Source organism: Cololabis saira, chromosome 3 (genome assembly GCF_033807715.1).
Source record: "Cololabis saira isolate AMF1-May2022 chromosome 3, fColSai1.1, whole genome shotgun sequence".
Classification (NCBI taxonomy): Eukaryota; Metazoa; Chordata; class Actinopteri; order Beloniformes; family Belonidae; genus Cololabis; species Cololabis saira.
This window is the reverse complement of record NC_084589.1, coordinates 1,494,685-1,638,863: the sequence shown is the minus strand read 5'-3', so window position 1 is coordinate 1,638,863 and position 144,179 is coordinate 1,494,685. Positions and strand designations below refer to the sequence as shown.

General features: G+C 45.5%; 5 protein-coding genes across 7 annotated transcripts in view; 2 read left to right on the top strand and 3 right to left on the bottom strand.

The window, feature by feature from the left end:
* Positions 1 to 32,401, bottom strand: part of LOC133424575 (dual specificity tyrosine-phosphorylation-regulated kinase 1B-like) — an 83,207-nt gene extending 50,806 nt beyond the window's left edge. The window contains exon 1 of one of the 2 annotated variants that reach the window (XM_061715264.1): positions 31,893 to 32,401. The gene's annotated coding sequence lies outside the window, so the exon portion shown is untranslated. Of the gene's footprint in view, positions 1,289 to 31,892 lie in introns of those variants that run through there. The other variant, XM_061715252.1, reaches the window with a different exon arrangement.
* An 821-nt stretch (positions 32,402 to 33,222) lies between these two features.
* LOC133440817 (rRNA 2'-O-methyltransferase fibrillarin-like) lies at positions 33,223 to 40,850 on the bottom strand. Its single transcript, XM_061718140.1, has 9 exons — positions 40,720 to 40,850; positions 38,614 to 38,769; positions 38,340 to 38,504; positions 37,921 to 38,015; positions 37,660 to 37,830; positions 36,190 to 36,322; positions 34,864 to 34,976; positions 34,633 to 34,778; positions 33,223 to 33,723 (listed from the first exon to the last, which is right to left on the bottom strand). Exons 1-9 carry the CDS (start codon positions 40,727 to 40,729, stop codon positions 33,699 to 33,701), a joined length of 1,014 nt encoding a protein of 337 aa, XP_061574124.1. The 5' UTR covers positions 40,730 to 40,850; the 3' UTR covers positions 33,223 to 33,698.
* Positions 40,851 to 51,249: 10,399 nt separating this feature from the next.
* LOC133424565 (protoporphyrinogen oxidase-like) lies at positions 51,250 to 69,833 on the top strand. Its single transcript, XM_061715241.1, has 13 exons — positions 51,250 to 51,540; positions 54,874 to 54,964; positions 59,034 to 59,168; positions 60,074 to 60,189; positions 60,277 to 60,409; positions 62,701 to 62,845; positions 65,059 to 65,252; positions 66,008 to 66,068; positions 66,233 to 66,351; positions 68,338 to 68,451; positions 68,722 to 68,871; positions 69,371 to 69,413; positions 69,506 to 69,833. The coding sequence occupies exons 2-13, from the start codon at positions 54,881 to 54,883 to the stop codon at positions 69,640 to 69,642; spliced, it is 1,431 nt and encodes a 476-aa protein (XP_061571225.1). The 5' UTR covers positions 51,250 to 51,540; positions 54,874 to 54,880; the 3' UTR covers positions 69,643 to 69,833.
* Positions 69,834 to 74,205: 4,372 nt separating this feature from the next.
* Positions 74,206 to 87,039, bottom strand: LOC133424540 (RNA-binding protein 42-like). The gene is made up of 12 exons (XM_061715216.1): positions 86,965 to 87,039; positions 84,633 to 84,689; positions 84,375 to 84,498; positions 82,404 to 82,467; positions 80,874 to 80,945; positions 78,610 to 78,761; positions 78,273 to 78,443; positions 76,707 to 76,841; positions 76,422 to 76,539; positions 75,426 to 75,523; positions 74,565 to 74,661; positions 74,206 to 74,482 (listed from the first exon to the last, which is right to left on the bottom strand). Exons 2-12 carry the CDS (start codon positions 84,686 to 84,688, stop codon positions 74,370 to 74,372), a joined length of 1,200 nt encoding a protein of 399 aa, XP_061571200.1. The 5' UTR covers position 84,689; positions 86,965 to 87,039; the 3' UTR covers positions 74,206 to 74,369.
* On the top strand, positions 84,763 to 123,682 carry LOC133424527 (phosphatidylinositol-3-phosphatase SAC1-B). Of its 2 annotated transcripts, XM_061715198.1 has the most exons (20): positions 89,043 to 89,110; positions 89,903 to 90,000; positions 92,146 to 92,220; positions 92,306 to 92,433; positions 96,256 to 96,405; positions 101,564 to 101,623; positions 104,490 to 104,523; positions 104,607 to 104,708; positions 105,590 to 105,675; positions 107,319 to 107,405; positions 107,529 to 107,597; positions 108,116 to 108,195; positions 108,295 to 108,393; positions 108,981 to 109,119; positions 111,789 to 111,858; positions 112,203 to 112,275; positions 121,490 to 121,583; positions 121,685 to 121,777; positions 121,857 to 121,914; positions 122,775 to 123,682. In XM_061715198.1, exons 1-20 carry the CDS (start codon positions 89,082 to 89,084, stop codon positions 122,909 to 122,911), a joined length of 1,761 nt encoding a protein of 586 aa, XP_061571182.1. In that variant the 5' UTR covers positions 89,043 to 89,081; the 3' UTR covers positions 122,912 to 123,682. The 2 variants fall into 2 exon arrangements, with proteins under 2 accessions (XP_061571188.1, XP_061571182.1); XM_061715204.1 differs by lacking the exons at positions 89,043 to 89,110; positions 89,903 to 90,000; positions 92,146 to 92,220; positions 92,306 to 92,433 and adding an exon at positions 84,763 to 84,868.
* Positions 123,683 to 144,179: the final 20,497 nt, after the last annotated feature.

Genomic DNA, 144,179 nt, shown 5'->3' with positions numbered 1-144,179 from the left:
GCGTGTGTTGGAGGAGTGAAGTAGACCAGTATCTGTCAAAAGGGTGTTTTCAATCCCAGAGTTCAGGTCAAACGTTTACATCCAGCTAAACAAACGTAGCTTGAAATGGTGGGAAACTTGACCGACCAATCAAAAGGCACCTTCTTCTTCTCTGACTTTGTTTTCCGTTCCTCCCTTCTTCCTCTGTGACGGTTTCTAAGGCAACCAACTGGTGTTCAGGCAGCGTTTGTCTGAAGTAAAAATATAATCTCTGTGTGAGTTACAGTATAGATATAGACCTCTCTCTACATATAGACTCTGAACGCTAGAGGGGGGCGGGGACGGGGGGCTGAAGGGAGATACAATATTTGGTTTTTCAGGTTAGTTTTGTGTTGGATTTGGCAGTTTCATGCATTCTGTGTGTGGGCTGGGGGGGCCGCTGGTGTCTGACACAGCTCTCTAATCTAATCTAAGCGTCCGCTGTGATGACAGTGTCAGTGAAATGTCCCAAATGGATAAAGGTGTGAGTCATGTGACCATGTATCCGTACGGTGGTCCAGAACCGGAGTCCAGGGGGGTGGGGGCTACATGGTCAGCTGCTCGGCTCGGGTCAGGTGGGATCCAGCTGGGCCTGGGGGGTGAGGGCGGTCCGGGCTACCCGGGTTCACGCAGCATGCTGCCAGCTGGGCCCAGGGGGAGGAATGGGTGGGGGGGGTCCGGTTTCCAGCTGCCGCTTTTACCCCATCCCTCTCTCCACAAATAGCTCCAATTACCGCAGCTCTGAGAGGGGGGGGCTGGGATTAATCCGAGAGAGCAGGGGTTCGGGTGTCACTCCCCACTCAACAGGGGGGGGGGGGGGTTGTGGGAACTGTTCCCCAAGAACCGAACCGGAACAGAATCGGATGTTGACGTCACGGGAAAATGTAAACAATCCGCAGCAGAAACTTCCCCGATCACGAGCTCGGGGGGGTGAAGGTGAAGAGATCCGGGCTACAAAGTTTAGATCCAGAGAGGGTGTGGGTGTCCGGGTTGAAGGACGAACTCAGCGAACCATCGGTCCGGTTCTCAGCTCCACGACCACAACACACCCGGAGCTCCGCCCGCCCAGACAAAAGAAGCGCGGGGTTCCGGGACTCCGGTCCCCGCCGACGGCTGCTCCCGGCCGGCCTGCTCCTCCGCGGTTCTCCCGGGGGTTCCTCGGGGCTCGGCTCCTCGGCTCCTGCGGTCCGTGGCGGTAGAAAGCCCCAGCAGGACGACTTTGGTGTGAGTTGGTCCCGTTCCCCGTCCGTTCCCTGCTCCTCCGGAGACTCTGCCCCCGCCGCCGCCGCGCGGCTCCTCCCCTCCGGGGAGGACCGTACCACCGGCGGGGGGAGGCCCCGGCCTCCCCGACCCCAGCCGCCCGGCTTAACAACGGTCAAACAAACACAGATACGGTGGAAATGAAACATAACACCGGTGCAAATCCCCACAAAAGCTCAAGGCGACCACTCCGAGCTTCTTGAGGAGTTATTGCTAAGCCGACTGCGGTGCGGGGAATCCGCGCCCCCCCCTCTGAACGGAATGGTCTCTCCCAGCAAACCTCTCCCGTCCTGTCCATTTATAGTAACAGCAGGATATATATACTAGAACTTTATACACAGGCATACATGGGGAGGGTTGAATTGCACTTAAACAACAACGGAGACACAGAAAAACATCCTGCAGTTGTCATAATGGTGGTTTTATTTGTTTTTCTGCCCCGTCTCCGGCACACAGCGCCGTGTTTGGAGCGTGTTTCAGCGGCCCCTTCCCTCGCTCTACTGTTGCTACCCGACGCCAAGGCAGCTGTGCGTTGATTGGCTGCGGCCAGTCCCTGCCCCGCCTGTGATTGGCTGAGAGGGAGGCCGGTGGGCGGGGCCGCTCTCCCTGTGACTGCTGGAGTGGCGCGAGTCCGGAGTGACGCGGAAATAGTTTGAAGATGTCAGGTAGAAACGGAGAGAAGGACGTGGTCGGGGGGAGGATCGGGGGGGGCAGGCCGAGGCCGTGCAGCTGAGCCGGGGGGCGGGGGCAGAGGGGGGGTAGGGGCGGCCTCCGACCCCCGGCCAGGCCGACTCCGTGCAGCTGAGCCGGGTCACCCGTCTCCAGAAACGTTGGTACTGTTGCTATCCACGCGCTGCTTCTAAATCAGGCACAATGCTGCCTGGGAACAGCAGAGACGCAGCTGCCGCTCCTTAAAGGAGCTGGACATGGAGGAGAGGAGGCCCTGCTCACACGCACGTCCCCACACACAGCAGGGTGTTTTCAGGGGGAATGAGCGGCTCTCAGGTCCAGGTCTCAGGTCTCAGGTCCAGGTCTCAGGTCCAGGTCTCAGGTCCAGGTCTCAGGTCCAGGTCCAGGTCTCAGGTCCAGGTCTCAGGTCCAGGTCTCAGGTCCAGGTCTCAGGTCCAGGTCTCAGGTCCAGGTCCAGGTCTCAGGTCCAGGTCTCAGGTCCAGGTCTCAGGTCCAGGTCAACCAGTTTTCCCCTCAACAACATCCCGCTCTGCTGTCAGGACCAACGTTTTCTACGACAGTCCAGGCTCAGCTCATTACTGTGACTACGTTTACACGCAGTCAAAATTGGGGTTAAGGTCAATATTCCGGTTACTGAAACATTGGGAATTGGGAAGAATCTGTTTCCATGCGTGAGCAAACAGGGTTATCCCTGTTTACATGGTAATTAATCATTTGGATATCTGGATCAAACCAGCGACGCACGGAGAACGTCATGACGCAATTCTCGTCATTTCCACTTCCAAAACAACCACAATAACAGCAGCACGGCGGATAATCGGACCTGCTGGTACCGTTTTGTTTCTTGTCCCTGTAGTTCTCCTTTTTCAGCGTCTTCCAGCGGTGCTGGATCTGGTCTGGCGTTCCTACAGGTCCTGCTTCATGCAACTTTTCGCTCACCTTTTTGTAAATCTCGCTATCCCGGTACTTTCTACCATCTAGAAATGCCAAAATCTTTCATTACATTTATGAAGTGATTAGTCTCCTCCTGGTCTTGTGTTTCTCCGTGTTTATAAGAACTTCCTGGACTCAAAAGACCAGGATTCCTTGCGAAAAGAACATGAGCAGAAAACAAATTCCTGTTCCTTTTGATGGGGATATTCCGTTAGGCGTTTACATGACCCAATATTCAGGTTTTAAAAGGAGTAACCCAGGGCTCATATTTAGTGATGCACCGAAATGAAAATTTGTGGCCGAAACCGAAACCGAAAATAATAATAAACACTTGGCCGAATACCGAACAATACCGAACACGGTTCTTCGCAGTTTTTCATTTATTTTGCCAATTTTTTCACCATTGCATAAATCAAATAAATTTGATTTATGCATGTTTTAAAAGAAAAATATCTTTTACAAAATTACAAGGTAGAAAACATTTGTTGAACATAAAAAACTGAAATTTTTTTAATTTCCCAGCATTTCTTAAATATTCCAGCAGACATTATACCAGCAAAGAACAATAACTTAAATTAATAAATTAGCAAAATACATTTTTTGGCCATCTTTGAGCTTACGTTAGGCTTAACTGACTGAACATTGTAACATAGGCCTTAAAACAATAAAAATGCATTAAAGCGCTCAGGGTTTTTTATCATTTCAAATGATAAATCAAACTTGTAGCTGAAAGACTTTGCAGATGTTTCCCCTCTAGATATTTGAGCAGATCATTGCAAACAGCCATTCTTGTATTATTCTTTGCCACTCTAAAATACTTCCACACTGCTGACATGTTTGCACCGCACCACTTCACTCCACGCTCTTCCACGTTTGATTTCGTCATCTAAACGCACCTGTAATAGATTGATTTATGTTGTTTTGGTTCCACCTGCTGGTGAATGTTAGGTAAAATTCTTATGTGGTTAGTTTTTGGTTGGCCAACACTTTATGTGGTGCGCAACCATTACAGGAGTGTTATGTGGTTAGTTTTTGGTTGGCCAACGATTTATGTGGTGCGCAACAGTTACGGAGCGGCCAGTCTATTTATATTTCAACGCCGTTATTAATTGTTCGTTTTTTTTCCCACTTATTCCACCGAACACCGAAAGTGTTTTTTTTGCCATTTTCGCCCGAACAATTTCGGTTACCGAACAATCGGTGCATCACTAGTCATATTGGGGTTTTTACATGGCCGTTTTACATGGCCGTGCGCAACCGGGTTATTGCTAATATTCTGGTTAGAAAAAGGTTATTGACTGCACGTAAACGTAGTCAGTGATGTGCCGCGCTGCTAATACACCTGATCCAGCAGAAAAAGTTCAGCCATGTGATCATTCTCTGAGGAGGAACTCAGCGGAGATGGGACCCGTCTGATCCAACACCAGCATCCGGCCTGGCACCCAAATGATTACACATGTCACAATGATGGCACTATTCTGAAATGTAAATCAGATCTGGAATCAATCCACCGTGTTCACCTGCATACTGGTGTTCAGGGTCCCACGGGTCTGCTGGAGTTGATCCCAGCTCTTCTCGGGCTACATTTGCACCCTTTTTCAATATTAAAGACCTTTTTACTGGCACATTCATTTCAGGTATTCAACTTTACAACCACATGACTGTTACCTGTTCAACTCAACTGAATTTCTTTAGGGTACATTTAACTGTAATGCATGTTTGTTCATGTCATCTACCACGTAAAAGCAACAAGAGAAACTCCTCCGTCGTTGGTGTTAGTGATCAGGAGGTCCACATGGGACCGGTTCTGACCTGGAGGAGGTCTCCACAGTTCAGGCATGACGACCTGCGAGTCTTTGTTCCAGCTCCTCACAGCCACCGGCACCAGAGACTGCACCCTACACTGGTTTACTCATCACCAAAGCCCTCACAGAGCCACGGCCTCCACTAACGCAGGTCACATGACCACAACGGCCCCTACGAACCAAACCCAGTCAAGCGCTTGGTTGGAGTTGCCACTTCTGTCCATGTTGAAGACGACCGTCACCCTTGAAGCTTCACAAGATGGAGCTGTGAAGGGAAACTAGAGGAGCATGCCAGTAGGGATGGGCAGTATGGACTAAAAAATGTATCACGATCATTTCTGTCATTTATCCCTATAACGATTAAAATGATGATAAAAAAAATACCAATTCAACTCCACCTTTTCAACTATAAATCTATCTGGCTTTCTTTCTTTCTTTCTTTCTTTCTTTCTTTCTTTCTTTCTTTCTTTCTTTCTTTCTTTCTTTCTTTCTTTCTTTCTTTCTTTCTTTCTTTCTTTCTTTCTTTCTTTCTTTCAGGCTCATTTATTTCCTTCCTTCCTTCCTTCCTTCCTTCCTTCCTTCCTTCCTTCCTTCCTTCCTTCCTTCCTTCCTTCCTTCCTTCCTTCCTTCCTTCCTTCCTTCCTTCCTTCCTTCCTTCCTTCCTTCCTTCCTTCCTTCCTTCACGTACGTTGTGCGTGGATTTAACACAGAACCATAAATCAGTTTTACACAAAAACGTCATCAACGGGAATTTATCGTTTTTACCGTGAGATACAAATTCTTACCGTGAGGAATTTTTTGGACGGTTTATCGTGAATGGTAAAATATTGCCCATTCCTACATGCCAGCTTCACAAACACTCCCGTACAAAGCTACGTCTTTAAGCTCACAGCAGATGGCTTTACTGGTGAGTCGACAAAGCAAGTAGTTCCTGACGCTGCAATGGAAACACCCTTTTGGCATCTCCAAGTCACACCATGTCCCAAACAGTCTCCCCGTCTCCTCTGGAGGAACTGCCTCCTTGGTGATGATGCAGCAGGTCCACCAGAGGAGGTACTGACTCTCACTCATGAGTTCTGAATCCATGAGTGGATTCCCCGTCACTGCTGGGAAGAGTTGCAAGAGCAGGAACCGTGACCTGGAGGGGAACTGGAGCACATGGTGTCACTGCTAGCAGAGGCTGCAGCGGCTCACCTGGCTCCGAGCTAAACGCCACCCAGGTCCGGGTCAGAGGGAGACTAAAGGCTGGTTTATGGTTCTGCATTAAATCAAATCAACGCAGAGCCTACGCCGTAGGCTACGCGGGAGTCTCTCCGTAGCCTACGCCGTAGCCTGACGTGCACCTCCCAAAAAATGTAACTATGCGTTGAGGTGACGCAGACTCAACGCAGACCGAAAGGGCTGTGATTGGTTCGCTTGGTAGCAACGCATTTCCAGTTCCAGACTGCGCCATCCCCGCCAACATCTTGTTGTTGTACACGGACAGAACATTATCAACATGGACCAAGTCGAGGAGCAACTCATTGAGGAAGTCCGTAAAAAAAAAATATATAATAGTAATAATAATAAAAAAACGACGATAAACCATTCAGGGAAAGAACGCAACCCCCCTAGTGCTCTGGGGGGGTATTGCACCGCGGCGAAATGGAGTGACGGAGAAGTCCGAAGGGTTCATGACGGCGCCACGGCAACTGCGTAGGCTCTGCGTTGGTTTAACTCAGTGTTTTTCAATCCTGGTCCTCGTGGGCCCCTGTCCTGCATGTTTTAGATGCTATCCTGCTTCAGCACACCGTGATACAAGTACCTGTGTCATCAACCGAGTTGTGCAGACCTTGGTGACAAGTTAATGAGGACTATTAATTAGAATCAGGTGTGTTGGTGCAGGGAAACATCTAAAACATGCAGGAGAGGGGCCCACGAGGACCAGGATTGAGAAACACTGGTTTAACTTAACCTTAAATCAGGCTTAACGCTCACAAAACACACTTGTGTCCAAATGAAGCCTCTATTTCCATCTTTAAGATGCTGCGTCTTCTCAGTGGGAAGTGTGGAGCGTGAACACGTGGTCATGCTCCAGATGATCCACCACCAACAACTTTACTAGTGCTGGTCCCACTGGGCAACTGGACCCAGTTCAGTTGTGGATCACCATGGTAACATGCTTAGTGCAGGACACCAGCCTCACCAGATCTAAAGAGACACCGATCCCCGTCTGGGAGTCTGACCCCAGACGCCACAAACACGGAACCGGAGCAGAAAAACCCAAGTTGAGCTCAAAGTGGACGCCAGTCCAGTAACTACAGGGGGCCGATGCCGGTTTGGCCTGTACCGAGACAATGAGGGTCTGTCAGCTCAGCCAGCCGGCTGAAGCAATGACAGATGCAGCCTGGGCAGGGATGTAGGGCTGTCAGGAGACTTTACTGTTCCACAGCTGGACTGAACCAGAACTGGAACCAGAACTTTGTACCGCTGGCCCCCTGCGGACCTTCAGTCAAAGTGAGGGAGCACTAGTCTGGTGGGCGTGTTTCCCGTGAGGTCATGGGGCAGACGCCCGCCGACAGCGCTACAGAGAACAGGAAACTGGAAGGGGGAGCATAAACACGACTGCCTCGCTTTTCTGAGACTAAGACCCACATATCTGAGAAACTCTCCAAGGCTGGTAAAAGTCTCGGTGACGCCAAGCTGCCGCTGCTCAGTGTGCGTTTACCGTGTACCGGGAGGCCTAGCGCATCAGGCCACAAGATGGAGCTGTGGACAGTTCTCCTTTCCTACTTTCAGGAAACATGTAAAGTTTTACTTTGCACCAACATTCAGGAGTGACGGCGGTAGGAAGCCCGCGTTACAGATGGAAACACGTGTGACGCGCAGCCCAAGCTCGTCTGTGATGGTCGCTTCCCCTTAGCTTCCTGTCCTCTCAGCTGCCCCTTCAGGGGTCGCCACGGCGACTCCTCCACCCACACCTGAGCCGGTCCTCTGACTGACTTCCTGTCCTCTCAGCTGCCCCTTCAGGGGTCGCCACGGCGACTCCTCCACCCCGACCTGAGCCGGTCCTCTGACTGACTTCCTGTCCTCTCAGCTGCCCCTTCAGGGGTCGCCACGGCGACTCCTCCACCCCGACCTGAGCCGGTCCTCTGACTGACTTCCTGTCCTCTCAGCTGCCCCTTCGGGGGTCGCCACGGCGACTCCTCCACCCCGACCTGAGCCGGTCCTCTGACTGACTTCCTGTCCTCTCAGCTGCCCCTTCAGGGGTCGTCATGGCGACTCCTCCACGCACACCTGAGCCGGTCCTCTGACTGACTTCCTGTCCTCTCAGCTGCCCCTTCGGGGGTCGTCATGGCGACTCCTCCACCCCGACCTGAGCCGGTCCTCTGACTGACTTCCTGTCCTCTCAGCTGCCCCTTCAGGGGTCGTCATGGCGACTCCTCCACGCACACCTGAGCCGGTCCTCTGACTGACTTCCTGTCCTCTCAGCTGCCCCTTCAGGGGTCACCACGGCGACTCCTCCACCCACACCTGAGCCGGTCCTCTGACTGACTTCCTGTCCTCTCAGCTGCCCCTTCAGGGGTCGCCACGGCGACTCCTCCACCCACACCTGAGCCGGTCCTCTGACTGACTTCCTGTCCTCTCAGCTGCCCCTTCAGGGGTCACCACGGCGACTCCTCCACCCCGACCTGAGCTGGTCCTCTGACTGACTTCCTGTCCTCTCAGCTGCCCCTTCAGGGGTCACCACGGCGACTCCTCCACGCACACCTGAGCCGGTCCTCTGACTGACTTCCTGTGCTCTGTTGGTGACGACGGGACGCTCTTAAAGGGGCTGTAACTTGACTAACTCACTTTTTTGTCACTTTTATTTCTTTCCCTTTCATGAGCAGCAACGTTTGTTTATGGCCCAAGTTAAAGTCCCATCATCATGACTGCAGTGTTTTCTCCTGAGGTGGCACATGCCTCAAATTAGTACAGCTTTAACGTCTACCAGCTGGAAAAAAGGCTCCTGCAACTACGCTCTACGGTTGTTCTGCAACTGTAATCCCATCAGGTGATTGATCGTCTCCATGATCGATAGGTCCATAACCTATGAGAGCAGTTGTTAGTAGCAGGCCTGTCTTACAGCAGGACACAATTTGGATCAGTAACTGGATTAAAAAGAATTACCAACAGGACGGGTGCAGATGTGAACCGGTCCAGCTCCGGTCCAGCTGTGAACCGGTCCAGCTGTGAACCGGTGTTCTGCCAATTTCTGCTCCCTGCCGAGAAATGCTACTTTGTGGTTCTGCACATGCGCACAGTCGATTTTCAAAGTTTGATTGCCCCACTTAATTGATAATATGGGATTTTGAGTATTTGATCCTTCAAAAATACACTTACCCATGACATGAATTGCATTACACTTTGTGAACATTATACTATAAAGAGAAAAAAACAACAATTCTATCGCTTTATTTGATATTCATTCAGTCATTGGCCTTTATTTAACCAGGCAGGTCATTAACAACATTCTTATTTACAATGACGGCCTGGCAAGAGACAAGGAAGTGGTTTAGGGAGTAAAACACAGTAAGATTGTAGCTCTACAAAAGGTAGAAAACCATTAGGGAGCATTTTTGGCAAAGCAGCAACACCGGTCCAGCTGTGATATTCTTAGTGAATGTAGAATTAAAGTTCAGTGTTTCCGGTTCCGGCTGGACCGGTCCACAGCTGGACCGGTCCACAGCTGGACCGGTCCACAGCTGGACGGGTCCAGCTCCAGCCTCCAGGACCAGGAAGTGGCTGCTCCACCTGCACTGCTGGTGCTCTGATGAAAGGAGGGGGAATCAGGCTTGTTCTTTATTTGTTTCCCTCCACCGTTCATTCTCTATGTAAATGGTGTGGGCTGCATGTGTGGGGGGTGTCATGGCCGGGCCGGGCCGGGCCGGGCCGGGCCAGCAGCTGCAGAGGAGTCCTCCCTGCTCCAACCCCAGGAACACGCTGCTGTGATATTCTTAGTGAATGTAGAAGTAAAGTTCAGTGTTTCCTTCACGGACTCCCTGATTGGCTGGCTCTAAATCACGTTCAGCCGTACTAACGGCCAGACAGCAGAGATTACAGCGGCAGTGCGAGGAGGAAAGCAGACTCTGAGACTCATGTGCCTTGCAGCAAAATTCCACCCGGCAACTACACGCTGTACCATGGCAACAGCCCTGCCATTGGTCCCCGGTGCGTTTTCAAGTGACCAATAGAAGGGCCAGCCGCGGGTGATGCTTGTTGCTAGGTAAACATGATGCAGAGGAAGATAGAGCAGCAGAATTACCATGCAGCTCCTGTAGGGAGCTTTCAGCAGGAGTGGAGGAGCTCTTCACGCTCAAAAATACCCTCCTCTTTCTCAGCACTTGGTGGTGTCATAGAGCCAAAACAAGAGCCAGGAATGACACAGGAAAAAAGGCTGGAATAAGACGGGATTAACAACCACCAGGAAGTCAGCCACCTGCCCGAACTGGAGAGGTGTTTTCAGTTTAACGGCTGAGCCCGGAGACACACGAGTACTAAATGTTTTGATTAATGGCTTGAAGAAACCTTTCACACATACAATAACACGGCCCGGAGTCCACCAGGACGTCCAAACACGGGTCAGAGAAGCGGCTCCTGTCCAGCTGGAACTCCTGCTTCATCGTGAACCGTCCTGGAGCAGCTCTGTGCAGCGTCCCGCCCCGTTTCTGGTGTGGACGTACGTACGCTCCACCTCTGACCTACTGCCACTCCTCCAGGGACCTGGTGAACCCCCCCCATCTCCGGGCTGAACCCTGGCCAGCACCGCTGGAGCAGAGCCAGTCACACTGCTGTCACCAGAGGTGTCCAAAGTATTCACATCCATTACTCAGGTAGACGTATAGATACTAGAGTTTAAAAATACTCCTGGAGAAGTTGAAGTATCAACTCAAGTTTTTTACTCAAGTAAAAGTATAAAAGTACTGGTTTCAAAACTCCTTAAAGTATAAAAGTAAAAGTAATGTAAGGGGGAAAAAAGCCATTAAGGACAAAAGCCAAATCTTAGTATAATGCAAATATATTAAAGAAGCATATATGTGTACTATTGAGCATTAACATGTGTTTCAGAGAGCAGGAGATATGATGACTAGTTGCCTATAAGTATTGTAATGGTGCAAAAAGTCAAACTTCATGTTCATGTTATCATTTATCCTAACCTTTATTGGAATGTACATCCAAGTTTATTTGCAGGAATCTGAGGGAACGGATGTAAGAACAAAACTGGACAAGAACATCTGAAACAACCACAACCAAATTCACTCTATCCGGATGGAGCAATTTAACTGGATAGTTTTTATTAAAGGCCCAAATGAAATAGAGTAACGAGGCTGTTTTTAAAATGTAAGGAGTAAAAAGTACAGATAATTGCGTGAAAATGTAAGGAGTAAAAGTAAAAAGTGGTCTGAAAAATAATTACTCCAGTGAAGTATAGATAACCAAAATTTCTACATAAGTAAGGTAACAAAGTATTTGTACTACGTTACTTGACACCTCTGGCTGTCACGAGCAGTGGCTCCTCCTCAGCTCACCTGTCTGCTCCTCAGTCACATTTGATCCAACTTCTAACCACCAGCTCACGACTAGTCACCTCACGCTGTTTACACACCAGTCCAGTCCAGTCCAGAAGACCATTGAAGGAAGAGCCCTGACGTGTGCTACGCTAGGTCCAGACCAGAACAATAACGAGGAGACCAGGAGGACACTATTAAGGAGGCAGCGTGAGGATAAGGGACTAGTGTCCATACTGGTTCTACTGGACCTCAGATAAGGGACTAGTGTCCATACTGGTTCTACTGGACCTCAGATAAGGGATTAGTGTCCATACTGGTTCTACTGGACCTCAGATAAGGGACTAGTGTCCATACTGGTTCTACTGGACCTCAGATAAGGGATTAGTGTCCATACTGGTTCTACTGGACCTCAGATAAGGGACTAGTGTCCATACTGGTTCTACTGGACCTCAGATAAGGGACTAGTGTCCATACTGGTTCTACTGGACCTCAGATAAGGGACTAGTGTCCATACTGGTTCTACTGGACCTCAGATAACGGACTAGTGTCCATACTGGTTCTACTGGACCTCAGATAACGGACTAGTGTCCATACTGGTTCTACTGGACCTCAGATAACGGACTAGTGTCCATACTGGTTCTACTGGACCTCAGATAACGGACTAGTGTCCATACTGGTTCTACTGGACCTCAGATAACGGACTAGTGTCCATACTGGTTCTACTGGACCTCAGATAAGGGATTAGTGTCCATACTGGTTCTACTGGACCTCAGGTAAGGATTAGTGTCCATACTGGTTCTACTGGACCTCAGATAAGGGACTAGTGTCCATACTGGTTCTACTGGACCTCAGGTAAGGACTAGTGTCCATACTGGTTCTACTGGACCTCAGGTAAGGGATTAGTGTCCATACTGGTTCTACTGGACCTCAGATAAGGGACTAGTGTCCATACTGGTTCTACTGGACCTCAGATAAGGGACTAGTGTCCATACTGGTTCTACTGGACCTCAGATAAGGGATTAGTGTCCATACTGGTTCTACTGGACCTCAGATAAGGACTAGTGTCCATACTGGTTCTACTGGACCTCAGATAAGGGATTAGTGTCCATACTGGTTCTACTGGACCTCAGATAAGGGACTAGTGTCCATACTGGTTCTACTGGACCTCAGTGCTGCTTTTGACACTGTAGATCATGGTATTTTAATGCACAGGTTAGAGCACGTTGTTGGGATTAAAGGGACAGCTCTACGTTGGTTTAAATCATACCTATCTGACAGGTTCCAGTTTGTTCATGTACATGAGGTTTCTTCAGAACAGTCAAGGGTCTGTTATGGTGTTCTGCAGTACAAAAAAAAGTCCTTCCAACAAAACAAGAAAGGGCACATAAGTCTGACGGAAAGGGTTAGGGCTGAAGCTAACGAGCTTATAGATGCCCTAACCTTTATACCATCAAATCATAGCATATGTATATACCAGGGGTGCCCAATCCTGGTCCTCGAGAGCCCCTATCCAGCATGTTTTAGTTGTTTCCCTGCTTAAGCACACCGTGATAAAAGTAGCTGTTTCAACAACAGAACTGCCCACACCTTTATGACAAGCAAATGATGACGAGTAATTAGAATCAGGTGTGAGGAAGCAGGGAAACATCTAAAACATGCTGGATAGGGGCTCTCCAGGACCAGGATTGGGCACCCCTGGTACATACAGTACACACACATACACATTGATACATTCATGCCTGCATCTACACCCATATGCAGTGCACATACTCATATACACATGGATTTTCATACGTACACACATACCTACCACCTATACATATAAATACACATACACAGCTAATACCAAACATAATACCAGAGATTCAGTTCAATTTCCCCCAAAAATCGTGATTATATACCATCATTTCTATACATATCCAGAGTATTGTTTTTAAATTATTTTTTGAATTGCGCAATATTTTTACTTTCTTTGATGTTGTCAGGTAACTTATTCCACAGCTTCATCATGCACAGATACACACATGCTTTTCCCAGTAGTATGTACAATCGGTTGTATGAAATTCCATCTCCCTCTTAGCTCATATCCTCCTTCTCTATCACTAAACATTTTTTGTATATTTCGTGCTTTATACAAAATTTGAGTGGTTTTGAACTCAACCAAATCCCTAAATTTCAGTGCCTGTGATTTATTGAAGTATAATCCAGAATCACGGCATACACTTTCATTGCTATGCTGATGATACGCAGCTCTATTTGTCTATGAAGTCAGATGAAACAAAACCGTTAGTTAAACTTCAGGCATGTTTTAGGAAACCGGAGTAACCCAAGCAAGCAAGCAAGCACGGGGAGAACATGCAAACTCCACACAGAAAGACCCTGCTGGGCCTGGGAGTCGAACCGGGGACCTTCTTGCTGTGAGGCAACAGTGCTAACCACTAAGCCACCATGTTGCCCAGATTCGATCAGGATTTGTTGTTTAAACCATATGTTAATCAGGTTTGTAAAATAGCATTTTTCCATCTCCGTAATATTGCAAAGATTAAGAAAATCCTCTCGCAGAGGGATGCAGAAAAACTAGTTAATGCGTTTGTATCTTCTAGACTAGATTACTGTAATGTGTTGTTAGCAGGATGTCCAAGTAATTAGCTGAATAGGCTCCAGCTGATCCAAACCTTTAAAACTTTCTGTTTAGTAAACCTCTAGTTAGTGTTTAGTAAACCTGTAGTTAGTGTAAACTCTAGTGTGTTAGAGTCAGTAGTTATAGCTGCACTTATAGAACAAGACTAGAATAAGTAGTTTCAACCCAGCTTGGTGGTAGATATGCTGCTATAGGGGGACACCTACATGATCCACTGAGCGGTGCCCATCACCCCTCCTTCTCTTTCCTTTCTCACTTATTAATTAGAAGTATCTCATCACCATCATTGACCTCCATTGTTCTTGTAGTTTGTTGTGCTGGTCCTGTCCCACAAACAACGGCCGTGCAGCGTTCACAGTTCTGCAGAGCTAGCGTGTTGCAGATCTGGACCCGGGCCGTCCGGTCCAACAAGTGAAGGCAGGAACCAGAGTTGATTTCTACGTGATGGTTCGTTGTCAGGAGCGTCAATCCTGGACTAAGACTCCTGACAAACCTGTCGCTTACATGTTCCTGTAAATTGGTGCTGATGAAAGGCCATAAAAGGTTTCACCTAGATAAAGAAAGACAGGAGGTCTCATCTTCTTTGGATGAACAGACGAATAGATGGACAGAAGAGTGAAAACGACTAGTGACTTAATGGAAGCTGACATGGTGCTCTGGACTGCCCTCACCGTGGTGACGCCACACACCCTGGAGTGGAACACGACACCACATGAGTCCAAAATACACCTGGACCATCTCAATCCAGCCCCCCCCCCCCCCCCCCCCCCCCCCCGACATAGAATCAAACACACACACTAGTAAAATCAAAAACACACATTAGTAAAAACACACCAGGATGAAGACTCTTCCAGACTCAGCAAACACCAAGAAACAGGGAAAGTCCCGGAAAAGTTCTCCAAACTACTCATGACAGAAGCATTCAACAGTTCAGGAGGATCTGTCCTTCCAGCTCTAGGGAGGGAGGAAATGAGGGAGGGAGGAAGTGAGGGAGGAAGGTAGGGAGGGAGGAAATGAGGGAGGAAGTGAGGGAGGGAAGAAATTAGGAAGGGAGGAAGTGAGGGAGGGAGGAAATGAGGGAGGGAGGAAGTGAGGGAGGGAGGAAGTGAGGGAGGGAGGGAGGAAGTGAGGGAGGGAGGAAGTGAGGGAGGGAGGAAGTGAGGGAGGGAGGGAAGAAATTAGGAAGGGAGGAAATGAGGGAGGGAGGAAGTGAGGGAGGGAGAAAGTGAGGGAGGGAGGAAACGTGAGGAAGTGAGGGAGGGAGGAAGTGAGGGAGGGAGGGAAGAAATTAGGAAGGGAGGAAATGAGGGAGGGAGGAAGTGAGGGAGGGAGAAAGTGAGGGAGGGAGGAAACGAGGGAGGGAGGAAGTGAGGGAGGGAGGAAGTGAGGGAGGGAAGAAATTAGGAAGGGAGGAAATGAGGGAGGGAGGAAGTGAGGGAGGGAGAAAGTGAGGGAGGGAGGAAGTGAGGGAGGAAATGAGGGAGGGAGGAAGTGAGGGAGGGAGGAAATCAGGGAGGGAGGAAGTGAGGGAGGAAGGAAATCAGGGAAGGAGGAAGTGAGGGAAGGAGGAAATGAGGACTAGGGATGTCCCGATACCATTTTTTTCACACCGAGTACGGGTACGAGTATTTTAATTTGTGTACTCGCCGATACCGAGTACTGATCCGATACTTCTACCACAAAAATAACTAGGCTAAAAATGCAATGAAAAATACAATGAATTGGAAGAAAGGTTTTATTTGCAACAGAAATTCAATTTTAAACAAACTCAGCCGGCGGGGCTTTCCTCCACGCATTAGTCTTGTCGCAGGAACATCAACTGAGCATGTGCGGTGCTTCACCTGAAGCCGTCCGTGTGAAACAACATAAACAATCAAATAGAATTTAAAAAACAAGCTAAATGAAATTATGTTACACAGTCTTGTACAGTAGGTGGCGGTATGCACCTTAAAGTTGGTTGCGATCCGCCAATAAAACAGAGTAGAAGAAGAAGAACAACAACATAAACAATCCCATTCTTACAGTCCGGTTAGCCGGCGTGGTGCGTGGTGGTGGGAGGAGAGTGGTGCCCATGGGTGAGACTGGCAGTGCCGTTTCAGGAAAGATTAACAATAAATCAACAATTAATGCCAGCGGGATGTCAGCAGGGTGGACATATTTCAAAATAAGGGACGACGACAGAAGCAAGACAGACTGCGGGCTGTCGGCGCGGCTAACCGGCTAACGCGGCTAACCGGAATGTAACAATGGGATTGTTTATGTTGTACTGTGAGTTACGTGGAGTGTTTAATAAAGTTCCCTGTGAGTAAGGGTAATACTCAACCGTCCAGTTTGTATAATTAAGGAAGATAGAATTTACTGAAACATGGAACAGCTGGCTGAGCAGCAGCTCTGTGGCTGTAGCTGCTCAGCCAGGGAGCCGCGGTGCGGCTCAACATCTCCCCCTAGCCTAACACCAGACCTAGAACCAGACCTAGAACCAGCACCAGTTCCAACACCAGACCTAGAACCAGACCTAGAACCAGCACCAGTTCCAACACCAGACCTAGAACCAGACCTAGAACCAGCACCAGTTCCAACACCAGACCTAGAACCAGACCTAGAACCAGCACCAGTTCCAACACCAGACCTAGAACCAGACCTAGAACCAGAACCAGTTCCAACACCAGACCTAGAACCAGACCTAGAACCAGCACCAGTTCCAACACCAGACCTAGAACCAGCACCAGTTCCAACACCAGACCTAGAACCAGACCTAGAACCAGCACCAGTTCCAACACCAGACCTAGAACCAGACCTAGAACCAGCACCAGTTCCAACACCAGACCTAGAGCCAGCACCAGTTCCAACACCAGACCTAGAACCAGCACCAGTTCCAACACCAGACCTAGAACCAGACCTAGAATCAGCACCAGTTCCAACACCAGACCTAGAACCAGACCTAGAACCAGCACCAGTTCCAACACCAGACCTAGAACCAGACCTAGAACCAGCACCAGTTCCAACACCAGACCTAGAACCAGACCTAGAACCAGCACCAGTTCCAACACCAGACCCAACACCAGACCCAACACCAGACCTAGAACCAGACCTAGACCCAACACCAGACCTAGAACCAGACCCAACACCAGACCTAGACCCAGCACCAGACCCAACACCAGACCTAGAACCAGACCTAGACCTAGACCCAACACCAGACCTAGAACCAGACATAGACCCAACACCAGACCCAACACCAGACCTAGAACCACACCTAGACCCAACACCAGACCTAGAACCAGACCCAACACCAGACCTAGAACCAGACCTAGACCCAACACCAGACCCAACACCAGACCTAGAACCAGACCCAACACCAGACCCAACACCAGACCTAGAACCAGAACCAACACCAGACCTAGAACCAGACCAAGCACCAGACCCAACACCAGACCCAGCACCAGACCCAACACCAGACCTAGAACCAGACCCAACACCAGACCCAACACCAGACCTAGAACCAGACCAAGCACCAGACCCAACACCAGACCCAACACCAGACCCAACACCAGACCTAGAACCAGACCCAACACCAGACCCAACACCAGACCTAGAACCAGAACCAGAACCAACACCAGACCTAGAACCAGAACCAACACCAGACCTAGAACCAGACCAAGCACCAGACCCAACACCAGACCCAACACCAGACCTAGAACCAGTCCCAACACCAGACCTAGAACCAGACCAAGCACCAGACCCAACACCAGACCTAGAACCAGACCCAACACCAGACCTAGAACCAGACCCAACACCAGACCTAGAACCAGACCCAACACCAGGCCTAGAACCAGACCCAACACCAGACCTAGAACCAGTCCCAACACCAGACCTAGACCAGACCCAACACCAGACCCAACACCAGACCTAGAACCAGTCCCAACACCAGACCCAACACCAGACCTAGAACCAGACCCAACACCAGACCTAGAACCAGTCCCAACACCAGACCTAGACCAGACCCAACACCAGACCCAACACCAGACCTAGAACCAGACCCAACACCAGACCTTGAACCAGTCCCAACACCAGACCCAACACCAGACCTAGAACCAGACCCAGCACCAGACCCAACACCAGACCTAGAACCAGACCCAACACCAGACCTTGAACCAGTCCCAACACCAGACCCAACACCAGACCCAGCACCAGACCCAACACCAGACCGAACACCAGACCTAGAACCAGACCCAACACCAGACCTTGAACCAGTCCCAACACCAGACCCAACACCAGACCTAGAACCAGACCCAGCACCAGACCCAACACCAGACCCAACACTAGACCTAGAACCAGACCCAACACCAAACCCAGCACCAGACCCAACACCAGACCTAGAACCAGACCCAACACTAGACCTAGAACCAGACCTAGAACCAGACCCAGCACCAGACCTAGAACCAGACCCAGCACCAGACCCAGCACCAGACCTAGAACCAGACCCAACACTAGACCTAGAACCAGACCCAACACTAGACCTAGAACCAGACCTAGAACCAGACCCAGCACCAGACCTAGAACCAGACCCAGCACCAGACCCAGACCCAACACCAGACCTAGAACCAGACCCTACACCAGACCCAACACCAGACCCAACACCAGACCCAGCACCAGACCCAACACCAGACCCAGACCCAACACCAGACCTAGAACCAGACCCAACACCAGACCCAGCACCAGACCCAACACCAGACCCAGACCCAACACCAGACCTAGAACCAGACCCTACACCAGACCCAACACCAGACCCAGCAGCACCAGACCCAACACCAGACCCAACACCAACACCAGACCTAGAACCAGCACCAAAACCAGACCTAGAACCAGACCCAACACCAGACCCAACACCAGACCTAGAACCAGACCCAACACCAGACCCAACACCAGACCCAACACCAACACCAGACCTAGAACCAGACCTAGAACCAGACCCAAGACCAGACCTAGAACCAGACCCAACACCAGACCTAGAACCAGACCTAGAATCAGACCTAGAACCAGACCCAACACCAACACCAGACCCAGCACCAGACCTAGAACCAGACCCAACACCAGACCTAGAACCAGACCCAACACCAGACCTAGAACCAGACCTAGAACCAGACCCAACACCAGACCTAGACCCAACACCAGACCTAGAACCAGACCTAGAACCAGACCCAACACCAGACCCAACACCAGACCCAGCACCAGACCTAGAACCAGACCTAGAACCAGACCCAACACCAGACCCAACACCAGACCCAGACCCAACACCAGACCTAGAACCAGACCTAGACCCAACACCAGACCAAGCACCAGACCCAACACCAGACCCAACACCAGACCTAGAACCAGACCCAACACCAGACCCAACACCAGACCCAACACCAGACCTAGAACCAGACCTAGACCCAACACCAGACCAAGCACCAGACCCAACACCAGACCCAGCACCAGACCCAACACCAGACCTAGAACCAGACCCAACACCAGACCCAACACCAGACCCAGCAGCACCAGACCCAACACCAACACCAGACCTAGAACCAGCACCAACACCAGACCTAGAACCAGACCCAACACCAGACCCAACACCAGACCTAGAACCAGACCCAACACCAGACCCAACACCAACACCAGACCTAGAACCAGACCCTACACCAGACCCAACACCAGACCCAACACCAGACCTAGAACCAGACCCAACACCAGACCTAGAACCAGACCCAACACCAGACCCAGCACCAGACCTAGAACCAGACCCAACACCAGACCTAGAACCAGACCCAACACCAGACCTAGAACCAGACCTAGAACCAGACCCAACACCAGACCTAGACCCAACACCAGCACCAGACCCAACACCAACACCAGACCCAGCACCAGACCCAACACCAGACCCAACACCAGACCCAACACCAGACCCAGCACCAGACCTAGAACCAGACCCAACACCAGACCCAACACCAGACCCAACACCAGACCTAGAACCAGACCCAACACCAGACCTAGACCCAACACCAGACCTAGAACCAGACCTAGACCCAACACCAGACCCAACACCAGACCCAACACCAGACCCAGAACCAGACCCAACACCAACACCAGACCCAGACCCAACACCAGACCCAGAACCAGACCCAACACCAGACCCAACACCAGACCCAGAACCAGACCCAACACCAACACCAGACCCAACACCAGACCCAACACCAGACCCAACACCAACACCAGACCCAACACCAGACCCAACACCAACACCAGACCCAGACCCAACACCAGACCCAGAACCAGACCCAACACCAGACCCAACACCAGACCCAGAACCAGACCCAACACCAGACCTAGAACCAGACCCAACACCAGACCTAGAACCAGACCCAACACCAGGCCCAGCACCAGACCCAACACCAGACCCAACACCAGACCCAGAACCAGACCCAACACCAGACCCAACACCAGACCTAGACCCAACACCAGACCTAGAACCAGACCCAACACCAGACCCAGAACCAGACCCAACACCAGACCCAGCACCAGACCTAGACCCAACACCAGACCTAGAACCAGACCCAACACCAGACCTAGAACCAGACCCAACACCAGACCCAACACCAGACCCAGCACCAGACCCAGCACCAGACCCAACACCAGACCCAACACCAGACCCAGCACCAGACCTAGACCCAACACCAGACCTAGAACCAGACCCAACACCAGACCCAACACCAGACCCAACACCAGACCCAGCACCAGACCCAAAACCAGACCCAGCACCAGACCCAACACCAGACCCAACACCAGACCCAACACCAGACCCAACACCAGACCCAGCACCAGACCCAACACCAGACCTAGAACCAGACCTAGAACCAGACCTAGACCCAACACCAGACCTAGAACCAGACCCAACACCAGACCCAACACCAGACCCAGCACCAGACCCAACACCAGACCTAGAACCAGACCCAAAACCAGACCCAACACCAGACCCAACACCAACACCAGACCTAGAACCAGACCCAACACCAGACCCAGCAGCACCAGACCCAGCACCAGACTCAACACCAGACCCAACACCAGACCCAACACCAGACCCAACACCAGACCCAGCAGCACCAGACCCAACACCAGACCCAACACCAACACCAGACCTAGAACCAGACCCAACACCAGACCTAGAACCAGACCCAACACCAGACCCAACACCAGACCCAACACCAGACCCAACACCAACACCAGACCCAGACCCAACACCAGACCCAACACCAACACCAGCACCAGACGCAGCAAAGCCAGAACACCTTGGACAGGTATGAGCAGGGAAGCGAGTCGTCCAGGTTTCTGGGATGCAGGTGCTGATTGGGTGTACGAGGGTCACCTGGAGATCTTCTCTAATGTGATGCCTGAAAGCCAGCAGACCAGCAGCAACAGTGGCCACGGTTACATGATGTTTAGAATTAATTATTCCGAATTAAATCATTCAGAATTAATTAATTAACTTAGAAATAAAGTTTATATAGCAACAGCAGGGTCAGGTTGTATTATTGTGTAATTTCTCGCAATAAAATAACATAGAACATGACATAAACTTGCGAATACATCTGTGGGAAACGACATACATACCCAACACTTCCTGAAGAGAGAGCTCTTGTTTGCTTTGCACTTTTCACAAAAAAACAAAAATAAAACAAATGGAAAATGTGGAGATGTGACAGACTGACAGACAGACCGTCTGATGTTTTCAGATCAGTTTGACCCACCGTTCACACTCTTCAATTGACCCTTTGTCAAGCCCCGCCCCCATTGCTAGGTAGGACAAAACTGTCATCTCTCCCGTCCACTTTCATGGGGTAAAAATGGGGTTTTACATCAATTTATTTTCTAATTATTGGACAAAAGAAAATCAATAGCAACTAGATATAAATAAAAAGGAAAAGGTGCCATGTAGTGAGTTAAAAAAACTGTTTTGATGAGTTTAGCTGATAGCATGGTGGAAAGGTTGAACTGCGAGTCTGGCCGTCCACATAGCTTTATCGTAATGTACAGTCGTTTTTGGGATGATGAAATGTATTTCTGGGATTCTCTCGGTAGCAGGTGTCACTTTTACAACCGCTTACCCATTTTAAGATTGATAAATAAAGGCCTTTGCGGTTGTAGCTATGGGTTGTAGCTGCTGCCGAGCCCACTTTGTTTTGGAAGTACGGACCAGATTTCTGCCAGTTTGGGGATAAAAATACGCTGCACCCTCACTGCACTACAAGTGTTACTTTTACTAATACAAAGTTTAATACAAAGTCCAGTGATTTAAATTTGGATACAAGGGAAGTAAAAACTACACTTTTTCCATTCATGTGAAGGAGAGAGACGGCTGTTCCGTCCAACCGGATATTCTGACCCGCATGCAGCGACGGAGGATGATGTTTCTGATTGGTCAGTCAGGGACCAATCAGAAGGCTGACAAAGGGTCAATTAACAAGTGTGTTGTCTAGGGAACAGATGATTGACACCTCCACTGAACCGTGAGAGTGTGGTTGTTCAGGACCGACACCAGCAGAAGTATTGATACTGAAGGAACTCAGGGTACTGGGGAGTATTAATGTCTGTCCACCATCCATAGCCACAGAGTTATTTTGAGGCCCTGTCACAGGTTTTTTATTTTTATTTCGGGCCTATACAAACATTCTTAACGGGTTGTACGCAAACATGACATATACACAACTTATAAAGTCCTCATACCAACGATGCCCGTGTTCACAACTGACGCCCAAAGGTAGTTTAACTTCTCCATAGTTCATGTCCGTGTATGGGACTCTCAGAAAGACGACTGTTTACAGCGGAGTACTGAGGTGACGTGTGTGAACGTGTGAACTTATGGCTCGCCCATGTGCGACGCACGAGCCGCTCACCGGCATAGATCAGCAGATCGGTGCATGCAGGACCTCGCTGTACTATGACATATCCCAGCACGCTTTATGGTGCTCTTAACTTATTCAACAACTACCCATAACTTATTTGAAGTTTTTCCTAAGTCGGCATGAGGTGGCTAAATCGTCCCGGGGACCAGCCTTTAGGGTAGAAGCCCCACCACAGAAAGTGTACATCCTCCTGAGAGGTTAGGGTTAGGGTTAGACCGGATCCATTGTCCGAAACAATAGTGGACGGTAGGGATGGGCGGTATGGACTAAAAAATGTATCACGATAATTTCTGGCATTTATCCTGATAACGATAAAAATGACGATTAAAAAAATACCAATTCAACTCCACCTTTTTAACTATAAATCTATCACCACATTCAGTCTTTGGAGCCCCCAAATCACTGCTCTAAAAGAAAACTAAATGCTACTAAACTACACCAATTAAATTTAATTAATAAAAACCAATTAAATTAGTTACACCGGTACTGCAAAACTGTAACGACTCAAATGAAACAAGTTTGAAATGTAAGAACAGATTCAACATTTATTCAAACTCTATGGCTTAAACAGTGGGATAACAGTGCAAACAGCAAAAGTACCCTTGCCCTTCAAGTTTTCTTAGCTGATAAAATCACAAAGTTTCCTGCAAAGGGGACCAGTATTGAGGGCCATGTAGGGCGAGATCTTGGGTAACAACCTTCTCCCCTCGGTAAGAGCATTGAAGATGGGTCATTGTTGGGTCTTCCAGCATGACATTGACCCGAAACGCAGAGTTAGGGAAACCAGGCAAAGCAGGGACTGGCTCTGTAAGAAGCGTTTCAAGGTCCTGGGGTGGCCTAGCCAGTCTCCAGACCTGAACCCCATAGAAGCTCTTCGGAGTCAGCTGAAAGACGGAAAACGTATCAGATAGGTATTTTTTTATATTGTATTTAAATACTGATTCAACTGTTTTGGTCTGTGGTCAGTAAAGCTCCACGTTACCATGTTGCTCCAGCTGCGTGTACACATCACATTTCCGCTTTCACGTGGAATATGGTGCATTCGCTAAGCAGTAGCGGTATAAAAGCGAGGGTGACCGGCCCATCACCGGATTTCACCGGACATTCAGTGGATAGTCCGGCAAAGCTGATCTGCAAATTACAGGTGAATGCCGGGACCTGGATGTGATAATGCTGAATCTCTGAAAGGAGTCCTGCTTCAACCTGACCCGGGATCCATGTTGCCCCAGGAGCCAAAGAGAACACGCCCACCGTATGTCAATCAAAGTTAGCTGTGGCTACCAGCTCCCGCCGTTTACAACAGAATACAGCCTTTATGCTGATCTGACGGTAAATTCAAACATTACTGCTGCGTGTAGCGCCAGGGTTGTACAAACTACTGAGAGTTTTAAAGCTGAATTATGGTTCTTCGTTAAACCTCCGTAGCCTACGCCGTAGTCTGACGTGCACCTCCCAAAAAATGTAACTACCGGTACGCGCCGAGGCCACGCAGACCCAACGCAGACCGAGAGGGCTGTGATTGGTTAGCTTGGTAGCAACGCATTTCTGGTTCCGGTTCGTGAACTTTCAGCGCTCTTTTCTCTGTGTATGTGTGATTTTTTTTTGTTTTGGTTTTTTGTACAATAGTTGTCCTTATCTCTTTGATTCACTGTGACCGGAAAAGCCAGAAACTAAACCAAGTGTCAACTAGCGTTCTAGGGGGGTTTTGCACCGCACAAAATGGAGTGATGGAGAAGTCCGAAGGATTCATGATGGCGTCACGGCAACGGCGTAGGCTCTGCGTTGGTTTAACGCAGAACCATAATTCAGGCTTTAGTCAGTGCATCGTCATGACGATAACATCAGAGTTGTCATGGATGTGAAATGAAATGACTGAGACCAAGAAGTTTTTGTGCCAGACTATAAATATATTTCTTTCTGCTCTGAAGTTAGACATTTCAACGTGCAGGTCAGTGGAGGTGCGCCTTATGTGGTCAGTTGAGGAGCTGCAGCCAATCTTAGTTCTGCTGGAGACTCCACCTGGAAGTGAGATGGCCAGCACTCGGTCTGACCTGACACCAGCCTGGCCCTAAACCACGGTGGACTACAGGGTCCAGTGGGTTCTGAGTCATGGAAAGCTCCCCGGGGGATTTCTATTAGCCTCCACATACACAAACTACATAGCTAGAAGGTCCCTGGTTTGAATCCCAGCAGGAGTCTTTCTGTCAGCATCCAACCCAACGCCAAGTTCCTATCTGAGAGCCGGCCAGTGTGAGGTCTCAGCAGGGAGACCCCCCCCCAACCCAGCCATCATTAAGACCTGCCCTGGTATTGTCGCCTCTGCTCCAGTTCAAGACCACTTTCAGCCCGTCCACATTCGGCTCACAGCTCGCAGCATCACCACGGCAACACACAGCCTTACATACATTCCTACCCAGAATCCACCACTGGGCTGACAAATGGCGCCACGACCAAAAACCCAGAGCTCCGTCTATAAAACTACACCTGGTCTTTCCAGAACCTGAGCGGTGGCAGCAGTGGCTCCTCCTGTCTGAGCTCGGAGGGAAAACTGGTACAGAAGGACATGTGCCTGGCTCATGGGTATGTGACACCTGTGCACATGGACTTCTCCGTTGGAGGCCATGAAACCCTCCGTTCCTTCTGAATGAAGGCAGTCCCCAAGAGCAGGCTGAAGGTCTGCCAACAGGAGAACTGAAACGTCCACGTGGGTTTCTGAGTTCAGTGATGCTTCGAGCTTCAGCAGGTTCTCAGCAAACCTCAACTTCAAACACTCCTCTGCACAATCTTAAAAGTTACCGTCAGGTTTTGTACCCATGTTCTGAATATCCACAAAATGCCAGTCATGTTGAAATATCAGTTGCCCTTTCTGTACTTTTTTGTGTAAAACAAAAAATAAATCATTTGTTTAAAGTGGCTTCTTAATAGACACATATTAGACTCTTCTGGGCAATACTAAGTACCCCCTTGCAGCTTCCATGGGACTAGGGCTGCAGCTATCGAATATTTTAGTAATCGGATAAAACATATTTTTGTTTAGTTAAAGAGCAATTATAGATATACATACGATGTTAGATGTTAATTGACATTACTAAGACTAAATTATATAATACAGTAGGTTCATGTGCATTTAAAAACCCTGAACTTACACCAGTCGACCAAATTCACTGCCTTCACTCAAAAAACTAAGGATCTTACCAAGAAATGTTCTTATTTCTAACCTAAAAATGCCATTACACCTGATAACACACATCACTTAAAAAAACAGCTGTTTTCCCCACGTGTTTCAATTGAACTTTCATTTGTGTCAAGCACATTTTAAGTTCTAGTTAAGTTTTAAGTTAAAGTCTTGATAAGATTTCGAGTTTTGGCAGTGTTCAAAATAAAATTCTGAGCCCTGCTGAATTGGAGCACATTAGGCTCCAGTGCTGCTTGTTTTATCCATCAATGACTACAGAGATAAAATTGAAAACTACCCAGTATGCTTTATTACGTTTTTATTTTTCTGACATTTTCTGCCTTTTCTTTTAGTTAAAACTGTAGCGGGAACAGATGTTTAGAGGAACCTGTGTATGTACCGGGTTAGAGGGGGAACAAATAGGAGAACGGACCAGAACAATATAGCGTGGATTGAAAATAAAAGTTAAGCACACGTGTCTCCCGCCCGAGCATGGCATGTTACAAAAACCAAACATATCCGCTGCCTCTTTCTTATTCCTTTACGTGCGCGCGTCAGCGCGTTGTGCCACATTAAACGTAGTCCGGGTGAAATACCTGCTTTGAGCTGCAAAATTAAACAATTCCTCGAGGCAGAGAAAATTCCTCCATCATTTTTTGTAATCGAATTACTCGAATTATTCAAGGAATCGTTTCAGCCCTACACCTGAGGGTAACCTAGCGTAGAGCAGTGTTTCCTGATCCTGGTCCACGGCCCACTATCCTGCATGTTCTGGATGTTTGCTCGCAGCAACACACCTGAGTCTGAGAAACGCTCGTCATCATCACGCCACCAAGGTCTGTGACGTTCCCGCTCACTCGTATCAAGGTGTGCTGAAACATGTAAGAAATGCAGGACTGTAGGCCCCGAGGACCAGGGTCGAAGACCACTGCCCTGGACACGTTTGGTTTAAATGTCCAGAACCACGTTTGTGAGGGAACCAAACCTCCGAGCCAGTGTGAGGCCGGGTGGTCTGGACGTGGACGCCTGCAGACCAGTGTCCTCTGCAGACCAGAGTCCTCCAGAGAAATGTGAGGACGTCTGTCTGAGAGCTGAAGATTGGCTGGCCAGGGGCCGGATTCACAAAACATTCTTAAAGGGGACCTATTATGAAAAACACGTTTTTTCTTGTTTTAACATATATAAAGTGGTCTCCCCTCACCCTGCCAACACAGGGACGATGAAATCCCATGAAAATCTGCAGGGTCTGTATCCCCCGCCCGAATGAATTTTCCAGTGTCATGTGACTTTTTTGAGCCGTTCAGAATCTGCTCCCGTACGTAACGACGGGAGCAGATTTCCATAGGTCGTCCTCCGCTGCTGAAACCACGCCCACAACCAGCTCCGCCGGCTGGAGCTCCAGCCATTGTTCAGCAGCGGTGGCTGTTTTAACAGCAAGGGACAGTTAAAATGAGGTTTTGCATCGACACTTACCCTCATAAAAGTATCAGTTCCCACAGTACGGACCCGGCAACTGCACACGAGTCAGCGGTAATGACGTTATTTTTTTATGTTATTTAAATTTGTCTACAAGTTTGTTTTTGCATGGGCTAAGTATTTAGCTTAGCTCCGGAGCACCGGGGCTCCTCACGGAGCTGCCGGAGCTGCTCACGGACCGGACCGGTGAGGAGCCCCGGGCCCCGGCGGCTCCAGTGTTCCCTAACGGAGCCACTCACTCGTTAGGTAAATTAGTAATACATTTTTTTTCTCTTTATGTTTTCAGATCTTCCAAGCACCTGAAACTTCAACGACACCTTCAGAAGACGCACGGTCCTTCCTTGAGCCAGCAATAGTGCATACATGTTATTTATATACAACTTATGTTCTTTTATTTTTTTAACAATAAAGTTGCCATTTGTGAAAATTCAGTGTTGTGATTTCTTTACAGTTAACATGATTCATTTGTCTTGTAACATAAGAAATGATGAGAAATCTTCCTGTGTGAAGACGAGGTGACTAAAGGCTGATTTATGGTTCCGCGTTACACCAACGCAGAGCCTACGGCGTAGGTTACGCTTCGATTTAACGCAGAACCGTAATTCAGGCTTTAAGATCCGTTTACAGCGTGTAACTGCATGCGAGCGTCCGACTATCACGTCGAGCTGCGTGACATCGGACGCTGTCTGTCCACACTGAAACCGTTAAACTCACGGCCAGTTAGGACAGTCCAATACAAAAAAAATAAAGTAATGGAATTTATTTTGTCGCAGAAGCTTCCTCGCATGGGACACGTTTTGTGTACGCAGCCGGCTCTTCTCCCCGGAGCGAGGCTTTGTTCCCTCCCCTCCTACACGTCATTCAAGCAGCCAATCAGCACAGAGCCTCATTATCATAGCCTCGCCTCCCCTCAGCACAGAAAAAGGCTTTAGAAGCGGTAAAAATAGAGACATGGCCCACAGGCTGAATTTCTGATTTATGTAGAAAAAACAAGCTTTAGATTGTTTTTAAGACATTCAAGGCCTGTTTAAAATATACATTAAATGCCATATGTCCCCTTTAAGAAAAAAAATCTTTTTAAGTGTCATTTTTTTTCATTCTGAAGAAGAAAAAAGAGAAGTCATATTCTCCAAAAACGTTCTTAAGTATTTTCTCAACTTTCTTCTTAAGTTTCTTAAGAAAAAAACTTAAGAATAAATGGTGTTCTTGAAATAAAAGTTCTCAAATTTGTTCTCGATTTTTTTCTTAACTTAAAGACAACCTTGACCTGTCTTAAAATTTCTTCTGTGAAAAGGTCAGCCTCTAATATCACCTTTTTCAACACATTTTAGACAAGTTTAGACTAGTAGGTCATAGTTTGAGGATATACTTTGTAATTAATTACACAAAGAGCCTGTTAACTGTTTGTTAGCATGTTAGTTAGCGTGGTAGTTAATTATTATTAATTTTCCCCAATATTATTTTTTTTGCACATTAATCTCATCCACCATAACCTTGAAAAGTTCCTGCATCTCTTTTTCTCCTTCTCCATGTTTAGTGAGTGACTGACGGTTAAGACCCAAACTACCTGTATAAATGTTGTTTGTTGGCGCGTGCAATGCAATGACATATTTTAAGAAGTTCTTAAGTAGGAAAAATAAAATAAAAAATAAGAAATTCGTAAGAAATGACAGTTCTTAAGAAAATATTGAGGAATTGCACTTAAGAACTTTTTTATGAACTTCTTAATTTCCGGGGCCTGGTCCAGATCCAGCCCTGAACCTGAACCGGACTGGGATGTGGCGGTGGGACCTCCGGGGAGCTGTGACCCGGAGGAACCATCTCCTGCTGGAGCTGGAGCTACAAACTGGTGGCTCATTGGGGTACTTAGGATTACCCACTTGATTGTATTCCCCTTTTTCAGTTTTCATTTTAATGTTAGATAAATAAGAAGGTGAATAGCGTTATGTGCCGTCGTTCACCTGAGGTGGCACTTGTCTAACATGAAGATGGGGAGTACCAGCGCCGGTCCAGGACCGGCTCAGGAGCTGCAGGAGTGATAGTCCAGGGGCCACAGCCCAACATTTCACTGGTCAGCACCACTCAAGGTGACCAAACTTGCTTATAATTTTTGAAAAGATCCATGTCTGTAGATAATATTCTGGTATGATAACCTTCCTGAGTGGCAGCTGGATCAGAGTTACCCACCTCCTTCAGAAAATTACATTTCAGATGCTGCTGCATATCCTGGTTTAGACTCATGTACAGGAAATCTGTCAATGTTTCACTATATTGTCTTTGGTATCATTTTAAAGGGGACCTTTAAAGCATTCATTCAAGCTAAGATGTGATACATTTCCTGAATCCTTATGATCCTGTGAGTATTCCAGTTTTTGTATTTTGTGTCTCTGTGGTTCCTAGATGACACAGGGCTAAAAGATAGTATATCATTTAGGTGAAAATGGTGTAAAAATGTGTGTTGTTTATACTTTAAAGAGCTGCAGTGACCTCTATGTTGGTCAGAAAGATTCACATCTTAGCTTGAATGAATGCTTAAAAGGTCCCCTTTAAAATGATACCAAAGACAATATAGTGAAACATTGACAGATTTCCTGTACATGAGTCTAAACCAGGATATGCAGCAGCTTCTAAAATGTAATTTTCTGAAGGAGGTGGGTAACTCTGATCCAGCTGACACTCAGGAAGGTTTGGTCACCTTGAGTGGTACTGATATCTGGTCTGGCCCATGGACTATGAGACGGGTCACTCTAGCGAGTGAAAGGTCACTCGTTCTCGCTACGTTTCAAGGTGGAACATTTCTACACCTTTTAGTGACGGTCTTAAGTCGAGGACACACCAACCCGACGTCGCCCGCTGTCGGCCGACTGCTGTGTCGCCTGGCGTCGCCTGTGTCGGGCTGGGTCGGGCTGGGTCGGCTAAAAAAGAAGCACTAGACACACCGCAAAGACGACACCCAACGGCAACTAGCACGTACGTTCTGCGCAGTCTGCGTTTCAATTTGATCCGATGTTTTCGGAGAAGAGCCGCCGGTCCGGGGCGCAGCAGCAGCTCACGTACAGACGTGATCGCCAGGTCGACCTGCCGTCGTCCCGGGGAGAAACCTGCAGCTCTGTGGAGAATTACTGCTGGCTGAAATAAATCATTTAGGAAGATAAATGTTGGTTTAATAGATGAAATCTAACAGTTGTAGCTACGCCTGTTAAGGAATTTGCTCCGAATATTTCGGGATTTCTGCCTGCCGGCTCCGGAGCTGATTTATGGTTCCGCGTTAAATCGGCGTAGGGTATGGCGTACGGCGCGCGTCGCCGCGTAACCTACGCCGTAGGCTCTGCGTTGGTGTAACGCGGAACCATAAATCAGCCTTTATTCTGGCGTGATCTTGGCAACAACGGGGAAAACGAGTGATTATATACATTCACAGTGAATATTATGAAAGTAAAATATATATTTCTCGCTAGAAATGTAATCAAAACGCATTCTTATGCAGAAACTAACTCAAAATATTGATTTTATTCACTAAAAAAAATAAATGTCCGCCATGTTTTTTTGACAGACGCACCGACGCTCATGGACGGCCCCACGGCCGACAGACTGCTCGGTGTGTCAGGGCCTTAATGAGACCACTCTGGTCCAACTTCCTCCTGCTTTTCTTCACATGTTCCTCTGGTGAGGGGCGGAGCCACAACCAGAACACATGTCCAGGTTCTGGCCCGGGCTGGTCCAGAACCTCAGTCTGAGAAAAGGTGACTGGTCCAGAACCTCAGTCTGAGAAAAGGTGACCCGCCGGTGGTTCCGGCCAGCCCGTGAGTGGCTATAACTGTTGTACCAGACGGGCCAGAACCCCCTGATCTGGACCTGGGCTTCCCCTCTCTCAGGTTAAACCGGCTCAGCAGAGTTCTGACACCGTGGTTCTGATCCGTTCTGATGGGTTCTGATCGGTGCCGAGCCGAGGATCCGTCTCCTCGGCCCGGGGGTGACCTGGGTGACCCGGAGGTTCTGGAGGACCAGAACCCCCAGAACCTCCAGAACCAGTCCCACCTCTGCAGCAGCTGGAACCTCTGCAGAAACACTCAAACCTGCAGTCATGACTGGATCAGAACCAGAACCCTAGTCATGACTGCTGGTCCGGATCAGAACCAGAACCCCTCCCTGCTGCCGGGCCGGACCAGAACCAGAACCCTAGTCATGACTGGGCCGGGCCCGTGCCCGGGCCCCAGAACCCCTCCCTGTTCCGGGGAGGCTGGTACTGCGGTACCGGTACCGGTCCCTCCCTCCCTGCCAGGCAGGGCCGGACCGGTTCTGATGAAAGCTCGACACCATCACAGCTGTCAATCAAAGCATCCTCCCTGGTAGAACCGGGCCGGCCCGGCCCGAACCCCCCCTAACCCGTCCATCACCAGAACCAGCACCAGCAGCTCTTACCTCAGGCGGAGGGTCGAACCGGGTCCCGCGGAGCCGCCATGTTGGGACCCCCTCTCTCCCGAACCGAGCCCCCTCCTCCGGGCCAGTCCTCCCCAGCTATCACAACACTCCAGTAACGGGGTTCGGTCAGAACCGAGCCCTGGTCCGGGTCAGAACCGAGCCCTGGTCCGGGTCAGTCCCCGCGGATCATCGACCTGGTACCGGCTCAGTGAACGGTCCGGTCCGGTTCTGCTGCAGCTAACTAGCAGGCAGCTAGCGCCGCCATGGAGACACGGGGCCGAACTGGGCCGGCGGTCCGAGCCGGACCAGCTGCAGGACCGAACCCGCCCGGACCGGGGGGGACGGGGGGGCTGGTACCGTGCTGGTACCGCTCACACAGACCGGGGAACCGGGTCGGCCTGCCCCTCCTGCTGGTACCGCTCAGTCCGCTGGTACCGTGCTGGTACCGCTCACTCACCGGGGCTGCAGAGCGCGCTCCCGACACCAGCGAGCACGAGCCTGGCCCGCGCGCTCTGGACAGCTGTTGGGCGCGCGCTCGGAGACGCTTCCCACAAAATGGCGGCCAAAACAAACCGAACAATCCCGAACCGCGGGAACCGAAGATGAGGGGGGAATTAAATGTTCCGTTTAAAGTTCAATAAAAATAAAAATAAAAAAATAACACCCGAAAAAAAGTCCCCGAAGCTCTCCATGGGCCTTGTTTGTAAATTAAAAATGTTCAATTAAAAAAAAAAAAGACCCCGAAACACGTTTGTAAATTTCGGGTGTTTTTTTCAATAAAAAAAAAACCCGAAAAAGTCTCCCAATGTGTCTTGTTTGTAAATTCAAAATGTTCAATAAAAAAAAGAAACACCCGGGGGAAAAAAAAAGTCCCCGAAGCTCTCCCCAGAACCACGTGACCGGGGACCGCGTACTGCTCACTGAAGCCCCGCGCATGCGCGCTCCTCGCGCAGGAACTTTTCTGGCCCGTTTTTAACTTACAACTTCACCTCCCGCTTTCACGAGGAAACGTCGGCTTTGCGGCGTTTAAGTCAAGAATGATGCTGCTTTAAAAAAAAAATAAAATCAGCACTTGACTTTAATACATTTGAAAAGCCGTGACTTTTCACTCTCCGTTTCTCACCGTCAGTCGAAGCATATTGACATAATTCAAGCCGTTAATGAGGCGGCTGTTAAGATGCTGCTGGCGCCCCCTGGTGGCCGCAGCAGCTCTCTGCAGCAGCTCTGTTCCGTCCAAAAGCCCTGCACCCGGTTCTTGGCTCGGATGGTGACACATCCAGTACAGCATTCGGTACCAACTCATGTCTTACATCAATAAAGTTACAACCAATCAAAAAAAAACAAAGCTTTTATTTAAAAACAACCTTTTTTTTACTCAAAAGACAAAAGAAAACAAGCAGAAGAAACATGAGCTGAACAAACGGGTCAGAGATAAACATCTTGATACTAAATTATATGGGGTAGATTATGAAAACAAAACAGCTCTGCCTCTCCCAGACACACCCCCAGAGTCTCCATGTGGCAAATAAAGTTTGGAGCTGAAAGCGTAACTTCCTGCTGAACGGCGTGAAACCTGACTCGTTGGGAAGACGGCCGCAGCTCCGGGACAAGTTCTGAGCAGCCGTCTAGAGGAGCAGGACTGGTGAGCTCCGGCCTGACGGAGGAGCGGGGGAGATCCTTCAACTATGAGGACGTAGAAGTGGGGTGTGGCTTCACGTCCTGCAGGAGGGTTGGTGGCGAGGGCGACATGTACAGCGGAGCTCCAGGAGAAGGTGGTGGATGAAACGTTGATCTCCGGTCCACGCCTCATTTCTTCTGTTTGGGTGGAGGTCTGAGAGAAGAGAACAGTAGTTTCAGGACATTGATCAGAGAAACTCGGCCCAGCCGGCACACGGACTGAGTGTCAGAAAGACTGAGTGTCAGCGTAAACTTTCAGTTTGAGCAACTGGAAAACATCTAAAATGGGAGAGCGCTGTTGTGCGATCGACTGTACTCATAGATTTAGCAAGAAATCTGAGTTATCATTTTACAGACTGCCGAAAAATAAGCTTAAGAGAGACAAATGGATCTCTGCAATTCACAGAAACAACTGGATTCCAGACACCGAAACGTGGATTTGTGGTTCCCATTTAGTATCGGGTAATGTTGGATTTTTGGGTAGCTAACGTTAAACGGTCAAATCATAAAGTTCGGTGTCTTCATCACTTTAATTTCTACAACAAATCCTGCCTTGAAGTCGGACCAAGCGTCAAGACTTTTGTAAGCCTTCAAGCTTTGCTTCGTGTATTTCCCCGGTGTAGAAATTAAGTACATATAAATATCAGGAAACTGGAATGGTGGCCAAATATTAATGTCCATGGACCACTGGTTCTTGGTAACTGTACCAAATATTAATGTCCATGGACCACTGGTTCTTGGTAACTGTACCAAATATTAATGTCCATGGACCACTGGTTCTTGGTAACTGTACCAAATATTAATGTCCATGGACCACTGGTTCTTGGGGTAACTGTACGGGTCACTGTCAAGTCCAACTGACTTTAATTTAAGCTGATAATCAGCTGTTATCCCGTCTTCTCCACTAGTTGCAGCTGTTTTTGCTGATGTTTTACCACTCAGTGCAGTAAGGGGGGTGGTCCAGTGGGGAAGTGAGGTCAATGCATTCCCCCTCTAAATAGTTAGGGGCGTGTCCAGCCTCCCCCAGGTTACATGATGTGGTGTCAGCTAGAGCGGGGCTCACCTGTAGATGCCCACCACCACGGCGTGGTCCCTCTCGTACGGCTCCAGGGTCAGCTGCTCCTGGGGCTTCATGTTCTCAGAGCTCATCTTCTTCACCTCCGAAGCAAAGACGGCCTCCGGCGCCGCCGTCGAGTCGATGCAGTTGGCCTGGACGAGAAGCAAGAGACCAGTTCAGATAGGGGAGGATCTCGCCGCCTCACGCCACAGACTCAGCTGCAAAAACCTTTGTTACCTTTATGGAGATGACAAAATGTCCGCCGTTCTTCAGGAAGTTGTGAGCGTTCAGAGCGACGATCCTGGTCTGGTCGGGCTGGGCCACGTCGGCGAAGATGACGTCCACCATGCCTGGAGAGGAAGCAGCGGTCAGGACATGAGCTGCTGCTGCTGGACCAGGTCCGGGGCTACTTACAAGGCTTAGGGCCAGTCCCAATCCCCCCCCTACTTTCTACCTCTAGTCCTCACCCACTACCACTAGGTCCTTGTAATGTTCCCTAGGGATTGGGACACCACTTGCTACGTCACTGCGTGGTTTAGGTTCGGGTACGTAAGCGACTGCGTAGTTACGTTTGCACAAACGTCACACCATATCAGGAAGCCCAGAGATAAAAGCTGTTTTAATTTCAGCTATAGCGCTGTTAATATGTCACTTTATTAAGTTGTAATATTTTTTCAGGCGTAAAAGTAACCGTTAAGATCCCCAACCTGGGCTCAGTTTATCCAAATAACGCCTGGTAAGAAATTTGATCTGATGTTTTCGGGGGATGAGAAGAGCCGCCGGCTCGGGAGCTGATTTATGGTTCTGCATTAAATCAACGCAGAGCCTACGGCGTAGGGTACGGCGCCGCGTAACCTACGCTGTAGGCTCTGCGTTGGTGTAACGTGGAACCATAAATCAGCCTTTATTCTGGCGAGATCTTTGCAACAACGAGCAAGCGAGTGATTATGTACATTCACTGAGTGAATATTATGAAAGTAAAATATATATTTCTTGCTAGAAATGTAATCAAAACTAATTTTTATGCAGAAACTAACTCAAAATATTGATTTCACTAAAAAATAAGAAATGTCCGCCATGTTTTTTTGTTTGATTCAGTCTGCAAATGATGACGTAAAGCATTCTGGGAAATTTTTCCTCAGGGCCTCGGTCGGCGAGTCAGTATCTGAAATCCCTCGCTCTGTAGGGCTAGATTGATACACACTAGCCCTCGTTATGTCCTCTAGCCCTACATGCAAAGAGGAATTGGGACACCACTACCCTCACGGGAACGCACAAAATTTAGGGGTAGTGCTGAAAAGTAGGACTAGGGGGGATTGGGACTGGGCCATAGTTTGGTTGAGCTGCTTTCCCCTCATTCCATTGGTAGACGAACTCAGTTGACTCAAACTGACAATATCCCGTAGTTTATCAACACATATTTAAATGTAAACGTTAAAGTTACTCATCTTTTCATTTTTTATTAATCAGTTAAACTCTGCACGCCGAGAAAGAAAAAAAACCTCCATCTGCTGGAGATCCGGCCCGGTGCTGGAATACTTCCATCCCTGTACTTGTACTCACCGACCAGCATGCGGTACTTGTGCGGGTGCCGGGCGTCCTCGATGATGGGGATGATGTTGGTGCGTTTCTTGGCCACGTTGAGAAGGTCTCGGCCTGACCGGTGGGAGAACTCCACGGCGTAGACCAGCCCGTCCTGCAACAGCAGAGCCGTCAGCCCGACAACCACAACACCCTCACGGCAGTTCTACCTTCAACATTTACCAGCAGTATTCTACTCTCAACATTCAATCAGTATTCTACTCTGAATGGGCAACATTACCATAGTTTGCAGTTTTAATGAAGGACATATTCCTGAGGACCGGGCGCTATGACTTATATACCACGTTATGCTGGATGTTTCTTTTAAATACAGTTCCACAATTATTGGAGTTTACTTCATCTCTATTAATAACCTTTGACAGACTTATTTCTGGTCGGTCCGGAGCTACTCCTGAATAGGGCTGGGTTAAAATATTGAAAAATCGATGCATCGCAATTCTCCCCGCCCTAATTCAATATGGATTAAGCAAAGCCTCTGAATGATTCCCCTCCTGGCCAGTAGGGACACTGTTCGCAGCATTTTCTTAGATACGTGTTTTGTGGACGGTGGCTGCACGCAACCAAATGATGGCAAGAGGAAAATCTTTCAGATCAGACGTTTGGACTCTGAATTTTGAATTCCCATTTAAAGAAGGAACACCAAAGAGTTTACATGATCTTTACGTTAAATTTTGATACAGACCGGTTTTGTGTTTTTACTTTTGTTCACAAGTGTTATTATGGTGCTGCTAATGTTTTATATCAGATGTGAGGTCTATTACAATGTCCAAGGGGAAAGAACTGTCATGCTTTTTTATTTTAACTTTTGTACTACAGTACAAATGCACAAGTGAGCCATTATGGTGCAGCTAAGTTTACAGGAATATTGTGATTTTCTGTAATGCAATTACAAAAACTAAAATGTCATCCATTCTGGATTCATTACAAATCAACTGAAATATTGCAAGCCTTTTATTATTTTAATATTGCTGATCATGCTTACAGCTTAAGAAAACTCAAATATCCTATCTCAAAAAATTAGAATATTCTGGGAATCTTAATATTAAACTGTAAGCCATAATCAGCAATATTAAAATAATAAAAGGCTTGAAATATTTCAGTTGATTTGTAATGAATCCAGAATGTATGACTTTTTTTTTTTTTTTTTTTTTTTAATAAATTGCATTACAGAAAATAAAGAACTTTATCACAATATTCTAATTTTCTGAGACAGTCCTGTAATTGCTCAGTTCATTTCTATGTGAGGTAACATGCCACGTGTTATAGGCATGAAAATAAAAATAGTGAAAAATTGCCAGCAGGTATTTGTGTATTTCTATGTGTTACTGAATGGATATGGAATGGTGAGGTTGTTAATCCCTAGCCCTGCACCTGAACCTCCTAGGAAGGTTGGGTGTTGTTACCCGGCTGGTGTAAGCGTGTGGTACTGACCGGGCCGACGATGTCGGAGACGTGGGACACGGTGGTGCCGGAGGCGGCTCCCAGGTACATGACCTTGGCCCCGGGCTTGATGTGGATCTGGTCGATGCCTCCCAGGATGGCGGCTGCCAGCTTGGAGCGGAACGGATTCCAGGCCCGGTACTCGATTTTGGTCTCCCCCTCCTGCAGAGAGCAGAGCAGCGGTGATCAGACCCCCGTCTGACTACAGACCACACCGCAGAGCGGGGCCACAGGATACTGAGCTTTACTCACCTCCACGTTCATCCTCTTCTCCCCGTACACGGACTCCCCCACCACCATGTTCTTGGTCACCAGCGCGTCCTCCTTCCCTCGGCAGATGAACACGCCTGCAACAGACCAGGACCCAAATCAGACGCTACACACCACGTTGGACTGGCCCTGCTTCTCCCCGAGACCGCACCACCAACCCACTCTACGGGGGAGGAGGGATCCAGGTCTCTCCACTCAAAAGACTGGAAACATTTCCCTCAAGTCCAGACTCAGATTGTTTAATTCTGAATTAAATAATTGGGAATAATTAATTCCGAACTAAAAAACATCATGTAACACCAGAGACTCTCAGAAACTCCTCCTCCCTGGAACAGCAGCTGGAGGGAAACGTCATTACCACATTAATGCTCATCACCTTCTAGTTCTAAAGTTGTACCAACCTTCATGCCTGTGTGGTTCAATCATGACCTTCCTCCCTGCTCCGAAGCCTCCCCGGCCCCCCCGGCCTCCTCCTCCGAAGCCTCCTCGGCCCCCCCTCCCTCTGGGGGTGCCTCTTCCACCTCCTCGTCCACGGAATCCTCCACCGTCTGGGGAACTGAACCCTCCTGGAAAAGAGGACACTTGTTTCCACACCGGTACCAGCCAGACCTCCGTCCGTCTCAACTTGGACTAAAATGGTTGTTGCAGGAGACTGGTGAACGCGTGGGCACTCACCTCTTCCTCCTCTGAAGCCTCCCCGGCCTCTGTCCCCGAATCCTCCTCCTCGGCCCCCGAATCCTCCTCCTCCACCGCGGCCTCCACCAAATCCTCCTCCCCGGCCTCCGCCGAAGCCCCCGCCGCGCCCTCCTCGGTCCCCGCGAGGACTGAAACCTGGAACACAGAGGACAGAGATGAACTCGAGCTCCAAATACCCACAACACAGGTTCAGGTTGTTAGGAATCTCTGGGACCGTATCAACCAGTGGTCTTCAACCCTGGTCCTCGATAGGAATGGGTGATATTTTACCGTTCACGATATACCGTCAAAAAAATTCCCCACGGTAAGAATTAAGCGGTAAAAACGACAAATTCCCGTTGATGAGGTTTTTGTGTAACAAACATGGCGGAAGGCGGATCTGAGAGCGAGGAGCTCGTTGTTAAACGAGGCTCCAGCTCCGTTATCTGGAACTGGTTTGGATTTAAAAAGAGAGACGAGCAGCAAACATCATCTATTATATGCAGAGTCTGCAAAAACAAGGAAATGGTTGTTACATTTTGATATAACGTTTGACTATTACAAAAAAATTGCAATAGTATCTAATTTGTGGCATGTTCCAACCACAGGTTAATTTACACATTTTATTTATATTAGATTATATCCATCACTGATTGGATTTTATTTTCAGTGAACTTTTATTTATTTGTCCTGTTTCTTTATTTATCAGGTTGTATTTTTTTCTACTTTGTGATTTTATAAGCTAAGAAAACTTGAATTCAATGTAATTGGTGTAGTTTAGTAGCATTTAGTATTCTTTTAGAGCAGTGATTTGGGGGCTCCAAAGACTGAATGTGGTGATGGGCCAGGGTTGACCCCTGGTAGAAACAAACAGAGCGCCGGGCTGGAACTCCGCTCACATGTCCCTGATTGGGCTCACGGCATGTTCCGTTTGCATTTAGGTGGGAATTTACGAGTTTCCTAGTTGGAAGTTTCAACTGGAACTTTATTTGTATGGCACTTCTCATACATAAAAATGCAGCACAAAGGGCTTTACATAAAAACAATACACAAACATAAAACGTATTGATTAAACCTGATTAAAGAGATGGGTCTAGAGCCTCTTTTAAAACATTCTCTGCGGCCCTGAGGTTCTCCGGGAGGCTGGTCCACAATCGGGGGCCATAGTAACTGAATGTGTGCTCTGGTTCCAACTTTTGGGATCGTTAAAAGGCCAGCACCAAGACCATTAAAATACTAGTAAAACTAGTAAAGTAACCTTAAAATCGACCGTGAAGCGCATGGAGAGACAATGCAGCGATTTTAACATCGCTGCAGGAACTCCCCAACCTTTCATATGGGAACAGTCGGAGAAGCTGTGCTTACTATTACTCACAAGAACTGCTAGTGGGCTTTTTATTCAATGAATGAGGTGCTGCGCTGTTGGACGGGTGTATGTCGTAAACATAAACACGTTTATTTCAACTTTGCAACCTGTGACGTCGTTACCCGGTTCCAACATCACATTTCCTAGGTTCCGTGAACGCACCGGGTTAGGGCCACAGGCCACGTGGTTTTTAAGCGTTTGAAGAAATAACCCGTCCCGACCACGTGGAGAGGTCTCTAAAGTTACCCAGGTGTTGCCCCTCGAGGCCGGAGCGAACTAAAACCCCCCGGTTTACGTGATTTAACCCGCGGTGGCCCAGAACCCCCGGTTCCGAACCCTCTGAAGTGATTAGTTTGGTACAACCGGACCACGTGTCGGAGCCGCGAGGGCTCCGCGTTCACGCCACCTCCGCTCACATAAACAACAATATAAACAATATAAACAACAGCACAGACATCTAAGCTCGTCCCTGTTCGGTTCTGGCTGATACGGCTCAGAAGAACCGACCATTCAAGGCTTTACTCGATCCAATAACAGCATGCGACGTGACGCAGAAACTAAAGGCTGATTTATGGTTCCGCGTTACACCGACGCAGAGCCTACGGCGTACGGTTTGCGTCGCCGCGTAACCTACGGCGTAGGCTCTGCGTCGTTTAACGCAGAACCATAATTCAGAGTTAAAAGCTGGACCCTCCGGCCCAGAGCCTTGGCCCCGGCCCGCTGCAGCGGTGTTACTGTACCTGGCTTCATGGTGATGGCTGTCTGGCTGCTGTTCAGAGTTCTGGTTCTAGTTCTGCTGCTGCTCCCAGCACCACCGGAGACCGTCTGTGGACCGACACACGTGCAGCGTCCGCTTGAGTACTGAGTGCTGCCGCTCCGGCGCCTGAGCTCACAGCGCCCCCTGCCGGACCGGGGGGGAACCGCCGCTCAGGGGGGGTGAAATTATAAGAGAAAGCCAAAACATTTACATACATTTATGGTTTTGATTGATTTTGAATTGGTAGAAAACTTAATAGAGTCCAGATACTGATTAAATTCACAATGAAAAGTAAAAAAATAGGGTTTTTTGTAAGAATTTTGATTTGTGGATGTGGAATTTTGCGAGGATAATCAACAAATTAATAATAATTGTTTCTTTTGGCTTTGTTCTAATCGTTACATGGTCAAAAACACCAAACAACACATCCTTCCAAAATAATTTGAAATCAGTTTCAATGCTTTCAGACACAAAATTACACATAATTCCAAAAAGTATGAACAATGGGGCACAGCCAGAATAAGTGAGTCATTGTTTCAGAATTTGTAGAACAAAAAGTACATTTTGAATCGATGTTTCTTTTGAATCTTTTTACAATGTGATCATTTGTAGGATAGAATTAATGAATTAACTTAAATGAAATGTCTTTAACTTTGTTTGTCACCAGGTATTGGTTGGGTGAGAGCCAGACCTTCTTCCAGTTAATATTTTCTACATATTTATTCCAATATATCCAAGTTGATGATGCAATCAAAGTCAGAAACACTTAGTCTCAAACTGAACATTTCAAAATGTGAGCTTCTGCCAGTTAAAGGATGTACAGACGTGTCAGGGATCCCCGTCAAGCATAAGGTTAAATATCTGGGTATTATAATTGAAAAAGACCAAAACTCTGAAATGATCTGAAAATGTTGAATCTCTAATTGCCTCAGTCCAAAAGAGATTTAATCTTGGGCTTCAGAGGGATTTGACCATTACTGGATGAAGGCCTCTCAGACTTATATGCAGCTATGTTTCTTGATGTTTCAAAAGACATATGCACAAAAATAGACAACATTTTATTCAATTTTATTTGGAAAAAGAAAATACATTATATTAAGAAAGATATGATGATAAACAAGTTATGCTCTGACGGCCTTAATGTCTTAGATTTCACTAAATGCTTCCTTCAAGGTCAATGGATCAAACTTTTCTTAAAAAATTCAAACTCAATTTGGAACTTTATTACTGCCCATGTGTTTAATTTATTAGGAGGACTACATTTTCAGCTCGGATGTAACTACAATATTCCCAAATTTCCTGTGAAACTATCTAACTTTCACAGCCAACTTCTATTATCCTGGTCCATGATGTACACACACAATTTCTCTCCCCACAAATGTTTCATTTGGAACAATCAAGATATTAGATTCAAAAAGAAATATTTATATATTAAGAGATGGGTTGATAATAATGTTTTACTGGTTAGTCAACTATTGAATAACAATGGTCACTTATTCACTTATGAAGAATTTCTCTCAGTGCTAGAGAATATTCAATTGTGTTTGATGCAAAACCAGACGGTGCGAGAAGGTTATTTACTGTGTTTTGCTCCTAAAGGTAGAAATTGTAATATTCCAAGGTTGAATCCTGATGACATATATGTCATTAATATTTGTCCTTTACTAAGTGATAAAACTACGAATCATTGCATTAAATATATTATACAGAGAGATATTGTTTCTAAACCTGCAGCAGTGTTACGGCTCGCTCCTCTTCACCTTCACATCCACCCCTCCCCCCTCACTGATTGCTCCATGGCTCAGCTCAGCACACCTGATGTCCCTCACCAATCTTCACACCAGCCTGCCAATCTACAATCAACCACTGCCAGTATAAAGACCCAGTCTGCAATTCATTCCTCGCCAGAGCTTCACCTGTCTACACGTATGGTAAAGTACTACAGGCCAGCCTACAGTTTAGCTCTCTAAAGTTATAGCAGAACTATTTAGCCTCACAGCTATTGCTAAGCTGTTAGCTTCATGCAGTTGCAGCCTTTGTTTTTCTCCTGCTGTGGTTTTTTCACCACTGACCCCGTTCTTCTCTTCTCCTCAGTTCTCTGGATTTCTACGCTGAGCTGCGGTCACCTGCGGAGCCCACACCCCACTCCAACTTCCTCATCACTGCTTTTGGCCTCTTAAATAAATACGCCCACGGGCTTCACCAAACTTACGTCTCCTCGTTGCTGTGCGCTTGGGTCACACTCACTAGCCATAACAGTAAGCTCTGGCCAAAGTGACCCAGCCAGCATGACGGATAGGACTCCGCCCTTGACCCCGCTTCAGGCCCAGGAGGCTAAATTGGCTCAACACTCTCGTCTGCTATCCGAGGCCTCTACGGTCATTGCAAACATGAAGACTGATCTCCAAGCGGTTTCAAGTGCTCAGCAGGCCCAAGCCTCTTCCCAGCAGACCCAGGTCAGCCGTCTCGCCACCTCAGTCCAGGCCCTCACTGACCAGGTCGCCGCTCTCATAGCACAGACCGCTCCGTCCTCAGCTCCTCCGATTCCAGCGCCCAGGCCCAACTTAGTCCCTGAGCCAGACACGCCTCCCCCACGGGAGCCCCATCTTGTTGCTCCGGCTCTCTACGATGGGTCATTCACTCTCTGTCGGGAGTTCATAATGCAGTGTGAGTACGTTTTTGATCTACAACCTAGCATGTATTCCACTGCCACTGCTCGCATAGCTTACATTGCTAATCTGACCACGGGGCAGGCTCGTCGGTGGGTTATGGCTAGTCGAGAGGGCTCTGCACCCTATATGCAAGACTATGCAGCCTTTATTGAGGAATTTAAGACTGTTTTCGATCATGATGTCCATGGGCAGGATGCCGATTCAGCTCTTTCCGCCCTCCAGCAGGGTTCTGTCTCTGTGGCAGAGTATGCCACAGAGTTTCGCATCCTTGCAGCTCGCTGCAAATGGAACGAGGCCGCATTATTCAGTGCTTTCCGGCGGGGCTTGGCAGAGCCTGTGAAGGACGCCTTAGCCGGTAGAGAGGCCTAGTACCTTGTACGAGCTTATCTCCCTCTCCATTTCTCTTGATGAACGTCACCGGGAGCGCAAGCGAGAGAGGGCTCACCACAGTCGTAATGTATCCAGGCCACTCGCTCCACCTCCGGTCAGCCTTGATCGGCCTGTCCAGGTCTCCCCTTCCTTCTCCAACTTCTTCAACTTCTGCTGCTGAAGAGGAGCCTATGCAGTTGGGACGAGCTCGCTTGACTCCTGCAGAACGTGAGCACCGGAGACTACAGGGGCTCTGCATGTATTGTGCTAGCTCCGCACACTCTGTTGACTCATGCCCAATCCTGTCTTCCAGAGCCTCCTCAGCTCGGCAGTCAAAAGACAGGGCTCACCCGCTCGGGGGTTCCGAGTGAGCCGCTTGGTTAACCCCCAGTCCCTCTCCAGTAAGGCCAGGTTCATTGTCACTCTTGCCTGGCAGGGAGGGACGCTCACCACTCCGGCGCTGATCGACTCTGGGGCTGATGAGAGCTTTATTGACCATCGCTACGCCATGGAGGTGGGTCTCCCCATTGCACCTCTGGAGAGGTCACTCTCAGCATTCGCTTTGGATGGACACCCTATGGGGCCCGTCACCCACCGGTGCGACTCACTCACCCTCACGGTCTCTGGTAACCATGTGGAAAACATCCGCCCCTACATTATCAACTCTCCTGATATGCCATTCATCTTAGGCAGACCTTGGCTGGAGCTCCACACCCCTCACGTCTGTTGGAGCTCGGGCCGCATTCTCAGCTGGAGCATTCCCTGCCATGCCCGCTGCCTTCGGTCCGCCCAGACGCCTTCCCCGGTTAAGCGGCCCAGTCCTGTTCCTCCTGATCTCACCAAGGTTCCCGCTGAGTACCACGACTTGGCAGTGGCCTTCAGTAAGGAACGCGCCTGCACCCTTCCTCCCCACCGACCTTACGACTGTGCCATTGAGCTCCGTCCTGACGCCCAACTTCCAGTGAGTCGCCTCTACAATCTCTCTCTACCTGAGAAGGCGGCTATGGACCGTTACATAAGTGACTATCTGGCTGAGGGTCTTATTCGCCCTTCCACATCTCCGGTGGGAGCAGGGTTCTTTTTCGTCAAGAAGAAGGGTGGGGATCTGAGGCCCTGCATAGACTACCGGCAGCTCAACAACATCACAATCAAGAACAAATACCCTCTCCCCCTCATGAGCTCCAACTTCGAACCCCTCGTTGGTGCTACCATCTTCACCAAGTTGGACCTCCGGAATGCGTACCACCTTGTGCGTATCCGTGAGGGGGATGAGTGGAAGACCGCCTTCAAAACCCCCCGTGGACACTACGAATATTTGGTCATGCCCTTTGGACTCACCAACGCACCCGCAGTCTTCCAGGCTCTTATGAATGACGTGCTCAGGGACATGCTAGAGGTATTCGTGGTCCTCTACCTGGATGACATCCTTGTGTTCTCCCGGGGCCTCCAGGAACATGTCCAGCATGTCCGCATGGTCATTCAACGCCTCTTGGAGAACCGCCTTTTCATTAAGGCTGAGAAGTGTCTTTCACTCACCTTCTGTGGAGTTCCTAGGACTCATTGTTGAGGATGGCTGCATTCGTCCTGACCCCCGCAAGGTTCAAGCAGTCGTCGACTGGCCTCAACCCACCACCCGCAGGCAGCTCCAAGGTTTCCTAGGATTTGCAAACTTCTATCGCCGTTTTATTCGGAACTACAGCCGCATAGCTGCCCCCCTTACTCAACTCACCTCTACTCAACGTCCCTACATCTGGACACCTTCTGCCGACGCCGCCTTTGCTGCCCTCAAGAAGCACTTCACCACAGCCCCAGTCCTCCTCCATCCTGACCCCTCCAGACCTTTCATAGTGGAGGTAGACGCTTCAGAGGTAGGCATAGGGGCTGTCTTGTCCCAACGGTCAGCAGAGGACCAGAAGCTACACCCCTGTGCTTTCTTCTCCCGTCGGTTTAGTTCAGCAGAGGAGAACTAAGATATCGGGAATAGAGAGCTGCTAGCCGTGGTGGCAGCCTTTGAGGAATGGCGCCACTGGCTTGAGGGCGTGGAGGAGCCCACAGTTGTCTGGTCTGATCACAAGAATCTAACCTTCATCCGGGCTGCCAAGCGCCTTAACTCTCGTCAGGCAAGATGGGCACAGTTCCTGGATAGGTTCAACTATATCCTTACCTACAGACCTGGCTCCAGTAACACTAAGGCTGATGCTTTGTCCCGACTCCACGCACCTGAGAAGTCCTCGTCCGAGCCTGAGCCCATTATCCCTGCTTCTCGTGTCATAGGGGTGGTCACGATGAACATCGAGGCAGAGGTCAAACGGGCCCAACATGCTGAACCTGGGCCGGACGACTGTCCTCCTCGCCGCCTCTTCGTTCCCCAGTCGGTGCGGTCTCAAGTGCTGCTGTGGGGCCATACCAGCAAGTTTGCTTGCCATCCCGGATTCCAACGGACCCTCTCCTTCCTGAGCCGGCGGTTTTGGTGGCCGTCCATGAGAGCTGACGTCCGGGAGTTTGTCGCTGCCTGTGCCACCTGCTCCAGAGCCAAGGCGTCACATCAGCCACCAGCTGGACTTCTACGTCCTCTTCCTGTGCCCAGTCGTCCTTGGTCTCACATCTCCTTGGACTTCGTGTCCGGGTTTCCCCCTTCCCATGGAAACACCGTCATTCTCACCGTAGTGGACCGGTTTTCCAAGGCTGTTCACCTGGTAGCACTTCCTAAGCTCCCGTCCTCGGCTGAGACGGCTGAACTCCTCACCCAGCATGTATTCCGGCTCCATGGACTTCCCAGTGACATTGTTTCTGACCGGGGGCCCCAATTCACGTCCCAGGTCTGGCGAGCCTTCTGTAGGGAGATCGGCGCCACTGTAAGCCTCTCCTCAGGGTACCACCCACAGACCAATGGCCAGGCGGAACGGACCAACCAGAGTTTGGAGTCTGCCCTTCGCTGCGTCTCTGCTCTCCATCCCACCTCCTGGAGCAAGGATCTACCCTGGGTGGAATACTCAATCAACACCCTGACCTGCTCCGCCACTGGGACGTCTCCATTTGAGGCATCACTGGGTTACCAACCCCCACTCTTCTCTCTCCAGGAGTCTGAGGCCTCTGTCCCCTCTGTCCAGGCCAACTTCCGGCGATGTCGGCGGGTGTGGAAGGAGGTTCGCGCTGCCTTGGTACGCTCCAATAAGCGCTCCTGCCGTGGGGCCAACCGTCGCCGCACTCCGGCACCGGTGTACCAGGCCGGACAACAGGTCTACCTCTCCTCTGCCGATCTACCGCTCCAGGTATCCTCCAGGAAGCTGGCTCCGCGGTATGTCGGTCCCTTCGAGATTGACCACGTCCTGAGTCCAGCGGCTGTGCGTCTCAAGCTTCCGGTCTCCATGAAGCAGGTGCATCCCGTGTTTCATGTGTCCAAGGTCAAGCCTGTCTCCTCAAGCCCTCTCATGCCCTCCGCCCCAGCCCCTCCGCCTCCTCAGATGGTCGACGGTCATCCCCAGTGGACTGTTAGAGGGCTGCTGAAGGTGCGGCGGCGGGGTCGTGGGTTCCAGTACCTGGCGGATTGGGTGGGTTACGGCCCGGAAGAACGCTGCTGGATCTCCAGGAAGCTCATCATGGATCCCTCTCTCCTGCGGGACTTCTACCGGGCTAACCCCGACGCTCCCGGACGGTCGCCAGGTGGCGCCCCTCGGAGGGGGGGTACTGTTACGGCTCGCTCCTCTTCACCTTCACATCCACCCCTCCCCCCTCACTGATTGCTCCATGGCTCAGCTCAGCACACCTGATGTCCCTCACCAATCTTCACACCAGCCTGCCAATCTACAATCAACCACTGCCAGTATAAAGACCCAGTCTGCACTTCATTCCTCGCCAGAGCTTCACCTGTCTACACGTATGGTAAAGTACTACAGGCCAGCCTACAGTTTAGCTCTCTAAAGTTATAGCAGAACTATTTAGCCTCACAGCTATTGCTAAGCTGTTAGCTTCATGCAGTTGCAGCCTTTGTTTTTCTCCTGCTGTGGTTTTTTTCACCACTGACCCCGTTCTTCTCTTCTCCTCAGTTCTCTGGATTTCTACGCTGAGCTGCGGTCACCTGCGGAGCCCACACCCCACTCCAACTTCCTCATCACTGCTTTTGGCCTCTTAAATAAATACGCCCACGGGCTTCACCAAACTTACGTCTCCTCGTTGCTGTGCGCTTGGGTCACACTCACTAGCCATAACAAGCAGTTTTCTATTGGAATAATTTATATAATGAGATAGATTGGAAAAACACATGGGTTTTGTCAAGAAAATGTATTATTACAAACAAAGTAAGAGAGGTTACTTGTAAAGGAGCTGTATGTAAGAGCAATAATAAAATGACCCCGATATGTCAACAGACATTTAAAAATCATGTTCATTTCAAATACTTATGTCACTGACAACAGCACTCAAGCCAGGATATTCCAGTTTAAAAAGAGGAGTTGCAGCCCTCAACTGATGTTTATGTTGTCATTTTTTGTTTTGGCCTGAAGCTCCACCCTCCACCTATCTCCCAATCACCAAGTCAGTATTGTTTCTGAAGCTCCACCCTCCACCTATCTCCCAATCACCAAGTCAGTATTGTTTCTGAAGCTCCACCCTCCACCTATCTCCCAATCACCAAGTCAGTATTGTTTCTGAAGCTCCACCCTCCACCTATCTCCCAATCACCAAGTCAGTATTGTTTCTGAAGCTCCACCCTCCACCTATCTCCCAATCACCAAGTCAGTATTGTTTCGGCATCCGGGTTGCCAGCTCGGCTCTAATTATGGCAGCCATGGCATCCTACGTTCCTGCTGCATTCTGCAGCCTACCTGGCAACCTCTGGTCGGGGGGAGGAGGGGGAGGGGACACGCCGCTCAACAATATTTTGAAAGTGACTGCAGTACCAGTTTTGGACATTTCTTACAGACGGCTCCTTTAATATCAACAAAAGCGAAATTTTATGTTTATATCAGACTGATGAACAACTTATGTTTGATATCCCTGTCAAACAAACTGTTAAATATCTAGGAATCCAAATTACAAAAGCTATGGAGCTTAGACAATAACTTAATTTTCTCCCAAAAATTAAAAAAAACTAAGGCAATTTTGAATATGTGGCTGAAGAGAGACCTCTCCATCTTTGGGAGGGTATTATTATTATTATTATTGTTATTATTATTATTATTATTATTATTATCAAAGGCGGTTTGTATATCCTGCTCTGTCACTTTTTCTTAATGATGCAATCTGTAAGGAAATCAATAGATTATTTATCAATTTTGTTTGGAAGAACAGACACCACAACTTAAAGAAAGAAATCCCTGAGTTAGAGAGAGCAGAAGGGGGTTTGGAAATGTAGAATTTCTTTCATTTAAATTCCACCTTTAAAGTTAAATGGCTTAAAAGATGTTTGGAAGTACTAGAGTCGCTATGGAACTGGAGCTGCAACTTCACAATTTCTAAATTACCACTGAAACTTTCAAAGTTTTATCAACAGGCTTTACTCTCCTGGAAATAATTTTATTTCCACAACTTTTCTCCACACAAAGAAATACTCTGGAACAATGGGCATATTACTAGAAACAACAGAAGTGTATATAAAGAGAGCTGGATTGAGAGGGACAGAATCTTTTTGGTGGCTTGTTTGACGATAATGGAATTATTTATAGTCATGAAGACTTGTTAAAAGCTAAAACCTTTTCAGTCAAATACAGAGAGTTTGTTTCCATTGTAAAGGCTATTCCCATTGGTATGATTAGATTAATGAATATCACAAGTTATTATAATGTTATTGTTCAGACACCTTGTTTAAAGTTTGAAGGGATTGGCTTAAAAACAGAAAATGTACAAACGAACATATAAGGAAATCATTACAGAGACATAATAAGATTTCACCCAGAGGGAAGTTTTTTTGGGATTCACAGTTGCTCGGTATAAACTGGCCCAAGACATGGCTGTGTCCCTCTCAAGTTTGTATTTCAAATAAAATTAGAGAGGTTCATTTAAAAAAATTGTAACAAGTTAATTTCTAGGTTTGCTGAAGTGGATGAAAAGTGCACTTTTTGTGGAGATGAGCCAGAGATGATTCTACATTTGTTTTGTGTTGGCCCATCGTCAACTGTATTTTGGAGGAACATGGAAAAATGTATCTGATAAAACTGGACAGTCCATCACAATCACACCCAAAGATATTATCTCCAAATTTGAATGTGATGACAAACCAATATGCTTTATAACAAATCTTATGCTTCTAAATTTCATATTCATAAGATGAAGTTCTCTAAGTCCCTTCCAAACTTTGATATATTTACAGTGGAATTAAACTTTTATATAAACACTTTAGAGCTAATGTCAAATAAGAAAAGTGAACGAACACTGCTGTACTTTAATAGCTTACTTTCAGTAGCTCCAGAATAAGGAAATATGTTGTGCCTTATTTTATTTTAATTTATATGTTTTCTTATGTTTTTATATTTGTTTTATCCAATTGTAAATATCTACACTGAGAAAGATTTTATTTTACATACAAAATTAACGTCTGTATGCCTTCATGGGGGGGTCTATGGGGGGCTCATAGCGCCCCCCATAAACATCGCTGCTCTGGCGCTGCTGCGATACGTCAACGTCGCCGCCATATTGGATGTTCAAGACTGCGCTGTAAACTAATACAAGTAAATGGACTTATTGTCATAAAGCGCCTTTCTACAAAGAAATTTACGTTTTACGTCTCATTTATTCATTCACACACGCACTAATATACTTGGGAAACAGTTAGGCACCAAATATAATATATTTAATTTTCTCAGACGGCAAAAATAAGAACTTTATTGATCCCACATAGGAGTAATTCATGTTATATCAGCTATAGAGAACAAGGTAGTGCCGAAAAACAATATATATCCCCCTCACAAAAATAGAGACATATTTTTTCATCAACAAAACAAATATAAACATTTTCAAATAACAAAATAACATATTTGAACCATTTTTCAGACAATAAAATAACATTTGAACCATTTTTCAGACAATAAAATGTAATATAATGTATACAAATGTAAATTATGCTTTGTTGATGAGAGAATATGTTTCTCTATTTTTCTTATTTTTGCGAGGGGGGATATATATTGTTTTTCGGCACTACCTTGTTCTCTATAGCTGATATAACATGAATTACTCCTATGTGGGATCAATAAAGTTCTTATTTTTGCCGTCTGAGAAAATTAAATATATGTGGTGCCTAACTGTTTCCCAAGTATATTAGTGCGTGTGTGAGTGAATAAATGAGACGTAAAACGTACATTTTTTTGTAGAAAGGCGCTTTATGAACATAAGTCCATTTACTTGTATTAGTTTACAGCGCAGTCTTGCCACATCCAATATGGCGGCGACGTTGACGTATCGCAGCAGCTCCATGGGGCGGATACGTGTGTATGTCATAACCGGTATGACGGCCACGTGCTTCCGGGCTGAGCGCAGAGTTATCAAACCGGTGGTCGCTGTTCCCGCCCCCGAGCTGAGGATCAGATCAGAGATCAGCTGTCACTCAACCGGTCTCCGGTAAGTCTCTCACTCCGGAGTCACGTGGTCTAGAAGGTTTCACCTCAGTCTGGACCCGGACCAGGACCAGGACCAGGACCAGGACCCGGACCAGGACCCGGACCAGGACCCGGACCCGGACCAGGACCCGGACCCGGACCAAGACCCAGACCTGGACCGGACTGAGCAGCACCTGAGAGCGTCACATAAACAGCTAGAGATCTGTCGTCAAGGTGAGTCACAATGTTTTCACAATGTTGTTATGACAAACGTGCAACATTCTTTCACTCATATATTTTTATAGTGTATATATATTTATATTTCCTGTTTCTTATTTTGTTTTTACATAGCCTTTTACATGTGTGCACTTTTATGGAGCTGCTGCTTTATCTCATTATATTATTATAATGACAATAAAGGCTTTCTATTCTATTCTATTCTATTCTATTCTATTCTATTCTATCTTGATGTTTCTGAATACACTGGACACCTTTAAAAACAAACACCTGCACTGTTTCCTCAACCTCTGATCGACTTCTGATCAACTAATGATCAACTTCTGATCAACTTCTGATCAACCTGAAACACCAAGATGTTACTGCAGATGTATCAGTTAAATCTCTGAATATATCAAAATGTGAAGGAGCTGCTGGTGGAGTTTACATGAACATCTACAACTGTTGTCTGGAGTTGTAGATGTTCATGTCTGTGTGAAAACTGCTCCACCTTTGTCTGGAGACATGAGTGTTGGTGGAGGTGGAGGTTCCTCCGTGGAGCTGCAGGAGGAACAGCTGCACCCTCAGATAAGCAAACCGTCTGTTCCTATCAGTTAACACAGCTCTCTAGCAGAAACACCCACACCAGCAGCGCCGCCAGCAGCTCCACCAGCAGCTCCACCACACCAGCAGCTCCACCAGCAGCTCCACCACACCAGCAGCTGCACCAGCAGCTCCACCACACCAGCAGCTCCACCAGCAGCTCCACCAGCAGCTCCACCACACCAGCAGCTCCACCAGCAGCTCCACCACACCAGCAGCTCCACCAGCAGCTCCACCACACCAGCAGCTCCACCACACCAGCAGCTCCACCACACCAGCAGCTCCGCCAGCAGCTCCACCAGCAGCTCCACCACACCAGCAGCTCCACCAGCAGCTCCACCAGCAGCTCCACCAGCAGCTCCACCAGCAGCTCCACCACACCAGCAGCTCACAGTCACAAGAATCACAATCACAATCATGTTTATTTGGCCAAGTCAGGTCAAACAAGACATGGAATTTGACTCGGTTATTTTCACTCACTGTACAGTAAATAGACAATAGACAAATGCCAGCTCTTATTAACATTTACAGGACTGACTCAGAAAATTAGAATATTGTGATAAAGTTCTTTATTTTCTGTAATGCAATTAAAAAAACAAAAATGTCATACATTCTGGATTCATTACAAATCAACTGAAATATTGCAAGCCTTTTATTATTTTAATATTGCTGATCATGGCTTACAGTTTAAGATTAAGATTCCCAGAATATTCGAATTGTTTGAGATAGGATATTTGAGTTTTCTTAAACTGTAAGCCATAATCAGCAATATTAAAATAATAAAAGGCTTGCAATATTTCAGTTGATTTGTAATGAATCCAGAATGTATGACATTTTTGCATTACAGAAAATAAAGAACTTTATCACAATATTCTAATTTTCTGAGACAGTCCTGTATACAATTTTCTTTTTAAAGTGAAAGGTGCAGCAGAATGTGGTAGTCATGGTTATTGAATGGTGCATTGTTACAGCATATGATTGTGTTATTATTAATTATTATTATTATTATTATTGCACAGTGGTTGATTACTCTGAGACTCTATAGCTGCGTCCGAACTTCCCCACTTCCACCCTAATGAGTAGCAAAAACAGTATGAGATTTTTTAGTGCGTCTGAAACATTAGTACGTACTCAATAGTATGTACTATCCATACTCATTCTGGAGAAATGTATTAGTGTGGATTGATGGACACTAGCTAAGCAGACACTTCCCACAATGCAATGCAGTGGTGTTTGGTTGCTAAGTGATACATACTGTATATGTCATATGTATAATATTAAGTATAATAATATTCATATATAATATTATAATATTGGTATATAATAATAATATTATTATTATATAATAGTAATATTATAATATTCATATATAATAATAATAATATATAACGTCATCTTGTTTGGGCCAGAATAAACGGGAAAGAGCGGAGCGGTGCTGATACTGCTGCTGTTACTATGGTAACAGCTGCTACTGCTGCTGTGACAGCAGTTGTTACCATGGTAACAACTGCTACTGTAGCAGCTGTTACCAAACATAACGTTCCTCAGTAAACAAACAAACACGCACACAGACGGGCTTCGGATCAAAACACGGGTTTATTAAACCACAAACAAACACTCACAGACCGGGGTCGGATCATTCATACGGGTTTTATTCCCCACTTCTCCAGCTAAATGCAGTTGTTGGCCAGCTCTCTGCGGTGCGATTCATTTTGTTGAGGAAAAAATATTAACTATTTGATTTGTAGCTGCAGAGGAAAAAAATAATCTCACGAGGAAAACAAAATATTGCTCACGCCTCGGAGCCTCTTCAGCATAATATAGCAGTCAAAAAAAAAGAAAAGAGAAGTAAGAGGGATACAAAACATGTACTGTATGTTGTACTATTATACTAATGTATTGAAACACATGGCGAGTCAAACATTTACCAAAGCAGCTGCCAAACACTCCTAAACAAGGTAGCCTAAGACGTGGGTTGTGCAGAACTGCGGCAGTAAATTCCTTATAAAGATTGGCGCTCCGACGAGGAGCTCCATTCTTTAGGAGGGATTTCATGTGGATCCAGACCGTTAATAATCATTATTTTCTCCATATACCGCTCCCTGGCTTCCTTGTTTAAGGTATCCCGGTAAATTCAAGTTCCTTTCCAGCAGTTTAACATCTTTTTTTTTGCGTTCCGTCTGTTCACTTGGTGAAACAGAAAAGCGTCCCGTCTTCTCTCAAAACAAATGCACGCGACGGGAGTTTTCCGGCAGTACGCGCTGGTGCTCATGGGAAACGTAGTGTTCTTTCTGGTAAAACACTACCGCTTTTGTCCAAAAGATGCCGCCAAACTCAGAAAAGCTGAAAGTTACATTGTGCTGCTTTAAACTCGACATTTCGATTTTTTTCTCAAAATTTTTACTTTTTTCTGGACTTTTTTTCTCAGCATTTTGACTTTTTTCACGACATTTCAACTTTTTTACTCAAAGTGCAAATGAAAAACAAAATCTTCCCCCAGTTCTAACTAATATAGAAACATGCAGCATGTGTTGTCTTCATTCTAAGGCTGATACAAGACTTTTCATTTTTTTGCAGATCCAGACATATTTGTTTTTTGTGTTTTTGGTCCTAATACGGCTCTAAAACATTTTGGGTTGCCGATCCCTGTCCTAAGTCCTGGTGTACACACATGTGGACATCTCTCGTGTTGTTGTCTCCTGCTCCTGGGTGAGAGCTCTGATCTTCCTGGATGTTTTTGTGTTGCAGTCGGCCAATGAGAACGGTAGCGGTCCTCGGGGGAGGGATCGGGGGTCTGGCTGCATCCTACTACCTCTGCAAGAGCCCCCAGGTTACCAAGGTAACACACGCACACCCGGGGCCTCATCAACTAAACGGGCGGCGCACAAAAAACCTGCCTACGCCACTTTCTACGCTCACGGTCGGATGTACGAAACGTGATTTGAACGTAGAAAGTTGCGGTCTTTCACGCACACATCATGTCTGGCGTACGCACTTTTCTGAGGTTTTGTCCGTTGGCGACACTCACTGGTGATGCAGTGAAGTGCAGAAAATGAGGAAACGTGACGTCAACAATAAGTTCACGACCATGAAGGACACGACAGTCCCCACATCACCAGATAAGTTACACAAGAGTGGAGCTGCAACAATCTCACACTGTGTCATAACTGCATGCGACGCGAGTGAGCATCAGCGACCAATTCCATTGCTTTATTTTCTATTGGACTGTCCTAACTGCACGTAGCGACGCAGCGCGCCGTTTTGAGCTGGACTTTTGTCCGACACCCTGCTTCTATTTTCTTCCTGTCGCTCACGTTGAAAGCCGGTAGAAAGTGCTGTAGGAAACAGTCATTTCAATACAAGAACCTCAATAAAGTGGCAGCTGCTGGAGGGAGATCGCCAGGGAGCTGGAAGGTTCTGATGAAATAATAAGATATAATAATAAGATAATATATTATAATAATATAATGGGATAATATTTCTTTCTGCCACTTTATTGAGGTTTTTGTAGTGAAATGAGGAGGAATCATAGAGATAACTTCTCATTTCAACTAACGGGATCAGCCGTTCCTCATCATGACTGTTTCCTACAGCGCTTTAACCGGCTTTCAACGCGAGCGACAGGAAGAAAATAAAAGAACATTTAAATATCACAATATCAAGCTTGTTTTATGTTTAGAAAGTACAAACGTAGGAAGATTAAGGGCCTGATTTACTAAAGGTTTGCGTGTGTAAAAACGTGTGCAAACTTGACAGCACCCGCAAACCAAAGTGCCAGCTGATCTACTAACAGCGTGCAAAGAGGACTGCGTCTCTTGCTCTTGCTTATTAATCACAAAACACAGGTTAAACATCATGACCAAATCCGCTCCGACCCGGTGTGTCTGTGATCAGCGCAGACAGACTGCAGTGAAGCCTGAATTATGGTTCCGCGTTAAATCGACGGCGTAGGCTCGCGGTGCGGTGTGCGTCGCCGCGTACCTTACGCCGTCGTTTCTGCGTTGGTGTGACGCGGAACCATAAATCAGCCAATCAGGGAGCAAGGGGTTGGGGGAGCTGGGTTGATGTTGATCCACGGACAAAACTTGTTAAGGAGCATCAAACTCACTCTTATCTATGCGGAAATAACGCTAAAATATAAAGAAGGCTTCCCAAAGTGTGATCTATGGTGAAATAGGAAAATTAAGATGTGCAACTCTTCTAAAGGTGACACATGCATTTAATTGACTTCATGGCGCCAGCCTTGGCGTTTATTATTACGCAAATGTGGAATGTTTGGGTCCGTCTAATTTCGTCAAATTAAATTTGGAGATTCACCGTTCACATTTTTATGTGTAAGCGTTGTATGAGAGAGAGATGGAGAGGGCGAGGGAGGGGAGGGAGACGTGGCCTGTACGTCGTTGCTTTTAGTTTTTTTGCAGTTTGGGTGCACAATACACTTGTGTGTGTGTGTATTAAAAAGAGATTTTGCAGTACGTTGTGTAATTGAAACTGGTTTGCTGTGATCGTTGATGGCAAACTCATATTAAGCATTTACATCGCTGGTTATTATGTGCCCCCCAATTAGATCTGTTCTGCCGCCAACTCTGTTTTAACCTCATCTGCCGTTCTTTTTGTCTTATAACTGCATTTATTCTATCGCAGGTTTTCTCCGATATTGCGTTTCTTTTGGTAATGTTTAAATTTCTTTGCTGTAGTTCATGAATGTGTTTATTTGCCTCTTCCACTAATATTTGTAACTCCACCGCGTCAAATTTCATTTTGCGCTTGCGACTATATCCTGCTTTCCATCCAGACTCTCCATGGCGCAAAGTTTGCACTCGCAAAGCGTAAGACGCGCAACACCTCATTTAAATACTGAGGTTTGCACCTGTTATCAATTGCGCACGCAATCTTAGTTGATCACCCGCAAACCACACAACAACAGCACGCGCAAACTTTTCCAGTGCACACGCAATTTAGTACTCTTTATTTAGGATCTTAGTAAATCGGGCCCTAAAAGTACTCACCCATCTTTTACTTGTCTTTTTACTCTTTTAGGAGTTATTTTAGGAGTTACTTTCAGGAGTGCAGGGGCGGGTAGTGCGGTGAGAATAGGCTGATTTATGGTTCAGCGTAAAAAAGACGGCGTAGGGTACTCGACGACACGCACAGTTCGGCGCGCGTCGCCGCGTACCCTGCGCCGTAGGCTCTGCGTTGGTGTAACGCGGAACCATAAATCAGCCTTTTAAAAAGCGAGTTTCAGCTGTCAATCAAAATAACGTGGGGGCCCATAACGCTTTCAGTGTGGACAGAGAGCGTCCGATGCCACTCAGTGCGACGAGATAGTCGGACACTCGCGTGCAGTTAGGACAGGCTGTCACAATCAACCACATGATCTGATCATACAACTAAAGGCAGGAGCTCAACAATGGAACCCTTCAAATCACAATGGCAGCTTTGGCTCCGTTAGAGGAATCTGCTGATGATCAGATCACACCGACCTGCTGGTCCAGGACTAAGACTGGACCATCAGCTGGTTTAGGTACCAAGAGGATCTTCTGGATCTCTGTCCTGAACTGGACTGGGACTAATGGTGCTTTTCCACTAGTACCTACTCAGCCCGACTCGACTCCACTCGCCCTCGTTTCTTTTCAATACCCAGATCAGAAGTAGGAGGTTGGAGAAGCTGCTGTGACGTATTTGATTGTGTATCTAAACAAAGAAGACAACAACACTAAAGATGTAGAACCTGGAGGAGATGATAGATGTGCTGCTGGATCTGTGGCTTGTGTTTGATATCAAGTTAAAAACTGAGAGTGAGAGAAGCTTCAAACGGCTACGCTTTTTTTGTTAGTTTGTCGCTGCTGAAAAGTCATCTGGAGCCGTGAGCAGCTATGAAGAGACAGAGATCCTGGTAGATCTGGTCGTTCCTTATCTCCGTCTAGATCCCTTTTTAATTCTCTCCTCAGCACCAGGTTTATGAACATCTGCACCTCAGAGTTGGATCATGAAACAGACTTTTGCTGCCGTTGCTGGTTGAATAAAATGAACAAGAATCCGTCAGAGTCTCTTTCTCTGATTTCCTCCTCCTGACTCAGACGTCTGACTCCAACCCCCCGACCAATCGGTGGCCTGTAGTGTGATGATGTCAGATACAGCCGACTCAGCAGCTTAGAACCTCGGCAGAATAGTTACAGAAAAGTATCTACTCTGCACGTTAGACCCCTAGTGGAAAAGAACCAAACTGAGTCGAGGCGAGTCGGGCTGAGTAAGTTCTAGTGGAAAAGCTCCATGTGTGTTGGGTCCACACTGTGTTCTGTCCATGTTTGGTCCTCAGACTGTTTCATTAATGCTGCCTTTGGACTAAATCACCAATACAATACAATAATAATAGAAGTGTAGAATCGGTTCTTTAATTTCCTTACAAGCGCTTACTTCCCTGCAGCAGTGGTTCTGGTTCTGGATCAGGGGTCGGCAACCCTCTTTAGCGCCTAGTGCCCTAGTGGCTCCCTGGAGCTTTTTCAAAAATGTTTGACCTTTTTTTTCCTTTTTTTCATCTTTTTTTCTCCCTTTTTTTCCCTTTTTTCCCCTTTTTTCTTCTTTTTTTCTTTCATTTTTCTTTTTTCTTCTTTTTTTCTTTTTTCTTTTTTTTTCTATTTTTTTCTTCCTTTTTCCTTTTTTAATCTCAACATTTTGACTTTTTTCTCTGCATTTTGCCTTTCAGCATTTGTCTTCATTCTAAGGCTTATACAAGACTTTTCATTTTTTGCGGCTCCAGACATATTTGTTTTTTGTGTTTTTGGTCCAATATGGCTTTTTCTGGGTTGCCGACCCCTGGAATAGATGTTGCGGTTCTGAAAAGGTTCCCTCTGTCTGTGAATAAATGAAGGTCCCTGGTGTGTGTTGACTGCTCCTCTCTGAACCAGGTGATTCTGGTGGAGTCCAGCAGTCGTTTCGGGGGCTGGCTCTGGTCCACCAGGAGATCAGACGGAGCCGTGTTTGAACATGGACCCAGAGGGATCAGACCGGCGGGGGCGGTGGGACAGAACACCCTCAACATGGTGGGTACAGCACAGAACCAGGAGGAGGAATGTGTTCTCTCTATTTCTACTATGTTCTGGCTGTGTTCATGTCGTGTTCTCACTATGTTATTGTTGTGTTCTCACCAGGGTTGTTTCTGGCACCCTCTTTAGATTTAGTCTTCTCAGGGTGCTTTCATACGACGGAGTATTAGGGCCAAACTAAGAAAAAAAAAAAAGAAATTACGAGAATAAAGTCATAATAATATGAGAATAAAGTCGTAAAATTACGAGAATAAATTCATAATATTAAGAGAATAAAGTCGTAATATTTTGAGAATAAAGTCGTAATATTATGAGAATAAAGTCGTAAAATTGTTTAATTCTGAATTATTTAATCTGGAATAATTCATTCCAAATTAAGAAACATCACGTAACCGTGGCCAAGGATAGGTTGCAGCACTATTACTGATATTTTAACATTTTTGACAGAAATGTCATGCATTTGGAACGTCAATTCAATTTAATTCAATTTTATTTATATAGCGTCTAATACAACAGATGTTGTCTCTAGACGCTTTCCAGAGACCCAGACCCCCGAGCAAAAACGTCTGACCCACTAACATTTTCATCTAGTCTTGTTATGTTTCAGTAATTAAAGAGCCGTTAAGAGATGTTAAGCTCGTCACCGTCTCATTATCATCATGAAAAAAAGGTGCGTCAACGAAATAATTTCGTCATCGTTGAAGAAAACAACACTGGTTCTCACAACATTATTGTTGTGTTCTCATTACGTTCTTGTTGTTTTTTAGAGCACAAGGCTCTAAAACATCTAGCTCCGGCCCTGAAGCTTGTCGGAGCTGCTGAGCTCTGTGCAGAAGGAACCAGGAACCTGCAGGGTGTACTAACTGTGTTACCAGAGTGACGTGGTGCGTGTGTGTCTGCAGGTGGAGGACCTGGGTCTGGAGGGGGAGCTCCTCCCCGTCTCCTACAGCCACGTGGCCTCCAAAAACAGATACCTGTACGTGAACAAACAGCTGCACAAGATGCCTTCAGGAATGGGGTGAGGAGAGGAAGCCGGTGTGAGAAGATCCAGCAGAGCTTCTCCTCCTGACTCTAACCCTCCTCTGATTCCCCCCCCTGTGGTCAGGGGCCTCCTGCGGACGGTCCCGCCCTTCTCCCGCCCCCTCCTGCTGAGCATCGCCACGGAGATCCTGGGGAGAAGAGGAAAAGAGGAGGACGAGTCCATCCACTCGTTTGTCTCCAGGAGGCTGGGGACGGAGGTGAGAGCAGCTGTAGGTGGAGGGAATAGCAGTGCTGCCACCCAGGGACCAGGAGTGGAACGTAGCAGAGCCCCGGGGGAGGGGGGGGCATGTGACCGGGGGCATGTGACCGGGGCGTGGCATGTGACAGGGGGGGTGGAGGAATTTCCTAATCTTTGCAATATTACGGAAATGGAAAAATGCGATTTTTTTTTTTTTTTAATAAAACTTTTTATTTAGTATTTTCTACGGTGGCTGAGACCCGCCATTGCTGAAAATAAAAGTAACGCTGCAAACAGAAACAAACGCCGCTGCAAATAAAATAAACGCTTAGCAAATAAAATAAACGCTGCCGCAAATAAAAGAAACACTGAAAATATAAAGAAACCCCGCTGAAAATAAAATAAAAAAAACGACGCAAATAAAAAAGCCACAACGGAAGTGAATTACCGGGGACTATTTTTGCTGATGCACCGGTAACACATTAAAAATGACACGTAGCGACGTTGAACACTAACCTTTTCACTTATTTTCTCGTTCGTTGTTCTTCTTATTCCTCGCTCTTCTTATTTCTTCCTTTTCACTTACGTCCTCTTCGTCTTCTTCTTCTCCTCTCACGTAAAAAACACTGGTGCATCAGCAAAAATAGTCCCCGGTAATTCACTTCCGTTGTGGCTTTTTTATTTGCGTTTTTTTTTTCTTTCTTTTTTGTTTCTTTATATTTGCTGCGTTTCTTTAATTTTCAGCAATGGCGGGTCTCGGCCACCGTAATTTTCAGCTTATACAACAAACAAACAGTCAAACAGACAGAAACATGGGGCTCCTATGTAGATGATGTTATGTCATGACAATGTCCAATCAGCTCAAGTGACCTGATTAACTGATAGCGTCCTCTATTCCTCCAGTAAAGGCATACAGTACCATTTCACCCATTTCCTGTGGAAGATCGCTCCTTTGGACCTCAAACAGAAAGTCATCTTCTCCATAGCATATATTTCTCTAACTCTGTCCATCCACTGATTAAGACCTGGGGTCTCAGGTTTATACCAGTTCTTGGTGATTGTCTTTTTACAGGCCATTAGCAATATTTTGCACATTCTTCCAGGACTTCCTTCTTCTTCCTTCTTAATCACATCATCTGTCAAATCACAGAAATACAGAACTTTAACATCATTAGAAATCTTATATCCCAAAATCTCTCCCACAGTGGAACAGTGAAAGTTTTTGGACATAACCAGAAGATATGAAGGTGATCAGGGTTTCAGTTTCCGCACTGTTTCTGTGATTGAGAAAGTTTACTCTTAATATGTGGTGTGACAAAGAAGCGGATCAAATTTTTCCAACCAAATATTCTCCACTTCTTTGAACTTTGAACTTCTTTGAACGCCAATCCTCCTGCGACATTTCTATGTTTAGTTCTTTCTCTGGAAAAAGGCTATTTTACAAACCTGATTAACATATGGTTTAAACGACAAATCCTGATTGAAAACAACACCAAGGTTTCTCACAGTTGCACTGGAAGCCATCACAACACCATCTAATCCCTTCCTAAGATGCTCTGGACCAAGAATGATAACCTCTGTTTTATCTGAATTTAGAAGCAAGAAATTTCTGGACATCCAGTCCTTGGTGTCCCTAAGACATGCCTGAAGTTTAACTAACGGTTCTGTCTCATCTGACTTCATAGACAAATAGAGCTGCGTATCATCAGCATAACAATGAAAGTGTATGCCGTGATTCTGGATTATACTTCCCAATGGCTGCATGTATTGTAGATGGATGATAGATGATGGGTGGATGATCATATATGCCACTGGGAGCTTCATTGATCAGAGGATTATTTCTTTGTCTAACGCAGGGGTCTGCAACCGAAAATGTTGAAAGAGCCGTATTGGACCAAAAACACAAAAAACAAATATGTCTGGAGCCGCAAAAAATGAAAAGTCTTGTATCAGCCTTAGAATGAAGGCGAAAGTCGAAATGTCGAGAAAAAAGTCGAAACGTTGAGAAAAAAGTTGAAATGTCGAGAAAAAAGTCGAAACGTTGAGATTAAAAAGAAAAGGAAAAAGGAAGAAAAAAAAGAAGAAAAAAAGGAAAAAAAAGGTCAAACATTTTTTAAAAGTGGCCGCGGGTTGCTGACCCCTGGTCTAACATCATAGCTGACGTTTGGACACCAGTACGGGGTTGCAGCTCCGCCACCAAAACTGAAACAACTTAGCAGCCGATAAGAACCGAAGCAGAGCCAGCGGTTCCGTGTTGGAGCGACGGAGGTGTGTGAGCTGCTGCTGATGCTCTTCTTCTGCTCCGTCCAGCTGGCAGACATCGCCATCGACTCTCTGTGCCGGGGCGTGTTCGCCGGGGACTGCAGGACGCTGAGCGTCCGCTCCTGTTTCCCTGTCCTCTACAACGCCGAGCAGCAGAGAGGATCCCTGACGCTGGGCTTCCTGCTGGGATCAGGTACCAGTACCAGGCCCATCCAGTACTCCAGTTGTAAAATAAAATCAGGGGGGTGGTGGATTTTATCATATGGGGACAGATAATTTGTGCTGATTACTAATAATATAATATATTACAAATAATAGCAGTGACCAAAACAGCTGCAGAAATACTGCAGGAATGACATAGCAGCAGTTAAATGCAGCCTTCTGTAAGCTTTAAATATCCACTGGGCTTACATCAAATACATCAAAACACAACAATAAAAAACACTTTTCTGAACTTATCAATATGACTCTGTCCTTCACAGGATAAGTTACATGGATCACTGCAAAAACTCACAATCTTAACAAGAATATGTGTCTTATTTTAGTTAAAATGTCTCATTTTAGTAAAAAAAATCTCATTACACTTAAAACAAGACTCATCACTGGAAAAAACAACAATTTTCACCTGTTTCAAGTAGATTTTCACTTGAAATAAGTAGAAAAATCTGCCAGTGGAACACGATTGTTTTGCTTGTAATAAGAAGATAAATCTTGTCCCACTGGCAGATTTTCCTACTTATTTCAAGTGAAAATTTACTTGAAACAGGTGAAAATTGTCAAATAAGTTATTTTTCTGGTGTTATTTTTCTGGTGTTGTCTCTAAATGTTGAAATAGCAGTAAAACCACATTCATTGATGAAATGACATAAGGGATGGAAAGAGGGGATGGGAGTTTTACAGGGGGATGATTTGGACCGTTTTTATTTCAGGGGGATGCCACCCCCCCTCATCCCCCCTCAACTCCAGTACTGATCCCATCTATCATGTCCATTAAAAACCAGATGTAATACTTTGTAAATCTGTTTTATTTGCGGTAAAACATAGAAAATAAATCAACAGCTGACTCGTTGTTAATTGGACGGCAGGAACAAGTCTCTAAAACTTGGGACGTGGCAACAAAACAAAGAAGGGGAGGCCCGGAGGAACATGTACGACTAATGACATGAATGAGATCATTGGTGACCTTCACCAGCAGCTTCTGTGCTATGAGGCTCTAAATCCTGACTGAAACTTTCCAAGCACATTATTTCTGTGAATCATTACAGAGTTGAGCCATAACTTTTATTTCCAGAGTCTCTGGATAGATGTGTGTTGTGGTGCATCGTTGTCTTCCCTGGTGGACAAACATCGTTGGTAGGACTTAAAAGTTTGGATGACCCGGGCCGCTCGGGGGCACAGTGGGTTAAGCAAGCTGCTCATATACTGATGCTAGTGGTTGCAGGTTCAAATCCCAGCCTGCACACCTTTGCTGCATGTCGTCACCATTATCTCTCCTTCCTGTCTGCAACCTGAATAAAGGGCCACTAGAGCCCAAAAAAAGTATGGATAACCCGCTGTATGACTGAATAAAGCCTGATTTAAGGTTCAGCGTTAAACCGACGCAGAGCCTACGCCGTTGCCGTGACGCCGTCGTGAACCTTCGGACTTCTCCGTCACTCCATTTCTCTGCGGTTCAAAACCCCCCCAGAGCACTAGAGGGTTGTGTTCTTTTCCGGAGGAAAGAAAAGGCGATTCATGCTGGAAAACCCTCCAATTATATCTCACTTGATCTCAACTTGACATTCTATGGAAAAGCTATGTAACCTTGCACCTCAGTGGCACTTAAACACTCCCATCTTTAATCATTTTAGTCTACCAATTGGGGGTAGACCCATTCAATTCCCACAATGGAGAGATCAGGGAATTCATCTACTTGGTGATATCTATGATGAAAACGGCCTGCGCACATTTCAAGATATGAAATTTAGTTTTTACAGTACAGTACAGTAATTTACAGGACACACACATTTTATTGTTATCGTCGTCTCTAGTTGATTCTTTATTTAGCTTCTGGCTTTTCCGGTCACAGTGAACAACGGCGACCGAGAGAGAACCGGAACTGGAAATGCGTTGCTACCAAGCAAACCAATCCCAGCCCTCTCGGTCTGCGTTGGGTCTGCGTCTCCTCCACATGTAGTTCCATTTTTTGGGAGGTGCACGTCAGGCTACGCCGTAGGATACGGAGAGACTCCCGTGTAGCCGCGTACCTTACGGTACGCGGCTACACGGGAGTCTCGCGCCCAGTTCAAGGTTTAACGCAGAACCATAATTCAGCCTTAGGTCGTCTCCATGGTGTTTGTTTTTTCTGTTCATTCACTTCCTCTGCTGCAGAGTAATAGTTGATGTGTTGTCATGGAAACCCCTCAGGTCCACCTACCAGCGTGTCTCCTGGACCGTTGGCTCAGAGGTCCAGGCAGGAGTCGTGGGCCCAGTGGTCCCTGAAGACGGGAGTGGAAGCTCTGGCCGAGTCCATCACTGAGTTCCTGCAGCGGAGCGGCCGGGCCGAGCTGCACAGAGACGCCGTCATCACCGGGATCAACCCCTCACACTCCGGGTGGAAGGTGAGTGACGAGCTGGACAAAACCTTTACACAAACCTCAACTGTTATAGCCCAGTTTACACGTAGAAAAACGGTGGTGTTTTCATGCGTTTTGGCCGTTCGTTTACACCAAAATGAAGCTCAAAGTCTCCAAAAACCATCATTTCTGAAAACAAAGTGGAGATTTGTAAAACTCTGTCTTCACGTTTGCTTGTAAACAGAGGGAAACGGACATTTAGGCTTCAGAACGTCACATTATGAGACAGAAACGTCACCAGCGTCATGAGTGCGACCTGTGTTTACAATTTGTTTGGCCACCGTCAATATTTTCTTGTATTTTACCTGTTTTATATTCTAAAGTCACATTTAAAAGTAACTCCACTTCTCTGTCACTCCAAACCAAAGACTCTGGTTCATCTTGGAAGTAACTGGAAGTTACTCGTGTCATTTGTTGATGTTTTTTTCCAGGATTCTGATTGGCTAGCATGACTTTATCTTCTCGTTACACTGCCCCCTACAGGTTTGGCTGATCATAACACCATAACAGATATTTATGCGGGTTTGTGTAAATGATGGTATTTTTCAAAACGTAGAGGGAGAAATATCAGTTTTTGTAAATACTGAGTAGTACGTCCAACTTAATGCACACTACTGATATTTACTCAAAAGTGTGCCAAACTTAAGTGTATTTTTTGAGTATATACTGTTCAGTCTGGCATTTACACCTCCTGAGTGATCAGAGAGCAGAGAATAACTTCATTCACTTTGTGTGTCCAGATTAATTTGGAGGATGGAGTGATCTCAGCCGACCACATCATCTCTGCTCTACCAGCTAAAGGTCAGTGGGTGTTTCCAGAACACCTTCATCATTCACTGTTTGATAGCTGGTTTAGCACGCTGACCAAGATGATCCCAGGTTTTAGATAAATGATGGATCCAGAAGGTGGGGAGTGTGTGACGGTTGGTTCTGATGGTTGGTTCTGACGGTTGGTTCTGTTGCAGCCCTGTCGTCCGTCCTCCCTCCCTCCTGTCACACTCTGGTCCAGCAGCTGCAGGAAATCTCCTCGGCAACGGTTGCCGTGGTGAATCTGGAGTATGACGGTTCTGTCCTGCCGGTATCGGTGAGACCCGAGACCACACATCAGAAAACTGTCACTCACGTTGCAGCTCCACCAACAAACACGTGCAGCACCGGGGATCAAACCAGGGTTGAACCTGCAGACAATCATGTTCCTGCTTTTCCTGGTTGTTGTTAAAGTCATGAGCGTGTGATGAAGCTTCAGCAGGGGAGTAGGGGAACTGGAGGAGTCTCTGTTCTCCAGCTGTAATGAGCTGCCCCACTACTTTATTGATATTATTAAAGGGAGTAAATGATTGTGTTAAACACTCGGTTTTACATCTAAACTGGAACCAGGATTCACTTTCACCTCTGTGACACCACCAACATAACTGGACACACATTCATCCCTCAGCAGTAAAACCTTTAACTGGAACTAACCTTTACTAACACTAACTAGAACTAACCTTTACTAACACTAACTAGAACTAACCTTTACTAACACTAACTAGAACTAACCTTTACTAACACTAACTAGAACTAACCTTTACTAACACTAACTAGAACTAACCTTTACTAACACTAACTAGAACTAACCTTTACTAACAGTAACTAAACTGTTAACAGTTAGTGTAGTTATATAAACTAACTTTACTAATATTAACTAGAACTAACCTTTACTAACAGTAACTAAACTGTTAACAGTTAGTGTAGTTATATAAACTAACTTTACTAATATTAACTAGAACTAACCTTTACTAAAGCTTACTATACTGTTAACAGTTAGTGTAGTTAACTAAACTAACCTTAATAAAATTAACTATAACCAATCTTTACTAACCTTGACTTATGCTTTGACATTTATTTGACTTTAACTTACCTATACTAACTATACTAACTGTCACTCTGCCACACATACATTAATTAAATGGATTTATTTATCAGTCCAAATATTCCATATTCCAATCATTCCCCCAATAAATCATGTAACTTTAGGCAGCATTTAGTTTCCCCAGTTAACCTGAACCAGGTTGATTTCTTTCTTAAAACGGTTACTTTGACCTGGTTGGTAGATGTTTTCATCTGCTAGTCTTTGGACCAATCCCAATACACCCCCTACTTTCTACCACTAGCCCTAAAAATGAAGCCACAAACTTTAGGGTCCTTATAATCTTCCTTAGGGATTGGGACACCACTTGCTACGTCACTGCGTGGTTTACGTTCAGGTACGTAAGCGACTGCGTAGTTACGTTTGCACAAACGTCACACCATATCAGGAAGCCCAGAGATAAAAGCTGTTTTAACTTCAGCTGTAGTGCTGTTAATATGACACTTTATTAAGTTTTAATATTTTTTCAGGTGTAAAAGTAACCGTTAAGATCCCCAACCTGGGCTCAGTTTATCCAAATAACGCCTGTTAAGAAATTTGATCCGATGTTTTCGGGGATGAGAAGAGCCGCCGGCTCGGGAGCTGATTTATGGTTCCGCGTAAATCGACTCAGAGCCTACGGCGTAGGTTACGGCGTACGGTGCGCGTCGCCGAGTAACCTACGGCGTAGGCTCTGCGTTGGTGTAACACTGAACCATAAATCAGCCTTTATTCTGAAGAGATCTGAAAAGACTTTCCAACAATGAGCAAGCGAGTGATTATATACATTCACTGAGTGAATATTATGAAAGTAAAATATATATTTCTCACTAGAAATGTAATCAAAACACATTTTTATGCAGAAACTAACTCAAAATATTGATTTTATTCACTAAAAATGACAAATGTCCGCCATGTTTTTTTGTTTGATTCAGTCTGTAAATGATGACGTAAAGCATTCTGGGAAATTTTCTCTGGCCCTCGGTCGGTGAGTCAGCATCTGAAATCCCTCACTGTGAAGGGCTAGATTGATACACACTAGCCCTCGCTATGGCCACTAGCCCTACATGCAAAGAGGCTGAAAAGTAGGGCTAGGGGGGGATTGGGACTGGGACTTTGCAGTTGTGTAAATCAGTGTGTGTGTGTCTCTGTGTCTCCGTGTCCGTGTCCTTGTCCATGCAGGGTTTTGGTCACCTGGTTCCCTCCTGGGAGGACCAGGGCGTGCTGGGAGTGGTCTATGATTCCATTCCCTTCCCTGAACACGACCGAGCCGGAGACCCGTCCACCAGACTGACGGTACGTTCACACACTCCAACACCTGGAAATCACTCATGTGTGAAGGCCTGGGATTGGTTCAAATGTCAAGATCCATTCTATTACGATTCTTAAGATTCAGAATCCATCATAAAGATTCAATTCGATCCGATATTGATTTAGGTTAGTGTTATTAAAACTGTTTTTTGAGCTGTTGCATGAATTATATGACTGTAGGGGTGGGGTTCAGGTGGGCAGGGAGTGGGTCTTGTTTCCCGGCAGGTGAGTCTCACCTGTGTGTGTCTGTTCCAGGTGATGCTGGGGGGGGTCTGGTTCCAGGACGTGTTCGGGGACCCCAGGGCCGTCTCTGCCGAGTCTCTCCTGGCCAGGGCGGTGGACGCGGTGAGCTGCCACCTGGGGGTGACGGCCGCCCCCTCCTGGAGCCGGGTGGCTCTGCACCACGTAAGACCCTGAAACAGCAGGGGCCTCATTTATAAAGCTTGCATGCGTATCTTTAAGCCAACCCTGACCCTCGCGCACGAACATTTTGAAGATATGGGGAACTGGCGCGGTGGCTCAACACGTCTCATTCATCCTGACGCCTAACAGGCTGCAGGTGGTGCTGCGCATGCTCAGCAGGCTCATTTATATGCAGATACAGTCACCAAGTAGTTTGCATTCACCATTTATGGTATGAAGTGGGCATGTAGAGGGCGGGATATGAGGTGAATTCCCCTGCGCAACCTTCCAGCTGGACTGTGATTTATAAAGAGAACATTGCGTGCAAGTGTGCGTGCACACAGTTTTATAAATCCGGATTTTTTGTGCGCACGACATTTTAGGCTTTTGAGCGCACGTGCACTTTTCGTATGAATCCTACGCACTCTTTTATAAATGAGTCCCCAGCTAGTGTTTGTACGGAGGACGTGTTGAGACAGTGTTGACGCTCTTCTGTCCCCAGGACTGCATACCCCAGTACCACGTGGGACACGGACGCAGAGTCGGTCAGTACCAACTTCATATAAAAACCACGTTAGCTGAGCACTGCAGGAGCAGCCTCTGAAAGTGTGTGTGCACATGTGTGTGTGTCTTCCAGAGTCCATGCGGCGCTTCATCAGGGACAACAGCCTCTCTCTGTCTCTGGTGGGCTCCTCCTTCGACGGCGTGTCGGTGAACGACGTGATCTTCGCTGGACGCAGCGCCGTGGAGACGCTGGCCGGGACAACTACGTGACCTCAGCATGGAAATGTTAATTTAACCAAATTAAATGTGCTCAAGTCCTCTCTGTTATTTTTTTCTTCTTCTAAAAACGGACATTCAAACATTTTATGTGTCTTTGAAGGTTTTCTGTTCTCGGTAACGACAACACGTCCTATTTTTAACTTGTAAATAAAACCAAAGATCAGTGGTAGATTTTAATCTTTGCTTATGGTACTGTTGGTTTTTCTCTTTCTTCCTCGGCTTCAAACAAACTTGGAGGGGGGGGTTAAAAACTGGAGGGGACATGTCCCCAGTGGTGGTTGTGTTTCAACATTAATCTCAACATTTCGACTTTTTTCTCGAAGTGCACAATAAAAAAATCTTCCCCTCTCAAATACACTGCAAAAACTCAAAATCTTAACAAGAATATTTGTCTTATTTCTAGTTAAAATGTCTCATTTCTAGTCAAAAGAAATCTCATTACACTTAAAACAAGACACATCACTGGAAAAAACAACAATTTTCACCAGTTTCAAGTATTTGCTTGTAATGAGAAGATAAATCTTGTCCCACTGGTAGATTTTTCTACTTATTTCAAGTGAAACTTTACTTGAAACGGGTGAAAATTGTCAAATAAGTTATTTATCTGGTGATGACTCTTGTTTTAAGTGTAATGAGATTTTTTGACTAAAAATGAGACATTTTAACTAGAAATAACACAAATATTCCTGGTAAGATTTTGAGTTTTTGCAGTGAATTTTTTTCTCCTGCACGGAGAAAGTTGACTGTACTTTCAAAATGTATTATTCACATACAAAAAATGAAGTAGTTTATACAAAGACTAGTCCTTCTAGATCTACATAATAATCTCATGCAAAAAGTTGACTTTTTTTTTAAAAAGTAGATCAAGCACAATATTTGTATCAGTGAAGTTCACTCCCCATGGTAACAATATTTAAAAAAAAAAAGCACTGTGAGAACAACAGTATCAAAACAAGCCTTGTTTTCATCAGTGTTTCCACAGTCACTCGTAGTACACCGACCGCATAGACAGTTGCAACACAAAACAGAGAGCTGTTGTTGAAGCTGAGCGATGCAAAGGTGTGGTTATCGGCCCACAGAAAGCTGCTGGTGTTGTGCAGGCCCTGGTCAGCCAGCTGGACCAGGTGCATCACAACCATAACCTTATATCTGGGGATCTCAAGCTCCTTCACACGGCTTTTTATTATCTTGCAAAAATAAGGGAAGAATTATATTACTAAAGCAGAAAATCCAACGTATTTACAAAAAATGACAGTGCTTTTGTTATTGACCCCAGTGAGGGTTATTATCAGTTCTGGAGATGGCTGAACTTCATATTTCCCCTCTTAGAGGTGACTGGTAAGAACATCCCTCAGTATCTCTGTGGCAGCACTGACAGGGAAGCGTTTAAGAGGTCCTGTGGTCCAAAAAAACTAAATCAAGAAGAATAGTTCAAGAATGAGTAAGACTGGTCATCCAGTGTGACAGGGTAGGTAGTAGAAATAAAGAAAAATAAATCAATCCAGCACCGGGTAAACAAATAGTCCATGGGCCAGACCAGATATCAGAACCACTCAAGGTGACCAAACTTACCTATGATTTTTGAAAAGATCCATTTCTGTAGATTATATTCTGGTATGATAACCTTCCTGAGTGGCAGCTGGATCAGAGTTATCAGCTCATGAAGTTACCACCCCCTTCAGGTTAATTGATGATTCTAAATTGGGTATATTATACATTTCCTGAATCCTTATGGTCCTGTGAGTATTCACGTTATTGTATTTTTATTTTTTGTATTTTGTGTTTCTAATGTTGTTTATAAAACTAAGCTGGTTCCTTATCTCATTGTTATGTCCTTTATGTCGTGTATTTGCAGATAAAAAAGTTTGTGACATTAGTGGCTGTTATAGTTTCATAGGAGCCTAATGATGCTCTTCTAGTTTAAGGCTCACAATGACCGGTAACAATGATATAGTAGGGGTATATTATACATTTCCTGAATCCTTATGGTCCTGTGAGTATTCCAGTTTTTGTATTTTGTGTCTCTGTGGTTCCTAGATGACACAGGGATAAAAGATAGTATATCATTTAGGTGAAAATGGTGTAAAAATGTGTGTTGTTTCTAGTTTAAAGAGCTGCAGTGACCTCTATGTTGGTCAGAAAGATTCACATCTTAGCTGGAATGAATGCTTTAAAGGTCCCCTTTAAAATGATACCAAAGACAATATTGTGACACATTGACAGATTTCCTGTACATGAGTCTAAACCAGGATATGCAGCAGCATCTAAAATGTAATTTTCTGAACTTCATGAGCTAAATAACTCTGATCCAGCTGCCACTCAGGAAGGTTATCTTACCAAAATATCATCTACAGACATGGATATTTTCAAAAATCATAAGTAAGTTTGGTCACCTTGAGTGGTGCTGACAAGTGAAATGTTGGGCTCTGGCCCCTGGACTAAAACAGAAAGGTTTGGATGCAGATCTGTGGTGCTGAGTTGAGCATCAAGCTCAGCATTATCTCACCCAACTGATAGGTGTTCTCCACCTTCTTGCTGTCGTCATGGGGTTCTGGTTCATCTCTGCAACACACAGTACTGACAGACCTGAAAAACATTACTGGACTATAGAAGGCACGGGGACGACTACACACTGATTTACAAATCTGTAATAATCTCAAAAGAAGAGAGTAGAAATAGTTACACAGGCTGCACATGGAAGTTTCTCTGCAGCTCTCATCACATGGGATGCAGTTCATGAGATTGACTAACTAACAATGTACCATCAGAGTTGGTAGTAACGAGTTACATTTACTCTGTTACATTTACTTGAGTAAGTTTTGGAAAATGTTGTACTTTTAGCAGTAGTTTTGAATCACTATACTTTTTACTTTTACTTCAGTAGATTTGTGCAATTCAGTTTGCTACAATATTATAAGAATAAAGTCGTAATATTACGAGAATAAAGTTGTAACAGTACGAGAATAAAGTCGTAATATTACGAGAATAAAGTGGTAATTTATGAGAATAAAGTCGTAATAGAATAAAGTCGTAATATTACGAGAATAAAGTCGTAATATTACGAGAATAAAGTGGTAATTTATGAGAATAAAGTCGTAATAGAATAAAGTCGTAATATTACGAGAATAAAGTCGTAATATTACGAGAATAAAGTGGTAATTTATGAGAATAAAGTCGTAATATTACGAGAATAAAGTCGTAATATTACGAGAATAAAGTCGTAAAATTATGAGAATAAAGTCGTAATTTATGAGAATAAAGTCGTAATATTATGAGAATATAATTTATGAGAACTCTAACAGGAAGAGCTTCTTCTCCCTGTGTTAAAATGAGGAATATTGAGCATCTTGTGAAGTTATATTTATATATTTATAATATATTTATTATTACGACTTTATTCTTGTAATATTACGACTTTATTCTGGTAATATTATGACTTCATTTTCATATTATTATGACTTTATTCTCATTTTTTTTGTCTTAGTTTGGCCCTAATACTCCGTGATAGAAAATATTGTTTTTACTGGGAAAATATAAATACAAGGAAACTGTGCACATGAAAAAAAAAACATATCTAGATAACATGTCTTATATCCAGTAACAGTTCAGCTGATGTCTCAGTTGTCATTTGTATTACATTTCATGTGAGTACATTGTGCCATCATCTGATAGAGGGTGAGATGTCTCATCAAAAAGCTAGCCATAAATTAAAGTTTTTGTTTTGCATTGACAGAATTAATATTTTGAGGTTTAGTTTTCTTCTTAAACATGGAAACAGCCGGTGCAGCGTCTCTCCGTGAGAGCGTCCTCACAGGCCCAGAAGAAACTGAAAATTATTCCTATTTTTTCTGAGCATCTCAAGTGTTTTTTATTGTTTTGGTTTAACATTATCTGAGGTTTTAAGTCAAGAATGATTCAAACAAAATTAGTAAAAGCGGCCTCGTAGTGAAACTGTTACTGAACCTGTGATAATAATGTCCATGTGACCCCCTGACTCCAAATACATACATAGGCTACAGTTTAGAACAGACAAGAGAAAGAATATGCATATTTCTCCTCTTTATTGACAACTGAAAAGGAGTGACTGTGTGTGTGTATGTGTATGTATATATATATATATATAATTGCTCGGGGGTTCATGTTCTGGGTCTCTGGAAAGCGTCTAGAGACAACTTTTGTTGTATTAGACGCTCTACAAATAAAATTGAATTGAATATCTACAGCCCCAATCCATAATGCAAAACTAAATATTTTATTTGGTTTATGGCAGCAGATCAAATTAACGCCAAACTTGAAAGATATATTTAAAATTGATATAGACTACCTTGTTGCAGCTATCCTTGTCCAGTTTTTGATATTATGTTTTGCCTTTGTTTTAATTTGTCCTTCTTTTGTTGTTGCATTATCTTTTTTTCTGTTTTCCTTATCACCGTATTCATTATTAATTATTTTCATGGAATGCTTGACATCATTGTGGATGCCACAGTTTATAATAAGAAAATCATGAAAGATAAATAAAAACATTTGATCACAAAAAAAAGACATGAAAACTATTAACACTTGGTTTTATTTAAAGAAGAAAAAACACCTGTTCATGTGTTAAATGATCTAAAGTTCTGGTTAATAAACACACGCGCACACAGACAGACACACACGGACAGACAGACAGACACACACACACAGACAGACACACACACACACACTCTCTCTCTCTCTCTCTATCTGAGGCCGAGCTTCTTCTTCTCCTTCTGCTTCTTGCGGACCACGTCCATGTTGCGGTCCCTCCACATGCTCTTCCTCAGCTTGATGGGACGGCTGCCCACGTACTTCCCTGCACACACAGACACACGGACGTTAGCGGACAGACGGGCGTCAGAGCAGCAGACGTGAGAGCGGCGGGGGCGAGGACGGACCGTTCATCTCCCTCATGGCTCTCACGTAGTCGCTGGGGTCTTTGAAGCTGACGAAGCCGTAGCCTTTGGTCTTCCCTGTCCGTTTGTCCCGGACCACCTGAGGACGACAGACCCCGTTAGTTCAGCAGCACTCGGGTGCACCGGCCTCATCTTCACTCATTTACATCCTCATCACTGACAGGCAGAGCCGCCCAAGGCATGAGAGAACTAAGCGGCTGCTTGGGGCCCCCAAGAGTGAAAAAAATAAAATAAAATAAATAAAATAATCTTTTTATGTGTGAGTGATGATTCATACATTATCAAAGGTATGTTATGGTACAAAAACTACTAGACTACACTGTAGATGACACTCAGTATCACACTAAAGGCTGGATTATGGTTCTGCGTCAAACCAGCGCAGAGCCTTCGCCGTCACCGTGACACCACCGTGAACCCTTCAGACTTATCTGTCACACCATTCCCCCGCGGTGCAATACCCCCCCAGAGCGCTAGGGGGTGCGATCTTTTCCTGAACGGTTTATCTGACTTTTCCGGTCACAGTGAATCAAAGAGATAAGTTGGAGGGTTACGGTGGTGGTTGGAGTTACCAGCTACGGTATCAGACAGGCTACAGCAGCGAGTCCTCGAGGGCCGGTGTGCTGCAGGTTTTAGATGTTTCCCCGCTTCAGCACACCGTGATAAAAGTAGCTGTGTCACCAACAGAGTTGTCCAGACCTTGATGGCAAGCTAGTGACGACCATTAATTAGAATCAGGTGTGTTGAAGCAAGGAGACATCTAAAACCTGCAGGACAGCGGCCCTCGAGGACCGACCTTGGACACCCCTGGGCTACAGGAAGCAGCGTTGACAGACTCAAACCCACCTTAGCCTTGAGGAAGGACGGGTATCTGCTGAAGGCTCGGGCCAGGATGTCGTCGTTCACCTCGTTACCCAGGTCTCCACAGAAGATACGGAAATCATCTGAAACCAACAGAGAGAGCAGGATTGTGACAACGGAGACCAGCACGACCGCGGGCTCTCACTGGTTTATCTGAGGGAGAATAGACACTTCATGCTTCTTCAGTCCAGACTGACTGGTGACGGGCTTTGGAGCTCCTGAAGTGCTGGAGTCACCAGTGCACCTTTAAAGCACCTTTAACAAAAACATTGACCAAAGTGCTGAACAGAAACCTGCTATCAGACAGTTTTGAGGTGATTTGAGTGTCAGGCCTAAGAAATCTTGGTGTTGTAATGACAAAGACTTGTCATTACAACACCACTCCAAGCAGCTGACAAGGAACTGTTTTTACCAATTAAAGAATATCTCCAAACTAACAACAGCTGTTTCACAAAATTATCTTGAGCTAATTATTCCTGCTTTTTTGTCTTCTCGTTTGGACGACTGCAACAGTTTGTTTTCTTGCTTAAACAAGAAAGAACTATCTCGTCTTCAGCAAGTCCAAAACTGGTTCTAGTAGAAAGGCTCACATCATTTTTATCGTATTTCTACTTTTTTTGTAGTTTTATTTGTGTTATTATTGATGTTGTTTTATTCTTTGTGAAGCACCTTGTGACATTCCGTTGTCTGTGAAAGGTGCAATATAAATACATTTTACTTACTTACTACATGGATTCAGAGAAAAATATTACAAACATAAAAGTATTGAACAAAAATAAAAATAAAACCAATATCTAAAAATGAGGTAAAAAGCCAAAGTGAAAAAGTCTGTTTTAAGGGAGGATTAACAAGAATAAAAAAAAATTAAAAATAAATAAAATAAAAAATCAACGCGTAAACGGGAACCAATGAAGTGATGCTAACATGGGAGTGCTGATGGCACTGAGTCTGGTTTAACTGTGGTTCTGTACTGGTTCTTACCAGATTCCCAGTCCAGTAGACTGGCATCCTCCCAGGTGGTCCCTGCTGCTGTGCGGATGCACTTCTTCACCTTGTCCGATTTGGCCTTCTTTTTTTCTTCTGTTACACTTTCCACAGGCTAGACACACACACACGTATCGGTAAGTACACAAATCAAAATACTCGTGCTCGGTGTGGAAAAAATGGTATCGGGGCATCCCTAATTTTTATATTTTGGTATATCCAGCAATCCACCTTCTTGTCCATTGTCTGAACTCTTCTGCCAGAGTTTGTACATGACATTACCTCAGCATGGTGGAGCTCAGGCTCCGGCATGCTTGGACCAATCACGGCGTTGCTGTCCTCACTCTCCTTCTTGTCCAGCAGCCCGGCTGCTGCTACTGCAGCCTGCTGCTCTGCAACCCGCGCTGCCAGCTCTTCCTGGAACACACATCACAAGAATGAGGCTCAAACAGAGTCACACTCAAGGACTCTCCCAGTATGCAATGACCCCAATAGTTATTTAATTCGGAATAATGAATTCCGAATTAAAAAACATCATGTAACCGTGGCCAGTGTCCATAGAGTTTGTGTGGTTATTCTATATGTGGTCCTGTGATGGACTGGTGACTAGTGATGCACCGAAATGAAAATTTGTGGCCGAAACCGAAACCGAAAATAATAATAAACACTTGGCCGAATACCGAACAATACCGAACATGGTTCTTCGCAGTTTTTCATTTATTTTGCCAATTTTTTCACCATTGTATAAATCAAATAAATTTGATTTAGGCATGCTTTTAAAAGAAAAATATCTTTTACAAAATTACAAGGTAGAAAACATTTGTTGAACATAAAAAACTGAAATTTTTTTAATTTCCCAGCATTTCTTAAATATTCCAGCAGACATTATACCAGCAAAGAACAATAACTTAAAATAAATAAATTAGCAAAATACATTTTTTGGCCATCTTTGAGCTTACGTTAGGCTTAACTGACTGAACATTGTAACATAGGCCTTAAAACAATAAAAATGCATTAAAGCGCTCAGGGTTTTTTATCATTTCAAATGATAAATCAAACTTGTAGCTGAAAGACTTTGCAGATGTGCCCCCTCTAGATATTTGAGCAGATCATTGCAAACAGCCATTCTTGTATTATTCTTTGCCACTCTAAAATACTTCCACACTGTGACATGTTTGCACCGCACGTCCGCACCACTTCACTCCACGCTCTTCGCTGTTTGATTTCGTCATCTAAACGCACCTGTAATAGATTGATTTATGTTGTTTTGGTTCCACCTGCTGGTGAATGTTGGTAAAATTCTTATGTGGTTAGTTTTTTGTTGGCCAACACTTTCTGTGGTGCGCAACCATTACGGGAGTGTTATGTGGTTAGTTTTTGGTTGGCCAACGATTTATGTGGTGCGCAACAGTTACGGAGCGGCCAGTCTATTTATATTACAACGCCGTTATTAATTGTTCGGTTTTTTTCCCACTTATTCCGCCGAACACCGAAAGTGTTTTGCCATTTTCGGCCGAACAATTTCGGTTACCGAACAATCGGTGCATCACTACTGGTGACCAGTCCAGGTTTACTCCTGCCTTCCACTTGTTCCAGGCAGACCCCTTTGTTCCTAAATAGGTGTGTAAAGAAAATGGCTGAATGGATGTTCATGTACTGACCCATCCAAAGTGGTTCCTATAAAACAAAGTTCCTAAATAAAGCCAATAGCTGGTAATGTGCCAGTACCCCCCACCACTCAGAAAAATTGAAGCAATCACAAGAAACCCTTCTAACTTTTAAAATGTACCTGGACATTAGCAGAATGTGGCCAGCGTAAATACACGTCACTGCTAAAAGTGTAAATACCATTCTGGCTTGTCTCTGAGCACGAATGTCTGCCTTTTTGTGTCCAATGGTGGCAGGAGGAGCAGAGTAAACCGTTGGAGCTGCCTGGATGATGGATGGTGTTGGTTTGAACGAGGGCTGGGGTCCAGGTCTCGGGGCCGGGCCCGACACCATGGAAACCATATCACCAACCTGAGCACAAAAATACAGAAGCAGATGCAAGGTGGGTCAGAAGTTGATTCATATATCCATCAATTGCAGAACAGAAACAACAGAAGCAACGATTACTGCTGTCTGTCCCTTCAGTAAAGCAACATTTCAGAATGTGAGTGGTTTCCTGGGTAGTTTGAGGCCTGACCTGAGGAGCAGCCATGTGTGGGTGGGGCTGGGACGGACCCTGAGGGATCTGAGCCTGCATGGGGGGAGGGACCATCATGGGGGGAGGAGGGGGAGGCCGCGGCATTGGAGGAGCCATCGGAGGACCACGCATCATGTGCATCCGCTGGCCAGCTGAAAACACACATTATTTAATTTAAGTTAAATTTCTGGAAAAGAAAAAAGTCAAGTCATTTTGACTATACAGTTTGTGGCAAAATATTTGTACTTGAAGATGCATAATGCAAACCTGACATTTACTTTTAGTTCAGTTTGTGGAAAATGGTTGGCCTGGCTTTCTCTTTAAAACTTAAACAGTTATAAAGCATTACAAACTGGAACAATAGGGCAAACCACCCTTTCACAATTTGATCTAGCCCAGGGGTCGGCAACCCTTTAGCGCCGCCCTAGTGGCTTTCTGGAGCTTTTTCAAAAATGTTTAACCTTTTTTTCCCTTTTCTTCTTCTTTTCTCTTTTTTTCCCAATTTTTTCCTTCTTTTTTTCTTCCTTTTTCCTATCGACTTTTTTCTCGTCATTTTGACACTTTCTTATTTTTTTTTTTATATCTTTCCTCTTTTTTTTCCCTTTTCTTTTTTGACTTTTTTCTCGACATTTCGACACTTCTTTTTTCCTGTTTTTTTTCTTCCTTTTTCCTTTCGACTTTTTTCTCGACATTTTGACTTTTTTCTCCATGAACTATTTACTTTAAGTTCAGTTTGTGGAAAATGGTTGGCCTGGCTTTCTCTTTAAAACTTAAACAGTTATAAAGCATTACAAATTGGAACAATAGGGCAATCGTACAGTATTGTTTTGTATTTTGTGTCTTTCAAATAAAAGACCATTTTTTCCAGTCATATGTTCCTCATTCAAGGTTGTTAAAAAAATACTGCTATAATATCGTATCGTTATCGTGACCTCAATATGGTGTATCGTACCGTATGGTGAGATTAGTGTATCGTTACACCCCTACAAAATAACCTCTCATGGTTCTGACCTTGTGTTTGAGGATGGGCAGTTAAAACTATGACTCAATCTTCCTGTGTCCATACTGGACATCAGAGTGGGATTCAGAACCAGACAGAAGTGTAATGTTCCCCTGAGAAGGTGTTTAGGGTGCGTCCCAATACTCCCCCTCGCCCTCCTTTTCTTCCCTAACCCTAAATTTTGCGCGTTCCCGTGAAGGTAGTGGTGTCCCAATTCCTCTTTTCACCTAGGGGGAGGGGGCATAACGAGGGCTAGGGGCTGAGAATAGCCCCTTCAAATCGAGGGATTTCAGATGCTGACTTGGCGAGCGAGGGGGTATGAAAAAAAGAGGCTCTGCGTCGATTTGACTCGCCGACCGAAGGCAAACAGGCAGACTGGTCTCAGAGAAATAGAGAGAAATAATCCTGTGACTCGTCAGATTTGTTTTTGGATGTTTCTGATATAATAGTTTTCAGAAACCACAAAGTAATCCAGCTGTTATCTGGGTAATTTACACACTTTCAGATAAAGTTGCGGAAGATCACGCCAGAATAAAGGGATTTATGGTTCCGCGTTACACCAACGCAGAGCCTACGGCGGAGGTTACGCAACCTACGCCGTAGGCTCTGCGTCGATTTAACGCGGACCCAAGCTCCGGACCCGGCAGACAGAAATCTCTAAATTTCGGAGCAAATTTCTTAACAGGCGTAGCTACAACTGTTAGATTTCATCTATTAAACCAACATATTCCTAAATGATTTATTTCAGCCGGCGTGATTCTCAACAGAGCTGCGTCCCAGAGAGAGTTTCTCTCCCGGGGCTGACGCAGCAGCCTGACCCGGCGGAAACGTCTCTTCTCGGGCTGTGAGCTGAGGCTGCTCCCCGGGGCCGGCGGCTCTTCTCATCTCCGAAAACATCGGGTCAAATTTCTTAACAGGCGTTATTTGGATAAACTGAGCCCCGGTTGGGGATCTTAAGGTTACCATTATACCTGAAAAAATATTAAAACTTAATAAAGTGCCATATTACCAGCGCTACAGCTGAAATTAAAACAGCTTTTGGCTCTCAGCTTCCTGATCAGGGAAGGGATGAAAACGAGGGGTAGGGGGAGAATTGGGACAGGCACCTGGGCCAAGTGCCCTAGATCTCAAGTGCCCTAAAATCTCCCCCTTCTTTTTTAGGGCTTAGGGAAGAAAAGAAGTGCGAGTGGAGAAAAGAAGGGCGAGTGAAGGAGAATTGGGATTGGGCCTTAGTAACAGCCCAGTAAAGCAGCAGTGATCCTACCAGGTCTCTGCAGGATGTGGGGGACGAAGGCTGGTCTCATGACGGGGGGCGGAGGAGGACGGACTGGTGGAACTGGGAACACAAGGAAGAAAACTGGTGAAGAACGGAACAGGAACACAGAGCCTGGTCTGTCTCGGCCTCATGACTCAAGAAAAAACACTTTAACACTTTGAGGTGCATTCTAAAAACTGGATGGATGGATGGATGGATGGATGGATGGATGGATGGATGGATGGATGGATGGATGGATGGATGGATGGATGGATGGATGGATGGATGGATGGATGGATTCAAGTCTTGCATATTTTAATTTAGTAAGTAAATACAAACTAATATTTATACAAATAATCCTTTATTTAAAAAAAACAAACTTCATTTCTCACAAGGAAAACCAGCCCAGAACGACTCAGAACCAAACAGTGGACGGTTCTGAAGCGTCCTGATCTACATCCTGTTGAACGTCTGTGGAAACATCTGGAACCTGCATTTTAATGTATTTAATGGAAAGATACCATCATCTTTCCTAGGCCTGTGTTGAAAAGATCGATTTTCTGATTCTAAATTTGACCGTATAGAAACGTAATTCTTGCCATTGTAAGAATGAGATGTACCTGCTGTACTTTACTGCCCTTACTTTTTAACAACTTGTGCTTTCTATTATTTTACCTCTTTTCTTATCATTTTAATACATTTTATTTGTTATTTACTGTTTAATTGTTTCTTGCTGCTTTTAATGTTGATGTAAAGCACTTTGAATTACCTTGTGTTGAATTGTGCTGTACAAATAAACTTGCCTTGAAGAGGATTTTCTGATTCTAAATCGATTCTCATATTAATTCCTAAAAATCCATTTGTATGTATAAAGATCGATTTTTTTGATTTTTTCATCATTACATTACAACGTTTGGTATTTTTTTTTGTTTGTGCCCAAAAAAGGAATGTTTTATTGAACACAAGCATAACTAGTGCCTTTTTTTGTTTAAAGGTATGAAAACATTAAAGTTTTCAGTTACCGTATAATTTCATAAATTGTCTATATTTCTTTGCTTTATATACTGTCTTGGGGTTACATTTGCATAAAATGCTAAAAACCAAATTCTCATAAATGGGAAAAAATAAAACTGATTTCATCCGTCTCTGTTTCCTCCCTGGATCTGTTTGGTAATTCTGCCTCACAAGATGTTTCCTAAATGTTTCCTATCAGCATTCTGGGAGCTGATTGGTCCTTACAGCATCATTAGCTGCAATACTTGCTGTTAAATCTCAATATGATACTAGTATTAATATGTTGCAAAACTACAGTCATATCAATCATGCAACAGCTCAAAAAACAGTTTTAATAACACTAACCTAAACCAATATCGTAATCGAATCGGAACAAATCAAAACGTGATAATCGAAATTGAATCGATTTTTGACATTTGAATGGATCCCCAGCCCTAATCTTTCGACATTATGATCATACTACACTTTGACTTGCGAGGAGCAGTGTTTAAGGAGACGTAAACAGCACAGGAGGGAGTTTGTTACCTGGACCCATGAATGCCGGAGGAGGACCAAAACTGGCTGCTCGAGCGTCCAACGTCTGCTGGACCTGAGCACATAGAAGGAAAGGAAGGAAACTGAGAACACGGACAACCAAAGCTGGAAAATGCATGTTCTGCACGTCTGCGCTAGGGCTGAACGATTAATTGCATTTGCGATAATATCGCGATGTGATAAAACGAGATTTTCTAACCGCAAAGGCTGCGATCTGGTCACGTGATCTGGTCACGTGATCTGGTCACGTGATCTGGTCACGTTGCCGGCAGGGAAAAAAAGTCAACAGTGCCGCGTGTCCGCGTGTAACCTATCTACCATGGCGTCAGTGTTAGGGCTCGGCCAGGCAGGGCTTTATAAATATATGGGCTTTCTAAATATATGGGCTTTATAAATGTATTAAATATATGAACGCGGAGTCGGCGTGGCGAGGAGCTGCGCGCGGCGAGGCGCCGAGCACGAGCCGGGCGGATAGTCGCGCTGTGAAGCCTGAATTATGGTTCCGCGTTAAATCGACACAGAGCTTACGCCGTAGGTTACGCGGCGACGCGCGCCGTACGATGCGCGTACCGCGTACCTTACGGCGTAGGCTCTGCGTTGGTGTAACGCGGAACCATAAATCAGGCTTAAACCACCTGCAGCCCGTCAGCTCATCAGGAGAAGTTAAACAGCGGCTGCGAGTTGTTCATTGCTGGTTCGTTTTGTTAACTCTGTGAGCTTTATTGGTTTGTTTGTTAGTTTGCTGGTGGTTTTTTTTCTCTCTGTGATTTTTGAGTTATTTATGAAGAAGTTCTGAGTTCCCTGTGAGCAGTACTCGAGTTGAGGGGGGATGAAATAAAAACGGTCCAAATCATCCCCCCCTGAAATAAAAACAGTCCAAATCATCCCCCCTGTAAAACTGCCACCCCCCCCCTTTCCATCCCTTATGTCATTTCATCAATGAATGTGGTTTTACTGCTATTTCAACATTTAGAGTCATCACCAGAAAAATAACTCCAGAAAAATAACTTATTTGACAATTTTCACCTGTTTCAAGTAAATTTTCACTTGAAATAAGTAGAAAAATCTACCAGTGGGACAAGATTTATCTTCTCATTACAAGCAAAAAAAATCATGTTCCACTGGCAGATTTTTTTTACTTATTTCAAGTGAAAATCTACTTGAAACAGGTGAAAATTTTTGTTTTTTCCAGTGATGAGTCTTGTTTTAAGTGTAATTAGATTTTTTTTACTAAAATGAGACATTTTAACTAGAAATAAGACAAATATTCTTGTTAAGATTGTGAGTTTTTGCAGTTATCCATTTTACTTATCCTGTGAAGGACAGAGTCATATTGATAAGTTCAGAAAAGTGTTTTTTATTGTTGTGTTTTGATGTATTTGATGTAAGCCCAGTGGATATTTAAAGCTTACAGAAGGCTGCATTTAACTGCTGCTATGTCATTCCTGCAGTATTTCTGCAGGTGTTTTGGTCACTGCTATTATTTGTAATATATTATATTATTTGGAATCAGCACAAATTATCTGTCCCCATATGATCAAATCCACCATCCCCCCTGATTTATTTTTTTTTATAACTTGAGTACTGCCTGCGAGGAAGGTTTTTTGTTCCCTATGGGAGTTTTTCTCTGTTTTTCTATTAAACTACGCCTCGTTTTGTCTAAAGTTTAACCCGGTTTGGTGTCGTGCGATTGGGTTCAGAGAGAACGACCCATGTGTAGACGTGTTTAAGAGGTAAAGGCACAGATTTGTTTTCTTTATTGTTGTAATCTGTGCTTTAAATACATCTAGCATTGTTTATTATAAAACAGACTGATTTATTGCTTGTGTAGTTGAAAAATACATGAGAACAGGACCTTGAAAAAAATAATCGCATATTAAATCGCAATCGCAATATTGAGGAAAAAAATTGCAATTAGATTATTTTCAAAAATCGTTCAGCCCTAGTCTGCGATCTACCTACCTGTCTGTAGGTGTTGGTTCCGATGATTGCTCGGATCGGGATTGCCAAAGCTACGGGGGCCGGGTCCATGATGGGAGGACTTCCCGATACCGTTATTGGGCCGCCAAGAACCTCCTGCTCAAAACTAAAGAAACAAACATTTCAGAACAGAAACAAACCCTCTGTGTGTGAACATGAGGCCTCATGCTCCCTGAACCACCCAGCCCCATAGTGGGAGGTAAAAATGAGCTTGTCATCACTGATATGGGTTGTACTTACAGAGCCATCTCAGCCTCCATCTCCTTGAGACGCTCGTCTCCTGACTTCACCGCCATGCTGCAAGAAAAACAGTCATCAAAACCACAAAACACCTCAACAGTTTTCAGAGCAGCAGAGCTGAAGCCCATGGAGCCTGAACCAAAGCGTAATAGCTGTGACCAGACGGTAATAAACAACATGAAGACGCTGGAGCAGCGTTTCCCCGGCCCTGGTCCTCCAGTACGACTGTCCCGCAGGTTTGACATGTTTCCCTGCCTCAACGCACCAGATTTTAATAACGGTCGTCATCAGCAGGTCATCAAGGTCTGTGGAAGGCTGTTAATGAGACCGCCATGTCTATCAGGGGGAGTTAGGGCCAGTCCCAATCCCCCCTAGTCCTACTTTTCAGTCCTACCCCTAAATTGTGTGCGTTCCCGTGATGGTAGTGGTGTCCCAATTCCTCTTTGCATGTAGGGCTAGTGGACATAACGAGGGCTAGTGTGTATCAATCTAGCCCTTCACAGTGAGGGATTTCAGATACTGACTCACCGACCGAGGGCTAGAGAAAATTTCCCAGAATGCTTTACGCCATCATTTACAGACTGAATCAAACAAAAAAACATGGCGGACATTTCTCATTTTTAGTGAATAATATCAATATTTTGAGTTAGTTTCTGCATAAAAATGCGTTTTGATTACATTTCAAGCGAGAAATATATATTTTACTTTCATAATATTCACTCAGTGAATGTACATAATCTCTCGCTTGCTCGTTGTTGCGTTTTATCTTCAGATGTCGCCAGAAAAAAGGCTGATTTATGGTTCCGCATTACACCAACGCAGAGTCTACGGCGTAGGTTACGCGGCGACGCACACCGTACGCCGTACCCTACGCCCTAGACTCTGCGTCGATTTAATGCGGAACCATAAATCAGCTCTTCTCATCTCCGAAAACATCGGAGCAAATTTCTTAACAGGCGTTATTTGGATAAACTGGGCCCAGGTTGGGGATCTTAACGGTTACTTTTACGCCTGAAAAAATATTAAAACTTAATAAAGTGGCATATTAACAGCGCTACAGCTGAAATTAAAACAGCTTTTATCTCTGGGCTTCCTGATATGGTGTGACATTTGTGCAAACGTAACTACGCAGTCGCTTACGTACCCGAACGTAAACCACGCAGTGACGGAGCAAGTGGTGTCCCAATCCCTAGGGAACATTACAAGGACCTAGTGGTAGTGGGTGAGGGCTAGAGGTATTGAGAACATTGGGATTGGCCCTCAGTCTTTCTGACACTCAGTGGTGTAACCCGCTGTGAAGTTATATCTGTGACGTCATGCTCATTCCCTCTAAACATGAGGACCAGGGGAAACTCTGCATCAGAGCCGACAACATTTGGAGAAAGACATTGTAGTATCTACCACAAACTGATTTACCATCTATGACCATTGTAATATCCGATTTACCATCTACGATTTAAGTCCTATGTGGTTCTTCTAGTTCTGAGTGGTTCTGGTTCTGACTGGATCACTGCAAAAACTCAAAATCTTAACAAGAATATTTGTCTTATTTCTAGTTAAAATGTCTCATTTTTAGTCAAAAACTCTAATTACACTTAAAACAAGAGTCATCACCAGAAAAACAACTTGAGATTTGACAATTTTCACGTGTTTCAAGTAAATTTTCACTTAAAGTAGAAAAAAATCTGCCAATGAAACACATTTTTTTTGCTTGTAATGACAAGATAAATCTTCACTCTACTTACTTTTTCTACTTATTTCAAGTGAAAATCTACTTGAAACAGGTGAAAATTGTCAAATAAGTTATTTTTCTGGTAATGACTCTTGTTTTAAGTGTAATGAGATTATTTGACTAAAAATGAGACATTTTAACTAGAAATAAGACAAATATTCTTGTTAAGATTTGGAGTTTTTGCAGTGTTCTAGTCCTGACTGGTTCTGGTGTTTAGTGCCATCACGTTTGTCGCCGATACAGTTCCATGTGTTGTTATTTAGTTTGTTTTTTTAACCATCTGTTGCTGTATTAGTGAGTTATTAGTTATTATTATTAGTGTATTAGTATATCAGTGCTGGAGAGTGATATTAGTACATCAGTGATAGTGATATTAGTGTATTAGTGCTGGAGCAGCACCAGTAATCGTACATAAACCTCAGGAACCAGCTTGGCTGTGTCTCTCTCAGCGTGTGTTTCTCTCTGTGTTTCTCGGTTCCAGCTGCAGCTGCAGCTCCAGCTGGATTCTCCACCTGAACCTCTCATGTTCATGCACCGGAGCACCGACACAAGCAGCTTTAACACGCACCACCAAGCACAAACTCGGGGAAATAAACTTACTTGTTCGCCGATCTTGTATCAGTGCGTCGCCGCGGTCTTCTTCTTCTTCTTCTTCTTCTTCTGCTGCTGCTGCTGGGAACGGGAAGTTGCGTTGCCGCAGCAGCAGCAGCAGCAATAGCAGCAGCAGCGCCGCCTGCTGGTCCGGGGGGGAACTGCTCCTGCTCCTGTCTTTCAGACAAAAAAAAAAATTACGAGAATGGAAATTACGAGAATAAAGTCATAATAATATGAGAATAAAGTCGTAAAATTACGAGAATAAAGTCATAATGTTGCGTGAATAAAGTCGTAATTTATGAGAACTCTAACAGGAAGAGCACATCTTTTGTGGAAGAGGAGATGTCTGGTATAGTATAGGCTAGTATAGTATAGTATAGTATAGTATAGTATAGTATAGTATAGTATAGTCAGTACTCGAGTTGAAGGGGGATGAGGGAGGATGGCATCCCCCCTGAAATGAAAACGGTCCAAATCATCCCCCCCTGAAATAAAAACGGTCCAAATCATCCCCCCTGTAAAACTGCCACCCCCCCCCTTTCCATCCCTTATGTCATTTCATCAATGAATGTGGTTTTACTGCTATTTCAACATTTAGAGTCATCACCAGAAAAATAACTCCAGAAAAATAACTTATTTGACAATTTTCACCTGTTTCAAGTACATTTTCACTTGAAATAAGTAGAAAAATCTGCCAGTGGGACAAGATTTATCTTCTTATTACAAGCAAAAAAATCTTGTTCCACTGGCAGATTTTTCTACTTATTTCAAGTGAAAATCTACTTGAAACAGGTGAAAATTTTTGTTTTTTCCAGTGATGAGTCTTGTTTTAAGTGTAATGAGATTTTTTTTACTAAAATGAGACATTTTAACTAGAAATAAGACAAATATTCTTGTTAAGATTTAGAGTTTTTGCAGTGATCCATGTTACTTATCCTGTGAAGGACAGAGTCATATTGATAAGTTCAGAAAAGTGTTTTTTATTGTTGTGTTTTGATGTATTTGATGTAAGCCCAGTGGATATTTAAAGCTTACAGAAGGCTGCATTTAACTGCTGCTATGTCATTCCTGCAGTATTTCTGCAGCTGTTTTGGTCACTGCTATTATTTGTAATATATTATATTATTTGTAATCAGCACAAATTATCTGTCCCCATATGATAAAATCCACCATCCCCCCTGATTTTTTTTTACAACTTGAGTACTATAGTATAGTATAGTATAGTCAGAGGTGGGTAAAGTAGCCAAAAATTTTACTCAAGTAAACCATGAACGTCACTGAGAGCCGGCGAATTCAGGAGTCAAATGTCTGTAAAATCTGTAACGTGTAAAGGAAAACAGTTTAGAGACATAACTTCATCTATTAAAAATGTCATCAGTTAGTCAGAAAAGTACATGTGTTAAAGATGTAAAACAGATTGAGCATGACACTAATCAGAGCTGGTAGAGGAGCCAAAAATTGTACCCAAGTAAAAGTACTGTTACTTCAGAATAATATGACTCAAGTACAAGTAAAAAGTAGTCATCCAAATAATGACTTGAGTAAAAGTTAAAAAGTACTGGGTGAAAAAACTACTCAAGTAACGTCAGATTTCTTTTTTTAACACAACCATTCAAACAGACAAAATAATCTTCTCATTAGAAGCAAAAAAAATCTTGTTCCACTGGCAGATTTTTCTACTTATTTTAAGTGAAAATCTACTTGAAACAGATAAATATTGTTGTTTTTTCCAGTGATGAACCTTGTTTTAAGTGTAATGAGATTTATTTTGACTAAAAATGAGACATTTTAACGAGAAATAAGAGAAATATTCTTGTTAAGATTTTGAGTGTTTGCAGTGCATGTAGAGCCAGTTCCCGGTGTTCTGCCCATTTCTGCTGCTTTGCCAAAAAATGCTCCTTAATGGTTTTCTACCTTTGTAGAGCTTCAATTTTACTGTGTTTTACTCCCTAAACCACTTCCTTCCCCCCAGGGAACATAGGAGCAGAAATTGGCAGAAAACCTGTCGTTGGCGCAGAGTGGACGGCAGGGGGCGACAGCCGCCGCGGCCGCGTCTGCGCATGCGCCGCCTGTTGGGGGAGCAGACGGCTGGAGCAGAGAGAACAGCTGACAGGACTGACAGCATGGGGGGTTCATGGCCCACATTCACCCTGTAAGTCCTGCACAACACCGAGGGACAGCATGTCCCAGACGTGTTGGTGAAGTGTCGGCCCGCCGGGGTCTGTGTGCAGCTCCAGTTTGTCTCGGCTGACAGGAAACTTGTGGAAACTTCTGCAGCTCCGTGGTTCTGATCCACGCAGCCGTTCACTACTTACTGCTCATAAGGTCATGGAGTTACGCCTGTCTACGTGAAACCATGGCAACACTGACACACTAACGCGCTGGGTCCGTGGTGTGGAGGACCGACAGCAGAGCTGGACCTGAAGCAGCTGCTCAGCTCCAGTATCCTGGTTCTAACCCGGTTCTAACCCGGTTCTGGCCTCATTGAACCCAGATTCTAACCTGGTTCTAACACGGTTCTAACCCGGTTCTAACCTGACTGAACCCGTTTTTTTTTTTTGTTTAAAGATTTTTTTGTGGCTCTAGTGGCCCTTTATTGAAGTTGCAGACCAGAAGTGGGTAGAGAGAGAGAATGGGGATGACATGCAGCAAAGGTGCAGGCCGGGATTCAAACCTGCAACCTGCAGGAAGACTGTAGTCTCAGTATATGAGCTGCTGCTTAACCCAGTGCACCACCGAGCGGCTCCAACCGAGCTTTTTAACCTGGTTCTAGCCTGATTTACCCCAGGTTCTAACCCAGTTCCAACCTGACTGTACCCAGCTTCTAACCCGGTTAGAGCCGGTGGGTCCAATTTGGGTCCAATTTTCCTTGTTTCTGTGGTTTGTTGTTAGTGTTTACTTCCTGCTGGTGCCGTGATGAACCCGTCTTCCTCTGTTGTTCCAGGAGTACCACTCCTGAAAAGTTGTACGTTGAGGCCTGTGATGATGGATCTGAGGACGTGCTGGTGATTGACAGGGTGTCTACTGAGATGTTTCTGGCCGGTGAGCTCTGATTCACAGAGAAAATGGCACATCATCTGCATATTTCAGTCTCTACACTATCACGCAGTATTTGAAATTAGTTTGGAATAGACTCATCGAATGAACATTAAAGGTATAGTCCGTGATGTTGAAGAGCTAGCAAGATTTGAAAGTGGCACCTCCTCTAAGCCCCGCCCCCTCCTCCCCCTCCCGTCAGCGCTCCGTCCAAAGCCCCCACAAACTTTGGGGAACGCGCATTTGCAGGAGTCGAGTTTTCCAGGACATTTTGGACAGCACATTTTCAACAAAACTACCCCATGTCTCATTCACCTGTAAGCGAGGCCGGTTTTAGGGGGGGGGCAGGGGTGGGCTTTGCCCACCCGAACGTGCGTCCTGCCCACCCAATCAAAGTTATGGGGATCCTTTATTTTTTTATAATTTTATTTTTTTATATATATAAAAAAATATCACAGAATATCTGTACCGTTTCTGATTGGGTGGGCACTGCGCATCATTTTTAGACACAACAATGAACGAATACCGCAAAAGTTGTGTCTCGGCGGAGGGACCCGACGTCCCAGCAAAATGAGCACAACAGAGAAGTTCAGAACAGCACACAGAGCGCACACTGAAGCTGATTTATGGTTCCACGTTACACCAACGCAGAATGGTGCGCGTCGCCGCGTACCCTACGCCGTAGGCTACGCCGTACCCTACGCCGTAGGCTACGCCGTACCCTACGCCGTACCTTACGCCGTACCCTACGCCGTACCCTACGCCGTACCCTACGCCGTACCGTACGCCGTACCGTACGCCGTACCGTACGCCGTACCGTACGCCGTACCAGACGCCGCACCCTACGCCGCACCCTACGCCGCACCCTACGCCGCACCCTACGCCGCACCCTACGCCGCACCCTACGCTGTAGGCTACACCGTACCCTACACCGTACCCTACGCCGTACCGTACGCCGTACCCTACGCCGCACCCTACGCCGCACCCTACGCCGCACCCTACGCCGCACCCTACGCCGCACCCTACGCCGCACCCTACGCCGCACCCTACGCCGCACCCTACGCCGCACCCTACGCCGTAGGCTACGCCGTAGGCTACGCCGTAGGGCGTAGCCGTGCCTCCAGAACCTGCACGCCACCGCAGCGCACCGCTACCCGCACCGCTACCCGCACCGCTACCCGCACCGCTACCCGCACCGCTACCCGCACCGCTACCCGCACCGCTACCCGCACCGACGCTCTCCGCCCTCGCCAGGATGGAGACGCCTCCGTGGAAGACCCCCAGTAGCGGACAACCTGCGCCGCAGAATCGCACTTTGGCTTTCTTTTTTTAGCTTTTTTAGCAGGGCGAGCTGTTACATTCGATGTGACCACCCGACCGCGAGCCGGCGGTGAAGCCGGGAGAGGCGGGGGCCCTCCGATGTCAGGCCGCGGTTGGGGCGGGTTACACTGGGACACTCTGAGCCGACGAGGACCCGTGGGAAGTGGACACGGGGGCTGGAAGCAGAGAGATGAGTGCGCGCATGGGACGGAGGGGGGTGTGGGCGGGACTTAAAATTAAGGCATCTGATTGGTTCTGTTTTTGAATACGATTACAGACTATACCTTTAAAAAGAAATGAAGATACAGCCACAGAAACACACAGGATGTTCACATGTATCTAGACAAATGAGTGCAAAGCAGTTTTTTGAAAGTGGCTGGATTACTCATTCACAGCAGCTCAGAAAGAAGACAAAGATGCAAAGTTTCAACTCTAAAGTTAATCTCTGAAGATCTTGTGCAGAAGATTTCTCTGAGTTTGAGTATCAAGAGTGAATTCAGAATTAGTTTTTTGATTCAAGATCACTCTTGATGAAGAACAAAAAAACATCTTGAAGGTTAAAGTTCATGACATCACAGTTAGAAGGACCAGCGAGTCAGTGAGTAAACCATGAACGTCACTGAGAGCCGGCGAATTCAGGAGTCAAATGTCTGTAAAATCTGTAACGTGTAAAGGAAAACAGCTTAGAGACATAACTTCATCTATTAAAAATGTCATCAGTTAGTCAGAAAAGTACATGTGTTAAAGATGTAAAACAGATTGAGCATGACACTAATCCAGATTAAATGTTTGTATCATTAACCACGATTGTGTTCCTGTTCTGCTCTTCAGCGAAGAGGGACGTCCCTGTTTTTGCCGAGGCCACACCGATATGTGGACTTATGGGAACTCTTCATTTGGTAGCAGGTCATTTCAGCCTCTTAACGCCACACATATGCTGTAAATATGAGTTGTTGTCTGCTGTAGACTCATGTCCAGCCCTTTGTCTCAGGCATGTACCTGGTAGTCATCACCAGGAAGACCAAGGTGGGAGATCTGCTGGGTCACGCTGTTTGGAAGGCTCTGGACTTCAAAGTCATCTCTTATAAGAAAACAGTCCTGCACCTCAATGACAACCAGGTTGGTCCTTATTTAAGGCTTAAACAGTCTCCTCAAGTTTCATTTAATATTTCAGATTTAACACACAATACTAGCTAAATATTTTTATGCATTTGTCCATAGTCTTTTTTGGTATTGGTTTTTGGTTTTTCAAGCAATTTAAAACTTTTATACCAGTGATGGAATAGAGGGTCTGCATTGACGTCACTTCCCCACTTACTCCCCTTACTCTCACTGAGTGGCATGGACATTAATATTTGGTACAGTTACCAAGAACCAGTGGTCCATGGACATTAATATTTGGTACAGTTACCAAGAACCAGTGGTCCATGGACATTAATATTTGGTACAGTTACCAAGAACCAGTGGTCCATGGACATTAATATTTGGTACAGTTACCAAGAACCAGTGGTCCATGGACATTAATATTTGGTACAGTTACCAAGAACCAGTGGTCCATGGACATTAATATTTGGTACAGTTACCAAGAACCAGTGGTCCATGGACATTAATATTTGGTACAGTTACCAAGAACCAGTGGTCCATGGACATTAATATTTGACCACGAATCCAGTTTCCTGATATTTATATGTACTTAATTTCTACACCGGGGAAATACACGAAGCAAAGCTTGAAGGCTTACAAAAGTCTTGATGCTTGGTCCGACTTCAAGGCAGGATTTGTTGGTGAAATTAAATTGATGAGGACACTGAACTTTATGATTTGACCGTTTAACGTTAGCTACCCAAAAATCCAACATTAACTGATACAAAATGGGAACCACAAATCCACGTTTCGGTGCTTTTGCGATGCTTTTAACACCATTAAAAGTCTTGGCCAACATCCCTCAAATGTGTCTAAAAGGGTGTAACAAGAAAAATTTCACTCCAGTACTCCATTCCTGGCTTTTTATGACGGTGTTTTTTTGCGCCGTGAAAAACGCGTCCTTCTCCCCCTTTCCTGTCAATCATTGCCCCGTTCCTCCTCCAAACCTCCTCCTCCCAACTGCTACACGCTTCTGCCGTCTCCACACACACGCGCGCACACCGAACCACAAACACCCACACACACAGCCCAGACAGGGCGACTACAGCCGAGCGACAGGCGAAGCATGCACGGAAAAGCAACACGGCGAAGTAGTCCACCGCAAACAATCACAAAAATAAAGGCATGCAAGCAGCAGTGTCCCCTTATCTTAAGTCCAGTCAGTGGCCGCGGGTCTTCTTAGCAGTTCTCCTCCCGGTGATTAGAACAGAAGAGGCTCTAAACAGCTCCGTGTTAAGCCTGATTTATGGTTCCGCGTTAAATCGACGCAGAGCCTACGCCGTAGGGTTCAGCGTACGGTGCGCGTCGCCGCGTAACCCTACGCGTAGGTGTAACGCAGAACCATAAATCAGCCTTTATGGTGCGCTGGAGAGGAGGCAGGGAGCTGGGTGGAGGGGGGCGGTGATTTAGCGGGTCGTGACGTCACAGCCCGCCACCAAACCAGATGCGCCGTTTTTGCATAGTTATGCGGAAAATCCCAGAAAGCACACAATACACTGAATGTTAAAAGTTCGTTGTTTTTTGGGTGTAATTGATGTCAAGACACCCAACAAAACACAAAAAATCAAGAAAAATTTGTTTTTCATGTCACAATACCTTTAAGCTTATTTTTCAGCAGTCTGTAAAACGATAACTCCAATTTCTTGCTAAATCTATGATTACAGTCGATTGCACAACAGCTCTTTCCCATTTCAGATGTTTTCCAGTTGCTCAAACTGAAAGTCTTTCTGCCACTCAGTCTTTCTGCCACTCAGTCTTTCTGTCACTCATTCTTTCTGACACTCAGTCTTTCTGACACTCAGTCTTTCTGACACTCAGTGGGCGTAACCCGCTATGAAGTCGCATCTGTAACGTCATGTGCATTCCCTCTATACATTGTGTCTCTTTTTTGTTTGGAGTCTGACAGGAGCTGTTCTGAGTTCTACGTACCAGACTTGCCGCGGTCTGGATCCAGACCCTAGTAGTCAGTGGAGGAACTGCTTGTATTGCTGGCCGGTTATGTGTGGTCACTCCACTCCCAACAGTTTACTAAAGCAGATGTAGACTTTTGCAAACCAAACAGTGCCAATGTAGGAATGGTGCCGTTGTTTGAAGAAGTAAATTATGCAAAAGTGGTCCTGGACATGAATAAGTGGAACAGGACGTCTGTAGGCGCTTTTGGATTGGATCCCGCTAATATCGCTGGATGATAAATCAATCAATCAATCAATCTTTATTTATAAAGCCCTTTACAACACACAGGGTGACCAAAGTGCTTTCCATTAAAATCCACATTAAAACAAAACAATTTAAAAACAACATAATAAAACCATTAAAATTAAATTAAGAATATTTCACATCAATACTATGTATTAAAAGCCAGTCTAAATAACCAGGTTTTCAGTCTGGATTTAAAAACCCCAAAGTCAGTGATGGTGCGCATTTCTGGGGGCAGCTTATTCCAGAGCCTGGGTCCAGCTACTGAGAAGGCCCGATCACCCCAGAGTTTAGTCCTTGTTCTGGGGACTTCCAGCAGGAGCTGAGTTGAGGACCGTAGGCCTCTAGTGGAGTTCTGAACTCGCACTTGTTCACATAAATAAAGAGGGGCAAGCCCATTGAGGGCTTTAAAAACAAAGATTAAAATTTTAAAATCAATTCTAAAAGAAACAGGAAGCCATGGAAGAGCAAATAAAACCGGAGTGATGTGTTCGCGACGTCGAGTACTAGTTAAAAAGCGTGCAGCGGCATTCTGAACAAGCTGAAGACGGCTAAGAGAAGACTTGGAGACGCCAACATACAAAGCATTGCAGTAGTCAATTCTAGAGCTTATAAAAATGCGTGTTTAACATACATACACATAGCCACACACATACATACACACGGCCACATAGATATATATACACACACGGACGCACGGACGCACGCACGCACGCACGCACGCACGCACGCACGCACGCACGCACGCACGCACGCACGCACGCACGCACGCACGCACGCACGCACGCACGCACGCACGCACGCACGCACGCACGCACGCACACACACACAGTATTGGTCTGAGACAGTGTTTTATAAGACTGTGTTTTTTTCATTGAAATAAGACTGAAAAAGTGGGGGTCGTCATTACACCCATTCACAACGCTAGAGGGCGCCAGATATCTTTAAAGCCAATACTGAACTTAACTCTTCAGGCCAAAGCCAACCCCTGTCACGAAGAAGAAAAATAATAAATAGCGGTAGAATGAAGAAGAAAAATAAAAAATGGAATCCGCTGGTAGTCTGAAATGAGAGAAACACAGGGAAACACACAACAGGCACACAAGCCTTTGAAATCTGCAAGAGTGAAAACAAACAAACAAACAAACAACAAACAAACAAACAGACACAAGAACAGGCAGAGACACAAACAGCAACCATTTCAGGTCCCTGAGACTGAATCCAGACTAGGCTACTGCGATTATCTGACCCTGAAACTGTGGGGTGAGTATGTAAGTGAGTGAGCAGGTGTGTATGTCTGTGTAACTGTGTGTGTGTAAAGTGAGTAAAGTAACAGGGTTTTACCTGAACTGTAACTATAGTGGAGGAGGAAGGGCTTTATATAAAATCCCCTGACGTGGGAGTACAGGTCTGGATCCAGACCGTAGTGGTCTGGAGTCTCTCTTTTTTCCCTATAATTGAGAAACGGCTATGATTCATGGTTCCATATTGGCCATAAGCAGGCAGTCATATGATTGGCATTTGTTTTACCTCCACTGCTGCTCCCACACCTCCAACTTTCTTCAGTAAATGTTCTCATGTTATGGGATGTGTTTGTTTCAGATGCAAGACAACAAGACCTTCCTTTCCATGATCAACAACGTTCTTCATACTGATGCCTTCTACTTTTCGACGGACTACGACCTGAGCCACACCCTGCAGCGCCTGGCCAACACCAGCCCCGAGTTCCAGGACATGAGCCTCTTGGAGAGGGTGAGATCCAGATACTCTGAGAATGCTTAGGTATAGATCAGGGGTCGGCAACCCAACATGTTGAAAGAGCCATATTGGACCAAAAACACAAAAAACAAATATGTCTGGAGCCGCAAAAAATGAAGTCTTGTATAAGCCTTAGAATGAAGGCAAATGGCGAAAGGCGAAATGTCGAGAAAAAAGTCGAAATGTCAAGATTAATGTTGAAGTAAAATCTCGAGAAAAAAGTGGAAATGTTGAGAAAAAAGTGGAAATGTCAAGATTAAAGGAGCTGTATGTAAGAGCAATAATAAAACGAATCATAAAATGACCCCGATATGTCAACAGACATTTAAAAAACATGTTCATTTCAAATACTTATGTCACTGACAACAGCACTCAAGCCAGGATATTCCAGTTTAAAAAGAGGAGTTGCAGCCCTCAACTGATGTTTATGTTGTCATTTTTTGTTTTGGCCTGAAGCTCCACCCTCCACCTATCTCCCAATCACCAAGTCAGTATTGTTTCTGAAGCTCCACCCTCCACCTATCTCCCAATCACCAAGTCAGTATTGTTTCTGAAGCTCCACCCTCCACCTATCTCCCAATCACCAAGTCAGTATTGTTTCTGAAGCTCCACCCTCCACCTATCTCCCAATCACCAAGTCAGTATTGTTTCTGAAGCTCCACCCTCCACCTATCTCCTAATCACCAAGTCAGTATTGTTTCGGCATCCGGGTTGCCAGCTCGGCTCTAATTATCGCAGCCATGGCAGCTTACGTTCCTGCTGCATTCTGCAGCCTCCCTGGCAACCTCTGGTCGGGGGGAGGAGGGGGAGGGTACACGGCACGCCGCTCAACAATATTTTGAAAGTGACTGCAGTACCAGTTTTGGACATTTCTTACAGACGGCTCCTTTAATGTTGAAGTACAATCTCGAGAAAAAAGTCGAAATGTCGAGAAAAAAGTCGAAATGTCGAGAAAAAAGTCGAAATGTCAAGATTAGTGTTGAAGTACAATCTCGAGAAAAAAGTCAAAATGTTGAGAAAAAAGTGGAAATGTCGAGAAAAAAATCAAAATTTCGAGAAAAAGGTGGAAAGGTTGAGAAAAAAGTCAAAATGTCAAGATTAATGTTGAAGTATAATCTCGAGAAAAAAGTCGAAATGTTGAGAAAAAAGTGGAAATGTCGAGAAAAAAGTCAAGATTTCGAGAAAAAGGTCAAAATTTTGAGAAAAAAGTTGAAATGTCGAGATTAGGGGCCCCGCCCTGGAGCCAGGCCTGGGGTTGGGGCTCGCTGGCGACCACCTGGTGGCCGGGTCTTTGCCCGTGGGACCCGGCCGGGCTCAGCCCAAAACAGCGACGTGGGCCCGCCTTCCTGTAGGCCCACCACCCGCAGGAAGGACCATGGCAGGCCGGTGCATTGTGGGCTGGGTAGCAGTCGTGGCGGGGTGCCCCGACAACCCAATCCCTGGACTAAAACCCTCACAGTGGGGACATGGAATGTCACCTCGCTGGGGGGGAAGGAGCCGGAGCTTGTGCGTGAGGTTGAGAGAAACCGGCTAGAGATAGTTGGGCTCACCTCCACACATAGCTTGGGCTCTGGAACCCAGCTCCTTGAAGGGGGCTGGACCCTCCACTACTCTGGAGTTGCCCAGGGTGAGAGGCGGCGGGCTGGTGTGGGCTTGGTTATAGCCCCCAAGCTCAGTCTCCATGTGTTGGAGTTCACCCCGGTGAACGAGAGGGTCGCTTCCCTGCGCCTTCGGGGTCGGGGAAAGGTCTCTCACTGTTGTTTGTGTCTACGGGCCGAACAGCAGTACGGAGTACCCGGCCTTCTTGGAGTCCCTGGGAGGAGTACTGGATAGTGCTCCAACTGGGGACTCCATTGTTCTACTGGGGGACTTCAACGTGGGCAATGACAGTGATACCTGGAGAGGCGTGATTGGGAGGAACGGCCTCCCCGATCTGAACCCAAACGGTGTTTTGTTGTTGAACTTCTGTGCTAGTCACAGTTTGTCCATAACGAACACCATGTTCAAACATAAGGGTGTCCATCAGTGCACGTGGCACCAGGACACCCTAGGCCGGAGGTCAATGATCGACTTTGTTGTCGTTTCATCTGACCTTCGGCCACATGTCTTGGACACTCGGGTGAAGTGAAACTGAACTGCTTCACTAAAACGTATGGCCAATAAGCCATTGTTGGATGTTTAAAATTTTCAAATGAAAGGACCACAATATTATTTTCTACCTTTCTTTTTTGCCCATTGAACCAAGCTTGTTCCTAACTGTTACTTCTGTGTACTGTTACACCCCATTGTATGCCAAGGTAAATTGCGCCCCCCCAAAATCTTTTGGCACCAGCCACCACTGGCTGGCAGGATCCTGTTAAAGCTTGAGTTATGGTTCTGCGTCAAAACGACGCCGTGCCTACGGCGTGTGGTAAGCGTCGACGCAGACCACACGCCGTCACTGACGCCGTCGCTGACGTCACCTCCCGTAAATTGTAACTACGCGTCGAGGCGACGCAGACCAACGCAGACGAGAGGGCTGTGATTGCTTGGAAGCAACGCATTTCCGGTTTACGGTTTGAAGCAGTCGTGAACTTTCTGCGCTCTTTTTCTTCGTGTATGTGTGATTTTTTTTGTTTTGGTTTTTTGCCAATAGTTGTCCACTGTGACTGGAAAAAGTCAGATAAACCATTCAGGAAAAGATCGCAAATTAGCGGTCGCGGGGGGTACTGCACCGCGGAGAAATGGAATGACGGAGAAGTCCGAAGGGTTCACGACGGCGTCACGGTGACGGCGTGTGCACGGCGTCGATTTGACGCAGAACCATAACTCAGGCTTAAAGGAGCATGAGGCTCCTTTTAAGAAATGAGACTCTCTAGCGCCACCTTCGCCACGACGGCCGCCGGGGGTACTGCAGCCAACAGCGAAGCCGGCGCGGGACAACGGGGAGAACGCGCATGCAGCGTCATGTGACGTCACATCCACAGGACAGCGCGGGAAATTCAGCCCCACAATTGCAGCACATTTTGCAGCACACAGCCTGTTCAAGGCAACGGAGAGATACACTAGAGGGCTCATTCTTTTTGATTTGGAACGCTTCATCTGACATTATTACTAGAAAACTTAAAACGTATACAAATTTTTTTTCATAAATCCTGCCTTAATCCTGCCTCATGCTCCTTTAAGAGTCCGCAAATACGACCACACCCCCCCCGCTCTGAAATCACTACACTGGCTCCCTATCCCAGTCCGAATTGAGTATAAGCTCTCCCTCCTCACTCATCAGTGCGTTCACGGACATTCCCCCCAATACCTAAAGGAACTACTCACCCTCCAGACCTCCTCGTTCAAGCTCCCTTCTGCATCCAAAAACACCCTCCAAGTCCCCAGAACCAAGTTCCGCACTATAGGCGATCGGGCCTTTTCCTCTGCAGTTTCGAGGCTGTGGAACGCCCTTCCCACGATCTGAGGGCCCCACAGATTGCAGAGGCTTTTAAACATGACCTTGTTGCAGATTTCCAGTGCTTGACGTGTGTCTCCGTGTGTTCCTGCTTCCTGGATTGGCAGTGGAGGTCGTTTTCTGCTGTGTAGCACTTTGAGATGACTAAATATTAAGTGCATTATAAATGTATGGATGTTATTATAATTATTATTACTACATCTAACCCATGGATGTTTACTAGTGTTACATCTAACCCATGTTGTTAAGGTGTGGTTTTCTCAGGACCCAAGTGCAGGAGAGAGAGGGAGGCCAGAGGCAGGAGTTCTCAAAAACAAAAGGATTTAATCCAAAAAAGGCAAAACACAAGGCGCTGCAGAGCAGGATAAACAAAAACCAGGAACAGGGAAAACCGACGAGGAGACATGGAGGGAAGAACCAGTACGGACCGACCGGGAACCAAGGAATGACAAGACAAGATATACTGAAGGGATAACGAGACATGACGAGACACAGGTGCAGACACAATCAGGGCAGATGGGACACAGGCGGGGCAAGACAGAAACTGAAAGTCAAAAAACTGGGGGGGGAAGTGTCAAACCCTGACACATGTACCGTATTGGCCCGAATATAAGAGGGTGTTTTTTGCATTGAAATAAGACTGAAACAGTGGGGGTCCTCCATTCGGGGTCTAGACATTACACCCATTCACAACGTTAGATGGCGCCAGATATCTTTAAATGCTGAACTTAACTCCCCGGGCCAAAGAAACCCCTGTCACGAAGAAGAAAAACAATAAATAGTAGTAAAAAAGAAAAGAGAAGAAAATAAGAGGAGAGATAACAGAAAATGGAGAAACATAGCGACAATCTGGAGAAAAGTGGGTGGAAGATCGGCAGGTGAACCGGCAGCTGAGGAGAAGTTATGATGCAAACTTCAAGATGATGATTTGAATGAGGCAAAATAACATGCTTTTTCTCTCGAATATCTTGTTATAATCATTTGTTTCAGATGTACTGTAATTGTTTTCTGTATAAAAATTGAATTTGGTGTTCAAAAAGTATTTTCAAACATTTCATTGTACTACATCTAACCCATGTACTGTATGTTCATTAGTGCTACATCTAACCCATCTATGTTCACTAGTGCTACATCTAACCCATGTTCTGTAGTACCACAACTGATACAAGTATGTTCACTAGTTCTACATCTATCTATGTATGTTCAATAGTACTACATCTACCTTTTCTATGTTCACTCATTCTACATCTAACCCATGTATCTTCACTAGTTCTACATCTAACCCACGTATGTTCAATAGTACTATATCTAATCCACGTATGTTGACCTTTTCTACATCTAACCCATGTATTTTCACTAGTTCTACATCTAATCCAGTGTTTCCCAACCCTGGTCCTCGAGCCCCCCCATCCTGCATGTTTCCTTGCTTCAGTACAACGTGATACAAGTACCTGTGTCATCACCAGAGTTGTGCAGACCTTGGTGACAAGCTAATGAGGACCATTAATTAGAATCAGGTGTGTTGGTGCAGGGAAACATCTAAAACATGCAGGACAGGGGGCGGGGGGGCTCGAGGAAACACTGATCTAATCCATGCTATGTGGATATTTTTTACCCTTTGGACACAGAAGCTTTAAATAGTTGTTAGTCTGTAAATGTCCTTTTAGCGATGATTGTTTTTGTAGTTATTTGTCGTAACTGTCATTTTTGCAGGCAGATCAGCGTTTTGTCTGGAATGGTCACCTGTTGAGGGAATTTATGTCCCAGCCAGAGGTAAGTTAAATATTGTATTAGTTTGAACTTTTTTCTGTACATATTTTTGTCCCTATGGTTTACTTCACCTCTCGCGCCACAATTTTCAAGCTTCCTTCAGCATGAACTCTCAGTAGATGTTTCCTGTTTAACTTCATTAGTGTCTCATTGTTGTGGAAGAATTGTGTTGGGAAATGGTGGTTGGTCGGACCCAATGTAGGAGAGCAGGAGTTCCCAAAAACAGTGATTTATTTAACTTAACAAAAAGTGCTGCTTAGCAGAACGGCAAAAACCCAGAACATGAATCAAAACTACAAAACCTGACATGGAAACATGGAGGGAGGAAATGTACGTACCAGCAGGGAGCAAGGGAAAAACAAGAGCAGATATACACGAGGGTTAACGAAACACAGGTGCAGACTATCAGGACCGATGGGAAACAGGAACGTTAAAACCAGAACCAAAGATACTCTATACAGAAGATCCTGCATTACTGTTTCTGCCAATGGTATGAAATGGTATCCACTTCCTGTCTCCTAAGCCGGCGTGGTCGCCCCTTTACCCACAACGTTTTGGAACATACAACACTAGATACAGTACAACTTTAATATTTGCGCCTTATTTTGTCTGATATCAACCCAGTACAAGATCATTGGATCAGTCAGACTCTGAATCTCTGAATCAGCACCATAGACATGTATGAATATATATATATATATATATATATATATATATATATATATATATATATATATATATATATATATATATATATATATATATATACAGTGGGGAGAACAAGTATTTGATACACTGCCGATTTTGCAGGTTTTCCCACTTGCAAAGCATGTAGAAATCTGTAATTTTTATCATAGCTATGGAATAGCTATGATCATAGCTAGGAATCTAAAAAAAAAATCCAGAAAATCACATTGTATGATTTTTAAGTAATTAATTTGCATTTTATTGCATGACATAAGTATTTGATCACCTGTCAACCAGTAAGACTTCCGGCTCTCACAGACCTGTTAGTTGTTCTTTAAGAAGCCCTCCTGTTCTCCACTCATTACCTGTATTAACTGCACCTGTTTGAACTCGTTACCTGTATAAAAGACACCTGTCCACACACTCAATCAAACAAACTCCAACCTCTCCACAATGGCCAAGACCAGAGAGCTGTGTAAGGACATCAGGGATAAAATTGTAGACCTGCACAAGGCTGGGATGGGCTACAGGACAATAGGCAAGCAGCTTGGTGAGAAGGCAACAACTGTTGGCGCAATTATTAGAAAATGGAAGAAGTTCAAGATGACGGTCAATCTCCCTCGGTCTGGGGCTCCATGCAAAATCTCACCTGGTGGGGCATCAATGATCATGAGGAAGGTGAGGGATCAGCCCAGAACTACACGGCAGGACCTGGTCAATGACCTGAAGAGAGCTGGGACCACAGTCTCAAAGAAAACCATTAGTAACACACTACGCCGTCATGGATTCAAATCCTGCAGCGCACGCAAGGTCCCCCTGCTCAAGCCAGTGCATGTCAAGGCCCGTCTGAAGTTTGCCAATGATCATCTGGATGATCCAGAGGAGGAATGGGAGAAGGCCATGTGGTCTGAGGAGACTAAAATAGAGCTTTTTGGTCTAAACTCCATTCGCCGTGTTTGGAGGAAGAAGAAGGATGAGTACAACCCCAAGAACACCATCCCAACCGTGAAGCATGGAGGTGGAAACATCATTCTTTTGGGATGCTTTTCTGCAAAGGGGACAGGACGACTGCACCGTATTGAGGGGAGGATGGATGGGGCCATTTATCGCCAGATCTTGGCTGGGTCTTCCAGCATGACAACGACCCGAAACACACAGCCAGGGCAACTAAGGAGTGGCTCCGTAAGAAGCATTTCAAGGTCCTGGAGTGGCCAGTCTCTCCCGTATTTACTTAGGTTACTATGGGGCGAAGGAATTGGTAATAATCTGTGCTCACGTTCACTTTTCCCATAGGACTCAATAGACTCAGGAGCTGCTGTTAGTCTCCTAAAGGGGCGGGGAGTGGGGGAACCCACGTGACACAGATACAGGAAACACAACCGGAGTGGGGGGGAGAGTTTACAATAAAACGTCTCTGCCAGAACTCAAACACAAAGACATGGGCTTCAAAATAAAACAGGAACTACCATAACAAATTGTGGTAACAAATTGTGGTCCATTCTTCTTTCCAACGTTACTTCAGTTCATTGGTGTTCGTTGACAGTAACTTCTACACAGTTCTCGGAAGGTCTCAGGTCTGGACTTTGACCAGCTCATTCCAAAACCTTTATTCTTGTACTTCAGTTTTACTTCCATTTTCTTTGTTTCTTCTAATTGTGTTGTCCTGAACTTCAACATTTGACCGGATCATTGAGGCCTGTAGGCTCTGAGATGGAGATCTGATCCTGGAGTAAATGTTTTCTTTTGTCTTTCCCTCTTGGCATTGTTTTATCACACACTTGAATGTTTCAGACCGGAAAACCGAAGAAACGTCTACTTCTCTAGAGTTCTGCACACCTCTGATGATCACTTCATCAATGCTGGTCATAAGTCGGTGATGGTAGTGATTATTTCATCAATGATGACAAGTTACTGAACGATGGTGATCAGTTCATAAATGGTGGTGATTATCTAATCACCATCGTCATTGATAAACTGATAACCAGCATTGAATGATAGTCACTTCATCGATTGTCTTCATTCATAACGAGTAAAGAGGTGAGAATGTAGAGGTGACAGAAGTGACGAGGCTGAACTAAACTATTGATGTGTTTGTAAAAATAAACTCCCAAGGCCTGACTGACATGTTTATTTCAGAAGAGCTCTTTAACTTCCTATCTTCTACTCTGCTCTTATTTTCCAGTTACACAAGTTTGTGTATCCCGTCATCCACGGCTGTATCCTTCCGCTTGGTTGTCTGCTTGGAGTCAGTGGTTGCTCTGTTTCTATCTTAGCGTTGGTCTCTTAACACAGCTGACAGTCATCAGCATAAACACCAGCTGCATCAACGGAAAGCTGTTTGAGTGGAGCATCATCTCCAGGAGGAGCTGCTTCAGAGCCGGCGTCCGCTACTATGTCCGAGGTAAACGCTTACCTCGTTTCCTCTAGAGCAGGGGTCGGCAACCCACAGCTCTAGAGCCGCCCTAGTGGCTCCTGGAACTTTTTCAGAAATGTTTGACCTTTTTTTTCCATTTTTTCTTTTTTTTCTTCCTTTTTTCCTCTTTTTTTCCTTTTTTTCTTTTTTTCTTCCTTTTTCCTTTCCTTTTTAATCTTGACATTTTCCTAAAAATTTTGACTTTTTTCTTGACATTTTGACTTTTTTCGCGAGATTGTACTTCAACATTAATCTCAACATTTCGACTTTTTTCTCGACAATTTGAATTTTTTTCTCAACATTTTGACTTTGTTCACGAAATTTTGACCTTTTTCTCGACATTTCGACTTGTTTCTCAGAATTGTACTTCAACATTAATCTCTACATTTCGAATTTTTTCTCGTCATTTCGACTTTTTTCTCGACATTTCGACTTTTTTCTCGACATTGACTTTTTTCTCGACATTTCGACTTTTTTCTCGAAGTGCATAATGAAAAAAAAATCTTCCCCCAGTTATAACTGATAAAGATACATGCAGCATGTGTTGCCTTCATTCTAAGGCTTGTACAAGACTTCTCATTTTTTGCGGCTCCAGACATATTAGTTTTTTGTGTTTTTGGTCCAATACGGCTCTTTCAACATTTTGGGTTGCCGACCCCTGGTCTAGAGGAACTCTTCTGCTTATTTCCAACATCAGTACCGGCTGAAAACATTCACTCAGATAAGCGACACAGCGGCATTAGAGCTGGTAATCATTGGTTAGGTTGTCAGATAGTAAAATGTGATTAGATCTAGTGATCAGTAGATCGATAAATGTGTTTAGCAGGACTCTTTCTTCTGTCTGAAACTTTATCAATATGTTTTTGTAGGCATCGATGTGGAGGGACATGCCGCAAACTTTGTAGAGACAGAGCAGATCGTTCAATACAATGGTGCCAAAGCTTCTTTTGTTCAGGTGAGTGAAACGGGATTTAAATCTTTTGAAATAATGGTCATTTTCACATTTAGAATTTAAATAATGACAGACGCTGTCGCTTACAGCTCTGACCCTACAAAAGTAGTGAAACATTGCTTTAGTTGAGTCTCATTTTTTTATGTTTACAGCACTGTAGAGTGGATTTTAATGATTACTTCTTAAAATATTATATAAAAAAACGGGAGAAGCTCTTCAATCAGGGTTTTTTTTATACTTTAGTGATTATAAATGATGAACAAAAGTTAGTTCACCTTGTTGGGATGAATGAAGTGCAGTCATAATGTGCAGGTTTGATTTTAAAAAAACAAAACAACAAATTATAAAATCAAATGTTTGGTGCTAGTGTTAGGCTCTATTCAGACCCGGTGTGGCCTTGTGCTGCTGTAGCCCATCCACCTCAAGGTTAGACGTGTTGTGCATTCAGAGATGCTCTTCTGCAGACCTCGGTTGTAACGAGTGGTTATTTGAGTTACTATTGCCTTTCTATCAGCTCCAACCAGTCCGGCCATTCTCCTCTGGCATCAACAAGGCATCTGCACCCACAGAACTGCAGCTCATTGGATATTTTCTCTTTTTTAGACCATTCTCTGTAAACCTTAGAGATGGTTGTGGGTGAAAATCCCAGTAGATCAGCAGTTTCTGAAATACTCCGACCAGCCCGTCTGGCACCAACCATGCCAGGTGTAAAGTCACTTGAATCACCTTTCTTCCCCGTTCTGATGCCCGGTTTGAACTGCAGCAGATCGTCTCTTGACCATGTCTATTGCTGCCATGTGATTGGTGGATTAGAAATTTGCGTTAACGAGCAGTGGGACTGGTGTTCCTAATAAAGTGGCTGCTGACTGTATTTTACTGTATATGTACGGTCCTGCATTATCTTGGTTATCCTGCAGTCAATGTTGGTGCTCTTGTTTGTCCGTTAAACTTTGCATACTGCAAACTACTTACTTGATTTAAAGTTTTAACCCAGTTAACAGTTAAGTTCCATAACGGAAGAATAAGACCCCGTCCACACGTAGCCGGGTATTTTTAAAAACTAATATTTCCCCCCTCCGTTTATAAAAAAATTTGCATCCACACATAACCGAAGATCTGCGTTTTCGACCACATTCAATAAGCATTCTAACCTGTAGATCATCTGCGGCTCCCAGGGAAGCTGCACCTCCGCGGCTCTGCGGGCTCCGCGGGGCTCCGCGGTCCCTACACCGTAGGGTGCGCGTCGCCGCGTACCCTACGGCGTAGCCTCTGTGTCGGTGTAACGCGGTGGTCAAGAGCAGAGACCATTTATTTAATAAATAGCTTGGAGAACAGATGCTGGATCATCTGTAGTTTTGTAGTGAACAAAAGTCGCACGTCAGAGCAGATTTGTTATTGTTTTGGCGCATAATGTGACGTTCGAAAACGCAAAACTCCGGTTGTGTGTGTCTACACGCATCTACATAAACAGAGTTTTCAAAAATCTTCACTTTGCCCGGAGTTTTTTTAAAGCTTCGTTTATTTGCGTTTTCGTGTGGATGACAGGTCAAAACGTAGGAAAATATCTCCGGTTTAGCAGATATCCGCAGATATCCGGCTACGTGTGGACGGGGTCTAAGTGTGGTGTGTTTGTTTCTTCTTCACAGACTAGAGGTTCCATCCCCATCTTCTGGTCCCAGAGGCCCAATCTAAAGTACAAACCCAGACCTCAGATCAGTAAAACACTCAACCACGTCAGTTTGTTTTACTCTTGTCACATCAACAGTTTGTTTTATTTGTCACATCATCAAGGCCTTATGCCTGTTTGGACTCTAGCTCTCATGCCTGTTTTAATCTGTTCTTTGTTTTCTCTTCAGCTCAATGGATTTCAGCGGCATTTTGACTCACAGGTTATTCTCTATGGAAGACAAGTTGTTTTGAACTTGGTAAGAAGAAAAAAAGGGTGTAGAGGATGTAATCAAAGTGTCTATGTTTATCGGTAAATGCAGAGGTTTTGCATTTACTGTTTAGGAATTTCAGACATTTTAAGGAAAACGCCTCAGTTTTTAGGATGTAAAATATAATTGGACAATTGAAATGAAGGCTTTAAAGGAGCATGAGGCAAGAATAAGAAATGAGACTCATTAGCGCCACGATGGCCGTCGGGGGTACTGCAGCCAACAGCGAAGCCGGCACGGGAGAACGGGGAGAACGTGCATGCAGCGTCATGTGACGTCACATCCGCAGGACAGCGCGGGAAATTCGGCCCCCGAATTGCAGCACATTTTGCAGCACAGCCTGTTCAAGGCAAAGGAGAGATACACTAGAGGGCTCATTCTTTTTGGTTTGGAACGCTTCATCTGACATTATTACTAGAAAACTTAAAACGTATATGAATTTTTTTCATAAATCCTGCCTCAAGCTCCTTTAAGAAATAGTTAACATTGATTTTGAAAATCTCTAGATCAACCAGAAAGGCTCAGAAAAACCACTGGAACTGGCCTTTGACAACATGGTCACGTGCTCGGCGAACGGCTTGATCAGGTAAGATCAACAGCAGTTATGCCTGAAACTTTAGATCTGGTCTGGTCGTGTGATGATGCTCCAGGGGGTTGAACCCGTTGACTCGTTGCTTCCCTGCAGGTACATTGCCTTTGACTTCCATAAGGAGTGCAGTCGGATGAGGTGGCACCGCCTTCAGATCCTACTGGACATGGTTGCTGACGTGCAGGAGGAACTTGGGTTGGTGGAACTTCCTTCTTTTATGTGGTCAGCAGACACCAGTGTGTTCCTCAACAGATGTTAGTGTGTGTAAATTCATCATAGTGGGTGACTTAACATTAGTGCTGTCAGGCGATTAAAAATATTAATCTATATTATAAAATGTATCTAATTAATTAATCAAATTAATTGCATTTTAATCTCATATCTGCTAAAGGTCCCCAAATAAAAAATTCTAATTCTAGGACATTGTAAAATTGCAGTGCATGACTAATCAATTGAATACACTAAGAAGAGAAGATTTGAAACCCACATTTTTATTGGTGAAGTGTTTCATAAATGAAATTCAAAAGAAAAAGCTCAAGCACATCAGCAAACCAATTAGGCCAGGTGCATTATTCAAAAATGCAATACAAATACAGTTAAATAAATAAAATTCAGAAATAAAATAAGGCTGAGTCTCAAATAGGCACTTAAGCAGACTCTCAATTCAAAATTAAAACTAAAGCTGACTCAATACAGCGATTCAAGTACTGGTAGCTGTAACGTTTACAGTGGAACTTGTCTCAAATTGAATTGAAATTGAATGACATTGTGTACCGATGCAGGTATTTCCTGGTGGATGTTGATGGGAAGGTGCTGTTGAGCCAAGAGGGGACTTTTCGGTCCAACTGCATGGACTGTTTGGACCGAACTAATGTTGTCCAGAGTCTGCTGTCCCGCCGCTCTCTCCAGTCACAGCTGCAGGTAACTCACACCTGAGACAACCACAGGTAACTGCTGCCCATGAGTTCATGTTCAGGAACATTAAGTCCTCTCCTGCTGTTGTGGATCAGTCGGTTGCTCAAGCAGCACTGATTTTAAAGACAAACATACCAGAATAAGTGGTACCATGGTGGGGTATAAACCACAGGCTGCTCAGAGGTTTGGCTGGAGACTTTGGCTGGAGACTTTGGTGTTCTGGATCGGCTTGATTTTTGGATGGAACTGAGACTGTTCTGCAACAGATTCACAAACTCATATGGAATTTTTAAGATGTTGACGTGGTCGACAAAGTTCCAGACCTGGACCTCTCGCTGGTTCCAGCAATGGAGTTCTCAATGATTCCCGACCTGGACCTTGCTGGTGCCTGTCACAGACCTGGACCTTGCTGGTGCCTGTCACAGACCCAGACCTTGCTGGTGCCTGTCACAGACCTGTACCTTCCTGGTGCCTGTATCAGACCTGGACCTTGCTGGTGCCTGTCACAGACCGGACCTTCCTGGTGCCTGTATCAGACCTGGACCTTGCTGGTGCCTGTATCAGACCTGGACCTTGTTGGTGCCTGTCACATACCTGGACTTTGCTGGTGCCTGTCACAGACCCGGACCTTCCTGGTGCCTGTATCAGACCTGGACCTTGTTGGTGCCTGTCAAAGACCGACCTGGACTTTGCTGGTGCCTGTATCAGACCTGGACCTTGTTGGTGCCTGTCAAAGACCGACCTGGACCTTGCTGGTGCCTGTCACAGACCCGGACCTTCCTGGTGCCTGTATCAGACCTGGACCTTGTTGGTGCCTGTCAAAGACCGACCTGGACTTTGCTGGTGCCTGTCACAGACCCGGACCTTCCTGGTGCCTGTCAAAGACCGACCTGGACCTTGCTGGTGCCTGTCACAGACCCGGACCTTCCTGGTGCCTGTCACAGACCTGGACCTTGTTGGTGCCTGTCACAGACCCGGACCTTCCTGGTGCCTGTCACAGACCCGGACCTTGCTGGTGCCTGTCACAGACCTGGACCTTGTTGGTGCCTGTCACAGACCCGGACCTTGCTGGTGCCTGTCACAGACCTGGACCTTGTTGGTGCCTGTCACAGACCTGGACCTTGCTGGTGCCTGTCACAGACCTGGACCTTGCTGGTGCCTGTCACAGACCTGGACCTTGTTGGTGCCTGTCACAGACCTGGACCTTCCTGGTGCCTGTCACAGACCTGGACCTTGTTGGTGCCTGTCACAGACCTGGACCTTCCTGGTGCCTGTCAATGACCCGGACCTTCCTGGTGCCTGTCAAAGACCGACCTGGACCTTCCTGGTGCCTGTCAAAGACCGACCTGGACCTTGCTGGTGCCTGTATCAGACCTGGACCTTGCTGGTGCCTGTATCAGACCTGGACCTTCCTGGTGCCTGTCAAAGACCGACCTGGACCTTGCTGGTGCCTGTCACAGACCTGGACCTTGCTGTTGCCTGTCACAGACCCGGACCTTGCTGGTGCCTGTCACAGACCTGGACCTTGCTGGTGCCTGTCACAGACCTGGACCTTGCTGGTGCCTGTATCAGACCTGGATCTTCCTGGTGCCTGTATCAGACCGTGACCTTCCTGGTGCCTTTATCAGACCCGGACCTTCCTGGTGCCTGTCACAGACCTGGACCTTGCTGGTGCCTGTCACAGACCCGGACTTTCCTGGTGCCTGTATCAGACCTGGACCTTCCTGGTGCCTGTCATAGACCTGGACCTTGTTGGTGCCTGTATCAGACCTGGACCTTGCTGCTGCCTGTCACAGACCTGGACCTTGCTGGTGCCTGTCACAGACCCGGACCTTGCTGGTGCCTGTCACAGACCCGGACCTTGCTGGTGCCTGTATCAGACCTGGACCTTGCTGGTGCCTGTATCAGACCTGGACCTTGCTGGTGCCTGTCACAGACCCGGACCTTGCTGGTGCCTGTCACAGACCTGGACCTTGTTGGTGCCTGTCACAGACCTGGACCTTGCTGGTGCCTGTCACAGACCCGTCAAACCCACAGTAAAATATTTGTTCTTGTTCTCTCCAGTGAAGATGAGGTGGAAGGGCATGTCTGGAAGCTCGTCTCCATCTCGTTTCCTACTGTGCTCCATGTGGACAGGTAGATCTGGTTCAGGATGCTCCTCTAGGTGGACATCTGCTGATTAGTTATGATTGACATTCAGAAATGTGCACACGTTCTGACGATCACACCTGAGTTTTAAGAGCAGCTTGTGCGTGAGGAAGTGAAGGATGTGAAGAGGTACAGATTTATGGAGATTTCAGACATTTTTGTCTTGTGACTCAGATGAAGACAAAGTCACATTAACCTATTAAATCCAAATTACAGAACATTGTAAAAAAAAAAAAAAAAAAAAAACAGTCCTCTTTCACAGTTGTGGCTGCACAAACTGGAAACAAACCACATTAAAAACACTGCTCCATCCAGTTGCTGACTGGGGAGGATTCATACTTGTAATGGGGGGTATTTTTTCAGGGAGCGGGAGGAGCCATCACTTTAGTTTTTTCAGGTTTTGTTCAAATATCAACAAGACGTGACATCATCCAGAAATCCCTTACGCTCCTTATGAAAGCCAAAATGATATTTGTGAAAGTCTTGGACTAAAGTTTGCCTCTCATGTGTTTTGTGTGTGTTTGCAGAGAATGGGAGTCCTCAGCCTGGGCCAGAAGGTTGAAGATCAGATGGACTTTGAGAAGATGTACAAGAGTGGTAGGTCAGACAGTGGTGAAGCAGACACACCAACACCATCCATGCCCAGTTTGTGAATAAGCAAAACACTGCATACATACATACATACATACAATAATCACAATCACCCTATTGCTTAACAGCATAAACATGCATAAAACAGAGTAAAATGTGAAATACGATAAAGAGCAGCAAAGTTGAGAGGGAGCTAGCGACACGGCAGCCATCCTCGGCGCCACAGCTTCTCTTATTGATCTGATCATTTATAAGTAGGATGTGAAAACAGTTTTAACTAGTAAAATATGAAAGAAACGATTTCTTCTCTCTGAATGAATGTGTTCCTGCGTCTCTTCTTTTTCATGCAGCCTGGGCCAACAACGCAGATGCTTGTGCCAAACAGTACGCTGGAACTGGCGCCTTAAAGACCGACTTCACCAGGTCAGTACGCCAGAACCGCTCAGTCTTCACACGTAAAACAGAACCGCTCAGTCTTCACACGTAAAACAGAACCGCTCAGTCTTCACACCTAAAACAGAACTGCTCAGTCTTCACACCTAAAACAGAACCGCTCAGTCTTCACACGTAGAACAGAACCGCTCAGTCTTCACACGTAGAACAGAACCGCTCAGTCTTCACACCTAAAACAGAACCGCTCAGTCTTCACACCTAAAACAGAACCGCTCACTCTTCACACCTAAAACAGAACCGCTCAGTCTTCACACCTAAAACAGAACCGCTCAGTCTTCACACCTAAAACAGAACCGCTCAGTCTTCACACCTAAAACAGAACCGCTCAGTCTTCACACCTAAAACAGAACCGCTCAGTCTTCACACCTAAAACAGAACTGCTCAGTCTTCACACCTAAAACAGAACCGCTCAGTCTTCACACCTAAAACAGAACCGCTCAGTCTTCACACCTAAAACAGAACCGCTCAGTCTTCACACCTAAAACAGAACCGCTCAGTCTTCACACGTAAAACAGAACCGCTCAGTCTTCACACGTAAAACAGAACCGCTCAGTCTTTACACGTAAAACAGAACCGCTCAGTCTTCACACGTAAAACAGAACCGCTCAGTCTTCACACCTAAAACAGAACCGCTCAGTCTTCACACCTAAAACAGAACCGCTCAGTCTTCACACCTAAAACAGAACCGCTCAGTCTTCACATGTAAAACAGAGCTGGCCAGTCTTCACACATTAACCAGAACCAGTCAACCACCAATCCCTTAATCCATCCATCCGTCCGTCCGTCTGTCCACGACTCTGATTTGACCCACTGTGACGAGTCCCCAGCCCTCCTGCTGAGATGATGATGATGAGACGTGTACCGTAGGGTACACGGCTACGCGGGAGTCTCTCCGTAGCTACGCCGTAGCCTGACTTGCACCTCCCAAAACATGTAACTACGACGCAACGCAGACCGAGAGGGCTGTGATTGGATTGCTTGGTAGCAACGCATTTCCAGTTCCGGTTCGTGAAGCAGTAATGAACTTTCAGTGCTCTTTTCTTCGTGTGTGTGTGTGATTTTTTGTTGTTGTTGTTGTTGTTTTTTTGCACATTGTCCTTATCTCTTTGATTCACTGTGACCGGAAAAACCGGAAGCTAAACAAAGTATCAACTAGTGCTCTGGGGGGGGTACTGCACCGCGTTGAAATTGAGTGACGGAGAAGTCCGAAGGGTTCACGAATGATGGCGTCACGGCAACCATAATTCAGGCTTTACTCGGTATAGTTTGGTGTCTGTTAATAAATAAAGCTCTCATCAACCTCCTGCTGATTGTTTTATCGTTTATATTGTCTCGCACTGAATGACATCTTCCCCGACTTAACCCCAAACCAGCATAAAAGATACACTGTATATAAATAAATATCCCTTATTTATCAACTTAAATAGTCCAGTCAAAACTGTTCATGGCAATTCTTTACATTGGAAAAAGGAAGGAAAAAAAGGATTGATTTCACCAGATCAGTTCCAGCCCAGTAGTAATACAGGACTGTCTCAGAAAATTAGAATATTGTGATAAAGTTCTTTATTTTCTGTAATGTAAATATGTCATACATTCTGGATTCATTACAAATCAACTGAAATATTGCAAGCTTTTTATTATTTTAATATTGCTGATCATGGTTTACAGCTTAAGAAAACTCAAATATCCTATCTCAAAAAATTAGAATATTCTGGGAATCTTAATCTTAAACTGTAAACCATATATCAGCAATATTAAAATAATAAAAGGCTTGCAATATTTCAGTTGATTTGTAATGAATCCAGAATGTATGACATTTTTGTTTTTTTAATTGCATTACAGAAAATAAATTCAATTCAATTCAATTTTATTTATATAGCGTCTAATACAACAGAGTTGTCTCTAGACGCTTTACAGAGACCCATACCCAGAACATGACCCCCGAGCAGTTATTACATAAACAATGGCAGGTAAAAACTCCCCTAGTGGGAGAAAAACCTTAAGCCAAACAGTGGCAAGGAAAAACTCCCCTTTAGGAGGGAAGAAACCTTGAGCAGGACCAGGCTCATCAGGGGGGACCCTCCTGCCGAGGGCCAGACTGGTGGGTCAGGGACGGCAACAGCACAGCAGGCAGGTGGAAGCAGCAACGGGATGACCGGGGGTGGGGACCGCAGGCCAGCACACAGCTCCCGAAGCTCCGGCCCAATCAGCAAGTCCCAGGTTGGGGTGCAGGGTCAGGAAAAGACTTGTGCTCCGTAATGCAAGCTACAAGCCACCCACGGCCACCTGCAGGACAAAAGAGAGAAAAGGGAGGAGAAGGGGGGGCCAGCAACGGGATGACCAGGGGTGGGGACCGCAGGCCAGCACGCAGCTCCCGAAGCTCCGGCCCAATCATCAAGTCCCAGGTTGGGGTGCAGGGTCGGGGAAAGGTTGAGAAGGGGCAGGGCCAGGGAGAGGAGTCTTGAGGGACGAACATTCTCCCCCGCCCAAAAGGGGCCGTTACCCTGCCCCCCTCACTCCCACACTGCAGGTTCCGGTGTCCGGCAAAGGATGCTGCAACATGGACAAAAGAGAGAAAAGGGAGGAGAAGGGGGGGCCAGCACAAGAAACCACAGGAGCGACTCTGACACACTAAAGTTTACACTACCTAGAGATTTACCAACACCAGCTAGAGGTTTACTAAACACTAACTATAGGCTTTACTAAACAGAAATGTTTTAAGTTTAGTTTTAAAGGTGGAGGTGGTGTCAGCCCCCTTAACCCAGATTGGAAGTTGGTTCCATAGTAGTGGCGCCTGATAGCAGAACGCCCGCCCTCCAAATCTACATTTAGATACTCTAGGAACTACGAGTAAACCTGCACTCTGAGAACGGAGAGCTCTGACAGGAACATAAGGCACTATCAGGTCTTGCAAATAATGCGGAGCTAAGCCGTTTTGGGCTTTATACGCAAGTAATAAAATTTTAAATTGGATTCTGAATTTTACGGGTAACCAATGGAGCGACGCTAACACTGGAGAGACGTGGTCTCTCCTGCTAATTCCTGTCAGTACTCGTGCTGCTGCATTTTGGATCAGCTGGAGCCTATTCAGCAAATTACTTGGACATCCTGCTAACAACACATTACAGTAATCTAGTCTAGAAGATACAAACGCATGAACTAGTTTTTCTGCATCACTCTGTGAGAGGATTTTCCTAATCTTTGCAATATTACGGAGATGGAAAAAGGCTATTTTACAAACCTGATTGACATATGGTTTAAACGACAAATCCTGATCGAAAATAACACCAAGATTTCTCACAGTTGCACTGGAAGCCATCGCAACACCATCTAATCCCTTCCTAAGATGCTCTGGACCAAGAATGATAACCTCTGTTTTATCTGAATTTAGAAGCAGGAAATTTCTGGACATCCAGTCCTTGATGTCCCTAAGACATGCCTGAAGTTTAACTAACGGTTCTGTTTCATCCGGCTTCATAGACAAATAGAGCTGCGTATCATCAGCATAACAATGAAATTGTATGCCGTGATTCTGGATTATACTTCCCAACGGCTGCATGTATAAACTGAACAAGATTGGCCCTAGCACTGAACCCTGCGGAACACCATAACAGACCCTTGACTGTTCTGAAGAAACCTCATGTACATGAACAAACTGGAACCTGTCAGATAGGTATGATTTAAACCAACATAGAGCTGTCCCTTTAATCCCAACAACATGCTCTAACCTGTGCAGTAAAATGCCATGATCTATAGTGTCAAAAGCAGCACTGAGGTCCAGTAGAACCAGTATGGACACTAATCCCTTATCTGAGGCCATAAGGAGGTCATTCGTGACTCGAACAAGTGCTGTCTCTGTGCTATGATGGATTCTGAACCCTGACTGAAAGACTTCAAACAGATCATTTCTATACAAATAGTCACATAACTGGCTTGAAACTGCCTTTTCCAGAATTTTAGACACAAATGGAAGGTTGGAAATTGGTCTATAATTAGCTAAGGTGTCTGGGTCAAGAGAAGGTTTTTTAAGTAAAGGTTTAATTACTGCGACTTTGAAAACCTGTGGTACATATCCTAAACTTAGGGATAAGTTAATTTGGTCCAGTATTGTCGTACCAATAAGAGAAAAAATATGTTTGAATAGTCGAGTCGGGATGGGGTCTAACATACATGTGGTTGACTTAGCTCTATTAACGAGTGAAGTCAGCTGAGGGAGGTCTACAGGATCAAAACAGTCTAGAGACAAGTCAGAGTCTAGGGAAGTCGCTAAAGCTGAAGAAACACCTACAACCGGCTGGTTGATTTCTTCTCTAATTCTCGCGATTTTACTGTTGAAGAAGCCCATAAAGTCCTCACTACTGAGAGCTGCAGGAATGCACGGCTCAACAGAGTTGTGACTCTTTGTCAGCCTGGCTACAGTGCTGAACAGAAAACGTGGGTTACTTTTGTTATCCTCTATCAACGTTGAATAATAAGCTGTTCTGGCTTTGCGAATGGCTTTTTTATATACTATTAGAATATCTTTCCATTCACGATGAGAGTCTACAGACCTACAAGAGTACCACTTCCTTTCCATTTTACGCACGTTTTGTTTCAACATGCGGATATCTGAATTATACCAGGGAGTTAAGCTCCTGTGGCTAGAAACCCTCCTTTTCAAAGGAGCAACTTCATCTAAAGCTGAATGCAACAAATCAGCAGTGTTACTAGCAAGGAAATCAACATCTGCAGAGGTAGAACCCAGGTCACTGGCCTCGACTACATCACTATTTCGCACTGTCGTAAGATAAGCAATGGCCTCCCTAAATTTAACAATAACTTCATCAGACAAACATCTGCTAAAATAATACCTCCTATTTTGCACTTCAACATCAACAAAATTAAATTCAAACGTTATTAAGTAATGGTCGGATAAAAGGGAGTTTACAGGTGACACCAACAGACCATCAGTTTCAACACCGTAGGTGAGAACGAGATCGAGAGTATGATTAAAACAGTGCGTCGGTTTATCCACTTTTTGTGAGATACCCATTGATTCTAGAAGAGAATCGAAGGCTAATTTAAGATTATCGCTTTCAACATCCATATGAATGTTAAAATCACCCACTATGATGAATTTATCTGTGCTGATCAATAATCCAGAAAGGAAATCTGAAAATTCAGACAAAAACTCCAGATACGCACCAGCAGGGGGCCGGTACACTACCACTAACACAACTGGCTTCTCTGATTTCCGGCTCGGAAATTTCAGACCAAGCATGAGGCTTTCAAATGTATTATAGTTGCACTTAGGTTCAATTTTTGTTTCGAGACCGGAGTTATAAATTGCTGCGACTCCTCCGCCTCGGCCCGTGCTTCTAGGAATGTGATGATTAAAGTAGCCGGGCGGAGTTGATTCATTCAAACTAACATACTCTTCCTCCTGTAACCATGTTTCTGTTAAGCAGAAAATATCACTCCTGCTCTCTGTAATTATATCATTTACTAACAGAGACTTAGAGCTTAATGATCGTATATTTAGTAGTCCGCATCTAATTTTTAGGTCTGTAATTGGTACCAAATGTACATTGGTTTTAATTTTTACAAGGTTATCTTGGTTAACGCCTCTATAACGCTGCACCTGGTGAACTTTTGGAGGGCGGGGAACTGCAACCACTTCTATTTTGCTAGGCACCTCTAACTGACTAAGCCTCGCCTCCAGCCCTGTTAAACTACAGCTCTGCATCCTGGCCTGGACCCTGCATTGTCAGGGGGAGTGTCTAATAACATTGGCCAGATTTCTAGACATAAGAGCTGCACCATCCCGGGTGGGATGAATGCCGTCCCTTCTAATCAGACCGGGCTTTCCCCAGAATGTCTCCCAGTTGTCAATAAAGTCCACGTCGTTTTCTGAACACCACTGAGACAACCAGCGGCGGAGCGAGAGCATGCGACTAAACATGTCATCGCTGGTCAGATTGGGGAGGGGGCCAGAAAAACCTACAGAGTCCGACATGGTCTTGGCGAAGTTACACACCGAGACAATATTCATTCTGGTTACTTCCGACTGGCGAAGACGGGAGTCATTAGCTCCGACATTGATGATAACTTTACCATATTTACGATTACCCTTTGCCAGTAGCTTCAAATTTGCTTCTATGTCACCCGCTCTGGCCCCCGGGATACACCTAACTAAGGTCTCTGGAGTCGGCTTCACATGTCTCACAATAGAGTCTCCAATCACCAGGGTCTGTTTCTCAACAGATGTGTCGCTGAGTGGGGAAAAACGGTTAGACACATGAAGCGGGTGGTGTTCCGTGAGCCCTTTAAGACTACCCTTCCTCCGAACCGTCACCCAGCTGCCCTGCCTGGCCGGCTGCTCGGGAGCTGCAGGGGAGCGGTTACGCTCAGCTGCTACGGGCCGGTCCGCCGCTAGCTTAGCCTGGTTAGCTGAGGAGGCTCTCGGACTATGGTTTAGTTGGCCAAACCGGACCTCTAACTGACTGAGCCTCGCCTCCAGCCCTGCAAATAAGCTACACTTTAAGCACTTACCGTCTTCACTAAAGGAGGCAGAGGAATAACTAAACATTTCACACACTGAGCAGGAAAGAGGTGAAGCGGTGGGAGCCGGAGCGGCCATGCTAAGATGCTAACGGAGGCTAACGGACAGAAAATGTATCGGTGATTGGTGACAGTGAAAGTTACGGAAGAGAAAATGAGCGAGTGTTGAAATAAAGACAGTAATGTACCAGATATAGTGCTATTTTACCAGAAAACAGTCTAAGTTTTAGATAAAAAGTCGGGAGAGATCTGAGCCTGCAAACGCCGTGAGACGGCAGCAGCACAGACCGCAACACCAGGAAGTGACGCGATGCGTGACGCAATACGTTACCCAATCAGCAAGCCCCAAAGGCCAGACAAAATAAAGAACTTTATCACAATATTCTAATTTTCTGAGACAGTCCTGTATATTCTTAATGAAAAGAAGAAAGAACCCAAGTGATGATCCGTCCCGGGACACAGGAATCATCCAGCGGTATCTTCTCGTTGTGGATTTTCTGTCTAACTCTCCGTTGCTCGCTCTGCCGAGCGTTTAAAGCTGAGGAGATGGTCCGTGTCCCTCCGGCCTCTCACTCATCCGTAGTCGGCCTCCTAAAGGTGTAGGTGTATTATATTTGGTTCATTTGAAGAGTCCTTGTATTAGCTCCTGTACCTTTCTATTTTGGCTTTCCTTTTAAACAAGGCAAAGTACATGCAGTACTTGTAGTACTGTATAGTTTTAAGGTTCCCAATTAGCCTCTTAAATACACCACATTCTTGTGGTGGTGCCGTGTCTCACAGCATCCTGGTGGACCTGTTACGCTCTGAAAAGGAAAATGTTGCATGCTCCTGCCATTCGTTACTCTTACACGACTTAAAGGAGCTGTATGTAAGAGCAATAATAAAACGAATCATAAAATGACCCCGATATGTCAACAGACATTTAAAAATCATGTTCATTTCAAATACTTATGTCACTGACAACAGCACTCAAGCCAGGATATTCCAGTTTAAAAAGAGGAGTTGCAGCCCTCAACTGATGTTTATGTTGTCATTTTTTGTTTTGGCCTGAAGCTCCACCCTCCACCTATCTCCCAATCACCAAGTCAGTATTGTTTCTGAAGCTCCACCCTCCACCTATCTCCCAATCACCAAGTCAGTATTGTTTCTGAAGCTCCACCCTCCACCTATCTCCCAATCACCAAGTCAGTATTGTTTCGGCATCCGGGTTGCCAGCTCGGCTCTAATTATGGCAGCCATGGCAGCCTACGTTCCTGCTGCATTCTGCAGCCTACCTGGAAACCTCTGGTCGGGGGGAGGAGGGGGAGGGTACACGCCGCTCAACAATATTTTGAAAGTGACTGCAGTACCAGTTTTGGACATTTCATACAGACGGCTCCTTTAAGTAGCGGATCACAAGCAGGATGGGATGTGTGGACGCGGCCACAGGACCCATGACCAGTCAAGAGTCATGCATGTTCTACTAATCTCTGGTTCTAACAAGGGATGCCCCGATACCATTTTTTTCACACCGAGTACGAGTATTTTAATTTGTGTACTTGCCGATACTGAGTACCGATACGATACTTTTACCACAAAAATAACTAGGCTAAAAATGCAATGAAAGATGCAATGAATTGGAAAACAGGTTTTATTTGCAACAAATAAATTCAATAAAAAAAAATAAAATGAGTAGAATAACTATTTTAAACAAAAAATAATTTTTCTGTGTAAATAAAAAGTCCCCACCCTGGCACTGTCTTCACATTTAAGAAAATATCTAACATATAACTTATCAATGAAACATCATATCTTGGCTCGAGTGCGTCGAGAAGACGGTGAAATCCTCCGTCTTCTCCAACTTCAGTGGCTGCTTATCCAGCGCTTTATAACGGGTTAGAGCCTCCAGTATTTTAACTTGTCTCTTGTCATTGTCTGTCTCTTCTGCAGAACCTGAGCTAATGTTGCTGTTGTGTTCTTGCAGAAACATTAGTAAACTCTGTATACTCAGCTTTATGATGCGTCTGGAGATGTTTTATCAAGTTGCTGGTATTAAACCACGTATTCTCCTTTCCTCCTCTTGACACCTTAGCAGCAGTAGCTTCAGTCTGCCTTGCTTCTGTCGTCCCTTATTTTGAACTATGTCCACACTACTGACGTCCCGCTGCATTAATTGTTGCTATCTTGTCTGAAACGGAGCTGCCAGTCTCACTCATGTATCACTCTCTTCTCACTCATGTATCACTCTCTTCTCATCACCACGCTGACTGCAGCTCAACATTTCCCCCTAGAGTCACTAACCAGTAACTACAACAACAATGAAGTATCGGTGTGTGGTATCGGAGAGTTTTTGCGAGTACGAGTATATGAGAGCAGCATCGGCCCAGATACCAGTATCGGTATCGGGGCATCTCTAGTTCTAACCCAACTGGAGAAGTGAGCTGGGGTCATTTCCACCCTCTGTGACCCTGGACAGGATGAAGAGATTGTAGAAGAAGGATGGACGAGAGGCTGCTGAGTGACAATCATTTCATTTGTAGCTGGATTTTTTTAAATTAAGGTGAACAAAAACTTCACAGATGTTCAGTTGTGTTTTAGAAAACTCCCCAGCTTCTCTGCAGGGCTGCATGTCCTGAGTCTTGAGTGCAACTGCTGCTGTTTTTAGGACAGGAAAGAGAACGTACGTGGGACTGCTTATGGATGGCTGGAACTCCATGATCCGGTATTACAAGAACAACTTCTCCGATGGCTTTCGACAGGTGAGTGTGTACTGGTCCTTATCCTGCATCCATGATTACTGAACTGCAGACAGCATTGTGGTAGAAAGCTGGAAGCGCTCAGTTGCTCCGTCTCCATGCAGGACTCCATCGATCTGTTCTTGGGGAACTACGCTGTGGACGAAGCTGACTTGAGCACCCCGCTGCAGGACCCCAAGGACTGGAAGTTTTTCACTGTGAGAAAATGTCAAAGACACAAACAGCTGCATTTGTTTTCCAAGGCAATCATCATGATTCTGGTCTCCTCCTTCCCAGTTGCCTATCGTTATGGTTGTAGCTTTCTCCATGTGCATCATTTGCCTGCTCATGGCTGGTAAGAACTACTACATTTAACATACATTTAAGACCTGTTTAAAAGCACAGATACATACAGGACTGTCTCAGAAAATTAGAATATTGTGATAAAGTCCTTTATTTTCTGTAATGCAAAAACGTCATACATTCTGGATTCATTACAAATCAACTGAAATATTGCAAGCCTTTTATTATTTTAATATTGCTGATCATGGTTTACAGCTTAAGAAAACTCAAATATCCTATCTCAAAAAATTAGAATATTCTGGGAATCCTAATCTTAAAGGGGACCTATTATGAAAAACACGTTTTTTCTTGTTTTAACATATATAAAGTGGTCTCCCCTCACCCTGCCAACACAAACACAATGAAAAGCAACCGAATTCTGCAGGGTCTGTACACCCCGCCCGGGGCACTTCCAGTGTGCCGTTCAGAATCTGCGCCTATGGTGACGTCACCATAGGCGAAAAAGTTTTTTTTTTTTTCCAGTGATGAGTTTTGTTTTAAGTGTAATGAGATTTTTTTTTAATAAAATGAGACATTTTTAACTAGAAATAAGACAAATATTCTTGTTAAGATTGTGAGTTTTTGCAGTGATCCATGTTACTTATCCTGTGAATGACAGAGTCATATTGATAAGTTCAGAAAAGTGTTTTTTATTGTTGTGTTTTGATGTATTTGATGTAAGCCCAGTGGATATTTAAAGCTTACAGAAGGCTGCATTTAACTGCATTTAACCCCCCCCCAAAAAAAAAATCATTTAAAAACACATTAGTTTGATGGAGTTAATGAAAAATATTAATTTGCTGAAAAATGTTGTGACTAAAATGTGTGAAAATGTTTTATGGTGAAAACTGAAATGTGTGTGTGTGTTGGCAGGCGACACGTGGACGGAGACTCTGCCGTACGTTCTGTTCTGGGGCAGCGCCAGCGCCGTGACTGGAGGACTCATCCTTTTCAACGGACGAGACTTCGTGGACGCTCCCAGACTGGTGCAGAAGGAGAAGCTGGACTGAACGTGTGTGTGTGGAGAGCAGCCGGGCCCCGGGGGCGGCTGGACACCCACCTCCACCTCCAGCTGGTCCTCGCTGCCCCGCCGGCCTCAGCGTGCACACAACCTGAGCCTTTACTGACGCACGGGCAGAGCTCTGCACCCGTGTCTGTGACAGGTGACGCTTTTCCACTAGAACTTACTCAGCCCGACTCGACTCGCCCCAGTTTTGAGCTTTTCCACTAGGGGTCTAACGTGCCGAGTAGATACTTTTCTGTATCTATTCTGCCGAGGTTCTAAGCTGCTGAGTGGGCTGTATCTGACATCATCACACTACAGGACACCGATTGGTCGGGGGGTTGGAGTCAGACGTCTGAGTCAGGAGGAGGAAATCAGAGAAAGAGACTCTGACGGATTCTTGTTCATTTTATTCAACCAGCAACGGCAGCAAAAGTCTGTTTCATGATCCAACTCTGAGGTGCAGATGTTCATAAACCTGGTGCTGAGGAGAGAATTAAAAAGGGATCTAGACGGAGATAAGGAACGACCAGATCTACCAGGAGCTCTGTCTCTTCATAGCTGCTCACGGCTCCAGCTGACTTTTCAGCAGCGCGGAGACAAACTAAAAATTAAAAAGCGTCGCCACTTGAAGCTTCTCTCACTCTCACACTGCAAAAACTCAAAATCATACCAGGAATATTTGTCTTATTTCTAGTTAAAATGTGTCATTTTTAGTCAAAAAATCTCATTACACTTAAAACAAGAGTCATTACCAGAAAAATAACTTATTTGACAATTTTCACCTGTTTTCAAGTAAATTTTCACTTGAAATAAGTAGAAAAATCTGCCAGTGGGACAAGATTAATCTTCTTATTACAAGCAAAAAAATCTTGTTCTACTGGCAGATTTTTCTACTTATTTCAAGTGAAAATCTACTTGAAACAGGTGAAAATTGTTGTTTTTTCCAGTGATGAGTCTTGTTTTAAGTGTAATGAGATTTTTTTTGACTAAGAAATAAGACAAATATTCTTGTTAAGATTTTGAGTTTTTGCACTGCATTTTTTAACTTGGTATTGAACACAAGCCACACAGACCCAGCAGCACATCTATCATCTCCTCCAGGTTCTACATCTCTAGTGTTGTTGTCTTCTTCATTTAGATACACAATCAAATACGTCAATACAGCAGCTTCTCCAACCTCCTACTGCTGATCTGGGTGTTGAAAAGAAACGAGGGCAAGGCGAGTCGAGTCGCGCTGAGTAAGTACTAGTGGAAAAGCGCCAAGGGAGGCAGAGCTCTGCACCACATCCGTCCCTGAGTGAAACCTCAATGGAAGGTCTGGGTCCTGCTGGGTTCTTTTGGGTCCTGCTTGGTTCTTGCAGGGGTCCGCTGCTGTCCACACACGCTTTATCTACATTCAGACACCGTTGTCTGATTTCAGAGGAACATTGTGGGACCGATTTCCTGGGAACAGCTTCAGAACAGCTGATGTGACAGCACATCTGTCTTTTAATATTTACAAATGTAAAGAAATTATGGTGAAACAGAGTTGGTTTCAATATTCTCATTTCAAGATGAAGATGCGGTTCAAACAGTACAAACTAACTGTTTCAGGTCAACTACAGAAAAAGTGTGTCGCTGGGCCTTAGTTTTCTAAAACATGCATTTACTCTCGACCAGTCTGTAAAAGGTTCTGCTGTATGTATGAATGAATGAATGAATGAATGAATGAATGACTGAATGAATGAATGAATGAAATCACACAAACTTAATTGGGAGCTGCACAATGTACACCGGAAAAACAAAATAAATAAATCAAAAATCAGAATGGATATTTTTACATATGTTAACTTTTCTTCGCCTACCCCACGCTTTCTCCAAATAGTCAGCAAGTGCAAATACTTTATAATCATTTGAATCTCTCAGCATCGCTTACTGTGAGGAACCAGAGCGGCCTCCCCACGTACAAGGGGACAAGGCAAAACTGGACCTGGGTGATGAGGTGTAAAACCTTGCAGAGCGTAGAATGCCAAAAAAATAAGGCTTTTTATTTTATGTTAAAAGAACACATACAGGCAGAGGGCAAAATCAGTATTCCTTAAAGGAGCTTGAGGCTCCTTTTAAGAAATGAGACTCTCTAGCGCCACCCTTCACCACGACGGCCGTTGGGGGTACTGCAGCCAACAGTGAAGCCGGCACGGGAGAACGGGGAGAACGCACATGCAGCGTCATGTGACGTCACATCCGCAGCCCAGCGCGGGAAATTCGGGACCGAATTGCAGCACATTTTGCAGCACACAGCCTGTTCAAGGCAAAGGAGAGATACACTAGAGGATCATTCTTTTGGGTTTGGAACGCTTCATCTGACATTATTACTAGAAAACTTAAAATGTATACGGATTTTTTTCATAAATCCTGCCACAATCCGGCCTCAAGCTCCTTTAAAAAAAAAAAAAAAAGGGCACAATGGGGCATAGCCTCTCAACAAGCTTCCTTCATTCAGCAGACCCCCCTTCTGGTATGCAGCTGCTGTTTATAAACCCAGGCACGGTGGAGAGGTTGATTGGACACAGGTGTGCCACAGTCAGCAGAACCAGGCACACCTGTGTGCTGCTCCCCCGCAGACCACGCCCAATCCTCCACTCTGACACACACATTAAGAAAAAGTCCGGTGATGGTGAGAAGGGGAGGGGTTGCTCACTTTCTCACACTTACCCACATCAAATCCAAATTCTTACACCTATCAAATCATTTCTGACGTGACATTTCTGCTGTATGTGTCTGGGAGCGTCAGTCACATGTAAACCGAGGTTTCACAGGTCAGGTTGAGTGTGGAAGTCCTGAGGAATCCTGCAGATGTCATTCTGTTACACGCTCTGACAAGGATGAAGGTTCCATTTTCAATTCAATTTTATTATTATAGCATCTATTACAACAGAAGTTGTCTCTAGGGTCTTTCCAGAGACCCAGGACATAAACCCCCAAGGGATTATTACATAAACAATGGCAGGTAAAAACTCCCCTAGTGGGAGAAAAGCCTTAAACCAAACAGTGGCAAGAAAAACTCCCCTTTAGGAGGGAAGAAACCTGGACCAGGACCTGGATCATAAGGGGGGGAGAAACCTGGATCATAAGGGGGTAGAAACCTGGACCAGGACCTGGATCATAAGGGGGGTAGAAACCTGGACCAGGACCTGGATCATAAGGGGGGGAGAAACCTGGACCAGGACCTGGATCATAAGGGGGTAGAAACCTGGACCAGGACCTGGATCATAAGGAGAAACCTGGACCAGGACCTGGATCATAAGAGGGTAGAAACCTGGACCAGGACCTGGACCTGGATCATAAGGGGGGAAGAAACCTGGACCAGGACCTGGATCATAAGGGGGGGCTGGACCAGGACCTGGATCATAAGGTCCTGCTGAAGACCAGCTGGGCAGAGCAGGAAAAGAGAAAGTAAATAACAGAGAAAGGAGAGACACAGACACAATGGCTAACTGGTGCGACTACAGGGATGACTTTATAAACAGATGTACAGCAGACACTGAGCTGGTCAGAGGGGGGGCAGGTCAGGATGTCAGCAAGCATATAGCAGACATCTACACAGACAGGTGGAAGCAGCAGTGGGATGATCAGAGGGGGGCTGCAGGTCAGCACGCAGCTCCTGAAACTCTGGCCTGCAAACATACACAAAAGAGAAAAGAAAGGTGTTGATACAGTGAAATGTGAAGTTCCAGATGTGGACAGGAAGAATGGCAGCTTGTACAGGTTTCACTGTGTCTGCATGAACTGACTTTTAGAAGGATATTACAGCCAATCACATTCATTCCAGCTCTCTTCCTACCATCATTTGGTAATAATTGATCAGCTCCTGGTTGTAATCATTAGATATTAAGGATGAAATAGCTTTATAAGTGGCTTATTAACTTATAATGTGTTGCTTAGAGTTAATAGAGTTAGAGTCAAGAGTTAATAAAGTCATAAAAACACCTTAGGTGCCATTATAGCCATATAATACTTGTTACAGGTTAACAAAATAACAGCAACTTCGAGGGGAAAAATACACATCAATTTGAGTATAAAGTTGGAGTTATATGAGAAGTAAGTCTTACATTTATGGGCCTACTGTTGTAAATTTGTGTGAATGAACCATTCAGCATTCAGCACAGTAAAAATGTTTTCTTTTAAGTCAATTGACAGTCATGCTGATGCACCAGGCTTTTCTTATATTTGAATCCTAAACTGAAGCACAATTTAAAAAAGGAGCTTGCCTCATATTTTTTCCAACATTATACATTAATATTGCCACTTTTTTTCTCATCAAATTGTCTATGTATTCTCAACATAGTGCAGATTTCTCAAAACTCAAAAATCAACAAACATTCAAGTGAATCTTCATGTCGAAGTGAAAACAAAAACACTAGCCGTACCAGTAACAGTGTTTTTAACAGCCAAGAAGGTTGCACTGAGTTTAGAAGGTCCAAAGTCAAGGTGGGAGATGCCTCCACAAGGTAGGAGATGCCTTTATCCACAGGATAAAGTAGCAAAGATCCTGTGGGACATTTGGATCCAGACTGATAAACTTGTGATGGCTAAACAACCGGTGGTGGGGGGGATGGTGGAGGAACTCCAAAAGAGAGCAGTGGGGACTGACCTGACAATCCTGAACACATCAAGAAGAAGGAACATGGGACATTCCAGATTTGAAGATGTAAAAGGGTAAGACATCAGCAAATGGTTGGGAGTGGACGGACGGATGCGTGGCATGCAGGTGAATGCATGAAGAGACAGACGGATGGCTGGGCAGGCAGGTAGTCGGGCAGATGTGTAGGTAGATCGATGAGTACGTAGGTATGTAGGTAGAGGGATGGCCGAAAAGATAAATTGATGGGTAGGTAGATGGGAGGGAGCAGCACGGTGGGGGACCAGCAAGGACAGGGGGAGCAGCAAGGACAGGGGGGAGCAGCAAGGACAGGGGGAGCAGCAAGGACAGGGGGAGCAGCAAGGACAGGGGGAGCAGCACGGTGGGGGAGCACCAAGGACCGGGGGAGCAGCACGGTGGGGGAGCAGGAAGGACGGAGGGAGCAGCAAGGACAGGGGGAGCAGCAAGGATAGGGGGAGCAGCAAGGATAGGGGGGAGCAGCAAGGACGGGGGGAGCAGCAAGGACAAGGGGAGAAGCAAGGACAGGGGGGAGCAGCAAGGACAGGGGGAGCAGCAAGGACAGGGGGGAGCAGCAAGGACAGGGGGAGCAGCAAGGACAGGGGGAGTAGCAAGGTGGGGGAGCAGCAAGGACAGGGGGAGTAGCAAGAACAGGGGGAGCAGCATGGTGGGGGAACAGCAAGGAGAGGGGGAGCAGCTCGGTGGGGGAGCAGCACGGTGGGGGAGCAGCAAGGACAGGGGGATTAGCAAGGACAGGGGGGAGCAGCAAGGACAGGGGGAGCAGCACGGTGGGGGAGCAGCAAGGACAGAGGGGAGCAGCAAGGACAGGGGGAGCAGCACGGTGGGGGAACAGCAAGGACAGGGGGAGCAGCAAGAACAGGGGGAGCAGCAAGGACAGGGGAGCAGCAAGGACAGGGGGGAGCAGCAAGGACAGGGGGAGCAGCACGGTGGTGGAGCAGCACGGTGGGGGAGCAGCACGGTGGGGGAGCAGCACGGTGGGGGAGCAGCAAGGACAGGGGGAGCAGCAAGGACAAGGGGGAGCAGTAAGGACAGGGGGAGCAGCAAGGACGGGGGAGCAGCAAGGATGGGGGGAGCAGCAAGGACAGGGGGAGCAGCACGGTGGGGGAGCAGCAAGGACAAGGGGGAGCAGCAAGGACAGGGGGAGAAGCAAGGAAAGGGGGAGCAGCAAGGACGGGGGGAGCAGCAAGGACAGGGGGAGCAGCACGGTGGGGGAGCAGCAAGGACAGGGAGAGCAGCAAGGACGGGGGAGCAGTAAGGACAGGGGGAGCAGCAAGGACAGGGGGAGCAGCACGTTGGGGGAGCAGCAAGGACAGGGGGGAGCAGCAAGGACAGGGGGAGCAGCAAGGACAGGGGGAAACAAGGACAGGGGGGAGCAGCAAGGACGGGGGAGCAGCAAGGACAAGGGGAAGCAAGGACAGGGAGGAGCAGCAAAGACAGGGGGAGCAGCACGGTGGGGGAGCAGCAAGGACGGGGGGAGCAGCAAGGACAGGGGGAGCAGCAAGGACAGGGGGAGCAGCAAGGACAAGGGGATCAACAAGGACAAGGGGAAGCAAGGACAGGGAGGAGCAGCAAAGACAGGGGGAGAAGCACGGTGGGGGAACAGCAAGGACAGGGGGAGCAGCAAGGGCAAGGGGAGCAGCAAGGACAGGGGGGAGCAGCACGGTGGGGGAGCAGCACGGTGGGGGAGCAGCAAGGACAGGGGGAGCAGCAAGGACAAGGGGGAGCAGTAAGGACAGGGGGAGCAGCAAGGACGGGGGAGCAGCAAGGAAAGGGGGAGCAGCAAGGACAGGGGGGAGCAGCAAGGACAGGGGGAGCAGCATGGTGGGGGAGCAGCACGGTGGGGGAGCAGCAAGGACAAGGGGGAGCAGCAAGGACAGGGGGAGCAGCAAGGAAAGGGGGAGCAGCAAGGACGGGGGGAGCAGCAAGGACAGGGGGAGCAGCACGGTGGGGGAGCAGCAAGGACAAGGGGGAGCAGCAAGGACAGGGGGAGAAGCAAGGAAAGGGGGAGCAGCAAGGACGGGGGGAGCAGCAAGGACAGGGGGAGCAGCACGGTGGGGGAGCAGCAAGGACAGGGAGAGCAGCAAGGACGGGGGAGCAGCATGGTGGGGGAGCAGCAAGGACAGGGGGAGCAGCAAGGACAGGGGGAGCAGCACGGTGGGGGAGCAGCAAGGACAGGGGGAGCAGCAAGGACAAGGGGAAACAAGGACAGGGGGAGCAGCAAGGACGGGGAGAGCAGCAAGGACAGGGGGAGCAGCATGGTGGGGGGGCAGCAAGGACAGGGGGAAGCAAGAACAGGGGGAGCAGCAAGGACGGGGGGAGCAGCAAGGTGGGGGAGCAGCAAGGACAGGGGGAGTAGCAAGAACAGGGGGAGCAGCATGGTGGGGGAACAGCAAGGAGAGGGGGAGCAGCTCGGTGGGGGAGCAGCACGGTGGGGGAGCAGCAAGGACAGGGGGATTAGCAAGGACAGGGGGGAGCAGCAAGGACAGGGGGAGCAGCACGGTGGGGGAGCAGCAAGGACAGAGGGGAGCAGCAAGGACAGGGGGAGCAGCACGGTGGGGGAACAGCAAGGACAGGGGGAGCAGCAAGAACAGGGGGAGCAGCAAGGACAGGGGAGCAGCAAGGACAGGGGGGAGCAGCAAGGACAGGGGGAGCAGCACGGTGGTGGAGCAGCACGGTGGGGGAGCAGCACGGTGGGGGAGCAGCACGGTGGGGGAGCAGCAAGGACAGGGGGAGCAGCAAGGACAAGGGGGAGCAGTAAGGACAGGGGGAGCAGCAAGGACGGGGGAGCAGCAAGGATGGGGGGAGCAGCAAGGACAGGGGGAGCAGCACGGTGGGGGAGCAGCAAGGACAAGGGGGAGCAGCAAGGACAGGGGGAGAAGCAAGGAAAGGGGGAGCAGCAAGGACGGGGGGAGCAGCAAGGACAGGGGGAGCAGCACGGTGGGGGAGCAGCAAGGACAGGGAGAGCAGCAAGGACGGGGGAGCAGTAAGGACAGGGGGAGCAGCAAGGACAGGGGGAGCAGCACGTTGGGGGAGCAGCAAGGACAGGGGGGAGCAGCAAGGACAGGGGGAGCAGCAAGGACAGGGGGAAACAAGGACAGGGGGGAGCAGCAAGGACGGGGGAGCAGCAAGGACAAGGGGAAGCAAGGACAGGGAGGAGCAGCAAAGACAGGGGGAGCAGCACGGTGGGGGAGCAGCAAGGACGGGGGGAGCAGCAAGGACAGGGGGAGCAGCAAGGACAGGGGGAGCAGCAAGGACAAGGGGATCAACAAGGACAAGGGGAAGCAAGGACAGGGAGGAGCAGCAAAGACAGGGGGAGAAGCACGGTGGGGGAACAGCAAGGACAGGGGGAGCAGCAAGGGCAAGGGGAGCAGCAAGGACAGGGGGGAGCAGCACGGTGGGGGAGCAGCACGGTGGGGGAGCAGCAAGGACAGGGGGAGCAGCAAGGACAAGGGGGAGCAGTAAGGACAGGGGGAGCAGCAAGGACGGGGGAGCAGCAAGGAAAGGGGGAGCAGCAAGGACAGGGGGGAGCAGCAAGGACAGGGGGAGCAGCATGGTGGGGGAGCAGCACGGTGGGGGAGCAGCAAGGACAAGGGGGAGCAGCAAGGACAGGGGGAGCAGCAAGGAAAGGGGGAGCAGCAAGGACGGGGGGAGCAGCAAGGACAGGGGGAGCAGCACGGTGGGGGAGCAGCAAGGACAAGGGGGAGCAGCAAGGACAGGGGGAGAAGCAAGGAAAGGGGGAGCAGCAAGGACGGGGGGAGCAGCAAGGACAGGGGGAGCAGCACGGTGGGGGAGCAGCAAGGACAGGGAGAGCAGCAAGGACGGGGGAGCAGCATGGTGGGGGAGCAGCAAGGACAGGGGGAGCAGCAAGGACAGGGGGAGCAGCACGGTGGGGGAGCAGCAAGGACAGGGGGAGCAGCAAGGACAAGGGGAAACAAGGACAGGGGGAGCAGCAAGGACGGGGAGAGCAGCAAGGACAGGGGGAGCAGCATGGTGGGGGGGCAGCAAGGACAGGGGGAAGCAAGAACAGGGGGAGCAGCAAGGACGGGGGGAGCAGCAAGACAGGGGGAGCAGCAAGGACGGGGGGAGCAGCAAGAACAGGGGGAGCAACAAGGACGGGGGAGCAGCAAGGACAGGGGGAGCAGCAAGGATGGGGGGAGCAGCAAGGACAGGGGGAGCAGCAAGGACGGGGGGAGCAGCAAGGACAGGGGTGGAACAGCAAGGACAGGGGGAGCAGCAAGGACGGGGGGAGCAGCAAGGACGGGGGGAGCAGCAAGGACAGGGGGAACAGCAAGGACAGGGGGAGCAGCACGGTAGGGGAGCAGCAAGGACACAGGGAGCAGCAAGGACAGGGGGAGCAGCAAGGACGGGGGGAGCAGCAAGGACAGGGGGAGCAGCAAGGACGGGGGGAGCAGCAAGGACAGGGGGAGCAGCAAGGACGGGGGGAGCAGCAAGGACGGGGGGAGCAGCAAGGACGGGGGGAGCAGCAAGTACGGGGGGAGCAGCAAGGACAGGGGGAGCAGCACGGACAGGGGGAGCAGCAAGGACGGGGGGAGCAGCAAGGACAGGGGGAGCAGCAAGGACGGGGGGAGCAGCAAGGACAGGGGGAGCAGCACGGTGGGGGAGCAGCAAGGACAGGGGGAGCAGCAAGGACGGGGGGAGCAGCAAGTACGGGGGGAGCAGCAAGGACAGGGGGAGCAGCACGGACACTACTCCTTCACCTGACAGTAAACACCTCCTGACTCGCTCTCACCAGGCTGCAGCTCTCCTCCAATCCCAATTTGAAACCAAATCCACCCGGATCAACAAGGACGAACCAACTCTGGAGTCAGAAAGGAATGCGGACTCACATCGGCCATGACCCTCCAGCAGACTCCAGAAGTCCAGCTAACCACAGCCAGAAGTCTGACTCAGAGACCATCACTTCGCTCGTTCTTTTATTGGAAAGGTAGGAAAGGCCTGCAGAAGGAAAAGTGGAGAACATTTCAGTGACCATTTACAGCTATGGTGCAGGGGGACTTGGGGTAAAAGGATGCAGAAAGGTCCTTCTACCCAACGCAACTCTAAGGGGCAACAAAACCCTTTACATTCCCACTCTCTCCCCTATCTTCCTGATGGACCGCATTACCCTCCAGACATCTTCAGGTATCCCTCAAATCTGAAATATGAGGGTATATATTATCTGGTCCTTTCTCTGGGAAGAGTTATGGAACATCTATGCAAATGGGATTTGATGTTTAATGTAAACATCAGAATTGTGGTCATTTGGCTTTAACAGCACTCTTACAAGGTTCACTGAAATGATCAGCACTTACACTCGATACTGGGGGACAACAATGATCAACATATTGGTCCATTTTCCAGAGGTAAAACAACGCAGACTACACCTGGAAACAACTGCCCCTCTGCAGAGAAATGAAGCCTGAATGTTAGCGAACTTTGGTGCTGAAGGTAACTGGGACCAAAATTTCATTCCTTCATTCACAGCACAAACGTAGCTCTGATACTAACCACTCTGCAGTATTAATCATCTTGATTCACACTTTGAAACGTCTAAATGGAAATAGGCCTAAGAGGAGATTAATAGCCTGTAAAGTAAAGGAGCAACCTTGTAACTGTATTTACTGTCAGTTGCTTGTTTGCATCATGTAGGACTTGTTTTTGTTTTTTACTATGTAGCACGTTGAATTGATTTGATCACATCCTTTTATAGAAGGTAATGATCTACAGAAGGAGCAGCAGAAAGAGAAGCAGATTTACCGTCATTCAAGGTAACAACTAAACAGTTTTACTTTGACAGATAGTTGATCTGTTGAGGAAACTTCTGACAGCTATTCATAGAGACCAGCGTCCTTCTGTGCCGAAACATCAGACCAAAATAAACCATGTCTGACTTTAGGTCTGGATCTCAAACACCGCTCTGACTCCTTATGTCCTCACGTAGAAGTCACTCATGCTCCATAATTGTTACTTCCTGTTATATCCGTTGGGCCTCATTCATGAAACATGAGCTGAAAAGAATTGTGCGCAAACTGTTGGCAGAGCGATGTTTCAGCATTCATGAAAATGTTTGTAGTTTTGAACTTTTCGTAGCTTCAAACAGAATCCTGCTTCTCCAGAGGTCAGAGTCTGACCACGGGTAGAACTTGAGAACTCTCCTGACGCGGTACAAAAACATTCACCCACCTCAGAGTGTCATGGATGTGAAATCAATATATATTGATTTATAGTTATATGTAGATATGTCAATATGTAGATTTATAGTAATTTTTATGGATATAATTGGAGGTAAATATATGAACCAGTGTATATAGCATATCTACTCTTATATAGTTATTCAAGTATATTGTTATACCATTGCTGTCTATTGTTCTCTATTATATTGCAGTATTATAGTAAAGTAGGCCTAATAATGTAATACTATATACTACATGTACATTATAATAACTTCTATTATTACATACATACATAGTAGTAACAATTAAATGCTGGGCGTTTGTTTTGTTTTCTTTTGTTTGCCTTGATTTGTTTTGATTTTGACTATATTTATATATATATATAATTGAGTATTATTTCACTGTATAGAACAGTTAATAAAGTAGGTATGGGTGTTTTATAAGTCAGCTTATTGAAACTCTTGTTATATGTAAGAATGTATGTAAGATTCAGGGGTAGGACTGGATAAGTGAGGTCTGCCCGAGTGCTGTACATTATATATATATATATATATATATATATATATATATATATATATATATATATATATATATATATATATATATATATATATATATATATATATGTATTTATTGGAGGTCAGTGGAGACTTCATATATATATATATATATATATATATATATATATATATATATATATATATATATATATATTTTTTTTTTTTTTTTCTGGACTATAAGCCGCACCTGTATATAAGCCGCATCCACTCTATTTTTAAAAAAATAATAAAAAAAAAAGATATACAAGCCGCACCTGTATATAAGCAGCATCCGCTCTATTTAAAAAAAAAAGATATGCAAGTCGCAGATATTTCTGTTGGTAGATTAGATATTTACTACATGTACAGAAGGATTTTGAACTGTAAATGATGTACATGTTTGTACCTAAATAGATCTTTCCTAACAGTGTCTTTTAACACGGCAGCAACTTTGCTGATTAAAACTAGTCAGAACCAAGAGAAAATAACCGGTATTTATTTATCTATTTATCTGTTTGAAATCTGCTTCTACCTACTTCTATCTGCTAAAGAAGAAGTAGTGTATTCTTCTTTGCATTTATTTTGTTTTAGTTTTTATTCTAATTCCGGTTAGCACTCCCCCTAGCGGTGGAAGAAAAATCCACAGAATAGCCGCACCTTTGTATAAGCCGCACGGTTCAAAACCTATGAAAAAAGTAGCGGCTTATAGTCCAGAAAATACGGTATATATATATATATAATGTACAGCACTCAGGCAGACCTCACGGATCCACCAACGTGTTATACAGTATATATATATATATATATATATATATATATATATATATATATATATATATATATATATATATATATATATATATATATATATATATATATATATATATATATATACATACATACATATATACATATATAGGTATTCGGTTTTCTTACTTTTTTGTACTCTTGTAAATCTTAAAATCAAATCAAATCAAACAATTAAGACCAAAATGTTGGGCTTTTTAACTAGGCTGTAAATATGATTATTGTGCTCTAAAGTTGGACGTTGGAGGTCAGTGGAGACTTCAGCCGGCCGAGCTGCAACACGGTTGGCCCTGGTTGAAACCACAGGACTATAACACATCTGTGTGTCACTTTACAGTACAACTTCACACATCAACAACAATGAAACCAGCTCACAGAGCTCCAGCGGACATCCTGGAGAAGGAACCAAGAGAGAGAAAAGAAGATTTACAACACTACCGTGGATTCATAGGTCTGAAACCAAACAAACATGGAAAACATGAAATCTTGGGGTGAAATTTTGGACAAGTGATCTTTTCTTTCCTGTCGTTTTCTGTGAAGTTCCAGTTAGTCTGCAGTTCTCATTTCCTCCTCTTATTTCCCCTCCACTATGTTTTTTTACTGGATGCACGTAATCATTGACAGCCAGCACGCTGTTTTCAGAGTGACCTCTGAACGCATCACGCAAAGAGCTGTGATGCAACCGCAGCAGCGCTTATCTGCTCACATGATGTTTTTGTCAGGAAACGGTTGGATGATCAACAAAGGCCGGTCTTCCCATCGTAGTAACTGATCTGGCCATAAACATGGCTGATGACCCCAATTTTAGTTATATAACTCCAATGTAGGGCAAGAGGAGGCAATTTACACAGGAAACATGTCTGAGCCAACCGTCCAGTCCAGTCAAAGACAAACCAGACCAATCACATTTTTCAAATTCAGTTTAATTCAGCATTATTTACATAACACCAAATCCTGACAAATGTTACTTCAAGGCACTTTAACAGTACAGTTCAACTCATTTCAGCCCAGATTAGTCCAATTACTACACTCCAGGTGCTATTTTGGTATTGCTCATGTTTGTTGTTGTTAAGCTGCTACTAAAGAGCAGAAGAAGTTACCTCGCCTCCATGTCCGGTATTTATTAATACAATTCTAGTGACCCAGGGTCCGGTCTGAGACAGACGTACAGCCAGTACTGGAGATGAGGGGGGATGGCATCCCCCCTGAAATAAAAACGGTCCAAATCATCCCCCCCTGAAATAAAAACAGTCCAAATCATCCCCCCCTGTAAAACTGCCATCCCTCCTTTCCATCCCCTATGTCATTTCATCAATGAATGTGGTTTTACTGCTATTTCAACATTTAGAGTCATCACCAGAAAAATAACACCAGAAAAATAACTTATTTGACAATTTTCACCTGTTTCAAGTAAATTTTCACTTGAAATAAGTAGGAAAATCTGCCAGCGGAATTTATCATCTTATTACAAGCAAAAAAATCTTGTTCCACTGGCAGATTTTTCTACTTATTTCAAGTGAAAATCTACTTGAAACAGGTGAAAATTGTTGTTTTTTCCAGTGACGAGTCTTGTTTTAAGTGTAATAATATTTTTTTACTAAAATGAGACATTTTAACTAGAAATAAGACAAATATTCTTGTTAAGATTTAGAGTTTTTGCAGTGATCCATGTTACTTATCCTGTGAAGGACAGAGTCATATTGATAAGTTCAGAAAAGTGTTTTTTATTGTTGTGTTTTGATGTATTTGATGTAAGCCCAGTGGATATTTAAAGCTTACAGAAGGCTGCATTTAACTGCTGCTATGTCATTCCTGCAGTATTTCTGCAGGTGTTTTGGTCAGTGCTATTATTTGTAATAGATTATATTATTTGTAATCAGCACAAATTATCTGTCCCCATATGATAAAATCCACCACCCCCCCTGATTTTCTTTTTACAACTCGAGTAATAATTACAGTAAAGCAATTTGAGGAAGTACAACACACCTGCTGGGAAGAAGGTACACAGGTTCATAACAATAGTGTCATTAATAGAGTTGGAGTAGAAGACAGAGAGGAGAGGTGCATCATGGGAGGTCTCCTAGCAGTCTAGGTCTATAGAAACATAACTAAGGGATGTTTCAGGTCACCTGATTCATCCCTAACTATAAAGTTTATTAAAAAGGAAGGTTTTTGTCACTGTTTTTGAGTTTGCTTGTTCCCGTTTTATTTTGAAAGCCTGTGTCCTTGTGAGAGCTATATTATATCTTTATACAGGACTGTCTCAGAAAATTAGAATATTGTGATAAAGTCCTTTATTTTCTGTAATGCAAAAATGTCATACATTGTGGATTCATTACAAATCAACTGAAATATTGCAAGCCTTTTATTATTTTAATATTGCTGATCATGGCTTACAGCTTAAGAAAACTCAAATATCCTATCTCAAAAAAATTGAATATTCTGGGAATCTTAATCTTAAACTGTAAGCCATAATCAGCAATATTAAAATAATAAAAGGCTCACAATATTTCAGTTGATTTGTAATGAATCCAGAATGTATGACATTTTTGTTTTTTCAATTGCATTACAGAAAATGAAGAACTTTATCACAATATTCTAATTTTCTGAGACAGTCCTGTACAGTCAACTAAACATTTGTCAAATCCAAATTTATGCAAAGTTGCCAATAGAAATTGTCAGTTTACCCGATCAAATGCTTTTTCTGCATCTAGAGATTTAATTGTATTTTCCAGATTATTGATATTCGAATGATCTATTCATCCTGACACTCGTCCTGATGTTCATCCATCTTTGTTTTGAAGATTACGCCTGTCTGACGGCGTATAAATCCTACTGATTATTAATCATTTTCATTCTACACGCCCACACAGGTTACGTTCTGTTTCGCGGATAACGCCCCCCAGACACATACTGTATGCTAGTTTAGTTATTTATTTTCGTTATGATGTTGTCTGAGTACCATATTTTGCGGACCATAAGGCGCAGCGCATTTTAAGGGGTCTATTTTCAAACATAAGGGTTATTGAGGGCATGATAAAACATATAAAACAAAACAAAACAGTTTTGTAAGTCGAACTTTATTCAACTCGTTCAGAATATCGTTCAGTTGTAACTAATACAGAAAAATACACTCACATTTTAAATCATTCGTCTTCCACAAATCCACAAATAAAAAGTGGAGGAGGTGAGCATAGTACTACGTCCTGTTCTCTGATTGGTTCATCGTTGGATTTAAGTCCCTGAAGTCTTCAACTAAATCACCCAAACTCATCCAGGTGATCTTTATGGGTCCCCTGCAGGGACCTTTATGCACGAAGAGATTCATATTTTTAATTCTGCCTGAGGAAATTAAAATGAAATGTTGGAGTATTGTTTACGAGGTTAGAAGCTCGGAGTCTGACTGCAACACATGAACTGGTTTTCTTTGCTCTGACAAACTGGACCTCACATCACCACACCATAGTCCAGGGGTCTTCAACCCAACATGTTTTAGAGCCATATTGGACCAAAAACACAAAAAACAAATATGTCTGGAGCCGCAAAAAATGAAATGTCTTGTATAAGCCTTAGAATAAAGGCAACACATGCTGCATGTAGCTATATTAGTTATAACTGCTGGAGGATTTTTTTTTTTCATTATGCACTTTGAGAAAAAAGTCGGAATGTCGAGAAAAAAGTCGAAATGTTGAGAAAAAAGTAGAAATTTCGTGAAAAAAGTCGAAATGTTGAGAAAAAGTCAAAATGTCGAGAAAAAAGTCAGAATTTCGAGAAAAAAGTCAAAATAAAAGGAAAAAGGAATAAAAACGAAAGGAAAAAGGAAGAAAAAAGGAAAAAAAGAAGAAAAAAATGAAAAGAAGAAAAAAAGAAAAAAAGAGAAAAAAGGAAAAAAAGAAAAAAAAGAAGAAAAAAAGGTCAAACATTTTTGAAAAAGCTCCAGGAGCCACTAGGGCGGCGCTAAAAAGCTGCATGCGGCTCTGGAGCTGTGGGTTGCTGACCCCTGCCATGGACGCTGCACACAAATGAGCTGATTGTGCTGATGCTGCCTCACTAATAAGTGCTGTAAGCTGCTCAAAGGTGCTATTTATGGCAGGAAGTCACTGACACAGGAGCTGTCAGGATGCTGCAACAAAAACAGTCTGACATTTGAGTTGTTTGCTTGTCTTTCTGAACAATAACCTCCATGAATCTGCCGTCTCCAGTGGTAAACTTCAGGTCTATTCTGGCGTTGCCTTATCTACTGCGATAAGATACAACGTTAAATATTATGCTCCTTATCAAAGTTGATAATCCCCCTTTGAACAGCCGTGATGATTTGATGCACGAAAGCGCTTCCTCATTCACCATTTTATTGTGTATATATGGCTCATGCATTTATTTTTTTCCTCCAATCAGTTGTTATTTTATTGTACTTTATCACTTTATGATGCCGTTGCAAATACATTTTCATAAAAACAATTAGTCATAATGCTTCACGTTAGTAACCCAGGGTCACGGACGAGTTCAACATGGACTCCTAAAGATTGTTAGCAGTATTTCTGAGCGCTTCAGAAGACTGAGCGAACAAAACACATTAAGAGCTTCAGATACAGCGGTGGTGCTATTGCTGGTGATGTGGGCAGAAAATGTTTTATACATAATCATATAATATTCTATGTACATATTACATGCACATCTCTTAAGTGTAGTTGTGTGCCTTTTTAGTGTAAACATTTGGTGCACGTATGTACCTGGGTTACTTCTACTGACTTAAAGGGGACCTATATGGCATCTAATACCTATTTTAAACAGGCCTTGAATGTCTTAAAAACAAGCTTTTGATTGTTTTTGCTAAATACATTAGAAATTCAGCCTCTGAGCCATGTCTTTGGGCCATTCCCAATACACCCCCTACTTTCTACCACTAGCCCTCCCTCACTATCACTACCCCTAAAAAAGATGGGACAGATTTTAGGGCACTTGAAATCTTCCCAGGGGCCTGTCCCAATAATCCCACTACCCCTACTTTTCAGCAACACCCCTAAAATCAGGAAGCCCAGAGCTAAAAGCTGTTTTAATTTCAGCCGTAGCGCTGTTAATATGCCACTTTATTAAGTTTTAATATTTTTTCAGGCGTAAAAGTAACCGTTAAGATCCCCAACCTGTGCTCAGTTTATCCAAATAACGCCTGTTAAGAAATTTGACTTGACGTTTTCGGAGATGATAAGAGCTGCCGGCCCCGGGGAGCAGCAGCTCACAGCCCGAGAACAGACGTGATCGCTGGGTCGACCCACACCGTCGTCCCGGGAGAGAAACCTGCAGCTCTGTTGAGAATTACGCTGGCTGAAATAAATCATTTAGGAAGATGTTGGTTTAATAGATGAAATCTAACAGTTGTAGCTACGCCTGTTAAGAAATTTGCTTCGAAAATTTCGGGAGCTGATTTATGGTTCTGCATTAAATTGACGCAGAGCCTACGGCGTAGGTTACGGCGTACGGCGCGCGTCGCCGCGTAACCTACGCCGTAGGCTCTGCGTCGATTTAACGCAGAACCATAAATCAGCCTTTATGCTGGCGAGGTTTGAAAAAGACTTCGCAAACAACGGGCAAGCGAGTGATTATGTACATTCACTGAGTGAATATTATGAAAGTAAAATATATATTTCTCGCTAGAAATGTAATCAAAACGCATTTTTATGCAGAAACTAACTCAAAATATTGATTTTATTCACTAAAAAATAAGAATTGTCCGCCATGTTTTTTTTTTTTGATTCAGTCCGCAAATGACGACGAAAAGCATTCCTGGAAATTTTTCTGGCCCTAGATCAGCTAGTGAGCATCGGAAATCCCTCGATCCGTAGGGACAGATTCATATCCACTACACTCGTTTTCTTCACTACCCCTAGGTGAAAAGAGGAATTGGGACACCACTACCCTCACGGGAATGCACAAAATTTAGGGGTAGGGCTGAAAAGTAGAGGAAGTGGGAGTATTGGGACAGGGCCTTTATCTTCCCATTCTCTAACCTCATTATCTATGAGGGATTCTGAGTGGGCGGGGCTATGATAATGAGGCTCTGTGCTGATTGGCTGCCTGAATGACGCGATACACCGCTACGAAAAAATGGTGGAAGCTCCGGCCGGTGGAGTTAGTTGTGGGTGTGGATTCACGCATCGCTCCCGTCGTTACGTAACAACGGGAGGTCTGGGGCCTCATTTAAAATGGAGTGCGTAGGATTCATATTAAAAGTGCACGTACACCCAAAAGCCGAAAATGGCGGGCGCAAAAAAAATCCGGATCTATAAAACCATGTGCACGCACACCTGCACGCAATGTTCGCTTTATAAATCAGAGTCCAGCTGGAACGTTGCGCAGCTGAATCTGCCTCATATCCCGCCCTCTACACGCCCACTTTCTACCTTAAAAGGGTAATGCAAAGTAGTATGATGCATATGCATATGAATGAGCCTACTGAGCATGCGCAGTGGCTTCCTGCAGCCTGTTTGGGGTCAGAATGAATGAGACGTGTCTAGCCACCGTGCCACTGAATTTCACTGAGATATGAGATCGAAATGTTGAGGATGAGGTGGAGGCAGGAAAACCACATTATTTGGTGGTCACAGTAAAAGTATAAAAAGTATATAAATAGTATAAAATAAAGCGAGTGAGTGGCAGCAGGCCGTTGCTGTGCTAAACGCTGTGAGTGCACCGGCGCAACAGGGGGGGCATGTCCCCCCGTGTTTTCAAAATCATGTTTTTGTCCCCCCCACTTTTTACAGTTTAAAACTAACGGTAGGCTCAGCCTGTAATTGCAAATCATCAAGACACCCTGTGCGAAAGCTATGCGAGAACGGCCCGGCAGCCCCGCACCCCCTCCTCCCTCCCGTCTCCCCTCAGAGCTGTTCAGGGCGGGTTTATGGTTCCGCGTCACACCAACGCAGAGCCTACGGCGTAGGTGCGCGTCACCGCGTACCCTACGGCGTAGGCTCTGCGTCGTTTTAACGCGGAACCATAATTTAGGCTTACACCCGCACGTAAAGGTTTCATGCGCGTGTGAAACTCATTATATATATGATAAAAAATCGTAGAGCCCCTAAACGCTCTACGGAGCCCCTCATTTGTTCTGTCCTAAAGCGGTGGGTGAAGAGGAGGTTCCAGGCGTGTCCTGCACCGCGGCTGCAGCAGCACCAGCACCAGAGTCCTGACTGACGCTGAGCTTCAAACACAGAGGGACACGATCAGCGCTATTATATTATAAGTCTGATATATGTTGTAATATGGGATGACATTATTAAGAGTAAGACATGAATCTGGCTTCACTTCACCCCCTCACTGCCTGCGTCGCCAGTTCCCCATATCTTAAGTAAGTTCCTACGGGAGGGTCAGGGTTGGCGTAGAGATACGCACATTTTTCGGTTAGTTTTTTCTTTTTAGATCCCAGCCTTTTCGTAGAAGGTGGCTTGCGCATCTTTCAGGCCCTTTTTGTGCGCAAGCAAGCTTTATAGATGAGGCCCCTGGTCTGGAGGAGTTGGAGGATGACGATGAGTTGAAAGTGGCAGCTAAACGCAGCGGCCGTTTCTGACGTCCCCACGGAGAAGTGTGGGACATTTATACCTGTGTTATGTGTGAACACTTCCCTTCCTGAGGAGGGATCATCTCTCACGCAGACAGGGGTGTAACTCCACGGTGGGTTTGATGTGAGGCGTTGACGTCCCTCTCACCATTGTCTTCTGTTCTCATCACTCACTTTGTAAAGCAGACTTTTACAGTTTAGACGTTTGGTATTCCGATTTTAAATCTGAATAGAATAATTCCAGATCATGTAAACACTCATTCCTCTTTAAATTAATTCCGGTCTTTCTTTCTGCTCGTTCTCTCGCCCGTCTGTCTCCATGACGCTTATATTCCGCTGGGCTGGTTTTCCAAACAAAGTTTCAAGATGGGAGCACGCAGTAAACGCTGGTCAAGAGCAGAGACCATTTATTTAATAAATAGCTTGGAGGACCTGGAAATAATTAAATGAACAGATGGAAACAGGAAACATAAAAATTGTGAGTTTTTCAAAGTTGTAGCAGCTAAGTTTGTTTCTCTTCCGGTAGACGCAACTTCCGGTCCGCCCCCCTATCCAATCAAACGTGTTTTCCATGTAAACCTCAATTCCAAATTACTATTTCCATGTAAACTCGAGGAAAAATACTTTCTGTCGGAATTATTTAATTCGGAATAATTAATTCCGAATTAAAAAACATCATGTAACCGTGGCCAATGATAATGAACTCAATGTTTATCAGGACAAAACTGCTGACAGATAACAGGGCTGCATGAGACACATTAATGACACGATATTAGACTCTTCTTTATGGCGCTTCATAGTCTGTGGTATGACGGACATGTCATCCAGCCAGAAGCATAAAACACATTTACAGAGCACTTATCAAGTATCTGATGGTGAAGATGGACATTGTAGCTGTAAAGTCACGTCTGGCGCCACAAATCTACTTCAGGTTCAGCCCTCCGATAGACCCTCAGAAACAACAACTCATCACAGATGAGAACGCAGTTTTGTAAGGCAATGCAAGTTTATTTGTAGCACATTGCAGCAACAAGGAAATTCAAAGTGTTTTACATAATAAATATATGAAGAGTGAGGAGGAGAAAACACCCCCCCCCCAAAAAAAAACACACACAAGCAGAGATAGAGTAAAGAAAAGTTTGACTTAAACCAGAGTTACAATTGAATATTAAAATGATTGTGTAAATTCAGAGTAGTTTAAATAAGATCACACGCGGAAGTTCACTAACTTCTCAACTAAATTCAGCCGCTGCAGATGTTTTTTTCACTATACTTTTCTTTGTTTTATGTTTGCAGTCGTGTTTCTAAAACCAGAGAAAATGACCTGATGTGTAGAAGTCCTCTGGTGGTCTGTTGGATCTTCTATTTTCTGGATGCTGCGGTGAGCACCGTGTTTGTCCTCCCCTCCCATCCCTCGCTCTGATCTGTTTTTAAGGATTGCCTGAATACCATTTCATAGGATTTGGCACTTGGTCAGAGGATTACAATGAATGAAAAGAAAAGAGTGTGCATGACTGACCAAATGTGGCCGGACAAAGGCG

Bases quoted from the DNA above. Each gene is read 5' to 3' on its own strand.
- LOC133424540 (XM_061715216.1), bottom strand. From the start codon at position 84,688: ATGGCGGTGAAGTCAGGAGACGAGCGTCTCAAGGAGATGGAGGCTGAG. The intron at 82,468-84,374 runs GTAGGTAGATCG...CTATGTGCTCAG, and splicing joins GAACCAACACCTACAGACAG to GTCCAGCAGACGTTGGACGC. The intron at 76,540-76,706 runs GTAATGTCATGT...GTGTGTGTCTAG, and splicing joins CTGAGCTCCACCATGCTGAG to CCTGTGGAAAGTGTAACAGA.
- LOC133424527 (XM_061715198.1), top strand. From the start codon at position 89,082: ATGGGGGGTTCATGGCCCACATTCACCCT. The intron at 105,676-107,318 runs GTGAGTGAAACG...TCTTCTTCACAG, and splicing joins CCAAAGCTTCTTTTGTTCAG to ACTAGAGGTTCCATCCCCAT. The intron at 121,915-122,774 runs GTAAGAACTACT...GTGTGTTGGCAG, and splicing joins CATTTGCCTGCTCATGGCTG to GCGACACGTGGACGGAGACT.
- LOC133440817 (XM_061718140.1), bottom strand. The intron at 37,831-37,920 runs GTGAGTAAAGCT...TGCTCTCTGCAG, and splicing joins AGAAGAGGATGAACGTGGAG to GAGGGGGAGACCAAAATCGA. The intron at 34,779-34,863 runs GTAACAAAGGTT...CTTCTCGTCCAG, and splicing joins ATTTTGTCATCTCCATAAAG to GCCAACTGCATCGACTCGAC.
- LOC133424565 (XM_061715241.1), top strand. From the start codon at position 54,881: ATGAGAACGGTAGCGGTCCTCGGGGGAGGGATCGGGGGTCTGGCTGCA. The intron at 59,169-60,073 runs GTGGGTACAGCA...GTGTGTCTGCAG, and splicing joins GACAGAACACCCTCAACATG to GTGGAGGACCTGGGTCTGGA. The intron at 60,190-60,276 runs GTGAGGAGAGGA...CCCTGTGGTCAG, and splicing joins AAGATGCCTTCAGGAATGGG to GGGCCTCCTGCGGACGGTCC.